At 29.5% G+C, this 120,081-nt stretch overlaps 5 protein-coding genes across 5 annotated transcripts; 2 read left to right on the top strand and 3 right to left on the bottom strand.

The window, feature by feature from the left end:
* The first annotated feature begins 2,044 nt into the window (after positions 1 to 2,044).
* LOC129911824 (ubiquitin-conjugating enzyme E2 C) lies at positions 2,045 to 3,333 on the top strand. The gene is made up of 2 exons (XM_055989777.1): positions 2,045 to 2,333; positions 2,481 to 3,333. The coding sequence occupies exons 1-2, from the start codon at positions 2,236 to 2,238 to the stop codon at positions 2,908 to 2,910; spliced, it is 528 nt and encodes a 175-aa protein (XP_055845752.1). The 5' UTR covers positions 2,045 to 2,235; the 3' UTR covers positions 2,911 to 3,333.
* A 1,821-nt stretch (positions 3,334 to 5,154) lies between these two features.
* LOC129911787 (EARP-interacting protein homolog) lies at positions 5,155 to 9,055 on the bottom strand. The gene is made up of 4 exons (XM_055989705.1): positions 8,908 to 9,055; positions 8,717 to 8,848; positions 8,458 to 8,661; positions 5,155 to 5,876 (listed from the first exon to the last, which is right to left on the bottom strand). The coding sequence occupies exons 1-4, from the start codon at positions 8,947 to 8,949 to the stop codon at positions 5,163 to 5,165; spliced, it is 1,092 nt and encodes a 363-aa protein (XP_055845680.1). The 5' UTR covers positions 8,950 to 9,055; the 3' UTR covers positions 5,155 to 5,162.
* Positions 9,056 to 10,512: 1,457 nt separating this feature from the next.
* On the bottom strand, positions 10,513 to 13,520 carry LOC129912023 (uncharacterized). Its single transcript, XM_055990103.1, has 4 exons — positions 13,176 to 13,520; positions 12,703 to 13,115; positions 11,033 to 11,506; positions 10,513 to 10,974 (listed from the first exon to the last, which is right to left on the bottom strand). Exons 1-4 carry the CDS (start codon positions 13,381 to 13,383, stop codon positions 10,555 to 10,557), a joined length of 1,515 nt encoding a protein of 504 aa, XP_055846078.1. The 5' UTR covers positions 13,384 to 13,520; the 3' UTR covers positions 10,513 to 10,554.
* Positions 13,521 to 22,129: 8,609 nt separating this feature from the next.
* LOC129908305 (ribosomal protein S6 kinase alpha-5) lies at positions 22,130 to 84,686 on the bottom strand. Its single transcript, XM_055984714.1, has 10 exons — positions 83,319 to 84,686; positions 51,973 to 52,041; positions 51,657 to 51,790; positions 25,866 to 25,950; positions 25,525 to 25,797; positions 25,223 to 25,462; positions 24,945 to 25,157; positions 24,784 to 24,875; positions 24,262 to 24,710; positions 22,130 to 24,190 (listed from the first exon to the last, which is right to left on the bottom strand). Exons 1-10 carry the CDS (start codon positions 84,268 to 84,270, stop codon positions 22,897 to 22,899), a joined length of 3,801 nt encoding a protein of 1,266 aa, XP_055840689.1. The 5' UTR covers positions 84,271 to 84,686; the 3' UTR covers positions 22,130 to 22,896.
* A 29,823-nt stretch (positions 84,687 to 114,509) lies between these two features.
* On the top strand, positions 114,510 to 115,672 carry LOC129911702 (iodotyrosine deiodinase). Its single transcript, XM_055989575.1, has 2 exons — positions 114,510 to 114,896; positions 114,969 to 115,672. Exons 1-2 carry the CDS (start codon positions 114,725 to 114,727, stop codon positions 115,670 to 115,672), a joined length of 876 nt encoding a protein of 291 aa, XP_055845550.1. The 5' UTR covers positions 114,510 to 114,724.
* The last annotated feature ends 4,409 nt before the right edge of the window (positions 115,673 to 120,081 follow it).

The following is a 120,081-nucleotide window of genomic DNA, read 5'->3' as shown; positions in this document are numbered from 1 at the left end:
GTTTAAATTTAAAATAGTAAACTACATGCTTAATCCAAATTACACTACAGCCTATCCACTAAAATCGGCCAATTAAAAACTTGAAAAAGGACTGTATACCAACGTTTGTACAACTATCATAAAATGAAAAAGACTGAAAAAAAAATCTTTTTGAAAAAAACATATGGACACTGAACAATAAATTTACTACGCTTGAGAATCTTCCAAACATACGACAGCATTTTTGTATCGTTAATGTTCAGGTTAAAGAATTTTTCTGCACAGCGTCTTATGGGAATAAGACAAAAAAAAAAACTTTGCTTTCGTTCATTTTACACACAAAAATACTGTGAAACAGTCATTCGTCATCGAAAAACGCTGGTGGCAGTGATTTTTTTGGTGTGGGTATCTAAAATTGTATTCGACGACAAAAAACACCGAAGTTTTGCATGAAAAAAGTCTATGAACGTCGACGTTCAGATATAAAATTTATTATACACAAAAAAGCTGTCAACAGCAGAAGTATTCATGGAACGGTGTCTGGGTAAACCTGGTAAAATGGTAAATGTGGTAAGCGAATTGTCAAACCCATACAAAATTCTGACACATTTACCACTTTACCACGTTTACCAGGTTTACTAACAGTTCTATTCTGTCAAAGTCAAAAAAATTTCAAATTAATTTAAAAATAAAAAGGAAAACAACAAATTAAAACTTCTTTTTAGCAGAAACAAATAAATTAGAAAACGAAAAAAGCTATTAACACGGATCTTTGAATCAAGAAAAATGTTCCTGCACAATGAAAAGTAATGACAATTAAGTGAACCCTCTCGTGGCTGCGATTTTGTTGTGGTATTTTTGTATATAAAGAATTCGTTTCACTTCAGGGCCCCTGTTTTGTAACTTTATCAGTGGCGATAAAAGTTTTTTAACGTCTCTAAAATCCAATTAGATAAAATGTATTTTATAGTCATTCAAATATTTTATCGCCAGTGATAAAAGTTTCAGAACATAGGGCCTTACCAATAATCAAAATTAAAGCTCAGTTAAATATTTAAATGAGCTTTAAATATTTTTCCATACCAATAACCAATTTAATAGTCAGGTTAAGGGTTAACGCCACGTTAATTTTATAGTTGGGAAACTGAACTATAAACGCGCGGTTAAATGTAAACGCACGGTTTGTACTGTCATTTGACAGCAAAAAAAACATTTATCAAGTCAACAAGTTATTGAGAAAAATTAATAATGTTGGCGGCAATTAATTAAATAAGTTAATGGAAAAAATTTATTTGTTTATAAATATTTATCTTTTTATTAATAAATATTCATTACTTTCAGAAAAGGCTGAAAAAGAAAACTAACCCCCTGAATACAATGGTGTAGCTGTGGCTGTAGCTTGTAGCACAAGTTGAAGAATTCTCAACTTTTTGCTCAGCTGCCACCAACTTTTGTTGTTGTTTCCCTCGGTAAAATGTTGGCAGTACTACAAGCTACAGTCACAGCTACACCATTGTATTGAGTCAGTTAAAAAAAAACAGATCTGCAAATTTTTCATCGTCGTACTTCACGAACTTTTTTTTATGCACTTTTGGCCTCCTTGCTTGGGCTCCATTTTTTAACTTTTACAATCAAAATAAAAATATATGAAGGTATGAAGGTATTTTGTAGTTATCATTTTGTTCATTATTACATTACATGCAAAAAATGCCACTTCAATTATGTCATTTTGACAACAAATGTAATAGATCTGGTAATAGAAGCACAATTAGTTAAACGCGTGTTTATTTTGATTATTAGTACACACCCAATTTAACGCGACGGTAAAATTTAACCCGACGATACTTAAACGTGTGTTTAGTGATTCATTATTGGTAAGGCCCATAGGCACAGCTGAGTAGGTACTAGGCTTTAAAAAAAAAAAATTAAAAAAACATTTTTCTTTAAATTATATTTCGATCTGGCAGTTCTGCATGAATTCCACATTGGAATAATTGGAATCTTGTTTCTGGAAATCTCCATTTTGTTTTTGTATTTGTAACGTTAAAATCTGTCAGTTGAAAAAAGAAAACTGGCTTGTGTCAAACAAAAAAAAAAAGAAGTACAAAAAAAAAGAGAACCAAAAAGAAAGCTTTTCAAGTGAAATTTCTCAACACAAAATATTAAATTTTTCTTTTTGTTTCATTAAAACCCCAACAATACATTAAATTGCTTGCAATTTTATTAATATTACCAACAAAATTAAACATCATAAAAATGGCACAAAACATTAGTCCGGATCATACTCATTCATCCAATTTGAAGCATAATGACGACTCGGTTACAATAAAAGATAATCACGCAGTCAGCAAGAGGTATTAACAGAAAAAAAAACAGGGGTTGAAACTCTTGTGAAAAATATAAAAAAAACCCATGAGTGTATCTACTTTATTTCTATATACAGAATAAAATTCTTATTTCTTTTTTTATTTGTTTGTTCTTTTTTTACTAATTCCATGTAGATTACAAAAAGAACTAATGAATCTAATGATGTCGGCCGAAAAAGGCATTTCAGCCTTCCCCGACGGCGAAAACATCTTCAAATGGATTGGCACCATAACGGGCGCCGACACAACCGTTTACAGTGGACAAAAGTATCGCCTTTCTCTCGAATTCCCCAACTCTTATCCCTACGCTCCGCCCGTCGTCAAATTCCTCACTCCTTGCTATCATCCAAATGTCGATCTATCCGGATCCATCTGCCTCGACATTCTCAAGGACAAATGGTCGGCCCTTTACGATGTGCGGACTATCCTACTTTCCATTCAATCGCTGCTCGGCGAGCCGAATAACGATAGTCCGCTGAATGCCCAAGCTTCGATGATGTGGACGAATCAAGTGGAATATAAAAAATACTTGGATTCGTTCTATGAGAAACACAAAGACACATAATTTAAGCGGTCGCCCTTAGCCCTCATCCAAACACCACCTAAAAAAACTGTAGCAAAATATTCCCACAATACAAAAAAATATTTATATTTATTATTTTATAGGGTTTTTTCTTTCATTTCGATTGTATTTCTAATCTCTACATCCTGGCCCGGGCGCCGCTTAAATGCAAAATTTATAAATTATAATTATTAGTTATCGTTAACATTAAAAATTATAAACATTAAACAAGCTGACTACTTGATCTTTTACCTACCAATTTTATTAGATTGAGAGGTGAAATTGAGAGCTTTGTCTTTATAAACATCATTTTAGAATTTTAATATTGTCACTTTATTTCATGGAACAACAAACATTTCTTTTAGTTTATTTCTTTTTTTTCCTTATTTTTTATCATTAATTTTAGTGTTTTTGTTGTATAAACTTTCCAATGTTTCTTTATTAAAAAAAAAAATAATCTCAACACATTGTCATTTTGGAAAAAATTCTCCAAAAAGAGGTTCTTCTCTTTTCAAAAAATAAATCTTAGCAAATCATTTATTTTGTATTATTTAAATTAATGAGATTCAAATTTTAGTTTTATGAAGTTTTTCTTTGTTTTTGTTTATTTTTTTTAATTTAGTTGTTTTTTTATTTTTCATTAAATCATCCCATCACAAAGATTTTATTTAGAAGAATACAATATACAAAAAAAAACAAAAATACATTGGAAATTTTGGTCGACAGAAATTATAAAAAAAGAACGAAACCATAAAACAAATTTAAATTGTAAAAAATAATGCAACAAATAAATTTTAAGTTAAATAAAATTGTATGGTGTTTTTTTTTTCTTGTTCTATTGTGAGCTGGAGTTGTGTCAAGTTCAAACGCATTATTTTCAATGTCATTACAAACGGATTTTGTGATTGTTTTTTTTCGAGATTCGTAGAAAATTTCCAATACGAATGAAATTTTTGATAAGGCTACACTGCCTTACTATAGGTTGTTTCAAATCAAAAGTCCTGACTCTGAGTTTATCTTCTCCCTTCCAATAAAATTGAGAACAAATAAACAAAAAACTCAATTTTATTGGCTCATTGCGACAAATCAACTCAAGAATAACAACAAATCATGCTTGTTTCATTGAAAGAAATGCTAGAGAAAAAAATAAACAAACAAAAAATCTGAATTTGTTTATTAATGATTTCTATGGTGACGACTCCAAAATAATTGAAAAATAAGATATTTACTGCCCAATTATACAAATGAAAATATGTGAATAGAATTTTAAGTTATGAATTGCTATTATATAAACTGGACCCATCTGGTCCATCTTCACCTAGTCCTATAACAATATCTTCGGCAAAGTTATCCCAACTGCATTCAAATGATAAATAATTAAATAATTGTATGTTTTTTTGTATTGCCCGCGTATATGAAGTGATGCAAGCTCGGGAGACTTGCCTCCGCTTTCTGAGGGTAACCCAGTGAATCTCACAGAAGGATCAATTAATTAAAATAGGGATATCAAGAACTGTTCTTCGTTATTTTATCGTAATTTTAGAAAAAGCTCAGCTGCCTCATAAATGCTTCCTTCCAGTAAGCGAATGAGTTTTTATTATTTTTGCTTAATTTTCCATGGGACTTTTGATTTGAAACGACCTATACTGAATCACTTTTTCAAAAAGCCAAAATATTAACAAAAGATGTAAAAATATTTCCAGGCAAACAAAATTCCCCTGCAGATTCACGATAATGTTCCCTTTTTGAAAGTTGATTTTCCTTATTTCCCTGCAATATTTTAACGCTGAATAAATGCTACTTCTCAAAACATGGGATACATTAGCAGTGTGTCGCAACTTAAGTGTTAAAAAAAAACTTAGGGCCATTTTCTGGAACGAAACTTAAATAATTTATGTTGAACATAAACTCTTATTCTCTTTTTCTTCTGCGTAAATTTTCAATTAAGGATTTATGTTGAACTTAAATGTTAAAGTTTCGATTCAGCAAACGGCTCTTAAAGACCTGGCTGGGTTAAATCAGCTATCTTCTTGTTTTTTGTAAAATTCTGTTTTTCTATTTTTTAACATAATTTACAAAAACAAACTCTTTTTGTCGCACCCTTTCACATAAGCACTTTTAAACTCTAAACTTAAGGTTTCTGATGTAGTGTATTTATTACCTATCTCGATTGTCTTGCTTACCCTTTGTGTACCGTTAATAAAAATAACCAACTTCAAAAACTCAATATAATAATAATAGCCAAAATTCAGTTTTTAAAATATTATTTGATATTTATACTGTTTTGGTACTTTCGAAATAATCACTCTCCCATCATAACTTAAAGAAGCAAATATCCACGGATCTACATTACTCCATTCTACACAATACACCGAATCTTCATGTTGGTCAAAAGTTTGCAACAATCCATCCGAAAGTAACTTTTTTGGTTCTCCATCCTCTTCGGTTGTTTCAGAACTAACCGAACCGGCACAAGTCAACAGTACCTTGCAATCACTGCTACTCGATAAAAGCAACTGGTCATGGAATGTATTAAATCTAACATTCCATATCCAATGTGAATGATCACCCCGCACAAAGACAGGTTCTCTAAGCATCCGACTGTCCCAGATTTTCAAAAAACCATCATCTCCACCGGTAAGTATGTGACATTGTTTGTTTGGATTACAGTCGACATCGCGGACGAGTTGCCCATGAGCATCCTCAATCGACCACGCACAGTGATTGGTATCTCGGATGTCATAAGATCGAATAGCACAGTCGTGAAGGGCATTAAATTGATTGCCTTGATGATGTTGAGACCATTTGCCAGTTGTAAACTTTGGAGAGTTTTTAGACGTTATCTCAGCAACACCTCGTGACTTTACTTGAGTTCGATCAAAAATTACAATTTTACCATCAACAACGGTAGCAAGGATATTTTCATCATTGGGATGGAATTCAGTAGTTTTAACATCTGTTCCAAATTCCTGAAATTACAACTAACGATATAGTGGAGTAACTATAGCAAATTATTAGGAAAATCGGCTGAACAGCTCCGATTTTGATGATATTTTTTTTCAAACGTCTGTAATTAAAAATACTTTAGCCTCTATAGGGAAAAAATTGCCGATGTTGCCGTATTGTTTTTTAAAATTAAAATTAATTTTTTTTACAAAACCTGTTTTCTTGCTTAAATTCCATAAATTAAATGATACCAAAAGATTCTCTAGGTAATCTAAGGAAAAAGAATATTTGAGAGTAAGAGACAATCTTTCATCGTTTTAGCGATAAATGCAATTTTCTCACAAACTGACTTCAAACACAAAAACAAAAATGTTTTGAACACAACGGCAACACTTATAATATTTAAATACACTTTTTAAACAAGCTAGGATCTCAATAATATCTGTTAAATTTATATCCACTAAATTTAATTAATTTTTTTTAAAAAAAAGGTTCTCAAACTTAGAATTTTGAAAAAAATTTCTAATTACTTTTTTTCAAACTTCTTCGTAATAAAATATGAATTTATTTTTTTTTTTTTACTTTTGGCCATAAATATTATTAGGGTAATTCCATGAAAAAGTGGACACGAATTTTGAACAAATTATGCAGTTTTTTTTACTTTTTGTAATAGCAAATTACTATTTACAAACTGTAACACTTTATGCAAGTTGCAAGAAAAGATTCTTTGTTGTATTCCCTTATGTATAGAAATTAAATTCAAGGAGAATAAATAATCTTAAAGCATTTTTAAAGCATAAGCTGCCAACTACAGAAGAATTTCACATGAAAATGACGGAAAAACAAGCCCACAGAAAATTGGATGAATCTAATAGAGACCATGACAATATGCCCTCGTGATTGCTAAAATAAATTAACATTTAAGCAAGCTTCGTTACACAATATTCGATTTAAAAAAAACTTGAGTGAAAATGCATCTTTTCTTTACTTTTGGAACCACAAATCGCAGGTAACATGAGTTACCAAAATAATGTAGCGTGAGTTACCTAAACATTTTAAAATTTTTCCTCGAAATATCGAATAAATGTTTGGTTTTGTCACTAATATTAAAAGTTTGTAATTTTGTATGTATGGAATCTTCATTTAAAACAAATTAAGATTCTTAATTTCGCAGAAAAACTTCATACTGTGGGACTCTTAAATCTCGTGTCCGATTTTTGTAACGTGAGTTACCATCATACTTTTATTTATCCCAAGCAAATACTAAAATAAAAGAAAAATTTTTTTGTTAATTATGAAAGTAATAGTTATGCTCCGTTCATGGATAGTAATTTCGTATCAATTTATATTAAAATTAACAACAAAAAATTATTTATGTATCGGAAATTTTTGTGAATGTAACGTGAGTTACCATGGAATTGCCCATTAGTTGAATTCCGAAGAGGAAAAGGTAATGTATACATATTATCTACAGTTTTGAAAAATAAAATTAAAAATTACTTCAATTATAATGGAAAAATATTGAATTTTTGTATTGAAATAATATTGATTGATTTTCTCTAAGACTTTGACAAATAAGACCTTCAAACTTTCGATATTTAAACTTCTACAATAAAGGCTGTTGAATAAAGAATAAATAACTTTATATATTAAAATGTTGAACTTTGAAAAAAAAAAAAATAAGTTACAATTTTTTTCAAAAACTTCTATTAAGAAAAGTTCTTCGAAAATGAAATGTATTTTACTTGTTTTTAAAAAACTGTAATACATACTTACATTTCCTTTTATGAATTCAAATAACAATTAATGTAGCCAAATTTTTTTTTAAATAAATGCATATTTTATTTCGAAAAAGTTTTAAAAACGAAAAAATTTTATTTGTAAAATTCGAACAGTTTCTCAAGAGCGCTGCATTCAATTAACTTAGTTTTAATTTTACAAAATAAGAATAAGTTCCTAGCTTTTTAAAAATGTATATTTTAATATTCTAGGTATTGCCATTGTTTTCAAATATTTTTTTTTTGTGTTTGAAGTCAATTTGTGCGAAAATTGCATCTATCGCTCAAACGATGCACAGTGCGGTACTTTGACCTAAAACTTGGTCATAAATCAGATATCTTAATTTTGTGAGTTTTACTGTTTCAAGAAAATGAAAGTTTTTCCTTCCAAATAACTTTTTAGTCATTTGGTACCTATTTGATGTGAAAAAATAGCCCAAATATTTTAGGCCAGGTTTTAGACCAAACTACCGCACTGTGCGATGATAGATTGTCCCTCACTCCCATGTATGTATTGTTTTTCCTTTTATTTCCTAGACAATCTTTTGTCATCAATTAATTTATGAAATTTAAGCAAAATTTTTGTTTTTAAAAATTGTTTGTTCCCAAAAATCTTCAATTAGGTAAATTTAAAAAATCAATACGGCAACAGCGACAATTTTCAACCTATAGTATTTAAAGTATTTTTAATTAGATACTGACGATTGAAAATAAACATTAACAAAATCGGAGCTGTTCGGCCGAGTTCCCTAACATTGATATTTGTTTAGCTTTAGTTACTCCACTAATATATTTTATATAAAAAAGAAATCAACTAGGTACCCACCTCAGTAGGAAGAATCTCAACGTTATCATATGGAATGAATTCTGAATCGAGATCTTTATCATCGAGATTTTCTGGAATTGTTAGGACAGCGGAATGTGTTATGACTTGGGCACCTTTTTGAAAACTATAACAAGACAATAAGGAACGGGCATTGTGTGGACTGCTGTTTAGCTTCCAGACTTCACCAAGTGGATGAGCAAATACCTAACGATTTGATATTCATGTTTTTATAATACTTTGGATAGGAGCATTGTCATACCTTGGCTTTTATCAATGCTTTTTCTTCATTGTACTCGAGAAGATGTACCTGATTATTTGGTTTCAAAGACTGGGTGGCAATAAAGAATCGAACTTCGTTGGATTCTCCATATTGTGGTGTAAGAGCTCTAGCCTTTGATTTGAGTTGAGAATTATGATTTGATTGAGAAGTATTTGTAACAAGGAACTTACCTGGAATTCAAGGCCATAAATTAACCCGTTGGCATCATCCATAATTTGAGACTTTTGTTAAACAAATAAAATAAATAAAATATTTATTACAAATTGAAAACAACAAATACGAGATGTTTTTACAGTGCAAGCAAAATAGTGCAATGTCAAAGTTTTTTAGGTGTGTTCAGACTCTTGACATTATTTGTGTAATGTCAAAAAGTGCGTGTTCAAATTTTGGAAATGATAGATCTGGAACCTTTAAAAAACAAGGGGAGAGTTCAAACTATCGTGCCTTTTTTAGGTTTTTAAAATATTTATCCATCCAGCTTCGAGGTTTGCTTCCAAAAAGCAAAAATGTAATACTAGGTCATGTGGAGCGCATGGAAAACAATTTTCCGGACCGGAAAGTTTTCTTATCCAACCGAGAGGGAAAGAGCAGTAGAGAAAGGTTTCGTCTTAAGTGACGCACGCAAGCGGAAGGGGACCTTAATCAACTTGGCGTGCGAAACTGGAATCAGCAGGCTTATACTATGTTTCCACCTACCCTAAATCCGAGATTTAGCTAAGTAGATTTAACATATAACTCGAGTTTTATTCTAAATCTTGGTTTGAAAGTAGGTGAAAATCTTAGATTCACGGCCATATTATTCACTAGTTTAAAAAATACATCTGGATGTAAAATTGTCAAATGTCAAAAATAAATCCAAATCCAGAATAGTTATCCCGATTTTAACTATGAAAATTATTAAAAAATAGTTAAAAATGACTATTTTTTTGTCTGTGTGATAGTGAATATCATGGATTTGGATTTATTTTTCACATTTCAATTTCTTTACATCCAGATGTATTTTTTAAACTAGTGAATAATATGTAGTAGCTGAAGCCAAACCTGAGATTTAGCGAAGTAGATTTAAAATAAATCTCGAGATTTATTCTAAATCTACTTTATTCTAAATCTACTCTATCGTTGAAATAAAACGATTATCGTAATATCTAATCGCATTTTAACAAGAACGAAGTAGTTTCAACGATAATCGTTTTACAAAATAGGGCCGCAGATATAAAATTTCCGAATTGATTAGATGCGATCTAACCAGTTGCTTATAAAATTTCCACCCCTATTCTACTATCCGATTCACTTCAAAGTTTCAAATAAGAAACGTTAAATAAAATTAAATTTTCAGAAATTAAAGTAGTCAATCTTCCGATTCACGTGAATCTTCCCATTCACGTGAATCTTCCGATTCAAGTGAATCGAATACCAGAATAGGACTGTCAATCAAAAGATCTAAAATATTTATATTGAAATCGGAGAATTTTCCGCTCCGAGGAATACCTCTCTAGGGCCAATTGTTGATAAGTTGGCCCCTGATCCATTGGATTACATTGTTTTCGAAATTGTTATTCGTTTTTCTTTTTTAATTTTGAAATTTAAATAAAACGGTTTTGAAAAATACGGTAGTTTATTTAAATACATAAATATAAAAAAAAATATAAATAGACGAAATCACACATCTAATGTTGAATTCCTTTCAAGAAAAGAATCGATTTTAATTCGATTTTTTTGTTGAAAAGAATTCGACATAAGCTATGTACATCGTAAATTGGAATAGTAGGTTATAACTTATTGTAACTTAAGTTTAGGTCAATTGAATGTTAGTGGTTTTAATTCGAAGGCCATTCTGGCCGAATGTTAGGAAAATTCAGTGTAGGATTTGCAACCCTACGTATAGATGCCTTAAAATCGAGTAGCAGCCGAACAATTTGATCTCGTAACAAATCCGATGCATCGCTCTGAAGAAGTCTCAATTCAGAAGCAATATATTCACCAAAAACCGAATGCTCATCACTTCGTGGTGGTCTTGAGTTTGAGTGACAATCAAACCACACTTGTGCTGCAGCATCTTTTTTACTTACAGAATCAATAGTTGACCTTGATGATGGTGCTGGCGATGAACATGGTGCAATTGAAGGCGGTTGAACATCGGGTTCATATTTTTGAAATTTATCAACGGTAGATGGTGCTGATGGAATAGAAGATTGTGACATTTCATCCAAAAATGACTTTTCGGATGTTTCATTATGCTATAACAAAAGAATATTTAAAAAATGTAAATAGAAAAATAGGTTCAAAAAGATTTACAAGAACTGGCGATGATGTCGATCCGCAAGTCCTTTGTATCTCGTTGACCCCAAGGAAAGTCATTTCATCGTAATGCCTCCATTTTACTATTGCCGGTCTTCTGCCTGGCTTTCTTTTGTGTATTTTCATCCAGTTCAGTCTGAATGTAACACGAAGATTCATCCATTTGATTTTTGCATCGTCAGCAGTTACGTTGCCAACTTCCTCTGCCACCTCTTGCCAAGCATCGTTCTTTGGCAACTTGTATTTGGGTGATCTGACATCCCAGAGCCCGGTGTTTCTTTTTACAGCAGCAATCAAACGTGACGTTTCCGTGGCATCTACCCACGCATGCATAACCCTTCGCGCAGAATTTCTTCCCGATTTGTGCATTTTTTTAGTCGATTTTCTATTGGATGGTGTGAAATAAGCATTGGTTTTGTCTTTTCTTGACGAGGGTGTTCCAGAGAAAAGTTCTTCATCTATGTGTGGACACTGAAAAAAAACGAAGATTACTACTAACGTTTGTACTAAAACGACTTTCTTAGGATGCCAATATTTAGGTTTTATTAAAGCAATTATAATTTTACATAGAAGAAGGCGGCGAAGAGCTGAGAGGATTGTGAAGTCAAATTTTGTACTGAGGGTCGATTCCCGTTCTGTGATATTTTGAAATGAAAAAAAAAAAAAAAAAAATCACAGCTTCACACTAAATTCGATTCTTGATTTGTGAACAAATAAAAATAAATTAATGCCTTTTCACATGATAAATTACTTATCATAACTGAATATTCTTGTGAAGAGGTTTTTTTTTTATTTAATGAATGCTTTGAAAATAATACATATAAAAAAGGTACAGAGATGCAATTCTATTATAAGTTCGTCTGTACGAAAATGACCAATGTTTAAATCTTTCAAAAAACTCGTTCACCATGATTTAGATGCATAATGCGTTTAATTTTTTTGGGCGAAAGCCATTAAGTTTTTTATTTTTTATACCTAGGTATATTATATTATGATACATCCTAATACCAATTGCATTAATTCTTAATAAGGAGGGTGATTTTGGACGTTTCGTGGCTATTAAAAATTTGGTATTGGTATCAAATGAAGGAAATATATCTTAGGTAAAACTTTTACTATGGACGTTTCGTCAGATTGGAAAAAACTTAGCCACAATACATTTACGGCTTAACTACATCAATAAATGACAAAATCATTCTTGGCCTCGTAACGTCTACGTTCGATAAAATTTAGGATATATAAAAATAATAGAGTTATTCACTTTTCGATGCATTTTGCAAATGGTGCAAAATTGGTCTGTTGTAGCAATTTTACAACTCTTTGTCGTGCCGGATCGTTAATACCCCTAATATTATACTCAAAAACGAAAGTTTTTATTATTTAGTACTTTTAAGTACACTCTCTCAAAATGATTTATCACATGACAGATTGATAAGGGGTATCAGTGAAATGATAAAATGAAAAAAACTATGTGAAAATTGAAATGATATTATTTTTATCATTTTGTAGCTTCATAGAACGAGAATCGACCCTCTGGAATTTAAATTAGCGCTCCTAGAGTATGGCGTTTTGTCGTTTTAGTACAAACGACATATACATATGTGAACGTTTTTACTCTCGTTTGTCTGTGGGAGAAAAATTAAGAAATATTTTCATAAGAAGCTTACTTGACTGTAATCATTTTCATCCAAACTCGATGGTCCAATAGAATTTTCGTATTCCATTGAATCCTCTTTAAGTTCTTTCTTCATAGAGAATTCCTCATTATTTGAATTCATTTTAGAATTATCGTTGTTGCTGTCAGGTTCACAATTGATTCGTGTAATAATAGAATTGGTTTGTTTAGTTAAATGGTTGACCAACTCTTCTTTTAATGAAATCCTTTCATCACAGGCTAATCCTGAACTATCTTCATTGCCTACAAGGACATCATTTGATACTGAATTTGTAACATGTAAGTTATCTGAAATGGAACTTGAACTGGGAAATGGAATTTGTCCAGATTGGAAATCAAATCGACTTATTTCTGAGCGTACAGTTGGAACAGCAGTTTTTAACAATATACGTATAGATGCAAATCCTTGCAATAGAATCAATATGAATAAGTTTATGGTATATTTTAATGATTTCTTTGCCTCACCCATTTGATATTTAATATTATTTTCAAAGTCGTCTTCTTTGAAATGAAGACTACAAATTCTCGAGGCACGTACTATAGTAGTGGTTTTACAAAAGGCAACCCACTTTTCGCGTAGTTGTGGATCTTTTGGAAACAAATGAAAACTTGTATCATGGGTTAATTTCTTTTCTGAATCATTTTTGCAATCAAACACAGCGCAAACACCCATTTATTTTTATTGGAATTTTCTTTTAAATTTGTATGGAATAGTAAATAAACAGAGAAAATATTTATACAAAACAAAATTTTATTTCTTTTTCGCTATCATGATGTCATGAGTTTTTTGTTTGCAACAAACCAGCTGTTTGATTTGTTGGCATCTAAACAGTTGTTGAATTTTGATTTGTCAGTATGTTGACAGATGTGTTTTTACAGTAGAGTCCAATTTAAAAGGACTTTGGACAATAGTGATTTTTAAAAATATTTTTTTAAGAGAAGTTCATCTTTTGATGAATAATCATATTTTTAAAGATAAAACGCAAAAATTCATATAAAAATGGTACAACTAACTCAAAAACAAAAAATAAAGTTCAGTGGTAAGGGTCCATAAACCATACCTGCACGTGCAACATAGTGATTGTAAAAAAGGTTTGTGTTTGCGTTATTAATAAACAACTCAAGGCGTATTTAAGAAGTCTTTTGATGAAAAAAAGTAAAGTTTTTGTTTCTATTTTCTTCACAATCGCCATGGGCTGCTGCACGCAATAGAAAAAATACACTTACCTATTAAAAAAAAAAATCGCCCTTGCACATTATAGCCCCGTTCAATTAGAGGTGGTAGACTACTCATGAGTAGAAATCTAGTACAACAACTACACATTCCTATCTCCTGGAGTAGAAGATCATGTGTTAGTTGTAGTACTAGATCTACTCACGAGTAAACTACCACCTCCAATGGAATAGGGTTTTATTAGCCCTGCACGACTGGGTAGCACATTCTTGCTTTTGCAGTCCAAAGCACTTATGTTCGTTAACTTGTAGATTATAAGAGCTGCCTATAAATAAATTTTAGAGGAATTTGGTTAGAGTCGACATGGAGACCAAATTTTTGTTACCAATATATATATATATATATTTTTTTGTATTTGACTTTTTTGAGAAAAACCAAAAATACAGTTATATTGCAATTGTATTGAATATAACGTGTGCTAAGTTTAAGCAAAATCGTCAGAGCCGTTTTAAAAAAAATTGCAAAAATTAAAAAAAAAAAAATGTATGGGAGTTACACTTTCTAAGATCTCGGACGGAATTCTGAGACCCACTTTTTCGGACTTCTCTCTCCATCATCGTAATGTTGGTTTTGATTTAAACCTCAAAATTTTTTTTCGACACGAAACCAATACTTGCCCTATAGTAAAATGGGTAAATGAATGCCCATATCGAAAAGGTAAGCGGTAGCAGGACGGGTAATTGTATGAAAATAGGTGTGTTTTCTATTACGATCGGGCTAAACTGGACAAACCAGCAATCGGGGCTAAGCAATTAGCTAAGCCCAGAGGCTAAAATGCTGTTGTTGTTAATTGCTTAGCCCCGAGTGCGTATTTTTTTTTTGTACGGTCAATCCCGGCGCCGGTGGTGTCACACAATTACCCATACCACCAGCACATACCTTCCCGGTGTGCGGTCATTCCTTTACGCTACAAAAATGAAAAGGAGTCCCGCTTGCGGTTTACCGCCCCGAGCATATCCAACAATATTTACCGCTACAGGAAACAATCAAAATTACCTTTCATAATAAAACACAGTATTTTTTTTTTTTTTTGTCAATATGTAATAATTCCATTTTGTGTATTATTTCGCAATATACATAGTTTTTAATTTATTACGCTTTTCTTTGTTTTTTAATAATAAGTTATAATATATATTTTTTTTTTATATAATAATAATTCAATCTTATTTTCATAAAACAACATTTTTATATGTATGTATATAATTTATAATTATTTTGTTTGTTAATATTTTCAACTAACTTGCAAATTAAATGTTTGTTTTTTTTTCAATTCCCCACACCTAATTGCAAGTTTTCTCTTTTTTTTTAAATGTTGTTCAATTTTCTCCTAAAAACTAAATAAATTGAGAAGTTCAAAACTTTATAATGTATTATAATCAAAATATTCTTAACTTAAGTTTAGATGATTTTTTTTTTTGTTTTTTTACTATTTTATAATATAATGTATATTTTTTGTTTGTTTTGTTTTTGGTTCAGTTAATATAATAATCCTACAATATTTTTTTTTTATTTATTTATTATAATGGATTTGTTTTTTGTCTAGGAAGGGTCAGTTTTAATTTTTTTTTGTTCGATATTAAGAGTCTAAAACGCTTAAATTACAATTTAATATTTTTAATGATATTATTTCTTAAAATGTGGTGTTATTTTCTTCTCGTTTTTATTTTGTTTTTGATTTTATTAATAATAATTGTTATTTTACGTTTTTTTAATGACTTTTTTCCTAATAATTGCCATGACGAAATTAATCGCATTTATTTGCGCTACATTTAATATACCTATAATAATTTTTTTTTTGTTCAATATTGTTGGTTATACAAAACATAAATAGATTAAATATTTATATTTCTTAAAATTAATTTTTCTAGTCCCTAAACAAATTTCATAATTTAAGAAATATATTGGATTGGTAAGATATTTTATCAATATCGGATAGATTTTTTTTTTCACGATATCTACTAGTTTTTTGTATTTGTTTTTTTTTTTTAATTGTTTTCTTTGTCTGTCTCCAAATTTAAATGTTGTGGCATGTTTTGTGTACTGAATTACTTATGTTGATTTTTGTATAAACTAATGGAATCTATGTTTTAAATTTTATTATTGCAATTCTAAAATATAATTATTACTTAAATGATTTAAAATTCATGTTAATTTAAACAATTTTGTTGATGGTGATTTTTCAATGATTTCATTTTTTTTGTTTTAATAATTTTTAAATTTAAGGCAACTTCTTAAAGGCATCTGTTTTTGTTTTTTTTTTTTTAAGTTTGACGTGACATTATTATTATTTTTTTTTATTTTATTGATTCAATTAAAAGAAAAAAAATAGTACGTAACCAATATTTATAATTTTTTTTTTATTATTTATTTTATTGGAAATCATTTATTTTATATTATGTTACATACATACATACACTATACAAATTATACTTTAAGTATATAAGGATATGCCTTATTGAAATAAACTGTACAAAATATTTAAAAATTACACACACTTGATTTTTTTTTTATTTCTATTTACTCATTTATACAAATTGGCTTTCATAATTCGGTTTGAATCTCTTTATTTTATTTCTTTTTCAATATTATTTTCTTTTTATTTTTTATTTTACTTTTATTTTTTTTTTTTAATTTTATTTTGATGTTTTATTTTAATTAAAATTTTTAATTTTTTTATTATTTAATTTAATCTTTTTTTCAATCAGACTAACACGGACTATATTTTTTTTTAATATTTGTTTAGATTTTACTTTCTGCATCTCTTTTTTGTTTTTGTTAATAGGTCTTGCAGTTATTCCATGATTTGTATGTATCCATATTTTGGCAAAGTTCAAACACTTTAATATAACTTTATTTTTCGAAAAAATAAAAATAATGAAAAAGATATTATCTACATATATGCTGTTTGCAATTTATTTTTGAAATGCCAGAAACGTGAATGCGAACACATTTTTTTTGAGCCTAATTAAAAAGAAATTTGGTAAGATTAAAAATAAATCAGAGGTCTAATCACTTAATTTATGAATTTTTAGAGTCATTGATTAGTCAGATGTCATAAAATGCTCAAAAATGCTACATGTGAATATACCCCTTCAAAAGGAGATATTGAAAAAAAAGGTTTTGAAAATTAAGTAAAAATCAAGTGTATCTACCAAATTTCAGCAAATCCATCTGTTGTATAAGTCTTAGCCAGGCTTATACAAATGGACGCACAAACCGACCGAGACGAAAGGGATTACGGAAGTTTAAATCCATTTTGAATGAAATAAGCTAATTTAGAACTATTTCAGGCTTTGAGCCAAGCATGAACTACAGTTGTACAAAATTCAAGTAAAAAAAAAAAGCTTGTACCTTTTTTATTACAGTCAAGTTAGACAAAAACTCGGGGGAACATCATCGATAGGTTTTACTTCGGATTTTTTTGCGCCTCAAGTCTCAAATGGGTATGGTTTGTTTCGCTTTTCTTATTTCGGTTTTTAATTATTTCGTCTAAGTCGATTCGTTATTTTATTGTTTCGTATTTTTGAATTTGAATTTCGACAAACTTATACCCGGTTTTCTTATGACTTCGTTTTTAGTTTATTTTGTTATTGATTACTTCGTTTTTTCATTATTTCGTTTAGGCATTAAAATTCGCGCGAATTTTAGCCCTGTTCCATTGGAGGTGGTAGTTTACTCTTGAGTAGAATTCTAGTACAACAACTACACATTCCTATCTCCTCGAGTAGAAGATCATGTTTTAATTGTAGTACTAGATCTACTCACGAGTAAACTACCACCTCCAATGGAACGGGGCTTTTAACGCCCTTAGGCTATTAACATGCACAAAAAAACGGCGAAACAAATGGTGGCGAATAATTCGCGTCATTTTAAGTAACCTGTTAATTTTAAAAATGCCCAAAAAGAAAAAAAAAAACAACGAATTCGTTACAATTTAAGGTAACAGATCTCTTATATTATAACGATTTGCTTATCTATAATCCAAAAGTATTCAAAACCCAAAACAATCCACAAGACTAAAGACGGAATAACAAGATGCCAAAATAAACTAAAAGCGAAATGAACCTTGACGAAACAACTCATTGGACTTCTAAATGAAAATGCGAAATAAATAAAAATCAAGAAGACACAAGGCGAAGTTAAAGTTGGGCGAAGTAAACGAAAACCCAAATAAAGGATGGCGAACTAATAAAAAAAAAATTGTGTCAAAAACGAAATAACAGAAATCGAAGTAAAAAAGGCTAAACAATAGGCACCCGTCTCAAATATACAAAAAAAAAGCCATGTTTTATTAACAACACAGTATGATTGACAGACGAACCCCTCGCCGAAAATAAATGCATTTTAACAAATTTCTTCCAAATCCTTGTTATGAGATATCAAACAAAAAGGTCCCTTAATTTTTTTGCTTAATAAAACTCAAAATCCATTTTTTTCGGATTTTCGAAAATAAATCCAAGGTTGACTCCTTGCCGAAAAAAGTTGCATTTTAGAAAATTTCTTTCATATCCATCGAGTGAGATATCAAAAGAATGGTTTTAAAGCTTTTTTTAATTAAAAAAATACGATTTTCGAACAATTGTACTAAATTACCAATAAAACACGGCTATTATTACATTCCCCCTTACATTTTTGTTTTTAAGACGATTTATGACGTTGGTAAAATAATATTGAGATTTCAAGTTCTTAATAAAAATAATAACTCATGCCGAGATCAGCTAAGACCAAGCAAATAGACAAAAAAAAAAAAATAAAGTTTTCAAACACTGCTTTTTTCTTGTACAGAAAATTGAATCGATCTCTTAGCATGGAAATGGAAATGTTAAAAATTAAATACTTTTTGACTTAGGGCCTTACCACTGCAAAAGAAAGTGACCTTTTGTATTGTGTTTTAGTCTTCTAGGAGTAATCAAATATTAAAAAAAATCAAACTAGTGTCAAGACCTCATTCGCCTAGAAAAAAACATCTTAAGAAGAATATACCCTTTTTACGAAACCGGTTCTAATAGTTATAGTTATAGATTAGTTTTTATAATTCTATAGTACAAAAGAAGACAAGAACTTCTCCTAGTGAAATAATTTTTTTTTTTTCAATAAAAAAGTAGTTTCTCTCTTATAAATAGCTTAATAATTGTTTTTTTTTTTTAATATTTTGAATTTATTTAACTTAGAAATAATGATGAAAACTTGCTTTTTACTTTAGAGATACTATTATTTGTTTTTTGATTTTAAATTTAATTCATCCAAAATAGTTTAGGTATCTTATTATTTTATTCTATTGTTGTGGTTGTTAATTAGATTCTTTTTTTTTTATTAATTTGTCTACAAAAATAGTTTTTGGTTTATCTATTTTATCTATTTTATTTTGTTCTTTTTTTTTTCTTTAAGTTAAAATTTGTATATGCATATAAATGTAAGAGTGGGGGGATGTATTTTGATATTTAATTATTCTATTCTTTTATTTTTGTTTTTTTTTTTTAATGTTAGGGATTTTCTCTGATTAATTAAGATTGCTTAGATAGTATTTACATATAAAATACATACATACATAAATTATAATTTCTTATTTGGAAGATAATATTTTAAACTAACATTTGTTTTTATTTTTTGTTTTTTATTTTATTTTAAAGACTTACATAATGAGCACATTATTTTTGTTTGTATGTTTTTTTGTTAAACAATGAGATTTAGAACAATGCATGTTTTTTACATTTATATAGATATTTTATATAAATAACTACACTGTTTAAATTTTAAATAATTAAAAACAAAACAAAACTTTTGCATTTAATTTTGTTTTGTATTGCTTTTCAGTTAACAAAAGGAGGCATTAAGAATGGTATACTTTGTCTAACATTTGTTTTTTATTTTTTGTATCATTAAATTTATTTCTGCTGATGACTTCGATTCATTTGAGGCAATATTATATTATTACAAACTAAGGTTTGTGTTTTAAAATTTTAATAAATTGCACATGCGAACTAAAATGGTTAAAAAGTTTATTACTTGATGCAAAATGTTCTTTACTCATCGGTTTCTTTACAGTTCCAATTGAAGTTATAATTATACTCGAATAGAAACAACAATTTAGCTAGTTGTTTCTATTTAAGTGACGCGCAGTGTGTCAATTTATCCTTACTTATTTTCATCGAGAAATCCTTATTTGATTCCATGTTTTTCTGAACCATATTATAGCGAATACCATGCAAAGTTCTTGCAGCATGAAAACAAGTACCGTACAATGCTAGGAACTCAATTCTCACTCTCACACCGAACCTACCAAAAATACCAAGCGGGAGGGAAGGTAACTCTGATTATGACGTTTTGTTTGTTGGGCCAATAGTGAGTGTCTTATAGAAAATTTTTCATTCGAATAATATTTTTGTCGTGATTTTAAAAGCAGTTTCACCTGAATGAATTCGAAGATTTCCAAATTTGACAAATTTTTGATGAGCTTTGTCTAGTAAATAAATTTGCCACGGTTGCTTAGAATATCATATTAGAATGGAGTAGCATACATTGGAATTCATTCATCCGTGGCGAACGTCTAATGCACTAGTGGAGGTTGATAAGATATTAAGGAATTTTCTTCTTCAATAACTGGAAAAATAAAAATGTTCTCTTAATTGGAAAATGAGATAACTAACGAAAATTTGAACAAAGAAATTTTTTGGTTAATACTGCTTGTAATTCATTCAGCCCCAATGTTGAAATGATCCGGAAATTGTTTCATTCGAAATATTTTTTTTCGTCCTTAATTTTGAAAACTATTTTTTTTTTTAGAAGAGGTTTGTGTATTTTCATACTTGCAGGCAGCTGCTTGTGTAATCAATTTATATTGAGGAATTTGAATGAACAACAACAACTTGTGTGTGTTACCACCAAGTTCATAGGCTGGAGTTATAGCTATTTCACGGGGACCAACCCGATCATCAGACTCCTTTCAGTGGTGCTAAGTCGCTTATGTTCAATTGATTTTGAAAATTGCCCGAGCTGGGCTTGAACTCACGACCTAGCGGTTGGGAGGCCGACGCACTACGCTTCGCACCACCGCTGCCACTTGAGAATTCATAACCCCGAACAGGTTTTCCAATTATCAAGTTCACTTGAACCGACTAGCATTTTTTTTTGTAAACTGAATTCTTTTTCGATTGAGTGATTGTGTAAATTCTTAAGCATACGGCTGAGAAGAATTTTCTGAGTAAATGCTAAAGCATTTATTTCAGGATTTAATCAGTTGGTATAAGCTAAAATTCAAGAATCACAAAATCTTAGTGACTTAAGCTATCCTGTGTGCAAGTAGTAATGAAGAGAACCTTAAACTTTATGCAAAATCCGAGTACTGTCAATTTCTCAAAAGACAGCTCATAGAAAAAAAAACTTAATTTTAAGTCCAAAAAGACATACGGTGGCGTGACAATCCAACATAGTTATTTTCGTCAAGCGATTGTCCAACATACAAAAAGTAAAATAAGGGACTCACCAATACAATTATAGGAATTTTGTAGTGACCTCCAGGTCCGATACACACATATTAAAATTGATGATGTCTAATATGGTTTCGTCGAAAACCTTCTAATTCATAACAACGAGGTTCAACAATGCTGGTTTTAGATGTCATCACACAAAACTACAAAAAAAATTAAACAAAATTAAAAATTCAAACAAAATCTTTCAATGGAGAAAAAGAGAGTAAATACTTATTCAAAAAGAACTCACAGTTAGGCTGGCATTTAATCTGAAAGCACGATCAATTGCCACACTCCCCAGGGATAAATAATGTTTGAAAAATCTTTTGACTACGGGGACTCTGAAATTCTTCAAATTGATTCTTAGCTTGTCAGCTTGAGCAGTTAAACTGTTCAGTTCTGAGTACATTCAAGAGTTCATATCAAACCTAGTTCGGGAAACTAGGGAAACTCTTATATGCATTCCTGTATTTTATAACTCAGGAAGAGCTTACTTATTCAATTTCAATTCACATGCCTTTTTTTCAACCATAAAGTGCTTCTGCTTCTGAACATAGACCTCGCATTAAAACGATATAGAAAATAAATAAATATAATCGAAAGAAAAATAAATTCCAAACAATAACATTTTGCATCACAAAAATAACCAACCAGAAGACAACAACAACGAAAACAAAACAAACCAAAAAAAAAAAACGATAAAAATGAAAACTTAATTATTTTTCAACACAATTAAAATGGTTTCAAGTTTAATATTTCATAAAATTTTTTTAATAAAGTATTCAATAGATACTTTTTGAAATGTGTGATTCATTTAACTTATAGAACAAAAATTGGTTATAAATAATTAAAAAAGAAAAATAATTATAATAATGAAGAAAAAAGAAATATATATTTAACAGTAGATTTGTATTGTATTGTTTCTTTGTTTTTTTTTTTAGTTTTAAACTTTTTTTTGTTTGATTTATATTTACAATGGATTTTGGATTTAAAAATTAGAAAAAGAAGAATAATTTTTTGTATAATTTCTTTATAAATGAAAATTAAATTTGGGCCAACATTGTTTTTAAAAAAATGGAGATTTATATCCTTTCTTTTTTTTTGAGAAAAAAAAAAAAACAAAAACAACTTAGAAAAAAACCATAACACTTGAAAAGAGAAAAATATAATGAATATAACTACTTAAGGCTACAATTCGGATATCCGGATTAAAATTCGAATATGAGCTTCGAAAAAACTCCGGAATTCCTTTGATTTTTTTTATAATTATTTTATAATTATTATAATTATTGGTTCGCCACAACAATATAGTAAATCTAAGTACCATTATTATTATTATTTTATTATTTGGAGACGACAGTGTGTTGTTGCGGTTGGGTTTTAATTGGTTTAATTGGTATTGGTGGTGGCAGCATGCTGTACAACATATTCGTTCATTCGAACAATCGAACGTAATGATGATCAGCATTCCGGCTAATATTGATCATTCGAAGACGAATCGCTGCCGCTGTGACCGTGTCATCATTGCTGAGGGTTTTCTCGATGCAGCTTCTTTCTTAATTTTAGGTACTCGTGGTGGTGGCATTGGCTTAGGGAATTGTCCACTACTTTCGTCGTCATTCTCATCCGCAGATGGTTCATCTTCTAAAGCCTTGTATTTTCTATCAATTTTAAAATGTTTCAATTGGCATTGATTAGAGTAAATCAATGCATTAAACATTTTCCAATATTTACGTCGAATTAAAATCTCACAAAGCTTATCTTTGCCATCGGCAACAAAACCATTTAGTTCTTCACCTTCCGAATCATCACATTTGAATGCATTGAATCTTTGATTGAGCACATTGATGATTGATGGTTTAGTTAGATTGCGACGTGTTCGTCGACGTGGTGCTGATTTTCGTATTTTTGAATTACGTGTAAATTTACTAGAACTTTCTTTAGTAGTTTCTTCATGAAGTGGCAGGATTATATCATTGTTATTGTTGATGGATGTGTTTAATTGTTCTTCGGAGGAGGAATTAACATCACAACTTCCCAGACCCTCCAGATGAGGAGTATGCAATTGATCGGCAGAAGTATTTTCTTGATCAGAGCTTTTACTCCGCCCCAAGCCACTGGTTGTATCGCCTTCGCTTTCATTGCAACCATTACTCCGTTGTATACTTTGATTGGATTCTGAACCATGTACAGAGCATATTGATGATGTTTTGCTCCACCTTTTCGCATCCACCACATCATCATCTGCTGCTGCTACTGCAACATCGGTGGTAACTTCTTCTGTTTCTTCTGCATCTTCATCATCTTCATTTTCAACCAAAACCACTTCCTCCTCTTCTTCGTCGTCTTCATTATGAATTTGTTGGTGCTTTTGTTGAACACCATTGGCATTGTGGCTGTTGTGTTTTTTCGTCATCATCCATGGATGCTGGAGTACTTCACCGACAGTTAAACGATTTGAATTCTCAACTTGCATGCAAGATGTAACCAAGTTTCGGAATTCCACCGACGTAGCCAGCCATCGAGGATTTTTCGTCGTCCACATATCACCTTTGAGTATTCGTTCACGGATCACAGCCTCGTTTGTTGTTCGGTCATTTTTGCCATGACGAAATGGTGCATGACCAATGACCATTGTGTAGAGCGTTGCTCCAAGCGACCAAATGTCAAATGCTTTTGAATATATTGCACTATCGGCAGATCGGAGTGCTTCTGGTGGGGCATAATCGAGCGTATAGCGTGGTGTGTCCTTCCAAACAACTCCTCTGCTATTATAACTGAAATTGATAACAAAAAAACAAATACAGTTAAAGATAAGAATGATTTTATGGTTTGTTAAAATGCTTACCTTGCTGATCCAAAATCAATAAGTTTTATTGATCGCATTTGTGGATCACAATAAACAACATTCTCTGGCTTAAGGTCACCGTGAATAAAATTTTTCGAATGAATATGTCGCACAACTTCGCTTAACCGTTGAAACACATTACAAGCTGTACTCTCCGATAGTCCATCTTCTTCATCAATATGATGAAACAACTCACAGCCACTAACAAACTCAGTTATTATAATTATGTTTGAGCCTGAGCGATATGTATTGATATAATCGAGAATGCCAGGATGACCGCGACATGCAATCAGAGCATCCACTTCGGCTGGTCGATATTTAGTTATTGGTATGACCTTAGCTGAATAGTCTTTATTGTTCTTTGGATGCGAGGCAATGTAACAGGTACCAAAACTTCCACTTGAATAACTACATTGATCCAACTTGAAGTCGGTTAATGGTGGTGGATTCTATAGAAAAAAAGGAAATGTTTTTCATAAAAATTCTATTCAAGATTGAACTTTCGAGAGATTGATTCTTTACCTTTAAAGGCGGATTACAGAATTCTTCTTCGTTGAATTGTCTGTTGTTGGTTGTCTTCTTTTGCAAGTGCTGAGGTGCTACATAGGAATACCCTTTAAAATAGAAACAAAAACAGTTGTTAGGAATTTTGAAAATAATGCAAGTTATTATAAGAAACTTACCTCTGAACAGTCTATTGGTATTTGGAGGAACTGGCGCCGGTGAATCAACAACAGAAAGTTTAGTAAATTCTTCACTAAAATTTCCAGTATCATCCTCGCAAGTGATTCTCGGCTTGAACGGAGCTTTTCTTCGTTTTCGCTTTAGATCTTGCCAGTTGATTCCATTGAAGAATGGATGTCTCTTGATTTCATCTGCATTTTTATTATTACCACCTGCACAAAGTTTAAATCAAAGGTTACAACTTTTGTAGAGACATAATTTAATAGAATAAACTTACCTAATCTCTTTTTTGGATCTTTGTGGAGCATTTTTAAAATGAAATCTTTAACAATTTCACCCAAACTTGAAGGCAGTGGTGGATCACTTTTTTGTATTCTTCGTGAGATATCATTTTGTGTGTTACGTTGTTCGACTACAGTGAATGGTGATGCACCAGTTAGAAGTTCATAAGTTAGAACACCAACAGACCACCAATCAACAGCGAGATCATGACCAGCTGGACAAGGACGAATTATTTCTAAGAAAACAAGAAATCATGTAAAGTTATGTCTCAACTTAAAATTTTAAAAAATATTTTACCAGGTGCCATATATTCTAATGTGCCACAAAAACTGTGCGCTCTTTGATTCGAGTCCGGTTTGAATATTTTCGATAAACCAAAATCAGCTAAAACAATATGACCATTGCCATCGAGTAAAATATTCTCTAGCTTAATGTCTCTGTAGATGATTCCCAGTTTGTGTAAATGTTCCAAAGCTAAAATAACTTCGGCAATGTAAATGCGAACATCATCTTCAGGGAAATGCTCTGATTTGTACAAATGTGTAAATAATTCACCGCCATTGACGTAATCTATGAATAAAAAAAGGATTGTGATAAGAAAGGAATTTTATTTTGTCATTGTGAGTTATTTAACTTACCTAAGATCAAATAAAGTTTAGAGTCTGTTTGGAAGGCATAATGCATACCCACAAGAAACGGACTTTGTTGTATTGCTTCTAGGACCTAAAATTAATAAAAGAAAAAAATAGAGATTATTATTAGTTATTGCATAAGAATTATTTCAGGCTTAATGTAACGATGAATTGATTAAGAGGGCAATTAAATCAGTCAGAAAAGCAATGGAGGATGCTAGAATATAGAAATGGAGAGGTAGACAATTTTGAACAAACTTGTTGGCTCATCGATAAAACTGGCCAACAATTTTCAACTTTTTAAAAGAAAGATTTTTTTTAAATTATCGACAAAATTTGGAGATTTTCGAAAAGCAATGTTTTGGAATCATTTAACTTACAGAATTTTCCGTTAATAAGGATATAGGAAATTTCATTAGCTGATATATCATTTTTGTTAAAAATTAGTTCTTAAAGTCTAAAATCACTAAAGACTGAAAAATTCGAAAATATTTGACATTTATGCATTTTTGAAAATGATGAGCTCAACACTTTTGTTTGAAAACTAAAAGCTGAAACACAATCACGCTTTGCCGTCGATTTTGACAACTGCCAAAAGTTCAACCATACGAAATCTGTATAACCTCCCACAATGACGCTTTTCTTACGTACGCTTTTTTTGACAAACGTAAGGAAACGTAAGAAAGCAAGCAAAAGTTCAACCAGACTGAACTTTTGCTCGCTTTCTGACATTTATCAGACATAGTTACAGTCACCCACATTATTATTGCGCCAAATGTGAAAAAAAAAAAATAAATTATTGCAAACCTAGGTGTGTTTTTTAATTTCTCTATATAGATTTTGCACAAAAAAACGACATCGAGATATTTTAAATCAAAACAATTTACGTTTTAAAAACAAAAATAATTTAATGATGTTGTAGACTGAGTTTTATTGTTAAAAACAATTTATTTTGATTGGTTTTGTTTTTATAACTATAGGATTAAAGAATAAACAAATTTCTATGCATTTTTTAAACACATTAATATCCTTTTTCATTTTTCCACAATTAAATCAAGATAAAGACCTGGCCCAATAATTTTGTGAGTGACTGTGTTTTTTTATATTTGACAGATGATTTTTGTTTCAATCAGCTGTTCGAAGTCAAAGTGACAGAAGCGCGCTTTGAGGATTTCTCAACGTAACGCGATGATGCGTCTGGCAAAGCGTGATTGTGTTTCAGCTTTAAAGAAGCTAATTAGGCTATAACCTAAAACAAATCTGCACAAAATCTGGTCTGGGGTTCGAATCCCAAGACGACTCAATACTTTCTTTTTGCATGCAAACATTTTTTTAAATTTTTCATTGCGTTATCGCGTAAAATTATCGTCCATAAACCTACTTTACAGAAATTTTTTATATTCAAAAAGTATAAAGGTTTTGTGGATTATGTATTAGTCAATTTCTCAAACGTTTTATTCTGTCAAGAAGCGATGGATTTCTTTGAAACACAAGGAACAAAATAATAAACATATTCAAAATGTCAACACAGACAAAAAAAAACAACTGAGGTCAGATCCAAATAAGAAAATTTTGCCTACACGAATTTTGGACACGAATCCCAAAAGACAGCCAAGTTATTTTTTGGTTCTGGCTTTTAGCAGGCCAATATTAGCAATGCCATGATCCTTAGCATTAGGTCTAAAACGAAAATGTGAGATGCGACTTCTGGGGAATTATAAATAAGTTCAGCCTTTTAAGCTTTGTAATAACACAAAAGTTGTTTATTCAAGACCTTCAATATAAAAATGCTTAATACAAGTGTGAAAAATTAACATCTTTCAATTATTGTTTGAAAATTGATCAAAATATATACAACATTAAACATTATGAAGGTCAGAATTCAATTTAACACCAACAAAATATGACCTAATATAGAATAAATTAAGCATAAATCAAAAGTTTCATTATTTAAACTAGAGATTTTATAACTCTTCGTGATAAGTTACTTTCAACAATAGCATATATTGGAAATTTCCCTTTCTTATACCTTCCTTTCACTTATAAATTCCTCAATTCAACAGAAAAAGTAAGAAACAAAATATCACGATCTCTCATTTATTCTGATTTGATCACATTTTTTATTTGCCATCGGCATGCATATGCTTGACCTATTTTTTTACACGCCAAAGCCACAAAGTGTAAAGGAATTATTTAAAAAATAAAAAAGCGAAATCAGCCAAAATGAAAAATTATAAAAAGTAGACAAAAAAATGAAAAACAATAACTAACAAGCAGAAAATTCATTCACACAATTAAATAATTTGTTTCTCTCTTAGTCATCATTTTGGTTTTGTTTTTTTTTTTTAAATGCAACTTAAACCTCTAAAATAAAATTTTAATTGAAGATAGCAACAAACAGCCAAAAAAATGTGAAAGTTATGAGAGAATTAAAAATGCTTATGTCATGGTAGAAGGAAACCATCAAATAATAAAATAATTTATAATTTGATACAAAAATTTTGAATTAAAAAAAAAAAGAGAACACAAAAAAACCAAACCACAAGAATAGACCAAAAAAGCGACGAAGCAAACGAAAAAAAAATTAATACTTTCACTCATATTGGAAGTAGTTTCGACCAATTGGCTTTTAAATGAAATTTTCCCAAGTCAAAAAGAAAGGTATGATACAACAATTTTAATTTTGTTCTTTTTTTTTTTGATTTTGGTATCAACCAAGTTTGTGTTTGCTGTTGCCAACGGGGTACTTGAAATTGACCTAATTGTGCTTAACAATCACGAAAATGTTGCTCGAGAAGTTTCTTTTATGTGTTAACTGAAGCCGATGATGAGAGATTTTTTTTTATTTTGTGCTATCTGTTGAACCTCAAACCAACTTGTTGCTTAATTTGGTTCAATTTATCATAAGAATGTCACAGAGACGGAGATATTGCCCAAAAAAATGTAAGGTGAGAAAATTTAAGGAGGTCAACATCACTCATCGATTTTTTGACTAAGCGAAAGAAGAATACCAATTTCGTTTAGATATTACTTCCGTTTCCGGTTGTTATTATAGGCCAGTTGATGACAAGTTATTGGCAGTGATTTCTATGGTGCCATACAAAAAATTAGTCTATGAAATATGCAGCCACAAGAGAACTTGAAAAAAGTCTTAGATTGAATCTTCGTCTGATGGGTTTGGAATCTGTAAAATATGCTGACTTCATTTTCGTCCCAGTTTAATTCCAAAATACACTCAATAAAATCTTTTCTTGAGTATTCCCTTCTTTTTTGCATTCAAATGGGTGTTTTGGAACTACACCAATAAAATTGCATTAAAAAACTGGTAAACATACAACAATTAAAATTTCATATACATCTATAAGGCTTTTAAAAAGCTTTCCTCAGAAAATAATATAGAGGTCATAACTTGGTCAACTATTTGAAATTGTATCAATTAGTCTTTTAGAACATTAGCATGGTTTCTGTAGTTAGTGAGCTTATAGAAATAAGATAAAGCAGAGATTTCGGAAAGATTTCTTTAACGGCCTCAGACTGCATATATCGAAAAAAATTTTTTTTTCTTTTAAAATCAATAAAAATGCATAAATTTGAATATAATAAAACCATTTGGAAGTAATTGGAACAAAGATTCCTTTTTTCATTTTTTTAGCTTATTTAAAACATTACTTTGAGGCCTTTAATTTGTATAATGTTCTCCGTTTTCCATAAAGAGAAACCCTACCGAAGCTTAAACGAAATTATATTATAGCTTCTGGAATACTGAAATTTAAGATGGTTGCCCTGTTTAGTGTTTTTTTTTTTTTTTTCAATTTTATAGTTGAATTTCTACTTTTTCAACTTTTTTAACCCAGTTCCAGTTTGGGTACTTTGAAATTGGACAAAAGCTAGTGCATCTCTGTTCTCTTTATTTGTTCTTGTTGTACAATATAAATAAAACTAACTTCCGCATGGCGGCGTTGCTTTCTTTTGTGTTTTTATTTTTATTGATTGCATTTTAGTGGCGTAATATTCAAAGGAAATAATTATTTGATGAAAAAATAATAAAAATAAGTGTTTAAAAAACAATACAAAATGTTTCGATATTTTTTTCGTTTCTTTAATCAGACTATTCATGAAACGGTGTAAACTCTGGGTAAACTTGGTTAAATGTGGTAAAGTGGTAAATGTGTCAAAATTTTGTATGGCTTTGACAGTTATTTTACCAGGTTTACCAAGAGTTTATACCGTTGCATGAATAACTCTAATTTTTTCTCAATCGGTGTTGTTGTTTAAATTTTTTTACGTTAAAAAAGTTTCAAAATGTTCTGATTTCATATTTTTTTACAAAAAGAACCCAAACAGACCTATTAAGAGAATCGTATCGGAAAGTTGACTGGAAATTTGGGCAAGAAAAATCTCCTTAACTCGATTTGATCGTCTACCTAAATTTCCGTTCAGAAAATGACGTTGACCAAATGTCTAGTCTAGTTTCTAATTATTCCTGAATGTTCAAATGATTTCTTGTGACAGTTTAAAGGCAGACACAACATGGTGAACAAATTTACAATCTGTTGTTCTTTCGTTCTGTTCGCTTACTTTATTAAAAAAAAAAAAAATGAAATTATCTGTCATAAAATATATTTCAAATCCAACTTCGAGAATAAGATAATTTGATAAAATCTCAAAATTGCAAGCGTTGGAAATAAAAACAATTTGAAAATTCTATTTTCATTTAGATCATTATCTATGTTAAATGTTTGATATTAATTTAAATGTACCAAAAAATTAATGAAATAAGTAAAATAAAACTCCTTGAAATTTAACCCACCCCATGTGACAAACCTGTTGAATGCACCCGACTTTCTCGAGCAATTGGAAATTTTAATCAAATAAATATGCAAAAAAAAAAAACAACATTAAAAATAGATACAAATAAAAAAAGCGAAAGCGAAAACATTAGCGTATATAATGTTTGTAAGTCGATGTATGTATATGTGTCGTTTGGAATCACCATGGACACAAACAAAAATAGGCAAAAGAAAATTGCACAAAAACAAATAACAACAACAACAAAAGTGTGAAAACACGAATTCACCTTGTGCGCAGTAAAAGGTTAATAACGATGGAAATAAGCAATCGAAATGAAACAACAAGGTGCCAAGGAGAAGTTGTTGTTGTTATTTCTATTGTTTTTTTTTGTACTGTTTGGTTACTTAGTTAGATATTGTTTTTTTTTCTTTTTTGCGAAATGTTTTGCAATAAAATAAAAGATGTCGCCATTGCGGTTGGAATCAAAACAAAAAACTTAGAAAAATAAATCTGCAAATATATACAAATAGTAGTATAGAGATTACGTATAAAAGAAACGAATAGTGGGTGGGCAAAAATAGCAAAAAGAAACGAAAGAAATATGCATCATTTAGTTTTTTAGTTGAACGATTTTACCACAATCATTTGCAATGAAAAAAAAAATCCAGTTTAGTCAAAGTGCCGGCTCAGTAAAAAAAAAAATAAAAATAACTTGAAAGAAACATTGTAGATTTTCATGGTTCGTGCAAGCTATTTGACGTTGCCATTGATTTATAAATAACCATTGGCTTGACACAAAGTTGCTATAAAGCTGAGATAAGACAGCCAGTGGGCTGTATCTCTGACGTCAAAATGACGTTTAAGAGGTATGCATTTTACTTATATAAATTCTTTGGGATAGATTTTAATGTCATTTGAAAGGGGGGATTTTTTATATGATAGATAGCATGACTGCATTAGAAGCTGCAATGTATTAATAATAAGAAATCGAATAAACAAAACATATAACTACTTGTGTGAGCTGGTTAAGAAAGATTCCTATAGCCGGTTCAACGCAATCGTTATACAAGATATAAGATAGAGGTGGTCACGTGGCCTTATAACCGCGGTACATTAGTTTGATCGCATGTTTAATTTTCTAGAATTAAACAAATTTCGCTAGAGTGATAAGTTTTCAAGTTAAAATCAAAAAGTTTACTTATATAACTTAACAGTTAAACCTGGGGCCGAATTACGGCATACGATTACGGTCATACGGGTATACGGGTTTTGAATATTGCTGTCTCTATTTAATTAGTAGAAAAAGATAGAGACATATAGCGTCAGTACGTTAACGTATGATCGTAATCGTATGCCGTAATTTGTCCCCTGGTAAAATGGTAAATATGGTAAACAAACAGGTCCACCCCATATAAAACTTTGACATATTTACCAGGTTTACCATCGTTTCATGAATACCCCTAAAGTAAGAAGAAAATAACACATCACTTTCTTAGGCCATGTGTGAATTCTGTTAAAATTGTTGACTTTGGTTAAATTTTGACACTTGCGTGGTAAATAAAGTAGGCTAAAATGTACAACAGGATAAAATTTTTACCAAGATGAAAATTTTAACCCAAATTTTAACGCACACAGCTTTAAGATATTTGGTCTAAATTGAGAATTGGTATGGTTGAAATGCGCTGCCTGTGGTGTAAATTTGAACTAAACATCAAAAAGTGATAGAAACTTGTATTGCCTTGGAAGAAGATTATTCTTATAAAAACTTTTTTGAATAGGGATTAATTTTTGCGTAGCATGAGTGTAGGAAATTGTGGTGAAAAATACAATTTTATGGTCTTTTTCATTAAACAAACAAGCATTTATTTCTGAAATTAACCATTTTCAACTTTTTTCGGGAAAGCATTTGTACTAAAATGTCAAGATTTGAAGTAAAAGATTCTATTTTTTTTTATTATAAAGAGAACAAAACGACTTGTTCTTTAGGCAACAATTGAAGTTTTAAAAAATCAAGATCGACGAGAAATGTGAAGTTCTTTTAACCTTGTTTCGGTAAGCGTTTGTACTAAAATACCAAGCTCTATTGCCTTGATGTAGATTGTCAGACAAATTTGAAGTTCAAAATGGAGTCAAACAGTGCTGTATCCTGTGACCATTTTTTGTTCATATTTTTGTCCAAAAAGAACCCAAACAGACCTGTTATTTAAGCTTTTGTTCATGCAGCTTTTTCAAAGATTACTTTGACGTTTGTAGTTATGACCAAATATATAGTCTATAGATGATTTCGTTTGACATCTTGAAGGTAGACAAAACATGCTAAACAAATTTCGTTCTGTTCGTTTACTTTATTAAAAAATAAAATATGAGCGATGTACTGCGCACGCAGCCTTGAAAATAAAAACAGGGATTTGATGAAGTCTTATCTGAAATATCAAGATTACGAGGACGACTTTTTCTCACAGCCTGCAGAGGGAGGCAGAAAGGGGTCACGGTGTCGTATGTGTAACATTTTCGAGGTTAACGAATAAATAAACCTCATATTTATTTTATTTTATTATTATAATGAAAACACCCTTCTGAATCTTTTGTGATCTTTTCCAAACTAGCTAGACCTTGTCTTTTATTTTCAAAAATGCGATTTTTGAATTTTGAGAGAAAATCTATTAAATTCCTAAAATAATATTTTATTAAAAGTTGTGCAAGGAAGCAAAAAACCTCATTGCTTTTAAGGTTAACATCCTTAAGAAAGGGGTCAATTAAAAACACTGAATGCGTAAAAAGCAACTTCTGTTCGATGTTCTTTTTACTTAAAACAAAAAAATGTCCCGATATAGATCGTCTTAAGGAGGACAATAATTTTACTTTGTAGCAAGTAAACAATCCTGTTTGCATTTTTGCCAACAAAACCAGGTGGTGGCAATTACATATTCCGAAATCTGCATGACGGGTAGGTATATCTATAAGAAACGACAACAAAAAACAAGGAAAACAAACTCAGCAATCTTCTTCATGCGCGTGATGCGTTTCCTCGTTATCGCACTTGTGTTTGCATTTTTTTTTTTTCGTTGTACATTTTTTATATACAAATTGTATCTTCTTTCTTTCTGTTTATTTATTTTATTTTTTTGTGAAATACAGATTCAGAGACTTAACTAAACAGTCAGCCACTGACTTAACTTGTGTGTTGTTGTTATTTTTTTTTTTTTTTTCAAATATACGAAATAAAAAACTATGGTTGCGCTGCTGTAGCGGTTCGGTGATCATTACACACTTGATGTGATAAGAAGGCCACGACATGTTGTTTACTGTACTTTATATTTTATTATTTTTTTTTTTTTTTGTATTCGTCTTCCATCTATTACCTCTTCCCCTTGATCAACCTTCTTTTTTTTTTGGGCTCTTAATAGAATTTAAATTTGTTATTCTTGTGGAAATCAGTATCTAGACTGAGGAGTGTTTTGTGTTGTTTTTATTACAAAACATACTTAACTTATACCTGCGTACCCGCAGATAGATAAGTATGTATTAGTATAAAAATTAAATCATTATAATTACACTGTGATAGTTCAAAAAACCGACAGAGGGCTCTCATGTCTACTAAAGATAATTCGAGTATGCTGAACACGATGGCGTATTCAGTTTTTCTGGATTAGGTCAAATAAGAAAGATTTTTGCGTTTGAAATTTTGTTTGCACATGCCAAAAATGAGGGTATAAAACACCATATATTTTCCAATTTTTGATTTTGTATCGATGTAAAATGATGTAAAATCTATTTTTTGGAAGGATTATACGTAAAAGAAGTTATTTGAAAAAAAATCTGTCGAATGACATTTTAAATCATTATTTTATGGCAAAAGACGTCGACTTTTTTTTCACTTTTTCTTAAATTTTTTAACTATAAAGGTACAAATTAATACGAAAATTCAAAAATTTTTTTGTACACACCTTTTATGTGTTAGTACTCTGGAATATTATACATATGTAGATGTAGATATTTAATTACAAAATCAGGCATGGTATCAATATTTTTATTTAAATTTTTTTTTAAGTTCAAAAACTATTTTTTTTCTTAAGGTTCATACCTTTGAGATTCACTCTTTGACAAAAAAATACTCTTGAATATCCAACTTTCATTATAAAAAAGAATAAGTTAAAAACTTTAACTATCTCACTGTTAAAAGTGCAACCTACTTTTAACATAAACTGTAATGATTTGTTGAAAAATCACAAAAGTTGCCGTAACTTTTTCGGAGTTTCAAAAAAACTTGCTCATACTTTCAGACATGGCCGATCGTACCAAAAGCCCCTTTTTTCATATTGCAAGTTTTGCCAGTTTTATTTTTTTTTGTCATACAACATAGTAAAAAAACGATTTTGCCCCCCACTTCCCCTACATATGTATTGCATTTAAACATTTTGTAATTTTTTTGTTTTATAAACTAAAAATTTGAGAAAAAATATGGTTTTACTGCTACTTTTTCACTCTCAAGCCATATTCTATCCCGAAACACAAGATCAAATCGTTGCCACAGAGTGCTGCATTTTAATTTAAGTAAAACGAAAAATACCAGAAAATTTGAAGAAAAATCGACGATTTTTTGCCATAAAATAATGATTTCAAATGACATTCGACAGATTTTTTTTCGATAACTTCTTTTACGAATAATACTTCTCAAAAAATAGATTCTCCGTCATTTTACATCGATATAAAATTAAAAATTGGAAAATATATATTGTTTTATATCCTCATTTTTGGCATGTGCAAACAAAATTTCAAACACAAAACTCTTTCTTATTTGACCTAATCCAGAAAAACTGAGTACGCCATCGTGTTCAGCATACTCGAATTATCTTTAGTAGACGTGAGAGCCCTCTGTCGGAAAAATAAAGTTCCATTTTCGAACACAGTGTTATTATCAATCAACTATTATATACAATGCTGTGTAAAAAATGAAAAAGGAAAACAATGCAATTTCAAACAAAAAATATTTGAATTTTTGTTATCCTTGTCTTGAGAAGATTAAAAAGCTAAAACGAGTTGATGTTAAGAACAAAGAATCGGAAATATTTTAAGATAAACAAATTATTAAACTATTAAAGAAAAGCATAAAAATGAGATAACTTAATTTTCGACAGTTGACTTAGTTTTAAAATTTGTTTAAAATCTAAAATTTTTCAAAATCTTTTCTTAATAAAACAACTCTCATTCAATTTTTCATTTTATATAAACAAATTGGCAGTTTCAAGACAACTCATACCAACACGATACAACTCTTATCTCCACTCAGAACAACCCAACACGGTACACCGTGTCGAATTTATTGAAAATTTTTAATAGTACTAGGAGTTTAACAGTTAAATACAAGAATCTATGAAAGTGAAACCTAAAAAAAACTTAGAGTGCAAAAAATTTTATATTTTTTTTTTTTTTGAAAAACCTAATAATTTCGTCAAAAAATTGTATTTTATATTTTAAAGTTGAATAACTTCGAAAAGCGGCGGTTTATCAAAAAAAATTAATGACGGAATTTTTTAGAGCGTTTAATTTTACACAAGATAATGATTTAGTCTAGCTTTTTTGATGAACCATTAAAAAATTGTATAATTTTAAACTCAAAAACACAATCTTTCCCATGTACCTAAATCATATGGGAAACTGAAATTTTAGCTGTAACTTTTACAGTATTTTTTTTCATCATTTCCAACAATATTTTTGATATTTTCAATATAACTTTAAACAAAAAAACATTTTTTTTTTGCAATCAGTCTAATGGGACACCCTTTAAAAAAATCTGTTCCATTTTACTTTTTTTGATGATTATCACAAAACTTACTAGCTCTTTAGAACGCTTAAATGAAATTTATGGTTAATTAGATTTAACTAAAATCACCCGAAGTCTATATTAAGGCTTGGCCACACCGAAGGGTATGCGGTAGGGGGACGGGTAGCGGTAACGATATTTTTATTTAAAAAAAAATTACACATCTGAACGTTGATGTGTCAGTTTGGAATTTTTTTCATACAAGTACCCGTACCGCTATCGCATATACCCTCCGGTGTGGTCTAGCCTTTAAGAGGCTCGACCGTTGGAGACAATCCATAACACAAGCTGGAATTCAACCAAAAACCAACTCGAACTTTTCACATTGAATAAAATTGTAGTACTATTTGAGTCTAAAAAAGATCCGTATCGCGTACTTTTTTGAAGGAAACTGATGAACATATTCGCCATTATGATTCTTTTCGAACTTAATTCGTTTTCTAAAGTCGTTTTTTTTTTACTACTCAAATAATACGCAAATATGTATAAAAAAGATATAATTTCTGTATGACTTTTTCTTAGAACTTGTTGCTTTGAGGCATAATTCAAACACACCTAGGATATTTTCGTTGAACGGATGGATAATATCCGTGTTTTTTTTGGGTAACTTATTACTTAGCTCAGTAAAATTTTGGACGGAAAACAACAACAAATGAATGTTAAGGATAAACAAAAGTTTTGTTAGGTATTTGTTGTTTTACAGAAAAAAATTTGTATCTAAACTTAAATACATTTTTTACCCTTCAACCACAAAGGATCATTAATAAAATAAAAAAAATTAATAGTTTGTTGTTGTTTACGGCATAAAAAGTTTAATCAGGTAAATACTGAGTACCAATAAAACACGGCTAATGTAATAGATCTGTAAATTTGTTTGACAGATTAGATGTTTTAAGCCGAAAACTCATTATTAGCCCCGTTCCTCAGGAACCCTTCAAGCAAGAAAACGGAGTTCTGTTTGATCTCTCCATTTGGACACGCCATTTCACTCACACATTTACAACTTTTTGTGTATGAACACAAATTCGAAGGAAAAATCGTGGTGAAAATACCAATACATATGCAATCGGCTCCGCGGTGATCCGTCGGACTCACTTCGGAGCCGATTCGGACCGAGATCGGACTCGTTTGCTTGAAGGGAAGTGGTAGTTTTCCATGAGTAATAACACTGTCCAACATCAAAATTTTCCAGACCGTTGTTTATCATTTCTTAATAATTTTAGGTTGCTGATTCCAATAATAACATTAGTTTTTTTCTAGCAGCTCTAGTTTTTAAATTATTCATACATGAAAAGGCATAGAAATTCATAACAAAAAAAAAAATTTTTTTTGTATTTTTATTTTATTTACTGAACCGAAATACATTACATTCGAAACAAACTTTTGCCAACAAAACTTTAAAAACGCTTGTAATAAGAAAATCTTAAAAAAATATTATGAAATCACCCCAGAAATGTGAAAAATTAAAATATCTTAAAAATAGAGCTCCTAGAAAGCAACCAGTGTGATTTCATTAGGTTCGATATGAAAATTTCTGGAAAATGTTAACAAACAGTTAAAATAAACATACATAACTTAAAAATAAGTAGGAAATTACCCCAAAATGTGAAAACCTAAAATATTTCAAAAAATAGAAAATATTAGAAAAATTAATGTGATTTTAGGGTTTACTGACCCCAAACACATTAATTTTAATATAAATGTTTCTGGAAAATTTTAATAAACGCTCAAAATAAGGAAAACTTCAAAATTAATATGAATACTCCCCCACATACAGGGTGTCCCAAAAGTTAACGTCGAAACGAAAACGGTAGATAGGGTAGGTGGTGACAGTTATCAGAAAAATAATAAAAAAAATCGCAGCCATATATTTAGAGAGTTATGGGCATTTGAAAAAAAGTCGAAAAAATGGTCACCCTGTGACGGTTTTTCATATGCCGTGACTACAACTCATTTTTTTCTTTTGTTACGGAACCTTGAATAACCCTGCTATCAAATGCATTCAAAAATTTTAACTCAGCTGCATCAGTTTTAAAGAAAATATTACTTTTTTACCCAACTTAGTACTAAAAAAATTTTACATGACTCTAATTCAATGAGCCGTAGTGTAAAAAAAATGCACTACGATGTTTCGGCAAGTTGCCTTAAAAGTTGGTGTGTTCAATTCTCTTTTCAAAATATATATAACATTGTTGGGAATATTTCATAAATAACCGAGATAAATTTTTTTTTCTTAAGAAATCCGACTCTTTTATGAGGTAATTTTTCCATATTATTCAAGTTTTGTACCCTTTCAGAACCTTTCAGAATACAAAAACTTAAATAATATGGAAAAATTACCTAAAAAAGTACTAAGTTGGGTAAAAAAGTAATATTTTCTTTAAAACTGATGCAGCTGAGTTAAAATTTTTGAATGCATTTGATAGCAGGGTTATTCAAGGTTCCGTAACAAAAGAAAAAAATGAGAAAAATTAAGACTTGTAGTTACGGCACATGAAAAACCGTCACAGGGTGACCATTTTTTCGACTTTTTTTCAAATGCCCATAACTCCCAAAATATATGGCTGCGATTTTTTTTATTATTTTTCTGATAACTGTCATCACCTATCCTTTCTACCGTTTTCGTTTCGACGTAAACTTTTGGGACACCCTGTATGAAAAATTAAATATTTCAAAAACTAGAGCTGCTAGAAAAAAACCAATATGTTTTTTGAGCATACTGAACCGAAATCTATAAAATTTGATTTGAAATCTTTCTGGAGAATTTTAAAAAGTTGAAAATTGTTGGCCAGTGTAATCCATTGCGTTTACTACTGGAACTACTCATGTATTGTATTGATTACGCTGAAAGTGCGTTCCTTTGAAAATTGCTATTAAACTACTAATAGTTAATTTGCCACCTCCCAAAGGAACAAACCTATTACACGGTGCGACACTGAAAATACACCCAAGAAATAACATAGTGCAGGCTGTTCGTATGGTCGAATAATGCATAAAAATGTTTTTGTTATATTTTTGGAACCCTCCATTTTTTTTTATTTACAAAAAACCATTTTTACAGATCTTACGATGTAATCTATCAATATTTCAGTCATTTTTCTAACAAATCTCAATATGTTATATGTTTTTGGAAAGAGGATTTCCAGACCTTTTGAATGATGTATAGAAGTCTATTGTTTAAACAAATTAAGTGTAGGTTTTTATCCCACAAATCTTGAAAAAGTGATTTTTTTCCCAATTTTTTCAACTTTACCCAATTTTTTTTGTAAAATAAAACAAATTGGCGTATTTTTTTATTGAATTTGACCAAAACTGCGGAATCTATGCTATTTTTTCGTAAATAGAAAATGTGGCTTTTCATGATGTGAATTGCAAGGTGCACAATAGGGTGTTCGTTATTTTAAAATAATAAGAATTTCTATGCTCCTAGGATCTTATATGGTTGGAAATAAACTAAAAAAAATATTCCCCAAGTTTCAAGTCTCTAACTTAATTCTAACCCGTGCCGCCAAGCGGTTGAAGTTTCTTATGGGAATAACATGGAGTTTCCTGGACCATGTTCCATCAATTTTAAATTCCAGCCAAACCATTCGTTCAAAAAATTTTAAACTTTACAGACTCAAATTTAATAAAATAAAGCTATCATTTTTTCAGACTTTTTCAAAAATCGCTTTTTAAACGTTTAATGCCAAAAATTTAAGAAACTTACATTTTTAATTACAAATAAGCATAGAATGTATATTTAAAATGCAAATTCAATTCATAGTTATATAAAAAATTTGTTGTGTATTCATTCTTCAAGTCACATCGATATTCAAAAAACGTGTTCCCGATTTAAGAAAAAGTACTGTAGTAAATAAATAAAAAACTAGTTAATTATATAACTTTGAATTAAATATAAGTTTTAAATATACATACTAAGCTTATTTGTGAATAAAAATGTATGTTTTTTAATTTTTTGACATTAAACGGGTAAAAAGCGATTTTTGAAAAAGTCTGGAAAAATGACTTTTTTTACCAAGTTAAATCTCTAAAATTATAACAATTAAAAATCTGAAAAATTTTCACATGATAGCTACACTTATTAAATTTGAGTCTGTAAGGTTTTAAATTTTTTAAACGAATGGTTTGGCTGGAATTTAAAATTGATGGAACAAGGTCCAAGAAACTCCATGTTATTCCCATAAGAAACTTCAACCGCTTGGCGGCACGGGTTAGAATTAAGTTAGAGACTTGAAACTTGGGGAATATTTTTTTTAGTTAATTTTCAACCATATAAGATCCTAGGAGCATAGAAATTCTAATTATTTTAAAATAACGAACACCCTATTGTGCACTTTGCAATTCACATCATGAAAAGCCACATTTTCTATTTACGAAAAAGTAGCATAGATTCCCCAGTTTTGGTCAAATTTAATAAAAAAAATACGCCAATTTGTGCCTAAATGTATATTCTCTCAGAATATAACCTTACTTTATTTTTTTGTTTGTTTTATTTTGCAAAAAAAATTGGGTAAAGTTGAAAAAATTGAGAAAAAAATCACTTTTTCAAGATTTGTAGGATAAAAACCTACACTTTATTTGTTTAAACAATAGACTTCTATACATCATTCAAAAGGTCTGGAAATCCTCTTTCCAAAAACATATAACATATTGAGATTTGTTAGAAAAATGACTGAAATATTGATAGATTACATCGTAAGATCTGTAAAAATGGTTTTTTGTAAATAAAAAAAAAATGGAGGGTTCCAAAAATATAACAAAAATATTTGTATGCATTATTCGACCATACGAACAGCCTACACTATGTTATTTCTCGGGTGTATTTTTTTTTTTTATTTTGTAGCACAGTGTTATTGATGACATGGGACTCTGAATGTTTGCCTTTCGGATGACACCCATGAGATCCAGCCATGGTGGGAACTATGTACGTGCCGTAGGTACTTGTACACTAATAAAACGATTCTGTATGTAACTTATACAAAAAAAAAAAAAAGTTTTGTTTTTTGTTATCAAAATTAATTTACACACTACTGTCAGCCATACATAACTGTAAAACACGCTCAACAGAATTTAAAAATAGGAATGGCAATCCAACTTTATTTTTTTTTTGTATTCGTTGTGTATATTTGGTGATTCTGTCGCGTAATTGGACAGCAATCCAATGTTGAATCAATGGCACCGAAAATATAGGTCATGAAATAAATTGTTCTCTTTACTTTTTACATATATATTCTCCGCCAGCAATAACGGTGCTGTACTTTTTTTTGTGTAGATATTCGAGTTAAGATACAAAGTGTGATCATGAGGGCAGGTTTTTTTTTATTTATTTAACTTTCCCTTCAACAAGCCGCCACCAACATGGTTTGGCTTACAGCAAAATTTCAATTGCATTTTTTTTTTCTGTTTTCAATTTTTTAAATCCGTTCTACTTTGAAGGGGGAATAAATATGCTGCTGCCTGATTTTTTTTTTGGGGGTTTTGGAAAATTTCAATAAAAAAAAACACATTTTTCAAAAGTCAAAGAATGTCACACGCGCTTGGAAAAGGTTAACATCCTCAAAAGACTCAAGACTCTTCGTCTCAATTATGTATCTTTTTCAAACAACAACAAGAAACAAAAAAAAGTGTGTTTGGTTTTGAACAAATATAATGTTTAATGAAGACTTTTTTTTTGTTAATTTCAAATTATTTGTGTATCTAGGTGTCTTTGTAAAGAGAGGAAAAAAAAAAAAAGTAAAAATAGATTTTCCTCAAAAAGCCATCTTATAAATTTGTTGAAATGTGCTTCAATATCAGCTCTAAAAATAGAAAAAAAAACCTATTAAATAAAATGACAACTAAATAAATTGTTTTCGTTTTGTTCTTTTTTTGTTAATTTTTATTTGTTTGAAAAAAAAAGACAAAAAAAAAAACTTTATGCACTTTGAAAAAACTTGAAAAGCATGAGACTTTTTTTTTTTTTGAGATAAGCATTTATCAACTTATTACTCAAGTAGGTACATAGGTAGGTTTTTATTTTTGATAACTCATTTTTTTTTTTATTTAGTGGGTTATATTGTGTATAATTTTGTGACGATTTGTTTATTTTTTTTTTGTTTTTAATTCAATTATTTTCAATTTACTCTTTGGTTATATTTGAGCTTCAAACTTTTGAAAATATAGTTAATTTAATCACCAAGATTGAGTTTTTCAAAGATAGATAAAATAACAAACAATCAGTGTTCGTAAAATGTGAATTCAACGCAGAGATCAGAAATAAATCTCAACCTTTTGAAAGGTTCCTTAATAACTCTTATTTGTCGCCATTTTCAATAAAGGTCATAAAATAACCTTTATTTAAAAAAAAGAAAAATTTCGGTCAAGATCTGAGAGAAACCTTTATTTTGTATTTTTTTATGTTTCGGTCAACCAGTGAGATTTATCGATGAGAGAAAAAAATAAATCTCATCTGCAAAGGTATCAATTCTTAGAGACAGGGGAGTGGTGCCGTATGAAAGCTTATATTCTCAGCTACCCGATAGTGGTATAATCGGGTTTTTGGATTTTTTTTCAAAATTCCGAGAAAATCGCGTTTGAAAGTTGGGGTACATTTTTTTTTTCGAAAAATCCCCGAATCTTTGATCGCTCCTGGAAGCTAAACCACTTGAGAGCAATTTTTGGGAATGATGCCAAATGATAGCTTGTGTCATGGGCCTACGCTTTGCACATTGTCAGATTTAAAAAAAATCATCTTCCATGTTAAACCGCCACATCATGCCTATTTTTTCAGAATCGGGCTTAACTTTTTTTTTGACCTTTAAGTTCTCCCGGTTTGAGAACGCGTGCACCTACAGGGACGAGAGTGGTACCCAAATGTAGGTTAAAGTCTCCGCTACCTTTTGGCATCAAAAATTGTTTTTCTTTTTTTTTCAAAATTCCGAGATATAGCCGTTTGAAGTTGGGCGGGCGAAAACGCTTCTGGAAGCTGAACGCTTTGACCTTGATATTAGAACATCGGTCTCCTGAAATATTCGAAATTGCATTGGTTGTACTTGTCGCCCCAGCGACTCAAATCACAGTGGAAAACTCATTTTCGTCATATGAAAAGAGATATAATCTTGGGTCTAAAGAACTTTTAGAGTCTATTTAGTTCATACATTATTTAATAAAACTTAGAAAAAACAGCCTTTTCACATTTATTTTTGCAAAATAAAGACATTCTTAACATATTCGACATTTTCCTTTGAATTGACTATTTTTGATTTATTTTCAGCGAAAACGGTTAAAGGTTGACCTTTTTCATTTATTTTTTTGTAAAAATGTCAACCGATAACCTTTATTTTTTATTTTGAACAATAAATCTCAAACCTTAACCGAAACGTATTTCAAGCAATAGGTATGGTAACTCTCAGAAAGAAACCAATTGAAAATAAAGATTGACTGTTATTTCTGATCTCTGAATTCAAGTGTTATAGTTCTTAAGCTCAAGCACTTGATTTTTAGAGGGTGAATTTGATTTGCAAAAGAGTGGATTTGGTTAGCAACTAAGTTAATTTCATGTAAAATATTGTATTTAATTTGGAAAACAAAAATTATTTTATTTATAAATTTGTGAACCTAATCTAAAAAAAAAAAAAAACACCTGTAAAAGTGTGCTACAATTCTCTTCTCGATTTCAAATCAGAATCCACTCAAGAAGTACTAATACATGAATATTGAAATGCCAAAAAAAAAACTCAATCAGTGTGTTTTTTTTTTTATTCAAGAATTAATTGTTTTCTGAAATTAAAATTAATTAAAAAAAAGAAATAGTTGCATTAAAGCGACGAAATTATTTATAATCATCATCTTCTTCGTCGTGGACCTCATAATTATTATTTTTCAACATTAATCCATGTCATTCGTTTGCCAGAAAAAAAATTAATTCAAATTTTTGACATATAAAATTTTACACAAACGCAAAAAAAAACAGAATTGAGTGGAAGCGATTCAAACCGTTTTATTGGATTTCAGAACGAGTGAATCCTCGAGTGAAACCAATCGAAAACGACATAAGTAGGTACATACTTTTTTTTCGATATGTCCTATAGCAAACGGACAGCTACAACTGAATTTCATACATGGGTGTTTCCATCGATACGGATGTGAAGCGTTCACTAGTAATTTCTATCATTCAATATTAAGAGAATTCCAATTGAATAATCTACACAGCGCATGGTGTTTTTTTTTATAAAAAACATATACATATTATGTATTTTTAATTAAAAAAATATTATTCAAAATTAAATTTAGTTGGGTTACGGGTGTGACACACATAAACCACATATTTTTCGAAAAAGAATTCACTATTCTATATTGTAAATTCTTTCTACCTTTTTTTTTTATTCAGTACCTACTTCTACTTTTACAGGTTCTACAAGAATAACTAGGGAAAATTTTGGTCACGCGATTATTCACAAGAATTTCAATGCCTCTGAGTATTGAAATCCTCACTCAATTGTTCATACTCAATTACAAATTGCAATACGATAGTAGCATTAATATTAGTGCTTTCAAATCTTCAATTGAGTTCGTCAAGTTAAATTTTTTTGGAATAAATTTACGAATCATTATTACAATTCGATAGGAAGAAAGCAAATATTTAGACCACTTTGAAAATTCATGTAAACGTTTAAATGTATGATCCCATTTTAAAGTTAAAACCTCATCCGTCTTTTAACCAATTTATCAAAAAAGTTGTTTATAAAAAGAAGTTATAAATCATACCTTTCAGTTTAAAAATAACATGGTGTTACAAAAATGAGGTTTCAAAATATACGCGGGCGGAGACCTATCAGGTTTTGTAGAGCTAGTCGCACTGAATACGAAACGGTATTTGAAAATCCCCTAACACCCCCAAAATCTGAAGTTACGGGCAAAAAACGGTTTTTTGGACCTTCACCCATTGAAAAAATTCTAGCTTCGACAATTTTTTACCCATTTTCGATTTTTTTATAGTTTCTGATAGAAGATAAATATACCTTTTCAACAATGTATAAAACATGTAACTCGGTTAAACCACTTAGAATTTATAAGCTGTCAAAGTTCAAAAATTCCATTTTTTTCGTCATTTGCCCAACTTCGGCATCAATTTAAAGTATATGTTTTCAAAACAACATGCTATTTAAAAAATATATTCATAAACTATATCTATTTTTCAATCAATCGAGGTATTTTTTATGAAAATCACTCCAAAATTGGCTTAGAAAAAAAAAATTTCGATTTCAACCCAGATACAGAAATTCGAACTTTTAGGTATAGAACAAAAATGTTGTTTCGGCACGTAGTAGGAAAACCTGGGCGCCAGGATTTGATAATGGGTTTTTGTAGAGGAGCTCAATACAAACATTTTTTTCTTTGGAAGGTCTATCTCCCCCCGTTTAGGTGGGAGGGGCTGTTTTCTAAAAAAAATTATCAAAATAAAAAAAATTACTAAAAAACAACGGCAACACTTACAGAAATAAATGATACCATTTCCGAAAGGAAAAATTGTATATTTGATTCTAATTTTTAAATCAATATAACATAACCAATAGTTTTTGAAATAATCGATTTCAAAAATAAAAATTGGCGAAAAAAATTGTTTTTTAATTCATTTTATACTATTTTTGTCCAGACTGTGAATTTTAGTAAACAAATTACTTACACAGAAAACTGCCTCAATTGATTCCTTATCGAACAGTGAAAACTATATGTTTCTATGTCTTCTAGTTTTTGAGAAAATTGAAAAATTATTTTATCAGATTTTCCTTTTTTCAAAATACTTTTTGTTTTTATTTGTTTTTATTTTTCAATTTTCTCGAAAACTAGAAGACATAGAAACATATAGTTTTCATTGTTCGATAAGGAATCAATTGAGGCAGTTTTCTGTTTAAGTAATTTATTTACTAAAATTCACAGTCTGGCCAAAAATAGTATAAAATGAGTTTTAAAAAAATTTTTTTCCCCTATTTTTAACTTTGAAATCGATTATTTCAAAAGCTATTGGGAATATTATATTGATTTAAAAATTAGAATCAAATGCACAATTTTGCCTTTTGGAAATGGTATCATTTATTACTGTAAGTGTTGCCGTTGTTTTTTAATAATTTTTTTTTATTTTGATAATTTTTTTTTAGAAAACTGCCCCTCCCACCTAAACGGGGGGAGATAGACCCCCATTCCAAAGAAAAAGATGTTTATATTGAGCTCCTCTACAAAAACCCGTTATCAAATCCTGGCGCCCAGGTTATCCTACTACGTGCCGAAACAACATTTTTGTTCTATACCTAAAATTTCGAATTTCTGTATCTGGGTTGAAATCGGAAATTTTTTTTTTCTAAGCCAATTTTGGAGTGATTTTCATAAAAAATACCTCGATTGATTGGGAAATAGATATAATTTATGAATATATTTTTTAAATAGCATGTTGTTTTGAAAACATATACTTTAAATTGATGCCGAAGTTGGGCAAATGACAAAAAAAATTGAATTTTTGAACTTTGACATCTTATAAATTCTAAGTGGTTTAACCGAGTTACATGTTTTATACATTGTTATAAAGGTATATTTATCTTCTATCAGAAACTGTAAAAAAATCGAAAATGGGTACAAAATTGTCGAAGATAGAATTTTTTCAATGGGTGAAGGTCCAAAAAACCGTTTTTTGCCCGTAACTCCAGATTTTGGGGGTGTTAGGGGATTTTCCAATACCGTTTCGTATTCAGTGCGACTAGCTCTACAAAACCTGATAGGTCTCCGCCCGCGTATATTTTGAGTGTTACACCGTGTAATCCAACAAATTTCTTGAGATTTATTTTCTCCTTTTTAAGCTACTCAATCCAAAAAAAAAAACATTAATCTTCGACAATAATAAAAGCCCTTCACATAAAACGAAAGCCCATGAAAATATTTACTCAACAGAGGTTAAAGTATTTTTTTTTTTTTTCATTTCTTATTAAAAACAAAACAAGTGTGTTAAACTTAAATGTATAGAAACATGTTCAAACCGGTGTGTCCACAAATAAAATCCAAAGCCATAGACACGCCGAAATCCCGGCTTCTTAACTTGTCTTTCTTCGCTAAAGTATTTCTTCAAAACAAGAAGAAGAAAAAAAAAAGTCTTCTATTTTTGGTAACAACTTCGACCCACATATTTTGGCTTAAAGAGAATTTGTTTTGCCAAGCACTTCTTCTGTTGACGAGTGGAGTTGTTGGTTGTTGGTTTGGTTCTTCTTCATCATCTTTTATCATCATAACATGAATAAGAAGAAGGTAAGGTAGATAGAAGGTAGGTATTACCAAGTAACAAACCAACCATACTTTTGTATATGCAGTATGAATACTTACTACCATCTTCTATACCATCAACATTTATAGCAATCGTTTTCCATGTTGTTCAGTTTCATGTTCATCCATCTTTTCTTTTGTGGCACTTTTTCTCTGTTTTCATTCGCTTCATAAGCGCTTGGTGTGGTTTCGTTCGTGTCTGGAAATTCCGGTTGAGATATTTATAAATCCCGTTAGAATGTACCGGTATTAACGTGTACCATCTACTATACCATCTTGATGGTCTACGCTACTGCTGTTGGTTGATTTATTTTTTCGTTTTTGTTTTAAAAAGTAAAAGAAGAGAAATATTACCACCTGATGAATAAGTATTTATATGAGAAATTTCATTTGTGTCGTTTTTGTCGACATCATCGTCATCATCGAAATGCGCATGAGTAACTCACCGAAAAAAAAATGTTACTTAGATTTCTTTATGGCTTAATTTGGAAATGAGAATTACAACTTCGATAATTTCATAATTTTAAGTCTTTTTTATGAAATAATACCTAATCTTGTGGAATTTTGAGGCAATTTAGAAATCATGTTTGACGTATAAGAATATTGTGTCAGCTTTTCAGTCTTCTACAAGATATCGCAAAATGCTTAGTCACTTTTTCCAAATTATGAAACCAGGGGTGGAATTTTGACTATTTCTGTCTCTATTTAATTATTAGAAAACGATAGGGACACATAGCAACCATTCGTTGGCAGTTGTAGGTACTTTTTTGTTTCGAACATTCCGAAACAGACTAGTTTATCGAACGATATTATTTCTAGTCGCGTTTTTCGAAGTTGCTAATAGGGCTGAATATTCACAAACGTCAAAGTCCCTAATTTGATAAATCTGACGGGATCGGGTCAAAATTCTGGCTTCAAAATTCTGCTTTTTTAACGAAAATTCTGCTTTTCAAAATTCTGCCAGTCTTATACTTAAACAAAAAAATTCTGCCAATTCTGTTTTTTTTTTTTATAGCATATGCGCTGACTAAAGAAAAATACACCTCATCAATGTAATTACATTGTTACTTTTTTAAATTTTTTTGTCAAATTATTTAGATAAGTAATCAAATAAGCAGATAATTTTTCAAGAAGATGATTTTACAGAATTTTGCAAAAAATTAAAAAAGGGTTTGGAAAATTTTAAAAAGCGCGCGCTTTTTAACATTTTCCAAACCCTTTTTTAATTTTTTGCAGAATTTTGAAAAACAGAATTTTGAAAAACAGAATTTGTCATAATTCTGCTTGTCAAAATTCTATACAACAAAATTCTGTAGGGTCAAAATACTGTAAGACCATAATTCTGTACGTCATTATACTGTAAATACAAAATTCTGTACGTCAAAACTCTGTTTTGCAAAATTCTGTACGGCAAAATACTGTATTTTCAATACAGTATTTTTAAAGAAATTTTCTTTGATAAAAAACACGAAATAGTAGCTTTAAATATAATTATTGACAGTAAAGTTGTAATTTTATACAAACATAATTATTAAAGTAAAAAAGTAAATCAATTCTAGGAACACAAATCAAACTTTTCTTAAACATACAAAATACATTTAAAAAAAAAAAATGTAAAAATCAATATAAATTTAATTTTTTTTTTCAATCCGTTTTAGGTATGCAACGTGGTTTAATTCAGATTGTTTTTTTTAAATAAGTTTAGTTTTGTTTTCTCTCTTTTTTCCGTAGCTCCTAATAAAGTACCTAGATTAATCAGCATTAGAAGCTTGCCTCTTTATTAAGTTGATCTCTAAGAAATTCATAGTAAACCCTCTTTTAAATATATTTGTATTTCAAAATTCTGTAAAAATGCTGTAAAAAATATCGTTTTGATAATTTAAAAAAGTGCGCGCGCACTTTTTTACATTATCAAAACCATATTTTTTACAGCATTTTTACAGAATTTTGATATACAGAATTTTGATGTACAGAATTTTGAAATACAGTATTTTGACCAACCAGAATTTTGCTATACCTACAGAATTTTGACTTTCAGAATTTTGTTCGTTCAGCATTTTGCACATACAGAATTTTGACATACAGTATTTTAGCATACAGTATTTTGAATACAGAATTTTGCAACATACAGAATTTCGACCCCAACCCACTACGGATATGTCGAAATTTGGAAAAAAAAATCAGAACTGTTAAAGGTTAGAAAAAAAAAAAAAAATGTTACGTATACACCACAGTTACCCTATTCGATTTTTTTTTTTTAATGGAAATTATATATTTATAAAATTTGTTTATTAATTTTAATTTCTCACCGGACATTCAAAATAAAAGATCTTAAGCCACCAAAAATAACACTCATTTAACAAACAAAAGTATTCCATTCAAGAAGTTTCTTGACAATTTTTTCAATGCCAGCGATTAGTTAAAAGTTGTTGCGATTACACCGATTTTTAGATTCGCATGTCTTGAAATTTAATCAGCAGAGCCTTACAATGTTTTTGAACTGAATACTATACAACACTCTGCGGTGGTCAAAGTTTATATTCATTATCTCGCACCCTCAGTGCAAAAGAGCGATAAGTCAAAAAATAACATTTTTGAGATAATGATGAGGAAATGTTGCTTTTTAAATTATCTTTCTTTTGCAGGGCTTGTTGTTAACGTAAACGAAAAATTCGAAAGATTATGACTGTTTTTATCCAATTCCTACTATATTAAAAGTCAAACTCTTTCCTAATTTAAACAATTTTAAAAAATAAATTTATTAAAACTACAAAATAAACATAATGGTTCTTGTAATAGAGCTTTGACATTATGGAAATTGCTGTCCCATGGAAAGTTATAGGGGAAAGTTTAGAGTCAGTATGTATTTTGCAGAAGCGTTTTCTCGAAATGAACTTTTTTGAGTTCTCGCTCTTTTGCACTGAGGATGCGATCTATGGCCATTGTGTAGCGTTGTATGAAAAATTTCAACAAAATTGGGAACTGTTACTTTTTTGTTTAAACAAAAATGAGAAAAAAAAACTTCTAAATTAATTTTGAAAACAAGATAATGATTTGAAAAAGAATACTTCTTGGGCAAAAACCAATTTTCTTTCTTAAACATTTTTTTCTTTGGATACCAATCAATGCTTTATCACCGCAGAACATGATTTAAAAGATATTTTAAATTTTAAATTGGTACTAAGTAAATTCTGATGTACCTCAGGCAAAAATAAATATTGAATTTCTCTCTATACCTGCTTAAAAACTGCTTATCAAGTGACTTTTATGTTTTAACCGTCTTGAACTCTTGAAATAATAAAGTTAAAAGTCAACTAGAAACCCTCTTATCCATTTATCCTTAAATCCAACGTCTCTTTTTTTTTAATAAAAAAAAAATTGAAGTTAGATAATCTTAAAATGCAAATAGAGACATCCCATTCGTCTTTCATTCGTGTATATTTGTTTGCTGATTTAATTTATGACTTTGAACTTTTACATCGTGTCTCTCCAAGGGATTGATAACTAATACCAACCTACATACATCTCATGTTAGCTTTTATCCCATTTTAGCCCACACACCAAGTATCCTAATGGTGCATCGAATGTCATAGTTCATGTAACAATTATTATTGAATTCTCTCTTCGATTTGCGAAAATCTTCTTTTATACCATCGAAGCCCAAAAGAGAAGAGAAAATTTTAAAGACTAATGAATGAATGATAGAATAAGAAGTGTCCCAGAGGAAGAGTATACTTTTACTTTATCCGGGAAAAAAAAAAACAAATGTACTATTTACAAGATGGACCAGAAGAAGCCAGAGAAAAATAAAGGGGACATGATTTATATCAATATTCTGTTTTTTTTTTTTTTTTAAAGGGGGGAAAAAAGGGGTGTCAATACTATACACTCACTTGTCGTTCAGTCGTTGTGTGTTCGGCTGTTTTCTTCTTCTGCACGACTGTTGCTTTCCTCAGCACTTTCATTGCATATAGTTTCCTGTGGTCGTGTCCACCTTTTTTGCGAACCAAAAATACTTTTCCGTATGCTGTGCTCAACATTAACCATCGGATAACACGAAAATGCAATGAAATTTTACAAAAAAGAAAGAAAAGAGAAAAAAAAATTGTGTTTTTTTTTTTTGTAAATAAATAAAAATTTTATAAGGGACACAACACAGAAAGTTGCAATATTTAAATATATATAAAAATGGAATGTATAAATATTTACCTCCTGTCCCCAGGACCCGGATTAATTGAAAGTGGGAAAGGTTTACTTTTTCTTCTTCGCTTGCTGTACCTGAAATTATAAAGAAAAATATATTATTATAGCAGTTTATTTATTAAGAGGTTGTGAGATTTATTTATTGAGTGAAAAAGTATTGACATAAAGTGAAAATTAAGTTCGGACGTTTTTTTTTTGTCAGGGCTTTTCACCAACTTTCTTTACGGAGAAAAAAGACCACTTAAAAACAAGCGGATTCCACATTAAATTAAACGGATTTTTGCATGGTTTTTGCCAAGATGACTTCCGTCTTAAATTAAGCGGACAAATGTTCTTAATTTCTTGAATGGAAAATTTAAAAGAAATCTGTTCAATTTAAGTGGATTCCACTTACTTTAAGCGGAAATCGTTTTGTTTTAAGAGGGGGAGATTTAAGGTGTGCCTTATCTTATTGGTGCCCATTTTTTCTCCGTGTAATATGTAAGTATAATTTTGTGAGCTTGTGATTTTCATATATATAAGTTGCTCGAAATTACAATATCTACAGAATTTTGCTGGCCAGTTTTGTTTTAAGACTAGTGACCTAGTAGTAACGTGAAAACTTCAACAAAGGGTCAAAATCAATAAAAATCGAACAAGGTTTTTTTAAGTTTTGAAAACTAAGCAATAAAATCCGCCTTCAGATCTGCGCAACGAACCCAAAATATTTTTGGAGTATTAAGAAAGCATTTTAAGAGAAAAAAAATTGGATTTTTGAGAAAATTTTTAAAACTGACAAGAAAAATAAACCCGACAAATGTATCAGAGTCTACAAGTAAAAGACAGAGTATCTTAATTTGACGATATTATTCCAAAACTTATACCTTTTTTCAACAAACCTGCTGAATCTTCAAAATTGTAACGAAACTTGAAATTGCCTTATATTACGATGAGAATTTTTGTTTTGTTTCATTATTTTTAAAGCATTTATAATGAAAATTTGAACGCACAGTATTCTTTTACATTATAAGAAATGTCTGTTTATGAATTTTTAATGGAATTGGTTGAGCCGTTAAATGGATATGCTAGAACAAACAACAATTTTAATTTTTGTAGAAAACGGCAAAATCACAAATTTGCTATCCGATTTTACATCTTTGTTTGAAAATTCAAAACACGGTTTTATCAATTCGAATATTAAAAACCCTACACACAATCACACAATATTTTGATTAAAAACGAGCCCTTTTTTGAAAAAATTGAAATAATTCAAAAAAAATTTATTTGAAAGACACATCCATCCTTAGCCTTAGAGAAATATTAAAAGAAAAAAAAAAAGAAAACCAAACAGATAAATTCATCCTTAAAGAGTTATCATATTTCAAAAACACTGGTTTTTCGATTCGTGTGTTTAAGGTAAAAATGGGAACTATATAAAAAAAAAAAATAAAAACATATCGGAATAATTTGATAGTTGTACACAATACTCATACAAACGATAGATGGCAACCATTCATTCATTCTTTCAATTACTATTTTCATTTAAATAACTTTTTTCATTCAATAGTTTTTTCATTCGATATTTTTTCATTCCAATAGTTTATTTATTCGAATGTTTTACTTATTTGGTAGTTTTTTTGTTAGAATAGTTTTTTATTAAATTATTCATTCTATTACAATGTATTTTTATTCGGGAAACCGACGAAGTTACGAATACCAGAGTTACGGGCGACAGAGTTACGAGCGTCAAAGTTACGCGAAACCGAAGTTACGGAAAACTAGAGTTACGAATTCTAAAGTTATGACATGTGATTTTTGGGTTGGCAACAATTGCGAGGAACGATATGGAATTATGGAAATACAAACAAGAGATTAAAATTTTTCTCATTGGTCAGAACTAAATGAGTTAAGCGAAAATGGGTGTTATTTAATCTTGTCAAATTTTAATTGGATAGGTATAGATATACATATATGGTTTTGTTTTTGTGAGAAGATCGCAACAACGTTGAAATAGAAAAAAAAAAACATAAGTATACTTATGTAAGTTTGGGGGACATAATTGAAATTAACTTCTTATTTGTCCAACTAATAATGCACCTACGTATCGATATTCTCTTATTTATGTTTCCATAATTCCATATCGTTCCTCGCAATTGTTGCCAACCCAAAAATCACATGTCATAGCTTAACATAACTTTAGAATTCGTAACTCTAGTTTTCCGTAACTTCGGTTTCGCGTAACTTTGACGCTCGTAACTCTGTCGCCCGTAACTCTGGTATTCGTAACTCCGTTACCATTTCTTTTTATTCAGTTATAATTTGTTTTCTTTACTATTTAATAGTAGTAAGTAAATAACTGAATTGTTGATAAAATTTGTATTCGATAATTTTTATTCGATAGATTTTTCGACAGTTTTTATTCGAATGAATGAATTTATTCGATAGTTGAAACCATTCAGTTCGATAGTTCAAATAGTTCCAATCATTAGTTTCAAGTCGCAATATCTTTACTAATTTTGCCATTTGTCGACATTTGAAACAAACTACACCAACTTCCACTTTACTTCTTAACAATTAATTCTTCATAAAAAATGATAAATACTGAGTTGTAATCTAAACCAAAAGATACTCCTCCTATCGATTTATCCCTTTTGTCTATTTTGTATAATTGCCATCTCTAGTCTTTCGACAAAATGATGAACAAAATAATGATGTCTGAACAAAAGGACTTGAAGTTGTTTGCTTTTAGACAATAACTTGGAATAAGTAGATACCAACTTAAAAAATAAAAAAAAACACGAGTTTCTGCATGACCTTTTACGCTTTTACATTTACATCAGACTCTGACTCTCTGCCGTCTATTTAATTATACCAAGTAATTTTGCCACTTTTTTTTTTCTTTATATTCTTTCCAGAACTACATTTTATTTGTGAGAGTGGCTTTTTCCACGAGTCATGGTTATTTCCATCAAAAAGATAGTTTTTTTTTTTTGGGATTTCATTTTTTTTTCTTTCACTTGACCTAAATTGAAAGAAAAAAAAATAATTCACGATGTCGACACAAATGTTCAGTGATAGTGGAAAATAAACAAATTAAATAATACAAAAAAATACGGATAAATATTTTCTATCACAAAAAAAAAAATAATAATAATAATGCAACACTACCTTCTTCCGTTTTCTGTATATAAAAAAAAAAAAAAAAAAACAATAAATACTTTTAACCAAGAATCGAGCCCCCCACACACATTTCATAAAAACTATACGGATGCCATTTTCAGTGCACATTTGTATTGGACAAAAAACTACTACGAGTATGGAAGCAGCGTTACCGTTGAAAATTTTTGAAAGGTCGCTAAAAAAGTCGCTTTCAGAAAAAAAAGGTCGCTAATCTAAAAAATTGAAAAAAAGTCGCTTTTTTGTCGAAAAAGTCGCTATATGAGAAAAAAAGGTCGCTAAACCGTTTTCATATGTTTTTAAATAGAAAAATAAACACAAGTTGTCTTGAAACAAAGTTTTTATTAACAACAAAAAAAAATAACAAAATTAGAAACTAAAAAGTGGTTGTCTGTAAAATTGGTTTACGGACGATGATTTTGCGTGATAACGTCATAAGAAAACAGGTCGTGTGCTTTTGTTAAAAAAATGATCTAAAAATTATTTATTTGCCAACTTTCTTGTAAGAAAAATTATAGGATATAATAAATCTTATAGTAAAGTACCTACTTAAACTAAAGATTAAGACCTAACATATATGTGTATAACTGTATGATTTGTGGAAAAACGGAATAAATTTTTGAATCCTATCATAATTTACAAGAAAAAGTTAAATCAAATACCTTTTTTTTCTTTTCTCATAATATCAATTTTTGTATATGAAAAACTTACAAAAAAATTACGCCAATAAAAAGTTTAATATTTTTTCTAAAGAAAAGGTAAAAAATCCATTTTTGTTAAATAAATTGTATACCATCTGAAAGCCTATTGTTTCCGCTGTAAATATTCATATCAACCATGTCTGCACGACATCTACGAAAAGAGCTAGAATTGTTTGAACCCAATCAGTTTTCACCAAAAAAAAAAGCAAAAATATCAATCTTTTTTATCTTCTCAAGTTTTTAAAATTAAAATAAAAAAACTAGACCGACTACTGCACCATTATCTTATTTGTTTGAAATTTTTTTCTATTTGCTAAATGCTTGTTCAGCATTCAACTCGGTCTGCTCAGAGACTTAACTTATTCTGAGTCCATCGATCGCGCTCTGAACAAGCTCAGAATACGTTCAGAACGAAAAAAGAAATTGAAGCTCTAAATGTTGAGAGGTAAAAAAGAAATACAATTTTTAGAAAAAAAAGTCGCTATAAAGAAATTGGTGAAAAGGTCGCTTGGAATAAAAAGTCGTCGCTTGGTCGCTAAGGCTTCAAAAAGGTCGCTAATAGCGACTAAAGTCGCTTAGCGGTAACGCTGTATGGAAGTATTGGTAGTATATTTCTATGCAAGCGAACTCGATATTGTAGCCGTTCGCCGTCGTAGCGTCTAAATCTAAATTTATTATTACCCCACATGATTTTGTTCGAATTCGAGTGTCTGATGGCATATGCGGTTTTTTTTTTATTTTTTTTTTCTGTCTATCTGGTACTTCTTCACGAGTTCTGAATATAGAATTTAACAGACAGAGAAAAGATACAAAAAGAAGAAAAAGAAAGAGAGAGAAAGAAAATCAATTATCATAGAGATTCCAATCCGCGTGATTTTGTACTATTTTTAGAATGTCAACAAAAAAAAAAAACCCGACTTACGAAATATCTTTCTCTATATGATACAAAATTGAATTCTTGGACGTGCATTTTGTCAAATAGGTACACAATACTCCTATAGTAGCTTATATCGTCATTATAGAAGAATAAAAATAGTGTGGTGAATATTTGATTATAAATAATTTAAAAATGACATGAGTGGTGAATGATTTGACAGTTGGTTGGTTTTTAATAGTTTTGATGAAATGTTTCACTCTCTGTTGAATGAAGAAGAGTAAAGAAGAAGAAGGAAGAGGGGAAAAAAATGAAAATCAACACGTGGATGGATGGTTTGGTTTTTGGTTGGTGTATTTATGTACTCTTTTAGTACTTATGATGTTGAAAAAAAAACCACATCAAGGATGATGAAGCCGCATTTACTTTTTTTTTTTTTTTTGTGGGAATTGATTTTTATTTTTTTACTTTTCTTATAATGCTGTGGTTTAAGTACTATAACTATTGACCCACTTTGATTTATATGTATATAAAAAGGGAACACGCATTTATAGTGCAGTTTCTTAATGGGAAATCTCTGAAGCATATATAAGAAAAGTAAATACCTACACAATTCATTAATAGATTTGAACCGAAAGAAATATAAGAACGGAAGCTTTTCAGAGGTTTTAAGTAAAGTTAAGAATTAAACTACATTTTGTAGTCTTCATGAATGCGAAATCTTTGATTTTATGAAAAATGAGCTCGATGAAGTGCAGGCAGTTGACATCAACTTCGAAAACAATAGATTCCAAAGAAAATTAATTATTTTTGAAAAGAAGACAAGATTCTTTTTTCCGTCACGGGTGGGACAGAAAAATGCAGTGATTTTGAGGTAGAGGATTTTCTTTCTCATCGTAGCTTCTACAAAATGGAGCTAATTAACATAACAAAGATTTTCTTTATATTTATTATTTATGTCACGGGTCGGGCAACTATTTGTCACGGGTGGGAAACGTACAAATTGATCTGCCCCATAAGTAATCTACAAACTTCTATATTTTTAAAATGATATTGAAATATCCAATTTTGTTGCGTTACGGGTGTGATATTGAATAATACACCTGATTTTCAAATATAAATAACAAAAATTTTTAAAAAAAATGCCCTTATACACTGTTACGGGCTTATAAAATAAATCGTACGGGTGTGACATTTCATATTTTATGTAGATTTTTTTAGTTACCATTATCACATTTTTATTTAAATCTATTGAAATTGATCCCACTTTTGACAAAAACTACTCGAGCTGTTTGTAATAAAATCGAAATCGTCATTTTATTAACTTTTAGTACATGGATTTTTTTTTTTTTTTTTTTTTTTAAAAAAGTCGGTGTTTAAATTGATTGGAAATGTCTGTGATGAAGCCTTGGACTAATTCACTTTTTTTGGTTTAGATTTTATTTACATAAACCATATTGCACTGTTTTCTATAGCCTGTTCCTTTGGGAGGTGGCAAAGTACTTCTAGTAGGTAGTTAACTAGCAATTTTCAATGGAACGCACTTTCAACGAATTCAATACAAATCGTATCTACTCGGCAAGAAGAGCATGAGTAGATGATAGTACTAGATTAACCAAAACATCTACTATTAGTAGACTATTACCTCGAATGGAACAGGGCTAATGATAGTTATGCTGATTAAAGTGTCCCGAAAAAACTTAAGTTTCGTTAAGAAATATTTTTAGTAGTTTTAGGCCCAATTTATTGACTCTCCATTAAACTTAAATCGCCATTAAAAAAGGGAATTTTAAAATTAAAAACCAATTTCGTTTAATTCAGTCTCTTTTAAGGATTTTTTTGAAGTTTGGCATCATTAACTAATTGAGCATTAAATTTAAAAGTAGTTTTAGTTAAAACACCAAATTCGACCTTTTAAGAGGGATTTTTAGAGCTAATGGAGGTTTTAAAAAGAATTTCTATTTATTCACTCTCCATTAGTGTCAAAAGTCATTTCATTTATTTTTTTTTATTTGAATTATTATTTTATTTGAAAAATGTCAAATGAGCTAAAGAATTATTAAAAAAACATCACAATTATGAAAAAAGTCCAGACTAGAATTTTTTGTAGGTATACACACATGCATTTGTACCATAAAAAAGAACAAAATTCAAAGAAATAAATGCATTTCTTGTCTACTTCGCACAGATAATACTAGATCTACTAGATAATATTCTCCACTTCAAAGCTAATCATTTTTGAGATGCTGCATAATACATACATAACATACATAACATTGCAATTGAAGCCATGAGAAGAAGAGATATAAAAGCTTACTTCTAAACCAATGACACGAGATGAATGCCGATAACACTTAAATTTAAGTTGTTATATCGACACCGATGGAAAAAATTAAAAATTTCACTTAACTCCTTCTTCTTCTCATGGTTTCAATTGTAGGTTGTAGCATTCTTTGGTTACCACTGGTATATCGTTAATCTCTTGCATTTTCTGGCGTTTTCAGCTGCAAAATACTTACGGGTCATAGTTTTTTGGTTTTTCTTCCAATTCAAATCTATTTGATTTGACAAAATTGTAGCTTTTGACAGATTTATTTTTCAAACAAAATAAAAAATCCCTAGGATATTTTTAACAGAGTTTTAAATTTAAAGTTTAAATTAAAAGTAAGGACTTTAACTAAAGAAGAGTGAATTAAATGAATTTTTAATGATGTATACTTAGGCCCAATTTATTGACTCTCCATTAAACTTAAATCCCCATTAAAAAAGGGAATTTTAAAATTAAAAACCGAATTCGTTTAATTCAGTCTCTTTTAAGCAATTTTTTGAAGTTTGACATCATTAACTAATTGAGCATTAAATTTAAAACTCCATTTAGATAAAAAGCCGAATTCGACCTTTTAAGAGGGATTTTTAGAGCAAATGGAGGTTTTAAACAGAATTTCTATTTATTCACTCTCCATAAGTGTCAAATGTCATTTTATAAATTGTTTAATTATTATTTTATTTGAAAAAAAAAATTGTTTGTCAAATGAGCTAAAGAATTATTTAAAAAAAAAAAAACACAATTATGAATAAAAGTCCAGACATTAATAAATTGGATGAAATGTCTTCAAAGGATTGTTGAAATATCTTTTTAGTCCTAACACTTTTGTAAATTTATCAGCGTCACGCGGGCGATTGCTAAGAATCGGTTAAGATTCATACATGTTTATGACATACATAAATACCCCAATACGTTAGTCGTTTGTCCTAAAACGACACAAAAAAGAATTGCTTTGGACACCAATATTGAGGTTCCAGTAAAGTAATTATCCTGCCATACGGAAAAGGGGCAAAGGGCGGAGGGAACTACGAAGTTAAAGTTCTAAATTAGTAATACAAATTGGCGCTCCTAGAAGAAGTCGTTTTAATAGAAACGACGTTTCCATTTCATTGCAACATTGCACTAAAGATTTTGAATGGAAACAAATTTTTAAAAAATGGATCTACTACGCAGAAGAGCACAATATACTAAATCATCTTCTCCACTTCCAAAGAAACACGGCCAGGTTGCGATGCTGCATAATATTGTCATCTCATAAAATTGCAATTCCTTCAGTTTCTGGTTAACACTGGCACTTTGATACCCTCGCTTACGCACCAGTTTTTATGTTTGTTATATTATTCTTCATTCAAATATATATATTCGATTTGACAAAATCGTTGCTTTTGACAGATTTATTTTCAAAAAAAATTAAAATTCCCTAGGATATTTTTAACAGAGTTTTAAATTTGAAGTTTCCATTAAAAGTAAGGACTTTAACTAAAGAAGAGTGAATTAAATGAATTTTTAATGGTGTGTACTTAAAGGCGTCAATAGTTTAACAACGCTTTTAACTAAAACGATAAATTTCAAAATTTAATGGAGGCTCAATAAATTGGCCCTTAGAGGTAAAATCTTTCCTCTTCTTTAAGGCTTTAAAAAACCCTTTAAGGCTTTAAAAAACCCTTTAAATTTAAATAATTCTTAAGAAGTTGTTACTAAAGTTATGTATAATAAAAAAAATAATAATTGAGTTATGTATAAATTCTATAAAAATATTATTACCATAGAAAGTTGTATAGAAGCCTTATACAAGTCAGTCGACTTATCTTTAAAACCAATACCTAGTTAAAAACATATTTATTGAACCACATGAACGCTTTTATTTAATAAACTTATTCTAACTCAGAAAGTCCAAAATCCATTGTCATACTCAAAAACCCATTCTTGTTTTAAAACACCTAACTGTTTCATAGCTTCTTTGAATAAATTAACCCCATTAAAATTCCATAAGCTTGGCCAATTTTTGTTTTTTTTTTTTTTCTGGCACCTTTCTTCGTTTAACCACAAAACCATCACCCATCAACTACAACCGCATTCTTGACAGTAAAAGTAATTTCTTTGTCTCTTGCTTGTACATATTTTCAAATTCAAACTCATTCCTTATGCAATAGGTAGGTACTCTTTTTGTTTGATGCAAGTCCAAAAACAAAAAAAAAAAACAAAAAGCTAAATGTAATGAGTTCGCGACGTTTCTAAGTGTTAATCGACAAAGCTATAGTAAAAAACATAAAACATAGAAACAAAAAAAAACATCAAAAGTCAAAAAGTCTCCACTAACTGTTCAAAAAAATGACTTGTTTCATTGCAGTATAGGTACCAACTATGTAATGATAAGCCCTATTTCGACATCGTTTGTAACCGTATACTGACCTATTTATCTAATCCAATTATCCACAAGCTTCTCTGCACTATACACAACCAACGAACGGTACTGTATGTACAATGAAAAAAAAAAAAAAAAAAAAAAAAAAAAAATAAGGGAAGTAATACAACGTAATGTACTTTTTTTTTTGTCGTCGTGGTCGTCATCATAGTCGTCGTAGATATACCTAAGAGTCAGTGGTTTTCACAGTCAGTCAGCGCCACCATCATCCTTTAGCCTTGAAGTTGGGCGCTTTGTTGTAATTGCAATCTTCGACGAACTATGTACTTCGGCAGCGGTGTTGTATACTGGCTATCAGTAAATAGGGGGTAAATGTGGAAGGGAGAATTTTTGCGGGTGGTTTTGTGATAATTTTTACAACAGTCGAATCTCTTTGTCTCTCTCTAACTTTAAGCCCCCAAGCCCCAAACTACTAAAACAAAGTTCTCGAAAACTCCTAGGCAACAAACACACACACAAATTAAAAAAAAGACCATCTCATATCAGCTGAGTGTGGCTTGCGCTTTTGTATAGAAGAAGTAATAGCTGACGAAAACGACAAAAAAAAGCTTTCAAATCTTTCTCTCTCCCTCTCTCTCTCTTGAATGCTTTTGTAGAGCATGAGAGTTTCATTTTTATTGTCAAAAGTTCAACACACAAATAATGCCGATGCCGGTTGTTGTTGTTGTTGTTGCTGTTTTTTTGTTATTATTTCCATACCGACCCGATACCGATTCCAAAAAGACCAGACTGAATAAAAAAGAGCTTTTTTTCTTCATACCTACTCAAAATGATTATATTTTCCATCATTTTCGTTTGAGAGGATAGCTTGAATAGAATATACCTAGTATCTCGAACTGAAATAATGTTTTATTATCTATCTATACAAGTGAGTTGAGTCGAACTTTTTTATTTTACCAATAGTTCTTTATGTATTTACACATGTCGTATGTTTGGTTGTATGTAATATGCGCTTTGGGGCCAGTCAGCAGCATGCAACATATGGATGTTTGCTTCGGTTTTGGTTTGGTGTTGTATATCTCGTGTATTTATTTTGTTTGTATTTTTTTTATGTGTGACACGACCTTGAGCTCAATTTCAAAATATAAAGATGGGAAAATTGGGTGGCGTAGGGAGGGAGGTAGGTTGGTTGGTTTAGGGGGTTATGACGAGAGGTAGAAAATAGCAATGTAGGTGAATATATACAATTTGCCGGCACGTTTTATAAATGTGATTGTACTATACACAAAATTATGTACCTACTAGGTGCTGTTACATACAACTTTACCTAACAAGAGATTTTGTGTAAAGTAATTACAAAAAATTGAAGTAATAATCTCTTCGAGCTTGAAAATTCTTTGATATGGTAGATTTGATTTTGTTTTTGTTTGGATGAATGAAGGTTAGATGGTGTATTTTATTGATTTTAAAATATCATTTTTAAAGGTGTTTTTTTTTTCTATTTTATGTATTTTTTTTTTTAAGAACTTTGTCTTATCAATCAAAACATTTTTATTCTATTTTATTTATTGAATTATTAAGATTTGAATAATTTATTTTTTGTTTAATATTGTTTGGCTAGACTTGTTTTTGTTTTTGAGAAGGCCAACGTGCGTAAGAATGTTTGAAGAATGTTACCTAGGTACTTAAAAATGTGACCTTAGGGTTAATTATTTACTCTGAAACTTCATGATGTAAATTATGTTCTTGAATTTTCACTTTTAACGAAAATCATGTTGTGTTAACTCCTCTAGGAAGTTAAGCATCTAATTTGGAAAAGGTCATCGACATTTTTTATGCTTTGAACGGTTTTATATTGCTGGCATGTACCATTCAAACAGTAAAACTTGTTAAATCAAACCTTCTTAATAAGTAAAACCAAACTTTTTTCAACATTTTTTTGAATTTGAAATTAATTAAATTTCATATGATTGAGCTTTGCATCAAAAAGGAGATGGGGCAAAATTATAAGGTAAAACCTACCCAATTTCTGATTTTCTTACAAAGGAGATGAGGCGTTTTAGGGCCATGAGCGTACATTAATGAGACTAGTCTCAAAATGTAGCTGGAGGTTAGTATATTCAATCTATGAATTTTTTTTTTCAAATCGTAAGTCAGGGTCTTGAGATGCAAGGCTCCAAAGTTCGTTCTAATAACCCTTACTAGTCCCTTTTACATGCAAATATCATGAGAGCTACAAGAGATATATTGATGTTTTTGATGTCAAATGAAAGGTTGTTAAGTACTATGTAGTTAAAGACTAACCTTTTAAACAATATAAAATACATATTACACAAAACGAAGAAAGAAAATCGATTGATGTTCGAAATTAATGACATTTATTTTCAAATTAAATATGCTTGCAATCGACACGTACGCATGTGTAGTTATAAAACTGTTTTAATTTTGTAGAATGCGATTAGAACCGGCTTAGAAGCTTGTTTATCTGACCAAATTATGTTATGTGGGGAAAACCAATCGGTTAGTGCCTACACTTTTCAAAAAAACTTGGGAGATCACTTATAGAAAAGGAACGAATAAGATGTTGTTATTGTAAAGAACAATTTCATTAGAACACTGGTTTATTGTATTTAATTCCATTTTAATTAATTTCAAAGAACTTATCACTTTATTATAGTTTCAAAAAGCTCCAAGAAATATATTTTAAAATAAAACTGGGATAAGAGTGGATTTATCGAAAATCTTCTTTAGTACCTATGTATTTATTTTGTAATCTAGTTTATGTAAACCAGAGCGTAGCTCAGAGTTCATCACAAGAAATTATAGTTTTTGTGTCTCTCTAACATAATTTGGTCAAATAAACAAGCTTCTAATCCGCATTCTAAAAAATTCAAACAGTTTTAAGCATATTTAAATTGAAAATAAATAAATATTTTGAACAAAAATCGATTTTTTTAAATAACATTTTACTTTTCTTTATTAGTTCGCCGTTTCTTTGTTTTGTGTAATATGTATTTTATATTGTTTAAAAGGCACTAAAACAACCTTTCATTTGACATAAAAAACATCGATATACCACTTGTAGTTCTCATGATATTTGCATATAAAAGGGACAAGTAAGAGTTATCAGAACGTACTTTGGAGCCTTGTATCTCAAGACCCTGACTTACGATTTGAAAAAAAATTCATAGATTGAATATACTAACCTTCAGCTTCATTTTGAGACTAGTCTCATTAATGTACGCTCATGGCCCTAAAACGCCTCATCTCCTTTGTAAGAAAATCAGAAATTGGGTAGGTTTTACCTTTTTTGCTGACGTGCTGGATAAGTCGCTTACAGATGATTTTTATAGCAAAAATTGGACTTACAGTTTCTGGTTTGCTGATGCAAATATAAAATATTTACTACTCAATGGGCTAGAAACAAATTGGAGTACTTAATCAAGTGAATCGTTTATTTCAGAAACAACATTAACTTTTCAGGAGCATGAAAATACTGTTTTTTTTTATGTTAAAATTCCATAACACTTCAAAATTATAGTATTCCGATTTATAATCTAGCTTAAGATGCATTTAAAAACCTTTAAAATCTTAACCTTTTTTTAAGTCTTGTCGTTTCTGACATAAACGAACTGTTTTTTTTGGTTAAACTGCTTTTAAACGCACCTTCTGATTTTAATGATTAAAATAGCAGTAGATGGAGTAAATCTTTACCTTTTGATGTATAATTCAACGGATTGCGTGTAATGATGGCTGCCAAAATAATTTAAAACTGGTAAAAGGTTATGTATTTAAGAGTCAAAAATGCTCAGTTTTCGTATTTTGAGGAGTCTGACATACTTTAACTTTGAGAAATTTCTAAAAAAAAAAATCAAGGGGCACGGTAGTGCCCAGCCAAGTTCTCTAGCAACTTTGGCACTACACCCTTATTTACAGGAAACAACTCAGGCCATTTTCGACCCCCCTCTAACTTCCACACCAAAAATGCTAGAAATTTCAAACTCGCTACATTTATTGAGCTTGTCAAAACCAAACTCCTCACAAAATTTCAGCCTTTTACGATGAGTAGTTTCTGAGATATAGGGCTTCAAAAATCGCAAAAACCGTAACTGACTGACTGACTCACTCACTCATTCACTCACTCACTGACAGATCATCAAAATTATGGAGAACTTCCCGTTAACGTAGAAACTTGAAATTTTACACAGTGATAGGGCTTGTGGTGTATACAAAGGAAAAAATCGAAAATTTGAGATTTTCAATTCAGGGGGCGTGGCATCCGCCTATTTCCGCTGAATTTTCATTAAATATAATAGAGCACTTCTGATTATCGTAGAATCTTGAAATTTGGTAGAATGGTAGAGCTGGTGGTATATACAAAGGAAAAAATTTAAAGTTTGAGAATTTCAGCCAGGGGGCGTGGCAACAGCCCATTTTCACTGAATTTTCATCAAATATAGAGATTTTCAATTCTACAGCCATACCTTGCAAAAAGTAGTGAAATCACAACAAAAACATTACTGTTAAAAAAGGAGCCAAGTTCTCCTATGTTGAAATTATGCTGGCACAAAAAGTACTGAGATGTAAAAGTGTACCAAGTTCTAAAGTTTGGATTCAAATTCGTATCAATAAAATTTTGATTGTTTACTTGGCAATTTTTGAAATAACTTTAAAAATCCGTAATTAAAAGAAAAATTGTCAAGAGAACAATCAAAATTTTATTGATACGAATTTGAATCCAAACTTTAGAACTTGGTACACTTTTACATCTCAGTACTTTTTGTGCCAGCATAATTTCAACATAGGAGAACTTGGCTCCTTTTTTAACAGTAATGTTTTTGTTGTGATATTTGTTTCTGAAATAAACAATTCAAGTACTCCCGAAAGTTGAAAGTTCTTAAAAATTTTGCTTAAATAATTTGGTACTTTAGGTTGCTGCGAAGTGCTTGAGAAATATCGGCAATTGTCAGTTTTTGTACAGGGAATTAATATTCCGGTGCCAATACCCGGTTCTGGTAGTTGAGAGCACCAAAGGCCCGATATGTTAAGTATTTTTACAGGTCTGATTAGCCCGTTTAACAGACCGCCTTTTTATGCTCGAAATTTATTTGAAATTCAGTTTCAGAAACAATTCCGAAAAGAAAAAAAAAAACTTAGTGCCGCGAGAATTTTTTTTATTAAAGCACTTACAAAAAATCGTACGAAAACAAACGGAATATTTTTCTGAACGCGACAGTTAACGTTATATTATATTAACATATTTTAAGACATTTTTTTTAGTTCATAAAATGTATCATAAGTGCAGGCTTGCAATAGTTCTTAAGAGATCATAACACCAAGATTTCTAGGTTTGCTGAAACACTAACACTCCAACCGCTATACAATTTTTTGGTTTGATTTTGCATGTCTGTACGTGACGTTCATTTCTTATGAATTTTTTACTAAAGAAGCTATTCAGAGAACAAAATAGTTGATATTTTCGACAAATCAATAAAATCTATTCAATTGATATCTCGTTATGTAGCTTGAAAACATGTACAGTTATAATACAGATGTTGTCTGTACGTGACTGCATTCTTGTCTGTATACGTGACGATAACACCCAAAGCAGATTATTGAATTTTTTTTTTTCAATTATGTAATTTGACAGTATTTTTTTTATTCTATTTCGAATTTACCATTGCAATTTCGAATCTAAAATATCGCAATTTTTTCTACTCTTCAGGTTTTTACGTTATTTAATTTTGAAATTTTCGAATTGATAAGATACAGCACATCTTTGAGATTAGCTTTAAAATAACAGAGAATGAATTTTGGTTCAGTAAATAAAGTAACAAAAAAAAGAAGCTTAAATCTAATTTTTGAGGGTCTGGTTTGTTGCAGTTTTTTTTTTTTTTTTAAGCTATAATTTTAATAATCCGTTTTATTGCCTTGCTTAGTACTAGTATTTTAGAACTAAAATCAGAAAAAAAATTAAAAGATAGAAAACGAATTTATCGAACCTTTTTAAAATCACTCTTCAATTTTATTGTCTACTGTCAGAATTCTGCAGAAATTTTCTACTAAAACGTTAAACGTGCCAAGGTCATAATCAAAGTCATAATTTTGTTTACAGGAAGAAACTAAAAAAAAAAACAAAATTACAAATTGATTGAACTTCTCATCGCAAGCAGTTTCGATCAAAACGAAAGTTAAAGTTTGAATTAGGTTGTGTTTTCTTTTTATTTTTTCCATTTCATTAATGCATTTCTGTTTGCGTTTTTTTAAATGCTATTAAAAAAAAGTAAAACTTTTGTTATAATATCTTCAATGTTGCACGATATTGCCACTCTTTGAATTTTCAATCAATAATAATGACATGACATCGAATATATCGAATGTGCTCTATAAAATTTTCAATATTCTTGACATTAGTGCGCACGATACATAGGTACATTTTTTGCACGCGCCGTCTGTCACAATAATTAAATTTTTCATTTAAGTGCATTAAACAAAAAAAAAATATATTACTACTCGCGATGTAATTTATGTGTAATTAAAATTTAAAAATAAACAAACCATCAAAACAAAACAAAAATTGTAGTTAAATGAATATTACGACGGCAATATTCTAAGCAATTACCGAAGTAACGAACCACACCATTTATTTAAGTTTCTAAAACCTGCAGGTAAATAATTATGGTTTACTTTGACATTAAATCAGTCTATTCAATTGATGGCAATGCCCTTTATTTTTTAAATCGCAATTAAAACCACGTTGTCATACAATGTAGGTTTCATTTGTATAGAACTTATCAAAGTGTCGAAAAAACAAAGACAATATTTTGAAATGCCTCCATTATTTAATGTGTTCCACAAGCGAAAGTAATTTGACATTGGATAAATATTAAGGTGACACATATTTAAAAAAAAAAATGAAAAAAAAAAAATTCTATATGAATATTGACCTACAAAAATTTAATCGGTTGATAACGAGGTGTAATATTTGCTGAGTATTTGTATTGAGTGGAATTTAATTGTTTGGAAATTATTATTTAAATGGAATGTTACCATCATGATTATTTACTCATTGTTTGGGTTTTTAATGAGGCGGATGTCTGCTTTTTTTATGTAGGTGTAATATAGAATAGGATGAGTTAAACAATAATTATTGAAAATTAATGTTGTCATTTATTTTTTTCGTCTGAATGAATAATACCTAATTTAAATATGTTATGATTTGTTTTTGTGTACTTTCCTATAACAAACGTAATGACTTAGAACCAATTTGAATGTAACATTTCCATTTTTGTTGCATTTTTTTAATTTATTGTTTTTTTTTTTATCATGTAAAATATAAAATTTGTTCTTAAAATTATAAAATACTTCTTTAAAGATTTAATAGTTAAAAAAAAATAAAATAAACGAAGAAAAAATATGAAGTTAAATAGTGACACTAAGCTATTAAATTTGTTGATGATTTTTACTTAATATAATAGTGTTTTTTTTTTTTTTTGCTTCACACAATTTGTTTGTCATTTTTGGCTTTCAATAGAATTTTTTAAATGTTTTATGTGAAAGGTTACCATAAAAAAAAGACATTTTCCTTGTTTCATATGAAAACATATAAAAGATTAAATGTCACACCCGTAACGTTTAATTGCCAAACTCATAACAATGTACAGAAACAGTTTTATGGGTTTTTATTATTTTTTGTCTTATAGCGTATACTTGCTAAAAAATTAGATATGCTTTACTTTTTAATGTCACACCCGTGATGCAATAAAAATTGGATATTGAAATCAAGTATATAAGAGTAATTTTAAATATAAGGAACATAATATTTAAAAAATGGGTGAATTCATAGTTTTTAGTAAAAATGTCACACCTTTGACTATGATCCTTTTTGATTTTAATGTATTGTAAATTATTTCAGCATAATTTGTCCGCAAAAACTGTTTTTCTTCTTTCAAAAATGGTTTAAAATCGCTTGTGTTGTCTGATACTTATAAAATTTAAGTTAATTAACCAAAGACTTACTCAAACTAAATTCAAGTTCAGCACCCTTCAGAAAAGCAAATTTGGTTTTTGTGAAAAATTTTTGTTGACCAATGTTATTTACTAGATTTCACACCAATCGCATTTTCATTTTCAGAACAAAAAACATTAGACTTGCAAAATAAACACCACTCAAATGTATTTACATAATGTAAAACTGTTTGTTCTAAATTTTTGAGAAAAATAAATATTCTTCATAAAGAAATTGGAGAAATAATAAATAAAAATTAACGTTTAGAAAACTTATTTTTTTTTAGAAAACTTATTATTTTTTTTTTTTTTAAATATAATTTTTTTGATTTTTTTTTTAAATATTATTTTTTTGATTTTTTTTTTAAATATTATTTTTTTGAATTTTTTTTTAAATATTATTTTTTTGAATTTTTTTTTAAATATTATTTTTTGGAATTTTTTTTAGAAAAATATTTTTTTGTAGAAAATGATTTTTATCCAAGAAATTTGAGAAATAATAAATAAAAATTAACGTTTTGAAAACTTATTATTTTTTTTTAGAAAACTTATTATTATTTTTTTTTTTTTTTAATAATAATTTTTGAATTTTTTTAAGAAAAATATTTTTTTGTAGAAAATGTTTTTTATCGAAAATATTTTTTTTTTTTAAATTTTTTTAGAAAAATATTTTTTTTTGAAAATAATTTTTTGGGATCGGGTCAAAATTCTGGCTTCAAAATTCTGCTTTTCAAAATTCTGCTTTTTTAAAGAAAATTCTGTTTTTCAAAATTCTGCTTTTTTTCTATTCTGCTTTTTAAAATTCTGCTTTTCAAAATTCTGCCAGCATTATACTTGAACAAAAAAATTCTGCCAATTCTGTTTTTTTTTTATAGCATATTCGCTGACTAAAGAAAAATACACCTCATTAATGTAATTCAACATTGGCACTTTCCTACATTTTTTTGTTTAAGTGTCGCAAATATTTTTTAAAATGCATAGACTGACTTTCTTTCAAATAAAATCTATAACTTATTGCAACCGATGTTGTTTGATACAAGATATTCCTTTTCTTATTCAAATTTTTGAATATTCATCTTTATTTGACAAAAATTAAAAAATTTTGAATTATTTTCTGAAATGTTTAGTATTCAAAACCTTTTCTTAATATTTTCAATTTTATTCATTAATAAAACAAAAATTAATATACATTCAAAGAATGCAAATTATGTAGATAAGTAATCAAATAAACAGATAATTTTTCAAGAAGATGATTTTACAGAATTTTGCAAAAAATTAAAAAAGGGTTTGGAAAATGTTCAAAAGCGCGCGCTTTTTAACACTTTCCAAACCCTTTTTTAATTTTTTGCAAAATTTTGAAAAACAGAATTATGAAAAGCAGAATTTTGAAAAACAGAATTTTGAAAAACAGAATTTTGAAAAGCAGAATTTTGAAAGCAGAATTTTGTAAAGCAGAATTTTGAAAGCAGAATTTTGACCCCGGCAGAATTTTGACCCCAACCTTAATTTTTTTTTTGAAAAATATTTAAAAAAAAAATTATTTTTTTTTTTTGAAAAATATTTTGTTAAAAAAATAATATTTATTTTTTAGAAAAAAAAAAAAAAACTAGAAAATATTACCTACATTTTAAGAAAAAAAAAATAACTTTTCAGAATATTTTTAATTTTTTAGGCCGTGTGTGAATTGCGTTAGATAGTTATAATATAAATCCGTGTTAAATTTTTGACACTATTGAGGTTAATAAAAAAAAAATCAGCTGTATGGATTATTGTTTAAAATTTTGTCTGCCTTTTTTCTGCCATGATTTTATTAAAAAAAAAAAAACAAAACAAAACCATCTGCAAACAAAATTTAACTCAAATTTAACCAGGTCCCACAGCCCAATAAATTTTTAACAGCTGAAAATTTTTTATTCACCTCAATAGTGCAAAAATTTAACACGGATTTAACTATTTAACGCAATTCACACACGGCCTTAGATTAAAAAAAAAAATTATCGCTATTTTTATTTTCATCTCTTTATTTAAAAATTCAAAACCATTGACTTTGGATCAGATGCTTTCAACTTAACTTCATTTATCAAATACCGATAAGTAATTAAGAAGTTATGATGAAACAAATGAACATACGTACAAACATTCGGGCCAAACACATAACCTTCTATTTAACTTTCCCGAAGTCGGGTAAAATGAGTAATAAACAATAAACCCCAGTCTTTTTCAATTTCTTTCAAGTTATTAGCCAATTATTAGTATAAAACTGTTTTGCCGTTTCATAGTTTAAAGCTGTTTTCATATCACACCAAACACCCAGAAGACTTTTACCAAAAAAAAGAAAATCCTTAGTCACGATATCCAAATGGACTCATTAATCCAAAACTTATTTTTTTTTTTGTGATTTACCACGTCTTATTTATTTGTTTACTTTTTTATAGGTATGTCGAGCACTTGACCATCCCCAACGAAAAGAAAATCTCCAACCCCTTTATTAATCTCAAGTTTTGCTCGAAATTATTTTTCTTTCAACCCCAACACAAATATATGCTTAAAACCTTTTAAGTGTACCAAATGCCTAACATCCTCTCTACTGACGCTCGTTTTCCTTTGACACAAAAAAAAAAAAAACAAAATTTTTAGACAAAACGAATCCTTGGGGGTCTTTGAAAGTTCACCGAGAGGTCATCAACCGTTTTCGTTGAAGTTTCTTAAACAAAACAAAAAAAAAATTGTTTATGAAAAAAACCAAAAAAAAAAAAAAAACCAAAATCAGCCACAGTTCATTGTCATTAACTTCTTTTCGTCCATATCGCCTCGGCAGGTTTTTGTCTTCACTCATACCCCCCACCTGTTCTACTACGCCTTTCGCTTCTTCACCGCTCTGTCGGTCGACTTCGTCGTCGTCGCGCCGCCGTTCATACGATGGTTGTCTACATCGTCAATAACCTGCTCAAGTCAGCTGTAGGTTATTTTGTGAGGTTCATGGCTATTTGTTTACGTGTGTGTGTGTTTGGTAGGTGTATGTGCTTTTTTCTGATGATGATGATGGTAATATTTAATTCATGGTACACCACATTTCACCATCTAAAGCAAATTTTCCCGTCCGTTTTCCATATGGAACAGAGAAGACGATGAAGAAAGCAAGCTTAAGATGCAAACACAAGCAATGGCTGACATGGCTTCGGCTTGGCATACATCGTGTATAACAGTAATGAAACCCTTTTTATTTATAAACTCAAAAAAAAAAAAAAAAAAAAATACGATGACGACACGTGACACTAGGCACGTTAGCAAGTACGGCAGCAGCGGCAACGACATCTTCTTGAGTTCGAATTTCGGGTTAAAACAAAAACCCAAGTGTCATTCACTTATGTATAAATATTTTTATTTAAATAAAAAAAAAAAGAGTGGCAGGTTGAATAAAAAATAAGCTTCACATAGATACACAAAACACACACAAACAAATGCAGATACAGATTTGGGAGTGTGTGATTGTGTGATTGTCAACTTAACCAAACAAAAATTATAATTTGTTTCAATTGAGTGTTGAATAGAAATTTATAACTTTTTTTTTTGTTCATACTAACGTTATAAAAGATTCATGTTTAGTTGTCGAATATTATATAGGAGTTTATACACATGAAATGTAATGAATAATGTGGTAATGGGACTGAGATTTTTCTTTTTTTTTTTTGTCGGTTCAAACAGGGTTGTATTGTATGAACTTTAGGAATGATGGGTCAAATCAGAAATTAAGTGCATATGTACTTGTTTAATCTTATGTGAACAATTAAGAATAATGTACGTTTATGGTGTAATGTTGCATGTATGTGAATTTAATAGACTGATGAAATTCATTCATAAAAAAAACGATGAGTTTTGATAATTTTGCCAACAATTTCATAAAATGTTGTAAAGAAATGATTCTTACTAAAAATAAAAGTTGTTTTCAAAAAAATGATGTTTTCTATAAATAGTTTTTTTCTAAAAAAAAGTTTTTCAAAAAAATATTTTTTTCTATAAAAAAATATTTTTGTTTTATCATTTTTTTATCGTATTTAATCACAAACAAAATAAATTTAATAAAAAAAAAACTTTTAAATAATTTTGACTATATGAAGTTTCTTTACCACATTCGTTTTTTTTTTTTTTAATGAAAAGTAGAATTTTGAAAACAGAATTTCGACCTTTTTACTTTGCTTTCCTTTTGTTTTCTACAAAAAAAAAATATTTGTTCTAAAAAAGTTGTTTTGTATGAATTATTTTTTCTAAAAATAGTTTTTGTTAAAAAATATTTTTGTAAAAAAAAAAAAAAAAATACTTATAAAAAAACATGTTTGCTAAAAACAAATTATTTTTTTTTTCTTAAAAAAAAAGATTTTATCTACAAATATTTTTTTCTAAAAGAATATTTTTTTTCAAATATTTTCAGTCAATTATTCTGATGTATCCTCAGATTTTGAACCTTATAAATTATATATTGTGTAAATAGTGCTTTAATATTTGAAATTATTGATTTTTTCTTTATGGTTTGTTTTGAAAAAATACGTTTGCTCATAGAAAGTCACATTCGTTGTGTGTGTTATAAAACCACATTTTTTATAAATTTATTTGAAATATATGATTACTGGAAATGTAATAAAATATTCGTTCATATTGAATACTATGAGTTTTCAATCAAAAATCTACAATATGGCTTCTAAGAGTCACCGAACCAGACTGAATAGATTTTGTAATGTCACACCCGTTACATCTTAAGAGTTTGTGAAGTTGAAATACGGGTTATCAAACTTAGGTGTTGATGTTATTAAATATTTTATTTAGTGAATAGTTCACAAGCCAGGAACAAAAATGAGAAACTGTTAAAATGAAAAATACTTTAAATAAAAAAAAAATTGTTTTTTCAAAAAAAAAAAACAATTTTTCTAAACAAATAACATTTTAATAAAAAAAAAACACATATTTTATTAAAAAAAATTATTTTTTTCTAAAAATATTTTATCTAAAAATTTACTTTTCAAAAATTTTTCAAAAAAGGTTGGTCTAAACTCTTGAGTTAATTGTTTTGTTGTTTTTTTTTCTACAAGAAATGAAAAAAAAATTCCTATTTCCCAAAATAATTCTTTTTTCCAAGAAATAATTTTCGTTATGAAAATTTCTTATAGAAATTTATCATTTTTCTCAAAAAATGTTTTTTTTTAACTTTTTTGTATTTAGTTAAGGTCGGATCATTTCCTCCATATCTTTTTCAATATATTCCATCAGCAAAAAAAAAAATCACAAGAAATACACATTTGGATACATCTGCGATGTAACTTCTCGCCTTCACAACAAACTTCACACATGATTTGAATAAAAAATCAAGTTTACAAAATATCATCAAGACTTTGTTTAAATGATGCGACAATCTCTGTGATGACGTCAAGATTCTTGGGGATTCCCCTTCTTCAAATATGAATGTCTTAAAATCAATAATTATAGCACATACAACTGCATTTGAAAAAATTCTATTAATTTGATCAAAGTAAAATGTATAAATATGAAAAACATTATGAAAAGAAGCACTAAAAATTCCCCTTCTTTTTAATTGGGTTGAGTAACATTCAAACGAGTAGGTACACCACCATTTCGAACAAACAATTCCAAGTAAATTCACTTCATTGGAAATAATGTTTCTTTTTTTTTTGGTTCAATATAAAGTTGGCAACGTTGCAAAAAAAAAAAAATACCATTTAACTTTGTTGTGTGTTAAACGAGAAACAAACTTTATTGTGTCTTTTTTTTATTTTTTTTTTCAACTGAAACTGAAGTGGCAAGGTAAAGCTTTAAACAAATAATAAATCTAAAAATGCAAAAAAAAAAATGCATCAAAAAGTCGCTATTAAGTCAATACAGTAAAAGCCCTCTAAATCGTTTTGCATAAAAAAAACACAATATTTATTGCAACTTAAAATATTTTGCATTAAAAAAAAATTGTAATTGCAACAATTATTTGCAAAATTTATTGCAAATACAAATATTTTGCATTGAAAAAAAAAAAAATAAAATGCATTAAAAAAAATCAGTGCAAAATGTGTGCACTACAAATACAAAAATGCAAATGTTATTTTTAACACAAAATATTTTTTTTTTAATGCAAAATATTTTTTTTTATGCAAAATATTTTTTTTTAATGCAAAATATATTTTTTTTTAATACGAAATATTTTTTTTAATGCAATTTTTTTTTAATGCAAAATATTTTTAGTTGCAATAAATACTTTTTTTTTAAATTTCAAATGCATTTTTTTAATTGATATTTTTACAATCCTCCATTAATAATGGCATGTTTTAGTTTTTTTTTTTAAAGGTTAGGTATCTGCTCAAGAGCCCTTCAACTGTATTAATTGTCTCAATTTAAGTATTTTTTTTTATTGCACGACAAAAGAGCTTTCCTTAAGCTCTATTCATCGACGAAGAAAACAAAACAAAAAAAAAAACACCTGTCATTTGGTTAAGAGGGAGGTTAAAACACACACAGTTACAAAGACAAATACACCCTCTTTTACACCATAGCAAAAACGTTGCAGTTTCATTTTTCACTTTTACTGTTTTCTGCATAAATAGCTTCCAAACGTATTTATTACCAGTTTAATGTTTTTTTTTTTATTTTGTCTATCTTTGTCGATATGGATACCATATCGTTTATATGAGCTCTTGGAGATACTACATGCAAAAGTATAGCTTACATACACACAAAAATAATGTGCGTATATTTTTATATGCACATTAATATTTTAATGGAGAGCTATTTTTCAATGGCAAGTTTAACATGAATTGAAGGTTGCCAATTATGAGAGCATAAACTTTACTTGTATGCAATTTTGTCTCTTTTTTTTGTTTTACATTTATTTTTTTAAGTTTTATCTCTTGATGTCAAGTTCTTGGTAATTTTGATTTTTATTGACCTCTAAACTTACCGTAAAAAACATGTTTATGAGCTACAAATATTTCAAGCAAATGGAAATGTATCGTTTATGATCTTGGTAATAATGCTCGAGTATCATTAGCTGATGTAATTTGTAAAATAGTTAGTACATGATTTCTCCCTAGTTTTGAATAAACTTAATTTTTTGTTAGATAAGAAATGCTTAAAAAGATATAAACTGGCGCCCAACGTGAAATTTATTTCATCTCTAATCCACAATTCAACCCGTCCAGTATAAGTTACTCAAACAAAAAAGAACTTTGCTAAAGTTAAATCAAAAAAATAAATAAATTGATATTAAAATGGCGCCCAACGTGCCACTTAATAAAATCAATTCTCTCTTCCAGTAGATCTTTGAGTTTCAAAAATTGATTAAATTTGTTTTTCTGAAAAAGAGGCTCTAAACAAAAATAGCACATAAATTCGAGCCCAACGTGATTTTTATTTCATTTTTACTTGCGATATAATGTAGGTATGTACTATATATCAAGTTATGCATTCGTACAAGCAAAAAGTTGATATAACAATTTTCCATGACATTACGATGAAATAGAATGCCAAAAAAGTGGGCCCCGGAAATCCGTCTGTCTGTCTATAAACGAAGCTACCTACAGCCTAAACGGATGGACCGATTGATGTAAAACTTGGTATATAGCATTATTTAGCGACTTTCCAGATGGGTTTTTGGAATTAATTTTTTTGGACCAAAATTAACTGTACTTGTCATTAAGTTGAAATTTCTCGAAAACGGCTCAAACGATTTTGTTTAAAAAATTCAAATGTAAGTTTTAACACAAGGTTTATCATTTGATGAAATTTTTTGTTTGAAAATCATTATTAACGGTACCTGCTATAGTACCGTTTTTTTTTTTTAAATCCAATTTGCTCCGAAACTAATAATTCGATTTCAACGAATTTTTTTAAGGCATTTACCTATATAATTTTAATATAAATCATAAATAATTTTTTTTTAAAAATTAATTTTTGGATTTAAAAAAAGTTGAAAATTTTGTTTTGAAAAATCAATTTTTCGAAAAACAGACATTTAATTTTTTTTTTTAATTTTGGTTTTAGGTGTTAATTACTGATTTCTACAAAATGGCATACTAATTTAATTTTAAAAACTTTTTTCCAAAAAAATAATTTCTAAAAAATTAGTTTTTTTTTTTAAACGGCTCTTACGATTTTGAATTTTTTTTTTAAATCCATCTTAATAAAACAAATGAAATTGCATACTTGTTTTGGAGGGCAATTTGATTTCAGATGTTGTTTTATTATTTTGAAAAACGATTTTTACAATAATTACATTTACTTAATTTAAAAGTCCTAAAAATTGTAGCAACTTCAAACCTAAGAGCAAGTTCTTGCGACCCAGTCGTGCATTTTATTTAATACAACATTCGAGTTGTTAAGTAACGATGTATTCTACATTTTGAAACCTAAGACTATACAAAGAGCAGTTCAAAACTGTTATCATGCAAAAATTTAATTTAAAAAGAAATTTACACTAAAATGGCGCCCAATGTGGGGCTAAATTCTTTTCTTGATTTAAACTGAATCAATTCGTTTTCCAAGTTGAACTTTGAGGGTCTGAAGTGTTGTCAAATATATCTTATTAACACAAAGTTCAAAAGGCGAAATGATTAGAAATCCCAAAACTTGTAAATTTTTTGCCTAAAACGACTTTATTAAGTTGACAGTAATATCTTCCATCTCCCTTTTCTTATACAAAACTATATTAAATCTCTCCAATTTCTCCACTAAATGAGATGATTACAAAAAATACAAAAACAACAACTAATACAAAATAAAAACTAAACTCATTCATCCTTCTGTCAAAAGCGCATGATACAGACAAATGGCCAACACAGCTTCAACAGGTGGTTGTAATTAATGGCATGTAGGCGTGTTGTCAAGAAGAAATATATTCCTCACACTACCCGTTTGCTTCGCGTCGATTCCATCGTGTTTAAAACATCCAAATCTCTCCTCTTCACAGTGAATGAAAGAAAACTTACCTACTCTCATCTCTGGCCCATTGCCTTTTTTCTATGTGTATTTTACCAGAGTCAGTGCAAAAATAGAACATTTTCAGCGCCGTCGCCGCCGCCTAGTCGAACTGGGTTTTTATGAAGTATTTGTGGTTATTTTTTTTTTTCGCAAAATTCCCAAGCATTCGGGTCCACGGGGTGTATACGTACCACCCTGTTTAGTGATGGGGGACATAGAAAAGCAAAAAAAAAAAGAAACAAAAACGGAAACAGATAGAATACGGTTGGTGTGGTGTTGGTGGCAGTAAAGCCAGCAGCAGCTTCTTTTTGTGTATAGTTCACCACATAATAATAATAATGTACATATATTCCCTCGGTGAAAGATGATAAATAGAAACAAAAAAAGAGCTATTTCTATTGCTTTTTTTTTTGTTTGTCTCCTTTCTTTCTTGTACACTCTTGTAAACTGTGTTCTGCGCTTGACGTAGTTTAACGCGACTCATATTCTTTTGTATAGCTGGCTGGCTCCTCTCACATGCTTTTGCTAGTAGTTTGCTGCTGCTTTTTTGCATGTGATAATATTACAATAAAATATACTTGATTGTTGCACAAAAATTATACACACCCAACCCATATGACATGAAATGTGCTCCTATAAGCATTTAAAACATATGTATTGTATTCATTGGTGTTCTATATAAAATGCAGTTGTACTTATTTTTTTGTTAATAAGGTAATTTATTATGGATTACTTAATCTTTACATGAAAATTACTTTTTTTTTTTTTGTTTTGTGTGTTGAACATTGACAAACACGTGTTGGCTTCTTTTTTGCTGGGGAAATGGGAAATTTTTTGTATTCTATGGATGAGGCATTTATGTTGTTTCAAAAAAAAAAAAATATTTATTAATAAAAACTAGGGCAAACCTAATATTTTTGAATAAACACAATGTGGTTTATTTTTATGGTGTTTGTGTGTTTTTCTAAATAAATAATATTTAGGTATTTGATTAAAGGTCAATAAGTGGATATTTTTTGTGAGATTTTTATGACTTCTTAAAGAGCTTTTGTTTCTGTTTTTTTTTTTTTATTGAAGTCTTTTACAGAAAGGAAATTCATAAAAGTTTCACGTTGAGCGCCAATTAATGATAGAAATTTAAACGGATTATATTCTTTTTAAACCAATACATATTCGGAAATTAATATCCAAAGTAAAATTTTGAAAAAAAAAAACTGAACCAGCGGTTAGGTAGGTACGGTTTGAAATCGATGATAGTTTAATTTTTTGTTTATAAGCTCTAATAAATGATACTTTTTGTAAAAAAAAAAAAAAAAACAATATTAAATCATAAAAGAATTCAATTTACTTCCTGATTAAATAAAAAACTGGCGCCCAACGTGGAGTTTTTTAAGTGATTTGAAATTAACAACAGAACTCTAGCTTGTAAATAAATCAAAGATGTAGGGTTTAAATAATTTTTTCATTTTTTAATTAAATCAATTTTTTTTTTATTTTTAAAAATGATTTTAAATGTAAAATATGCAATTAGTTTTTCTAAAATCTATAATTCCGTAGAAAGTTTAAGTCTGAAGGGTTAAAAATGTATCCTCTTTTAGCAATAAAAAATCAGCATCATCATAAGATTCTTAAGATGGATTTTGATGCTAATTTTCCATTAGATTTAACAGTGAAGTTACTGCAGGTAACTGAGTGGTATCAGAAACCTATTATTTTAACATTGGCTGTTAAACATGAATTTAACTTTAAGTTTGGAAAAATCTTTTCGCTCTATTTTTAAACTGAGAACGTTGGACTTTTTGATTTTAAAAAGCCAGAATTCGTTGGGCGCCAGTTTATTAATGAATTATTTCGAACATTAAAATTCAACTGGTTTATAAAATTGTTCGAAAAATAATTTAGACACTACGTTAGTCGACATTTTAGTAAGATGTTTTTCTAAACAAATCTTTAATATTAAAAAGTATCGTTCTCTGTAATATTTTTAAATTTAAAAATGTCTGACTTTGTTATATTTAATGCCTAGAATCTTATTTAGATCTTTACAGAGAGACCACGTTGGGCGCCAGTTTACTAAGTGTTTTAGTTTTGCTTTCGAATTTACATATCGACGGTTAAACTTCATAACCTCGTAAGTCGTTTTTGCAAGTTTTTCAGAAATCAAAAAACAATATGTTGTGTTTCTTGTTTTTGTATGGGATCTCTCAATACGAGCTTTTGAATTTCGTCATTCCTGAAAAATGTTCAAAACAACATTTTTGAACTGTATATACCAAAAGATAGCTCTGAATTTTCTGAATTGTTTGCATTAATAATATTTTTTTCGAATTTTTCGTCTTACGAGGTTATAAGTTTAAGGGTTGGGGTCAAAATTCTGCCGGGGTCAAAATTCTTTTGTCCAAATTCTGCTTTCAAAATTCTGCTTTACAAAATTCTGCTTTCAAAATTCTGATTTTCAAAATTCTGTTTTTCAAAATTCTGCTTTTCATAATTCTGTTTTTCAAAATTCTGCAAAAAATTAAAAAAGGGTTTGGAAAATGTTAAAAAGCGCGCGCTTTTTAACATTTTCCAAACCATTTTTTAATTTTTTGCAGAATTCTGTAAAATCATCTTCTTGAAAAATGATCTGCTTATTTGATTACTTACCTTAGTAATTTGTCATTCTTTGAATGCATATTAATTTTTGTTTTATAAATGAATAAATTTGAAAATAATAAGAAAAGGTTTTTAATACTAAAAATTTCTGAAAATAATTCAAAATTTTTTAATTTATCAAATAAAGATGAATATTCAAAAATTTGAATATGAAAAGGAATATTTTGTATCAAACAACATCGGTTCCAATAATTTATAGAATTTATTTAAAGAAAATCAGTCTATGCATTTAAAAAAATTTTTGCGACACTTAAACAAAAAAATTTAGGAAAGTACCAATGTTGAATTACATTAATGAGGTGTATTTTTCTTTAGTCAACGCATATGCTATAAAAAAAAAACAGAATTGGCAGAATTTTTTTGGTTAAGTATAATAATGGCAGAATTTTGAAAAGCAGAATTTTAAAAAGCAGAATTTTGAAAAGCAGAATAGAAAAAAAAAACAGAATTTTGAAAAACAGAATTTTCGTTAAAAAAGCAGAATTTTGAAGCCAGAATTTTGACCCGATCCCGAAGTTTAACCGTCGATATACTATATAATGTTTCATAAAGGCAAATAAAACCATAATTGACTTTCAAACTTCCATGAAAACAGAAAATTTATTTTGTTGAAATTTACTGAAACTCTATGTTGGGCGCCATTTTGATTTAAATTTTTGTAATTTTTTTTTTTTTTAATGGCAAAAAGTTTTTACTAGTACTTTGTTTAGTTGGGCGCCAACGTGTGTGTTTTTCTATTATATTCTTATATTCTATTATATTTTAAGCTCCTCATCAAAAATATTGATTCTCAGAAAAACCATTTAAAGACATCTTAGTACATTTATATTCTCCACAGTTCAACTGGGAGAAGCAATTGCCTTGTATCAAAATTGACGACCCCATCACGTTGGGCGCCATATTTTCTGTAAATTTGTATTATTGTTAAATTTTTTTTTTAGGCAACATATTTTTAAACAATCCTTGTTTTTAAATATTTAATCCTATGTAGGCTTGAGGTCTTTTACTTAGCTTTTTCTAATTTACTAATCCGACGTTTCGAGTGTGTTTACACTCTTCTTCAGGGCTAAAAATTTGTTAAAAACCAAATAAAAGATGCTTATTACAACAAAAATCCAATATACTTACATTCTATTTAATCTAAAGAAATTAATCTTAAGATCTTCTAAATCTTTGTTTTGCTTTTTGGTTTGTTTATGCTTAAATATTTCAAAATTCCAAAATTAAAAGTCTTGAAAAACACGTTTTCAATCATTGAAACTTCAAAATATAAAAGTTTTCAAATTAATTTGATAAGAAATTCAAAATTTCTTATCAAATATAATCTACAAAATCAAGTTAAGTTTAAATATAAACCTAAATTTAAATTTACCATTAAATAATACTTAACCTAAATTAATCCTTTGAACAAACTGACTATAAATATTACTAAGTCCTTCTCAATCCCTGTTTTTATTTAAGTTCCTTTTTTTTTAGCCTATTTATATTCTGTTCAGCATTTCACACCTCAAAAGGTTCTCAGAAAACAAAAAGCAATACAATATTTGGAAAAATGTGATATAAAAACCGTTAAACTAGGACACATTGGGCGTCATTTTAATGTAATTTATTTATTTATCTTTTTTAATAGCACAATATTTTAAACAATCCTTTTGTTATGTTTTAAACCTGAAGATGTTCGATTTGTTTAAACATAACGGCTAGAATGGATTAAGACTAAAAAAGATACCACATTGGGCGCCATTTTTTTTTTTCTTGGTGTTCGCTATTATGAGTCTCAAAAGAAAAACTAAAAATTTTTAAATTTATTAGGGTAAAAACTGAAAAAAAAAAAAAATCTTTCAGTCACCACGTTGGGCGCCACTTAATTTGGTGTCTTTTTTGTTTCACAAAATTGTATCCTTTTTCAGAATATTTTAACGTAGCTAGTTTTTTTTGTGAAAGCATAAGAAAGTGGCGATCACCCATTTTCAGCCTTAATAAGTAAAAAGAAAATTTGAGGTCCTAAAATTGCTATGAAAAAACACATAAAAAGATCAAAGATCATTTACCTTAACTTTCAATTGACCGAGGCTTTATAAGCAACAAAAAAAAAAAATTCAAATTTATTTTGTGTAACGCATACTACCAGCATGTTCCCAATTTATTATGAAAAACTTTTTTTTTAAGTTAATGTAAAGTGTCACGAACTCAATATTACCACTTATAAAAAAATTTTCACCCCTCAAAAACTAAAATAATATTAATTTCAATTTAAGACAAAAAAAAAAGTGTGTATACATATGTTCTACTTACATTTCGAGTGCACCGTTGTAACTTCCTCAATTTCCCGCTGCAACTGCTCAGTGTCGGCATTGGTTTGGGCATCCGTGACAGCAACGCACTCAACCTCTGACCCACTATCACGATCACCGCCACGATCATCATTTGTGGCCTGTTGATGATTTGACTGATGTTGCTTATTATTATTGCTGCCATTGCTCGTGTCATCGGTACCCATTGGACTGCCGCCACTGCTGCCACCGCTCATCGGCGGATGATGGTGATGTTGACCCTTTTTCGTGCTCTTTTTCATTACAGCCTCGTCTTCACTTTCACTGTCGTTCACTTCGACAATTTCATCGCTTTGCATTATTGCTGTTGTTGTCCCGTTCGTGCGTTGTGGTGTTGTTTGTTGGGGTGTTTGTGTTGTTGTTGTTGTTATTGCTGATGAAGCCACTGTCATTGCCGATGATGCTTGTTGTTGTTGTTGTTTCTTTTGATTATTATGGTCGGTTATAGTTTTATGATTTTGAGACCCCAACACAACATCACAGTGTTTGGTATTATTGTTGTTGTTATTCAAGTGACGTTTACTATTGGCAGTTGTTGCTCTTTTCTTGTTGTTGTTGTTATTGGTTGTTTGACTGTTGTCAGTGACGTTACTTGTTATCGACGACGATTCTGATTGTTTTTTGTATTTTTTGTTTTGTGTTTGTCTCGATCCACCACCACCACCACCATGATGATGACGATTTTGTTTATCATCATCAGATGATAATTTTTGACGTTTAGCCGAAGATGGCGGCTGTGATGGCGGCTGTGAGTCATCGCTACCATTTATTCGGGCAAAATCTAGTACAGGATTATCTTCGTAATAACCACTTTCATGATCCGGTTGACGACGCGACGCCATTTTTTTCATATTTGAAATATTTGCATAAGCGACGGTAGCGCCAGTACGCGACGAGTTATACTGTCGACTCATTTTTCGAAACGTCAAAATTAAAACCGAGTACTCTTGAAAATTCGAATAAAAAGATAATTAATTTTTTCTTCTACAAAATCAATGAGTTCGATTGATTTGTTTTTTTTTTTTTGTGCAGTTTTACGAAATTTTTTTATTCTACCACATTTTTACACAAATTAACGTTTGTTGTTTTTGCAATTGTTGTTGTTTTTGTAAACTTTTAAAAGAAGTTTAAAGGCAACGCGAGAAAACAAAATATAAGAAAAAATAATATTTTTTTATTATTTCGTAATTCTTTTTTAATCCGAAACTATCTACGGATGAGTAACGATTTAAGTTCGAAAATCGAAAATAAAAGAGAAAAATCGATTTGTAGTTGTCAACTAGGACCCTCCATTTCTCACCAAATTGAGATTGAAGTATGAATTGCACCTGAAATAGAAGAAAAAAAATACAAAAATTAATAAAATGCTTGAGATTATATTTATACAATGCTAAGAAATTATGTTTTGGGTAAAATGAAACAACCGATTTATATTGACAGCATTAATTTGTTTAACAAATTTAAGGGGAAAAAATAGCAAGAAAATAAAATATCAATCATTCCTCCGAGTATAACGTCTATTTTTTTTTGTGACAAAAATCTTTTAAATTGTTTTCTTTTACGACAAATTCGAAAGTGGTAATGCTAACTTGACATAGTTAGAGAGGCGAAATTGAAGATGAGTAAAGTTGATATACGTTATCGGTTGTCAAATTGCTTTTGAAATCAACAAAGTCACGCGATTGGAAGATCTTTACATACTGTCCGAACTATTAAAAGTCTTCAAATAGCAACAAATTAACTGCAAATTGTCAATTTTCTACCAAGTGAAAATTGTCTATTTATATGATTAGACAAATCATTAGTAGAAAATTGGTTGACAGCTTTAATTGGTTTTCCAATTAAAAATTGTCTTTTTACATGGTTTCAAGCTATAGGCAGGAATGTAGAAAAAACAATTTTTTTTAAAAGCATTTTTGTTTTCCGTTACAAATTAAGAAAAAAATATTTATAGCAAAAAAAAAAATGTTTGCATTAAAAAATATTTATTGCAATTGAAAAAAATTTGCATTCAAATAAAAAAAAATGTGTTACATATGAAAAATATTTGCATTCAAAAAAACAAAAATTATTTCAAATAAAAAAAATTTGCACTAAGAAAAATGCTATTGCAACACAAAAATATTTGCATTGAATGAAAAATTTTTGTAGAAAATAAAAACATTTTACATTAAAAAAAAGGTTCAAAATTATAGTTGAAATAGGTCATGTATGGTCAAATAGCCAAAATTTTAAGAAATTCCAAGAATATGGGAGCGGGTCATAATTCTGCTTGTCAAAATTCTGTACGACAAAATTCTGTGGGGTCAAAATACTGTAATACCATAATTCTGTACGTCATTATACTATAAATACAAAATTCTGTACGTCAAAATACTGTATCAACAAAATACTGACAAGCAAAATTCTGTTTTGTAAAATTCTGTACGGCAAAATACTGTATATAAAAATTCTGTAAAAATGCTGTAAAAAAATATCGTTTTGATAATGTAAAAAAGTGCGCGCGCACCGCCAGACACTTTTTTTGGAGGTCGTCTAGGAGATCTACTACAAAAATAACGGCACCCAATATTTTTTTAAATCCACAGCGAATTATTTTAATACATTAAATTTGCTATATGGATATGTATTCTTTATGTTTATATAATTAAATTCCTCTTCACAAAAAATCCACAAAAAAGAAGGTTTTTTTGAACTTAGAACTAGATATAACCCCTTAAGCCACAATCGTCTAATTATTTTATTCATAAACGATTCCAAGAGTTTGGCAAATTTTTTGATAGAAAATTTGCAAAAAATTAGCTGTCATTTCTTTTGACCATTTTGACAGATAAAATTGGGTGTTGAGATCGGCCAATATTTGAAGATCTTCACGAAGAATAAAAGGGCACCTTAAAACCACTTTAAATCTCACCACCTTAAAACAATAGAATTTCCGCTTAAAATAACTGAAATCCGCTTAAATTCTGTTTTATGTTTATGGTAAACTTCATTTTATTTTAATGTGAATTTTCATTTTAAAAAACCGACAAAAAATAAAAATTTAAAAATTATCGTCAGACATTAGCTTAAGCTGCAGTTTATCATACTTATTTCCAACAGCGATTAAACTTGATGGTAAAGCACTCGTATAGTGACCAAACAGTTCATCGATGGAAAGCAAAGTTATTCTAAGTCCTTAACAAAGTTTATGTACTTAGAACAATTTTGCTTTCCGCAGGCGAGTTGTAGGGCTGCCAGTTTTTTTTTTTTTCTTTTTTTTTAATAAAATGTTTTCACATAAAAATAAAATGACTTTCCGCTTAAATAAAGGGGATTTCTTTAAATTTGCACATTCAATTAAAAAGTTTCGTCCGCTTAATTTAAGACGCAAGTCATCATGACAAAAAAAAAAGAAACATGCAGAAATCCGCTTAATTTAATGCGAAATCCGCTTGTTTTTAGATGCTCTTTTTTCTCCGTGTTTCCATATACAAGTGTCAAAAATTTCTTATAAGCAATTCTAATTGTTTTTTTTTTTTAATTTGCCATATCAAGTTCAAGGGTAGCAACACATCACAATTTCTGCTCAAAAAAAAAAAAAAGTTTTTAAACTTTTCCATGCATGAATTTCCATTGTGTGTCTCTCTCTTAATTTGCCTAAACTGGACATGTACAAAACAAAATAACTGACAGTAGTTTTTCGTTGGATTGTATGTAGGTATTTAACTCAGCTTATGCCTAGTCTAGTCTCTTACGAAATAAAGTGTAAAAAAAACCTCACACAAAAAAAAAAAAAACAAAAATGAATGTAAAAAACTAGGCCAACTTACTTTTTTATATATATTTTTTTTTTTTTTTCAAACTCAATTAGGTCAAATAAACGTAAGCTAATTACTGGCTTTAATTTTTGACATATTGTGAGTGCAGTGTGACATACATTTAAAAGAGTCAACTGTCACTTTTTTGTACACGATCAATGTCATAAAAAACAACGCATAGATAAATCATTTGTAGAACAAACAAACAAACAAACAAACGCCAACACACAAGATGGCCAAGAATATACAATTTTTTTATTTGATTTTAGTTTGCATTTTCGTAAACAAGAAAAAAACAAATCAAAAAGGAATTGAATAGAATTTGCGAGAAGAAAAATAAATAATAAATCAAAATATCAAACAATCAAGAAAAATATTGAAGTAAAAATTATACACAGTAAATACAAATTAGAGACAAGCTTTATCAAACTTTAAAAAAAAAGTGTCAGATATGAGCTTTTTTTTTGTGTTGCTTTATTACTTTTGCGTGAATCAGTCTCTATCTAATCTTATGTCATGTGTCGTATATCTGTCTTGCACCAAACGAACAAGCAGCGGCCATTTGCAGCGATACGACGTACGTAGTAGCAATTGGATAGAGTGATAACGATCACTTGTTGATTTGTATATAACTTGGCATTTTGCATGGTGTTTTTTTGTGTGTATATGAAGATATATGTACAAAATGTAAGTAGGTATACCTACTATAAGAGAGCAAGAGAAACTTTCGCTCGTGGAAACATTTTTTTTTTTTTTTTTTTTTGAAATGGGTTTTTAAGCCAAGGTGTTATGAAAGTTTAACACGTTTTTATTTTTGCTGTTTAAAATTTTATTTCAAGTAATTAAAATTAATGTTTTGTAAGAACTGAAAAAAAAAATGATTGATGCAATGAGATAGAAAAAAAAATAAATTGTATATTTTTGTTTGCTCTAATTTATATTACATCATAAAAAAACAACATTCTGAGGGATTTTCCATATTCGGAATATTTACAAATAAACGAATAACATTCCAAAATTTTAATTTCATCCGATTGTTTGTTTGTTTTTCAACAGAAATTTGAATGCAATATTTTAACGGATATTTAAAAACAACTCTTGTAGTAAAAGTTTCGAACAGTTTGTAGGTATTTAAAACAAGTTTAAAAAAAAATCATCGATCGGTATTAGGAATGGAAAAACCGGCTTTTTTTTGTTGTTGTCTTATTAGATTCAGTTTTTTTTTTTTTTTGTTGTCTTATACAAAAAACTGAAAACCAGTTTTTCTAAAAACCGGTTTAACCGAACGGAAAAAAACTGGAAAAACCGAAAATCGTTTTTGTACTAACAACTGCCATCCCTAGATCCGTTTACAAAAAATTGATTTTTCAAAAAAAATATTAAATTCATACAAAGTACGTATAGGTACGGTAGGTACATATTTAAAAAAAAAATCAAAAAAATATTTTTTCCAAATTTTTCAAAATTTTAATATTGAATTTAATAAAACAATTTTGATTTAAAATTCTGGTTGATATAAGTTATGTGGTTTATGACAGGTATTTTTTTTATCAAAAGTTAAAACTTATTTGCTAAAGTACCTACATGTAGAGTAAGGTCGGTAAATATGGACAGCCAATCATATTTTTGCTAATAAAACCAATAAATTTAAGGTTTTACTACACTGAGGGAAAAGCCACCATAAAACAACGTGAAATCAATGAAAACCACATTGATTTAACTATTATTCGGAATGATTTTTCGTTCAAGATGGATATTTTAAAATCAACGTGGAAAATAAGTTAATTTTTGATGGTTTCGTATCTTAAAGTTACATAAATCAAAGTAGTTCAACTTTGAAACAACGACGTTTCAACTTCAATTTATTTTTTTTTATTTCAATTTTATTTAAAACAAAACAATAGTTAATTTTTATGAATAATAAACAACACAAATAAAAATTCACTTTATAAAAAAAAATTACAAAAAATAAATATTGAAGAAATGTAAAAACGTTAAAAATTAAAGTAGTTTGGACCACATTAATATTTTCTCGTTTCGGATATTTGTGTGTGGAAAAAATCTGGTGGTCCATACACTCCGCGAAATAATTATAAGGACAAATTTATTTGATTTGTCTTAAGATATGTATAGGATATTATTTTTTATTTCTTTTATGAATAAGGAGACATGTATATGAGGGATTGTTTCCCACCATTTGTTTTTATTTAATTCATTAGAATACAATAATACAGTTATTTTTTCCGGGTCTGGAGCGAAATAATTATAGGGACACATCTGATTTTTGCACTTAAAGTGAGGTTTAGCGAGATCAAATGTAAACAAAAGTAAGCAAAACAGTTAGAAAATGAATTTAAACCCATTATGACCATTTCATAAGTAAAATTTTTCGGTTATTTTAAAATAAGGCGTGAAAAACCCTTGATCCAGGCAGAAATGGGCAAAATCGAGGCCTACCATGAATAGGGCTTGTGTAAATGGGAAAAACTGGAGGATTAGAAACGTCCGATTGTGTAATTGATAATTTAATTTACAAAGGTGACATGTATGTTTAACTAAAACGATCAGGAAGGAAGCCTTTGGTCGAAGAGAGAGCCAAAAGTGACAAAAAAATTAAGTATTTTTCGTAAGAATTTGACAGTAAGAGAAATTTTCGAGAGAATGAAATTGGAAGTGAGAGTATGTTGAGTGCACTAAATAATGGAGGTGGACTAAGCCCATTCCTGTGAAGGTTAATGGTGAAAAACGGCGCTCTTGCCGAGACATAAACTTGCCCGCCTTCGCCTCGGCAAAAAGCATAGGTTCTGGGATGAAAAATGGAAAAACCGTTAGGTACACCATCTAGGCTATCCAAATTAAACTTTCTCTCATTGATGAACTTAAAAGTTTTTCCATTTTTCATCCCAGAACCTATGCTTTTTGCCGAGGCGAAGGCGGGCAAGTTTATGTCTGGGCAAGACCGCCGGTTTTCACCATTTACCTTCGTAGGAATGGTCTTAATCCACCTCCATTATTTAGTGCACTCAACATACTCTCACTTCCAATTGCATTTCCTCGAAAATTTCTCTTGCTGTCAAATTCTCACGAAAAATAATTCATTTTTTGTCACTTTTGACTCTCTCTTCGACCAAAGGCTTCCTCCCTGATCGTTTAAGTTAACCATACATGCCACCTTTGTAAATTAAATTATCAATTACACAATTGGACCTTTCTAATCCTCCAGTTTTTCCCATTCACACAAGCCCTATTCATGGTAGGCCTCGATTTTGCCCATTTCTGCCTGGATCAAGGGTTTTTCACGCCTTATTTTAAAATAACCGAAAAATTTTACTTATGAAATGGTCATAATGGGTTTAAATTCATTTTCTAACTGTTTTGCTTACTTTTGTTTACATTTGATCTCGCTAAACCTCACTTTAAGTGCAAAAATCAGATGTGTCCCTATAATTATTTCGCTCCAGACCCGGAAAAAATAACTGTATTATTGTATTCTAATGAATTAAATAAAAACAAATGGTGGGAAACAATCCCTCATATACATGTCTCCTAATTCATAAAAGAAATAAAAAATAATATCCTTTACATATCTTAAGACAAATCAAATAAATTTGTCCTTATAATTATTTCGCGGAGTGTATTAGACGCATGTTCCATATATGCCGCCCTGTCTCTATTTTTTTAAACAAAATTTGTAAGAACCGTTTTTGGAAAAAAAAAGGTAGGTAGATAGAGATGGCGGTCAAATTCCTAGCGAGGGCAGAACATTGACATAGAAAATGGATGACCGTTTCTTTTTCTTGCTGTTTCAAACAGCTGCGACAATAAGTATTTTGTGGTGTATACCTACCCAACTCTGCTGCATGTTCCCCTATCGTCCAATGTCCTGTACACATCGCAACGATTCTGCTAATGTCTTTTCTGTGTCTGGAGATCAAATCATTGGTTTTGGATTTACTATAGGTGGGCCAGATTTTCCTAGATATGGCGCAGCTAGTCAAATTGTGCCACCTATTATTAGCTTTTGTTAAATAGTTTGAGAAGATATTGCCCTTCATGACTCCTATTGGAATGTTTTGAAAAGACAAACTTTTTTATTTTAATATTATGGCAAGCACCAGCTTTTTCAACTAGAGAATCACTAAAAACTCTTATCCACAAAGTTTGAAGTAAATCGCTTCAATGGTTTTAGGCTGCAGCTCAAGATAAAGACAGACAGAAAGAATTGCGAACCCCATTTGTTTCCATTCTATGTATATCATCGTAATCTCATGCATGATTATTAGAATATAATGCCAAGTTATTAGAAAAAGTTTTAAATTTTTGTGATATATTAAAAATTATTTTTTGCTGTATTACAAAGTATGTCAAAATGATTAACCGTGTACAATAATTTTTTTTTAAATTAAAATATGTATAGTCCTTTAACTGAGAACCTAACTTTAATGTAAAACGTTAGTAAAAAAAAAAAAAATACAAATAAACAAAACTAAAAATGAAAACAACCAAAATCTATCTGTTGTTCTCACCAAGTCTATAATTTCACTTCTCCATATCCGAATGTTTTTTTTTTTTTTATTTGATTACCTACATTTCCATAGTATCTACTGTGTGTGGAAAAACATAAAAAAATGTTTGTGCTTTTCGTCGTATGAGGATGAATCATTTTCTTTTGGGGAACGATACATGTTATTAAGGAAAAAAAAGTTATTCCGATGACGTGACAATATGACTAAGAAATACCCAAACTTAAAAAAAAAAAAAGAAATAGTAAGGATACATTTAGGTTAAACAATTTTTCCTGCTATACGATTTTTTTCTTAACTTGACTCAAAGTATCATAATGCGAAATGCTCATTGTCATTAGAATACGAAATAGTCCGTTAATGCAAACAAAAATACAAACAATCCTTGAAAAGGTACATAATTGTTTTGTTTTTTTTTTGTGCAACGAATGAATGTAATTTCTACTATCTTTAATCGAATGCGTGTCTTCTAATAAAAGAGTTACATAAAAAAGTAACCTTTAACATTAACCACATGCATTTGATTTTGATTTTATTTACAACAAACTAAACAAAAAACAACAAATAAATAACCCTTCGACGTCATTTGAATGGCTTCCTGTATATTTATGGTAATGTTTTTGCATCCATTGAAATCACTTTTTTTCTTTTCGACAAATAAAAAAAAATATGTGCACTAAAAAGTTTGGCATTTCTTAATTTGCTGCACTATCAGCTCAAATATTTCTCAACTCGACTTAGGTGGTCTTAGCCTATCGTTTTTTCGTAGAAAATAATTTAAGCAAATAAATTACAAAAAATTTAATTCCTTGCTTTCTTAATTCGATTTATAGTCTATTTAATAGACCCGAGCTCCAGAGCAAAAATAGAACAAATTCGTTCAAGACTTTTTATTGGCGATTATGGTTCCTTGGCATACAAGAATACTCCAGCCAAAAGTGCTACTAAATCCATTGGTGCATTTCTGAGAAAACGGCAACACTGGTCGGTTTTCAGTTTTTTTGATTTAACTCGAAAACCAAGCCTGACTTTGAAATTGTTCAAAGACACTTTTCATAGCAAATTAAATTTTCTGTCAAGTTAAGATGGTTAAAAAATTTTAAAAATTATTTTTGACTAAAATTCTAACCTAAAATCAAAGAAAAAAAAGTTAAAAAATTGACAATTTTATTTTTTTTTACTAAATCAAGGGGCATTTTGTGTCTGTAGCCGGGACGTCCAAACTTTGTACTAATGAAATAAAGTAGAGGTAAAATCCTTTGATAATACGTAATTTTTAATTTTTTTTGTCAAGAAACAACTTAAATGTACCTATTCAAAAACTAGCACTTTTTCTAAATTTTTGACTTTTTTAGTGAAAAGCAAGTTTTTAAAACTCGATAAAATCCTATTAATTGGTAACTTTTAGACTTTTAAAGTAAACATACTTCGAGGGATTGATTTAATATAAACTAAATATGACAAACAAAAAAATTTATTTGCATCCTTATGGCCTTTTGTGCAATTTTGTGTATGTGCATTTTTATAAATACGGGTCGAATGGATGGACGGAGAGCCATTAGCTTTGGTCTATTGCATAGAAGAACATTTAATACCAACTCATTTACTGTTTTCAATGGCCTGAAAAACAATTCTTGTAAAATCCGCGACCAACGAAAAGTTTCTCTTGAAAAACGAAAAAAATACTGTAATGAGTTTGAAACAAAATAGCTCAGGCAAATTAGTAAATCAAATTGCACTTTTCGCGGGACAAATTTTTTTCATGGAACGTGTTTAGGTGAATGTCCTTATCGTAAAAGTGAATTTTTTGGGATGATAAGATATCGGGAACAGCCGCCATCTTGGAAAAGAGGTTGGTGCCGTTTTTATTTTATAACTCCATTTTTACTCATTTAAACCAAAAATGTCCGAGGATAGACTTATTCACAATTAAATTATCTAAAAAATGATATACAAATGAATTCCGTGAGTTAGTTAAATTCAATTTTATAGTCGGTCAAAGTCCAAATTCTTCTCGCAAGGTTAAGACAATATGATATTTTTTCAAATATCTGAAGAACTTTTGATTTGTTTGGGATTTTCTTCAAGAATGAATTATAGCACTTTTGATTATCTATAAAATGAGCCCTTTATCTAAACTGTAACCAACATAATGTATAAGCCATCTAACGTCGAAGTTCACATTCTACTAGTCAAAAGTGAGAAAATAACAAGTTTTCTTCTATTAGACCGAGCAAATTTTTGAAGTGGAGGTATAACCAAAATATAAGTAAACAGTTTTTTAACTATATTCGTCTAAATATTGAATTCAAAGTTTGAAATCTTTAATGTTAACCTTTATATGGTTTTCGAGGTTTTAAATGAAGTGAATTTTCCAATTAACGTGAATAAGCTAAAGTGACACTATTTAAGATTCTAAATATAAGAACTGATGCCCTGTCATTTTTCCAAAACATGAACACCTCAATCTCAGCATTACGATAAGTATAACTCAAGATATGAGGTGTGTAAGCCGTTACCTTTTCGAGACTATTGTGTTTAATTTTTGATTGTTTATTTGAACTATTGAAATCCCAAATAAGTTCAGTTAAAAAATCGTATATCATGACCTCGACGTTTGGTTGCTTCTACAATGTGATGGTTACAAAAACAATAAAGGGTTCATTTCATAGATAATTAAAAGTGCTATAATTCATTCTTGAAGAAAATCCCAAACAAATCAAAAGTTCTTCAGATATTTGAAAAAATGTCATATTGTCTTAACCGAGCGAGAAGAACCCGGACTTTGACCGACTATAAAATTGAATTTAACTAACTCACGGAATTCATTTGTATATCATTTTTTAGATAATTTAATTGATAATAAGTTTATCCTCGGACATTTTTGGTTTAAATGAGTAAAAATGGAGTTATAAAATAAAAACGGCACCGACCTCTTTTCCAAGATGGCGGCTGTTCCCGATATCTTATCATCCCAAAAAATTCATTCAGGACATTCACCTAAACACGTTCCATGAAAAAAATTTGTCCCGCGAAAAGTGCAATTTGATTTACTAATTTGCCTGAGCTATTTTGTTTCAAACTCATTACAGTATTTTTTTCGTTTTTCAAGAGAAACTTTTCGTTGGTCGCGGATTTTACAAGAATTGTTTTTCAGGCCATTGAAAACAGTAAAAGAGTTGGTATTAAATGTTCTTCTATGCAATAGACCAAAGCTAATGGCTCTCCGTCCATCCATTCGACCCGAATTTATAAAAATGCACATACACAAAATTGCACAAAAGGCCATAAGGATGCAAATAAATTTTTTTGTTTGTCATATTTAGTTTATATTAAATCAATCCCTCGAAGTATGTTTACTTTAAAAGTCTAAAAGTTACCAATTAATAGGATTTTATCGAGTTTTAAAAACTTGCTTTTCACTAAAAAAGTCAAAAATTTAGAAAAAGTGCTAGTTTTTGAATAGGTACATTTAAGTTGTTTCTTGACAAAAAAAATTAAAAATTGCATATTATCAAAGGATTTTACCTCTACTTTATTTCATTAGTACAAAGTTTGGACGTCTCGGCTACATACACAAAATGCCCCTTGATTTAGTAAAAAAAAATAAAATTGTCAATTTTTTAACTTTTTTTTCTTTGATTTTAGGTTAGAATTTTAGTCAAAAATAATTTTTAAAATTTTTTAACCATCTTAACTTGACAGAAAATTTAATTTGCTATGAAAAGTGTCTTTGAACAATTTCAAAGTCAGGCTTGGTTTTCGAGTTAAATCAAAAAAACTGAAAACCGACCAGTGTTGCCGTTTTCTCAGAAATGCACCAATGGATTTAGTAGCACTTTTGGCTGGAGTATTCTTGTATGCCAAGGAATCATAATCAGCAATAAAAACTCTTGAACGAATTTGTTCCATCCAAAAGGGTCTATTCAATAGACTATTAATAGGTTTTGGCTTTTAACCACAGATTTTTGTTCTATGTTTAAAGCTTAATTTTGCTTATAAATTGCTAAAACTGCTTTAACCTTTGTTTGGAAGATTTTATCAATAGCATAATTAACATGGTTTTCAGCCATTTTTGATCCCTGAGTTAACTCACCAAATCTGCTGAAGTGTTGAGTCAACCCTGGCCAATGATTAAATAAAGGAATATATTTGACAGATAAATCTATTGAATTGAACAGTAGTTGAGGCTGCTATTGCGATAACAATCAAAGAGTTATTTCTAATTTACTTTTTATTTATTTTAATATTCTAGGTATATTTTCAATCATATTTCATCAGGAAGAAATTTAAAGATTAATTTGCGGGTCTAACTGCTATTTAAAAAGTGATTGAATAGCAGCTATGCTCCCTGCTATCACTGCTCGGGAAAATGTATACCGTCTAAGTAGCCGCCACCAAAGTGGATCACTATTTGAACCCGATGTATGACAAAAATATATTTGTCTGTTCATATACATCAAAGTAAAATTGTCATTTGTCGCAACCTGCCAAAAATTATATCATTTACCCAAGAACGAACCTTCCAATTCAGATATTAATAAAATTATTGTTACTGATAAAATTCCCAAGTAAATGCTTGAACATTAACTCACTATCTCGATTTCCCACTAATAGAAAAATCCCTTAGAAAGTATTTCGAATAGTGTTTATAAAAAAATATCTTGAAGAAAAACTGTTACTTTCAGAAAACATTAGGATTTTTGGGAAGACTTAAAGAAAACCCTATTAACTGCGATTAAAAAAGAACTATTCTAAGCCAAATATTGCTATTTTAAATTGATCTAAGAGTTATAATTGACAAATTATAGAATTCTCAAAGTCGGGACTGCAAATTATAAAAATCTATTTATTTTCATAAGAACCCGAGGTATTTCAATTCTGATACAATTGCTAATAAACTCACATTTTTCCTTACATTAACTCTTCTTAAAGAATTTCATATAAATTTCCGATACTAAAACCACTGACACCATACCTACCTCTATGTAGACGTATAGGAAATGTTTTCCAACAAACCAAAACCACCACCCATTCAAATGACGACAATATTAACCACACAGATAACACTGATAATAGTTTCAGAGTACAATACAATTCAATTTAACGCCACTAACAACCCTTATCACCCTTTCCTATCAACCACACTTATTTTATCAGTGACTTTTGATGGCTTTATCAAAATACCACATGTTTTTGTGGTCTATCTAATTATTAAATACATGCATTGTCCACATTTTTTTATTTATATCGTTATACCTAATTAGCTGAAAACATTTATAGTCTAGTTCTATCTTCATAAAAAAATAGGCTGCATCGTATAAATATAGAAAATAGTTGCAGTTTGTTTACTTTGCTAAAAACAAAAAAAAAAAACAAAAATAATTTATTTTCACCTCTAGACTTAATAGAAAATTTCTCCAAGGCAACATAATATGAACTTATAAATAATAAATAGGAACCTTAGCCGCGTGAAATCACGCAACCATGTTAATGATTTAAGAATGAAAATGAAAAAAAAAAAAAAAAACAAAGAACTGCATGAGTTTGAGTAAACAGAGTAAATCACTTCCGGAGAATCGGTCTCGGTCTTGCAACAACTTGTGTGAGTGAAGTATCTTTAAATAGACAACAAAATTTATAGGAATACCAACGGTAGAGAGCCATTCTTAATCTCTTTCTTATTTGTATTTTATACAAACAAAAGAAAAAAAAATATGCATCGAAAATTCAATTTAAGTTGCAAGTAGAAGAAATCTTTTGTGGATTTTCACATTGATTATGTTCAATAGAAAGCAATTAAATAGTTTTACAATTTCTTGTTTACATAGAATACTTGGATATTAAAATCTCAAAACATGATCATTAGTAAGATATAATTACTGGATAATGATAGGATTTTACAATTGAAGTTGTAAGTATTTTTAAAAACAATATTAATGACCATTTAACATAAATGTCTATAAAGATCGTTTAACAGCTAATTACAAAATGTAGACAAAACGCCTCCGATATAATAGCACTATGGAAACCAATATTGTACGTTTTGATTTAAAAATAAGGGGTAGATCATCTCATTAGAAAAGAACTAAACATTTAAACACAATTCTTGTCAATTTGTCATTAAATCGATCATTAATTTGAAAAAAATCATCCAGTATATTTGCCATATATACATATATTGACAATATTAAAAGAAGAAGCAAAACCACGCTGTGTGCTAAAAAAAATTCTAACTTTAAGTAGGTAGGTGAAATCTTTTTAGGAGTGATTTTTTGAATATTTTTGAATAGCTTTTAGACTTAAGATATCTTAAATGATTTCAAATATAAAAAAGTTATAACTTATAACAAAAAGCAAGTTCTAAAAGATGGTAATCAATAAAAGTATTTCCTGCAAGAAGTTCTGTTAAGAATGATTAGTTAAGATCAGAAGATATTGCAACCTAAATGATGGCTAAATATTAACTTTATGTGCCTTTCCCTGATTTAGAAAATGTAAGTTTAAGCCAGTTTTTTTCAGCCTTCCCTCTACCAGACGCCCTAAAAGATATCTCAATAGTACGGGAAAGTTAGATTTTGTTATATAGGGTCTGGGAAAAAATCAGAAATGCATTTTGACTTCAGGGCTCGAAAGAGCATAAAGACACGAGTTTTTGGCGTCAAAATTCATTTGCACGGCCATTTCTGAACGAAAAGTTATGAAATTTGGTACACTGAATGATAATAGTATGCAGAATAAGAAAAAAAACTGTCAACTTTTTTTTTATTCAAAATGGCGGCTCCAAAATGGCGGAAAGAATGGGTGTTAAAATAGAATTTTCATTTTCAAAACAGTATATAAGCTAGAAATTGGGCTAAATTTATAACTAAAAGGTGTCAGATCTTAGATTTAGGATTCATAGATTCATATTCTTAAAAAAAAAATCAAAATTTTTAAAAACAAAGTGCAAAAAATGCCAAATTAGTAAAACACATTTTAAGACCCCTTATTACGCTATTTCATGGATTGTATTTTAAATTAGTAGGTACAATTTTGAGATCTCTTCTATTTATGTTTCATAAGAAAATTGAAAATATTGCGGTTATATGGTTGCCAACTATGTTTTTAAGTAAATACATATTAGAAAACATGATATAATGAAAAGTTTCGATGTTCAATAAAACTGAGAATTTATTTTTTCTGTGAACAAAAATATACTTTTCTAATAGATTTTAATGTTTTAAATTCAAATCTGAAGTCGAAAAAGATCTATGACGTCACGTTTCGTAGATAAAAATTAATTTTGAACTATTTATATCTCAAAAACGTGACGTCGTACATTTTTATTATTATTTCATGTTTTTTTTAATCTGAAGCATGAGTGGCATCACTTTGCAATGTGAGCGGCCAATTTGCTGGAAGTATTTCGTGAGATATTTCCCCGTGAGACTTTTTTTGCGAATCTACGTTAAATCATCGAATTACCCGTACCTATAAAAATAAACTTTGATAATTACCTATGTTTTTTTTTTTTTTTGTATTTTATTTGTTGTTAATTTATGAAAAAAGTATGGTATGGAACATTTCCTGAAAGTGGAAGGTTTCACGGCTTTTTTTCCTTTCTCATATTTTTTGTTTATTTACAAAATTCGGCCATTCCAAAGTAACGGAGAAGTCATATTGACCTTGTTTCCAGTTTATCTCGTTGAAGAAGCAATCTTTTTTTTAAGGGCTCATGATAATGTTGATGTTCTAGAAGTTTCACTAAAAACTAACTAAACGTAGCCAAATAATTATTCACAATTGAAGCGGTAACGGAGAAGACGCGTACAAATCTTCTCCGTTAGGTACCGTCTTTGTCTGTTAATAAATCAGCTATTTTTGAATTAGTTTTTCTTGAAACTTCTAGAACTTCAACTTTATAATGAGCCCTTAAGACCAACCAAGTTTCATGAAAAAAGATTGCTTCTTCAACGAGATACACTGGATAATAAGCGTGAAAATGTCCTAAAAATGCAAATGGAATGGCCGAATTCAAGTTGTCGAGTATAAAATGAACTTAAAATTAGATTTTTTTCTAAGAGATGTGCAACGTTTATTGTGATTGGGAAATCAATTATAGATAAGAATTTAAATAATGTTGCTTGAAGTGGAATTAAATATTTAAGCAATTAGGTAAATAACCTCTAAGAAACATTGGAAGAATATCTCATTGAAACGACTGTTTCATTTTAACTCACTAAAATGGAATAACCTAATCAGTATTTTTTCTCAATGAACAACAGTAGGTTTCTATGTGCTTCCTTGAGATTTTTTGGTTGTAAAATATGATCGTGAACTTTGCAGACAATTTGTCTGCCGAGGTTTGGACAGCCACCAAAGTTGCAAAACTCAATTGGTTTTGAAAAATTAAACGCCAATCGCTTCGTTAAATAAAAATCTAGGGGCGATATTTTTTAGTTTTTTTTTTTATTTGTCTTAACAAAAAAGTTATGACCAAAAAACGCAAAAAACACCAACAATTTACTAAACAAATTTTGGACTTTCGTCACCAATGTAATAATGGACCCATTTTCATGAAATAAATGGCAATCGCTTCGATTAAACAAAATCTAGGGGCGATATTTTTTAGTTTTTTTTTTTTATTTGTCTTAACAAAAAAGTTATGACCAAAAAACGCAAAAAACACCAAAAATTTATTAAACAAATTTTGGACTTTCGTCACCACTGTAATAATGGACCCATTTTCATGATATAAATGGCAATCGCTTCGATTAAACAAAATCTAGGAGCGATATTTTTTAGTTTTTTTTTTATTTGTCTTAAAAAAGTTATGGCAAAAAAACGCAAAAACAAAAACATCAAAAAAAATTATTTTTTTTAAATTTTGGACTTTCGTCACCACTGTAATAATGGACCCATTTTCATGAAATAAATGGCAATCGCTTCGATTAAACAAAATCTAGGAGCGATATTTTTTAGTTTTTTTTTATTTGTCTTAAAAAAGTTATGGCAAAAAAACGCAAAAACAAAAACATCAAAAAAAATTATTTTTTTTAAATTTTGGACTTTCGTCACCACTGTAATAATGGACCCATTTTCATGAAATAAATGGCAATCGCTTCGATTAAACAAAATCTAGGGGCGATATTTTTTAGTTTTTTTTTTTATTTGTCTTAACAAAAAAGTTATGACCAAAAAACGCAAAAAACACCAAAAATTTATTAAACAAATTTTGGACTTTCGTCACCACTGTAATAATGGACCCATTTTCATGATATAAATGGCAATCGCTTCGATTAAACAAAATCTAGGAGCGATATTTTTTAGTTTTTTTTTTATTTGTCTTAAAAAAGTTATGGCAAAAAAACGCAAAAACAAAAACATCAAAAAAAATTATTTTTTTTAAATTTTGGACTTTCGTCACCACTGTAATAATGGACTTATTTTCATGAAATAAATGGCAATCGCTTCGATTAAACAAAATCTAGGAGCGATATTTTTTAGTTTTTTTTTATTTGTCTTAACAAAAAAGTTATATCCAAAAACCGCAAAAAACATCAAAAAAAAATATTTTTTTTTTTAAATTTTGGACTTTCGTCATTTGCGTTTTTTTTGGTCACAACTTTTTTGTTAAGACAAATAAAAAAAAAAACTAAAAAATATCTCCCTAGATTTTTATTTAACGAAGCGATTGGCGTTTAATTTTTCAAAACCAGACGAGTTTTGCGACTTTGGTGGCTGTCCAAACCTCAGCAGACAAATTGTCTGCAAAGTTCAGCATCATTATAAAATCGAAATGGAAGCTGTTTCTTTAAGGGTTATCAAAGTTTTAAATGCAAAAACAGGTATAACAACTCTATGTAGGCTGAAGTTAGAGTCAAAATAGATGAAACTTTTACTTGCTTCAGCTACAATTAACAACTTCACTGTCCCTATGCAAACTGGTAAAATAAAGTAGCTACGTTCATAATTTTGTGTCAGAAAGACAGGCATTTTCTTTACGTCCCATGAATAACATTTGATACATAGAAGTTTTCTGCACCGTATTTCAAGCGTCCATGAATCATATATGATCATAAATATGAAAAATATACTACGTCCCTACATAAATTGATTCAAAATGTTCTCTACGTCCAAACTTTTTTTGTGGTAGAAAGTATTGCGACTGACTCAGATATGAGGCAAAATGCTTTTTTTACCATTAATAATTTTGTTGCTTTGTAAAAAAAAAAAGTTTTACTTTGTGTTTACATATGATTCATGGACGTAGTAAGTGTTCATATCATATGAACACGTCCTATGAATCAAATATGATTATTGACCAAAAACGATATAAGATGATTGTTATAGTTGGTCTCATTTAAAATGATTATACACTCTAAGAACATGTAATAAAAATACTCAATTTAGATTAGATTGAAATTATCAGATCGTCTATTAATCCAGTTAAATAAGGGTTTAACCTAAGAATGAATACTAATAGAAATTTTTTTGCTCAATACCTTCGTTTTGGCATTCTATAACATACCTCAAGAATCTAGAAAAATCTCATGTCCGCAACTCGCGATTTTCAAGGACAAATCGCGAAATGGAGAAAATTTAAAATCAAGGCAATCTGATGTCTCTGAAAAAAGTTATACCTGTTTTTCATCTGTCAACCCGTATTATTATAACAATTGCTAACTTACTACCGAAAAACCCTTAAAAGTTAGCGGAACCAAATTTTGCATGAAGGTTTCTATATCCATTATCATTAAAAATCAAAAAAAAAATGCAATGCAAAAAAACATTCATATTTATGACAAAATGGTATTTTTGAGAAAAGGGGACATTTTGGGATATGCACTAAAAAACATCTAGGTACAATCTTGGAATTAGTGCTAATAGGCTAATTTTTGGTTTCTATCTTTGTTTGGATGTTCTATATGTCGAAAATTTAAAAATTCTCATATCCGCAAGTCCTAATTTTCCTGATTTGAAGATAAGGTGCAGATTTTAAAAAATTGAAAAACTACACTTCAGATATTTGTGTCAGATCAACATGAATAGGTACATTACTTTTCAGGGATGGTCAGACTGATCATTGGAATCAGTGTTAAAAAATACCTTGAAATCATATGGGTTATGTTGGTATAGGTGTAGAAAAAGCTTTGTTTGGTTGACATATAAAAAATAAAATTTTTGAAGTGAAAACTTCTTTAGTATCGTAGTGATTTGAAACAAGATGAAACGAAAACGCGACACGACTTCAACTTGTTATAACTTTTTTGTTTTAATAGATAGATGAATGAAATATGTACTGTAGATAGGTATTTAAATAAATTATAATTGTACAAAATTTCAATTAATTTAATATTCAAAATTAGGAGATAACGGTAAAAAGATATTCTTTTCCAACACGCGTTATATCTTTTGATCTAGTGCACATACAAATTTGATTTAACTTTAATACGCATGCTGATAACATAACCTTTTATTTGATATATCACAAATAACGTTACGTGCTCTACAAGTTACACAATCTTAAATTGAAAAAAATTTAAAAATACCTCAAAACTCCTGTGGAGATCTGTTGGCGATGACCAGCTACCAGTGTAGTACCGTAATCTCAGTCTGGAAATTCGACATGGTTGACTTTAACAAATTCTAACTTTTCTTGTAGACATCTTTGAAATAAGATTTATCCATCATTATACAAGGTGAAACAATAAGCTTTCACATGGTATAAAATTTTTTATAGGTTGTCTAACAAAAAAATTGATTTAATAGCATGAGAACATAAAAATAAATGTTTTTTTGCTTTTTGGATGAAATTTCATCGAGTTTAAATAATTCTAGCTCTTTTTGTAGATGTCTCATAGACCTGATCGATATATATATGTATTTTGAGCTTGGACAATAAGCTTTCAGATGGTGTAAAAATTTGTATAGGTTGTTAGGTAAAAAAATGGATTTAATAGTGTGAGAAGATAAAAATACGTGTTTTTTCGCTTTTTTTGATGGAAATTGATCGAGTTCAAAAAATTCTAGCTCTTTTTGTAGATGTCTCATAGACTTGATCGATATATGTATATTGAGCTAAGACAATAAGCTTTCAGATGATATAAAATTTATCTAGGTTGTCATATATATGACCGAAAAAAAAAATTGATAATAACAGCTACCAAATTAACATTTTTCAGTGACAAAAGTCGTCCAACAATTAAAATATCAATTTTGATATTTTATCATATCATTTTGACATTTTTTAATTTCAGGTGGAATAGTGAAAATTTCACTTTGACAATTAAAATATCATTTTGACATTTTTTAAGTTTAAGTGGATAGTGAAAATTTCACTTTGACAATTAAAATGTCAATGTTGACTAGATTTTACGTTTTAGTTTATTATAATGAAACCTATTTCTTTCCTTTTCATTTTTATTATCTTTATTATTTTAAGAATTTTCTTTCTTTTTTCAAAACATTACTGAAAGGGAATATTCTTTACAAAATAATGGTGATATTATTTTTTCTATTATAGGTGATATAATTGTTTTGTTATTTTCTCCCAAACTATGTAAAGTAAAATCTTAGTGCCGATCAAATTTTCTCAGTAAATCATACATTTTACTTCGAAAAAACACAAAGCGCCTTTAAATTAGTACACATTAAGAATTTTTTATTTAATATTTTTCAATAATTTGGAATGAGAAATTGATATGAAAAAATGATAATAAAATATCAAAAAAAATTTCCAAAATGTGACATTTAAATATCATCCTGATAAAAAAAATGTTGTTTTAACATTTTAAATATCATAAAACACATTTTATAGAGCATTTTTGGCTGATATTTAAAAAATGTTAATTTGATATTTAAAAAATGTTAAATTGATATTGGTTTTTTTTCTGTGTATAAAAAACATGGATTTGAAGGTGATAGAATAAAAATATGTAGATTTTTTCTATTTTTTTTTTTGCAAGAAAAATGATTTTTTAAGGTTTCACTTCTACCACGTGTGAATTGCACACATGATTTTTTTGGTAGATGGTCTGCCCGACAAAAATGTTTTGAGAATTAATGTGTGAGAGAAATTTTCGTTCCTTCAGGGCCCCCCTGAGAATGGGGGCCCTGGGCACGGGCCCCGTGTGCCCTTATGGTGAAGACGGTATTGCATACTTCTTAACATGCTTTAACGCCGCACACAAAAGTGCAAATAATTTGTAATCCTTGTTTATTGTTATTTAATTTTTTTTATATTTTCTTGTTCGTTTTAAATTAATTTACTCATTAGAATATACAAAAAAATCTCATTGAGGAAAAATGAGTTTTCTTAAATATATTTCAATTTTTACTGCAGTCATATTTAGGGGCTGTATAAACCTACAAAGGATATTAAAATTATTTCTCTGATTTTTTGTATAAAATATATCCGTTATTAAAAATACATGTTCATGAATCACAATTGCTTCATGGACGCTGTCAACGCGGTACAAAAAATAATTTATGTTCAAATGTGATTCATAGGACGTGATATTGATGTTTTTTTTTCAAACAAGAACGTAGAGATGTTTTTTTACAAGTTTATATAGGGACGTAGAATAATATTCGTTTAGTAATAATGTTGAATCATATATGATTCATGAACGTAGGAAACATGTGAAAAAATACAATTCATGAATCACAAATGATTCATTGGACAGTGAAGTTGTTAAATAATGATATTTAGGGTCTACTATATATAAGGTTTCAATAAGATGGAAAAAAAAGCGCCAACCCTTCCTACATTTGTTTGAAATACAGTGCTGCTAAAAACATTCCGGATTTTTTTGTCATTTTCATCAATTGAAATTTTATAACACAAAACTGTAACAAAATATTATTTTAATATTTTTTCTAGGTCGTTTATATATCAGTTAAGCAATTTTAACAGAAAATAGTGATCTTTAATGCATGCAAAAATTTTAAAAATTGAAAAATGAAGTAGAGTCAGAAGTTCAGCTGTGAAAAACTAGCCGGATTTTTCAAGGATTTCGATTTTCGTTGTTGAGGTAGCAGTTTTAAGCGTCACTTCAATACAATTTTTGTTTGCAGTAACAAAAGAAGTTGTTAGCCTTGTGAAAATTATTTAATGGAATAACGGAAAAAAACGCGTTATAGTCATCAAAATCGTTATTGAGTTGTGGAACGTTTTCAAGCCGAAATAAAACAAAATATTGTCCCTTTGGGATGTTGAAAATTGCAACGTCAAGTGAGTTTGATATCGTCAAAAAATAAAAAAGCGAAAAATTTGTTGAAGTAGATCAATTGGGTGGATGCCATCACAAAATATCCCTAAAAACTGATAGGCGAATACAGAGTTTTTTTCTATAAAAGATCCTTTTGCGACTTCTTATACGATTTGTGAGGAACTTAATCTGCCTTCAACATCAAATACTGTAAGAAAGGATTTGAGAGATTTGGTCTTTATGTCTTTCGGCTCAGAAAAAGGCCATTTCATTATACTAAGCATTGTCTAAAAAGGTAGGCAGTGGAAGGACCTTAAGAAAGACTTTAAATTTGAAAATAAAAATACTTTATCATGGTTGTATTTACAAAAAAACATCTGAGTTGCTCGGTAACAAAACGGAAAAATATTCTTTTCAGTTATAAAAGCAATTTTAGCTTGTTTTATTCAGATTGTGAAATGGCGCAAACATGGACATGTTTGAAAACAAAAAAATATGCTCCCTATTGTGAAGCACAGCAGAGGATCAGTGATGGTTTGGGTTTTTTCAGCTGCAGGCTCTAGCAGGTTACAATAAATCAACGAAATTATGGATCATTTCTAGGATAGAGAGATGTTGGAGTCGATAATGGCTCTATTAAAGGAGAAAGAAATGCCTTTACGTCGCCTCTTTCTGCAAGTTATGATGCCAAAAATTCTTAAAAGCTCATTAAACAGTAGTTTGGGGCAGACAATACTCCTGGCTTAGAATAGCCGTAACAATTAGTCGACTTGAACCTGATTAGAAATTTTTGGGCCATCTTTAAGTGACGGGTAGAAAAGAAAAAGCACACCTCAGCAACTAACGTACTTGTAGCTTTGAAAATGACTGGGAGCATATTCCTAGTTCTAGTTTATTTAATTTGGCCTAGTCAAAGTCTCGTTGGTGCCAAGCAGTCTTTAAAAAGAAAGGTTACTGAGCAAAATATTAACTTTGAAAATTAACATTAAAAAATCCGGTTAGTTTTTCACAGCTGAAATTCTGACTTTACTTCATTTTTCAATTTTTAAAATTTTTGTATGTATTAAAGATTATTTTTTTTCTGTTGAAATTGCTTAACTGATATATAAAGGACCTAGAAAAAATATTAAAACAATATTTTGTACCAGTTTTGTGTTATAAAATTTCAATTGATGAAAATGATAAAAAAATCCGGAATGTTTTTAGCAGCACTGTAGGTACATCAACGCACAGTACACAATACTACTGTTCCATTAACGTAGAGGTACTTATAGAGAGTCAAAGGTACCATGACAATGATACCCACATGAATTTTTCCCCCGAATTGATTTTCTCATTGGAATTTTCTTTTTGTTTTTTTTTTTTTCTTCTTCTTCCTACTCATTACTTCCTTTTCGTTTGTCTTTAAATATTGTCAATAAGTTTACAAAAAAAAATCAACCCTCTAATTTATATATTTTTCACCTTCTTCGTCTGTAAAACGAATTTTTCCCTCAATTTCTATCGAACAGTATGAAAATGTTGGTAGAAATAAAAAGTACGTATTAGCCGCAGACTGAAAAAATTGACATCTGTCAGTCTGACGCAGAGACAAAAAAAAAAAAAAACAAACGATGACGAGATGACCTATCACATATCGTCCAAGCAAATTTTAAACTTATGAAAGAGGTCTTGCTATCAAGTTACATTTTAATTTTTAACATAAAAACAAAAGAAAAAAGAAAGAATTTGATAGTAGACAAGTTTTTCTAAAGAAAACGATCAAAGTAAAAAAAAAAAGAAGCAAACCTCATCAAAAATTCCACAACATTGTGGAGGTCCCCGCCCCAGCCCCTCCTAATTTATTTGATGATGACAAGAAATTAAAAAAAAACACACAAACAACGACAAAACTACTACCGAAAAAAAAGGCGACAAACGACGACGACGACAACAATTCAATATGCTACAGTTGGTCACTTTTTTCTTCCCAATCAAGTAATTTTTTTCTCTCTCCACTCATCAAAAACAACAACAAAATAAAATAGAACACAAAAAGAAAACATATAAACCTAATTGAGAAAAGTACAAAAAGGCAAATAAAATTAAAGAAATAAAAATTTAAATCAATTAATTTGCATTTTCTTACCTTTTTTTTTCTGAGAAAAAAAAAAAAAAACGCCAACAAAATAAAAAGACAGGGAAAGCGCGGTTTTTCTTTTTCTCTGTGAGACGAAGACGTTTCGTTCGCTCAATCTCCTTTTTCGTCTGTCACTCTGTCAGTGCTTCCAATATATATTTTTTTTTTATTTCAACAAAAAAAGAGAATTTTTCGAGTTTTGTTAAAAAAAATTAATTTTGTTCGTTTGCCACGCACTTTAATAATTTCTTTTTTTGTTTTAAATCAGAAACAAAAAAATTCGCTTTAAAAAAAGGACAGAAAAAAATAACATAAATCACAAAAAAAAAGAAAGAAATATTTTTCTCTTCTTCACTCAATTCGTTTGGTTTTTTTTTTTACTCCATTTTTTCAATCATCATTGACAAAATAAAAAAAAAATTACTTTGCACTTTTTTTTATCACTTCTTCTTCAATTTGATTTTATTTATTTTATTTTATTGAATTTTTTAAATATTTTTTGTGCACACGAAGAATTTTTTGTGGCTGTTTTTTTTTTTTTATTTTTGTGTGGATGTAATTTTTTTTTTAAGGTTAAAAATTTTGACAGCCATGCACTAGATTTCTCTCCACTGTTCGTTCACTTTGGTGGATCTTTTTTTTTTTTCTTCTTCTTCTGCTTTTTTTTTTAGAGAAAGTCTCCTTTCTTTATTTAACTTTGATTTTAAGAAAAGGTATTTTCACAGTTTTATTTTTTATTCACTTGATTTATATATATGTAGTTGCAATTGTATTTATTTTGTATTTTATTTGAAATTAAAAAGGAGATAGAATAAATTAGAAAAAAAAAACGTAGAGCGACACGTTCACCGTACCGAACAGCCGGACTGCGTAGTTATTTTTAATAATTTTTTTTTTTTTCGTCTCTCGTTTTGAGAAATGCCAAAATGGCTTTTCTCGAGCAAAGCCGATGTAATGATGTTTAATGTGTTAGAGAGAGAGGGGAGTAGTTTTGTTGATGGATAATTTGATGAAGTTGTTTCGATTAGACAGAGTCAGGTATATGAGAGAGAAAGAGATAAAGGTATGATAATTATGGAAAGTGATGCCAAGTCGATGATAAGGTGGAGAGATACGAAAGTACAGCGGATGTTTTGTGTTTTTGGATTTATATGAAGCGATCTTTGTGAGAGATAGATGAATTGAATTGTTTGTGATGCGGGAGGACAAAATTCCAGGGTCACGTAGACTAAAACGCATGATTAAAGTTAAAATATCTTCTAAGAAGCAAACTAACTAACCAATTATGTATATTTTGATCAAATATCCGTTTTGCTTTACTCTTCACGAGTCGATTCCGGAACATTTAATATGTAGTACTGCTAATTTTTCTCCCTTAGCCCCGACTCCCGACAAACAATTTTGGTTTTATAAAGCTTTACAGATGCAATTGTTGCTTCTGTAAAGCATTATAGAAGCAAAATTGTTAGTAGGGCTGCGTTTCTTTTTTTTGTCCAGTTAAGACCGGTGGTAATAAAAAACACACCAAGACAAAAGATGAATATAGAAAATTTTAGTTTAGTCAACTGCGGCTTACGTTCACACGAGTCGACTTATGCTGAAAAGCTCAGTCGTAGGGCGAAAATCGGCTCGTCAATAGTAGCTGCGTTCCTTTGGAAATATTTATCTACTGCTTAGTACTTAAAGCTGCTTTGAACTACTTTTTCAGTATAGCAAAAGTAGATCAAAGTAGTTTTAAGTACTAAGCAGTAGATAAATATTTCCAAAGGAACGCAGCTAGTAGTCAATAGAATGGCATTCGTTTCGTTTTAGCACGTTTCGACTAGGATTATAATGAAATGAGATAAATAATTTTCCACACAAATTTTAAATATGAAATGAGAAAATTACTGAGGGTAGTTTCATGCATAGGTATATACTGTAGATTTTCTGTTGGCCGATAGTTAAAAAGTCACTCTCGTAGCAAGTATAAAAAGTATACTATTTTATAAAGGGATTTAAGTACATTTTATTGTTTTACTAATTTTTCTTATTCGTTTTCATGAAAAAGATTAAATAATTTGAAGGGCTCAGGGGAAAAACAGCACGAGTGCATTCGAGACGAACGCTGCTTAAAATTCTATTCTCCCTACAACTTTGTACTAAAGGCACAGCACTTATTTATTTTTTTTTTTAGCAATACTTTTTGTTTTCTAAAAGAAGGGATGCCATCAGATAGCATGGTGTACGGAGAGGAGGTATCATTAGCGTTTTCATTTTCGTTCTCTTCTACGCATCTGCGCAAAATTTGCAAGATGGCGACATAAGTGTATGACATTTGATTTGTCAAAGTCAAAAGCAACAACAATTTCCAAGTCAAACAACAACAATTTCAATAGGGCAGCTGTCAAAAACTTAGGAAGCCATCTTCTAAGAACTTCTTATTCTTCCCGACTAACAAATTTGCTCCTATAAAGCTTTACAGGTGTAAATGTAGCTCCTGTAAAGCTTTATAGAAGGGATAATGTTTGTTGGGTTAGGCCATCTTTTTTTCTTTTATCTGACAGTTGTTCTTCTAACAGACTATCTGCGCATGATATGACCTTCTTTCTTTGTACCATGATCAGACAGTGCTCTTTAAGTGCTACAAGACCAAATTATTAGTTTATTTTTGACTAAAATTTGATATGTGCGGTTTTTCCTGTGGACCCTTCTTTATTTTAGCCAAATTTTATGTTTCTTACATTTCTAACTTAACTTACGTTAACGAAATCTTGAACGAAATTAAATTTGTTTTTGCTTTTATACTTATTTTCTGATGTTTTTTATTTCGAAACAAATTCCAAGACAAAAAGCATTTTAAAAAATTTCCTCCAAACCCATCAAGTGATACATAACAGCTCTACATTAAGCTCTACTTACGTACTAACCATTGAAACCCAAATATTTCTTTGAGATCTAGTTATTTAAAGTTCAAATATGTTTTTATTTCTTATAGGTACACGGAGAAAAAAGACCACCTAAAAACAAGCGGATTTCTGCATAGTTTTTTTGCAAGATGACCTCCGTCTTAAACTAAGAGGAAAAATCATCTTAATTTCTTGAATACGCAAATTTTTAAGATATCCACTAAATTTTAGCGGGAAATCAATTTATTTTTATGTGGAAAAATTTTAATCTAAAAAAATCTGGCAGCCACTCTGGGGATCAAACCACCAACTGTTGGGTCGCTAGGCGCAGTGCCGGTTTAAGCACTACCAGCGCCCCTGGACAGGATTGCAAGTGGCGCCTCTAAAAAAAAATCATTTTAAAACAAAAACCCAAAATCCCGAAAACACACACTGAGGAAAAAAATAAATTGAAATTGAAACGTCGTTGATTCAAAGTTGAACTGGGCAAGATTGCAAGTGGCGCCTCTAAAAAAAATCATTTTAAAACAAAAACCCAAAATCCCGAAAACACACACTGAGGAAAAAAATAAATTGAAGTTGAAACGTCGTTGATTCAAAGTTAAACTACTTTGATTAATGTGACTTTAAGATACTAAACCATCAAAAAATAAACCTATTTTACACATTGATTTTAAAATGTTCACCTTCAACGCAAAATCATTCCGAATAATAGTTAAATCAATGTGGTTTTCATTGATTTCACGTTGTTTTATGGTGGCTTTTCCCTTAGTGCAGAATCCCGAAAACCCAAAATCCAGAATGGGATCCCGAAATCCTGAAAATTGTTTCAAATTTTATTCACACTCCATTAAATTTAAAGTCGCTATTAAAAAAGGGAAATTTTAAAATTTGTATGCGATTTGACAGATTTATAATTTTTAATGGGGACTTTAAATAATGGAGAGTGAATAAATTGGACCTTAGTGTGTAATTAAGGTGTTAACACGTAAAAAACAATAAAAGTGTATGATTCCGTTAATATTTCTTTTTTACATGATTTCAAGCTCATATTGCGCTTTCAGCAGTCTTTTGTTGTGATTGAGTTAAGTTGGAAAAATCGTTGAACTAAAATCAAAAGAATTATGAGTTCTAATATTTAACTTATAATAATTGTATGTTTAAATTGTTATTTAATTGGTTTTAATTTTATGTTTCAGAGTTTTGAAGTTTTTTTGAAGAGTTTTATTTTCTGTTTTTTTTCGGGTTTTTGGTTTTTCGGGATTCTGGGTTATCGGGATTTTGGGTTTTCGGGATTCTGGGTTTTCGGGATTTTAGGTTTTCGGGATTCTGGGTTTAAGATTGCTTTAGTTTTCCAAAAGAAATTGGGGCACCTTGTTCTTCAAAGATGAACGAAGATTTTGGACCCCATTGTCCTTCCGGAAGCCAAACAAATTAACCCAAAATTGGGGCCGCCTTCATTCATTCTTCAAAAAGTTTAGGACAAAAAATACGAGCGCCGTTGAAAAAGTAAAATAGAAAAAAAATAAGGCGGCTTTGTGAAAGTAAAAATAAATAAAACATCGATTGGAAAGACTTCGTTATTTATATAACTTTTGTAAAAGCTCAATTCTTGCGCCCCTGAGCGACGGTCCAGGCTGCCCCCTCCCCCCCCTAAAACCGGCCCTGGCTAGGCGAGTGCATTAACATCAAGCTACATCAATGTTGAAAATATAAGTATGTAAACTGCAACTAAAGCTTAAGTCTTACTATAATTTTTAAATTTTTATTTTTTGTCGGTTTTTTAAGATGAAAATTCACATTAAAATGCGAAATTAAGCGAACATCGTATTGTTTTAAGGTGGACATCATTATCATAGTTGGACAAACAAGGTTCCCGTGTATGCACCAAAAAGTGATTTCTTTGCCGAATATCCAACAAAACGTTTGGAGAAGATATGTAAGGGATTTAAAATAACCATGCATATAAGGCAAGTGCAAGGTATTACAAATAACTACTTGAAGACAAAAGTAAACCAATCAACTCGTTATATACCATTTAAAACCATTAAAACCATTGAAAAAATCAAAGATAAAATTATCAGCGCATTTGAGCTGGAAAAAATAATAGAAACAAAGTTGAGTTTTTATACTTTTTGGTAAAAAAAGAATGATTTTCTATAAAAAATGATATTATTCTTTTAATACTTTGTTGTTGTACCTTCTTTTTTAAAAGGAAGAAACCACCAATTTCGCACAGTGATAGAGTATAATGCATTTTGTATATTTCTTGCTTGTTCTTAGACCTAGTGCCACCAATCTATTGCTTAAGAACTCTCCATAGGTGTTCCATAGGGTAAAAGCCAGGTGACTGAGGATGTCCACTCCATAACACTAAGTTTTTTGTTGCGAAACCATTTTTTCCCATTGTTGAGGAGTGCTTGAGATCATTGTACTGCAGAAACTCACATAAAATTGGCATGTCCTCATCGGCGAATGGCAGAAGTAATGGATAGCAAACATTTTTTCTTTTATACAAAAGATTGGCCAAACTCCAGATGAAGAAAAGCATACGCAGAAAATTAGAAAACCCCTTCCGTATTTAACTGTCTTTTAAAAGTACTTAAGATTAAATTCTGTGTTCTTTGGCCTTCATAAAATTTTCTGTCGGGTCTAAACAAGTTCACCTTGATTTCATTGGACCAAAAGACCATCCAGTTAAAACGACCAAGGTGTTTTTTTTTTTTTTTTTTTTTTGTAAAAACTAAGTGTTTGTTAATATTTTTTTTTTATTTGCTTAGGAATGGTACCTTTCGTCGATTTCTTTGAAGAATGGTTTCATTCAATCGAATTTTCTGACATTTTACAGGTGCATTTAACACTTTTTTCATATTAATTAATGAAGAAAATGGATATTTTAAGGAAAGAAGAGTTAATGTTTTGTAAAAGCGTAAAGATTTTTTCGCAGAAACCTCTAGTTTTCGCTTTTGGGCACAAATATTAGGCAATAAAAACATTTTTCTTGGAGCAGTCCTTTACCTGCGCTATTTCATACATGGTTATGCCTACGTTTTTTTAATTTTTTTACAACTTCGCGTACGACAACAGAAGAATGTAATCCGCGGCCTATTTTTGCAATTTAAATTGAAAATTTCGTTATTGGTTATCTTAACCACATTAAAAATCTTAAAAAAAGTTATTATGGCCTGTTTAGAATTTATTATTACTATTATTTTTTCCAGCGGAAATAACAATTTTTAAACATTTTGTTTTGGCAAAAGTAAACCAAAAGCTGTTAACATAAAACTATTACACCATTTTGTTGCACTATTAAAGAGCTTATAAATAAAAAAATTTCTTGGTTCAAAACCTCACATTAGTGGAGTTATTAAAGTTTTCATTTAGTATAAATTGTTGTTTCTTTTATTTTTTCCATCACTGTACTTATTTCTACATTTTTAAAAATACCAAAAATACATTTTTAAATTAAAAAAAAAAACCAAAGGCTTATCTCAATCCCAGTCCAATGATCGGTTTCTTGAAATATCTGTTACAAGCAAAGCTTTTAAGAAGCTTTTTTTTCAAGATTAATGCTTGTAGAACTATAGTATCTATATTCTCAAAGTGAAGTAAGTATTTCATGTGCGTACACATAATCATAGTGGAATTAATTTGTATTCAAGTTAATCATTTATATTTTGTGTTCATATTATACGCATTGCCTTGACCGTATTTATTATTGTTAGACAGATATCGATAAAAGCTATAAATTCAAAAGGCCTTAAGGTTGATAAGAGAGGCAAATAAAACGCATGGTATAGTTAAGTTACTTAAGTTGTGTAAGATTAAACATCTTGTGTAAAAATGATTCAAATAAATATCAATCAATCATTGATCGTGCAACATTGGGAATATATTTTGCCGATTTTCTTGGTTATTTTGGGAGTTTTTTATTTCAAAAAGTTAAAAGCTTTTAAAAGTCCAAGAGAGGAAAATGTAAAGAGTAACAAACTCGATGGTGAAGAGTATGTTGGAGGTATTCGATTGAGTGGAAGATAATTTTTGTATTAAATTGAATTTATGCTTCATATTTGTCTTCTATTTAAAGCTGATTACAAAGACGATGAAGATATCGATGAATACACTCCAGCTTTGGAAGAATCTGAACACATTCCATTCAAAGGAGCTTCGATAACCCTTCCTGGTGGAGCTGAAGCTTTTTATGAAATTGTCAATAACCGAAGAAGTATTCGTTCGTTCAGCAACAAAACTATTCCCTTTGAAATTATTGAAACTTGTATTAAAGCTGCCGGGACATCTCCATCCGGTGCTCACACTGAACCATGGACATTTTGTGTTATAAGTGATCCTTCGATTAAAACACAAGTTCGGGAAATAATTGAAGCTGAAGAATATTTGAATTATACTCAGCGAATGCATCGTCAATGGACTGCTGATCTCAAGCCCTTACACACCGATCATATTAAAGAATATTTAACTGAAGCACCATATCTTATATTGATTTTCAAACAAATCTATGGATTTAAACCTAATGGCGGACGGAAACAACATTATTACAATGAAATATCTGTTTCGATTGCTACTGGGATACTTTTATGTGCACTTCAAGCTGCTGGTTTAAGTTCGTTGGTAACAACACCATTAAATTGTGGACCTGCGTTAAGAAATTTATTAAATAGACCACAAAATGAAAAGCTTTTGGTTCTACTTCCGGTTGGTTATGCATCGGAGGATTGTAAGGTGCCAAATTTGAAACGAAAACCAGTAGAAGATATATTAGTTACATATTAAATTTAAAAACTGGGGTCGAATTACGGCATACGCTCGTTATCGTATGGTTGCTATGTGTCCCTATCTTTTTCTACTAATTAAATAGAGAGACAAATATTAAAAACGTTAACGAATGATCGTAATCGTATGCTGTAATTCGACCCCTGGATAATTATATTTTTTAAGAGTAAAGTTATGTGTAGTAGAGATGTATTTGTCATCTGAAATAACTACAGATTGAATTACAGTTAATGCAGAAGAAAACTTTGATTAAATTTAAGAGTCAAAAGAGTATAACATTAAAAAAAAATTGAAAATAAAACAAATATTTTGAATAAAAGATTCTATTTTATTGTTTTTTTCTTTTTTGCTTTGTGAAAACCCGTTTTGTTGAACTCAAATTGCAATATGTTCCGTTTAAGTTGAACTTTGAGAACTTTTTCACTTTTTCCGAAGCTACCTACAAAAACAGTATAAATCCAGAGTTTTTCTTTGATATTTAAATAAAAAATTGAATTTTACTAAAACTTGAAACCGTTAATTAATTTGTGCAATAACTTTAACTAATTAATTTGTGGCAAGCCCTTAACGATTTAATTTAATTTTTTAATATGTGATGCCTCAAATAAACTCGAATTTTTGTAAGCCGTGTATTTTGGGTAACTCAGTACTTAGCTCAGTAAAAATTTTGCACGGGAAACTGCAACAAATGATTGCTAAAGATAAACAAATGTGATATGATAAATAAACACATTTTTGGATTTTAAAATATGTAAGTTTTTATTTTTTTTTTGAAAAATTCATTTTTTGAATATGGTGGATTAATTTTTTTGAAGATTTTTGTTTATGTGTCTATTATTTATTTTATTTGAATGACAACCAATTTTTTTTTTCAAAAAATGTTTAAAAAAATTTATAGGTACATAAAAAGTTATTTCTTTGAATTAAGAAATAAGTAAAATGCACGACTGGGGTCGCACGTACTTACTCTAATGTTAAAGCTTTTTATTCAAGAAAATTAAGAAAATTTAAAATTTGATATTTTCAAGAAATTAAAAAAAATAAAATCTGTTTTTATAATTAATTAAATACCGTTTTAAATGACCTTTCACAAAAAACCAAGTATGCATGTTTACTTCTTGCATAAAAAGGAATTTTTAGAAAAAAATTTTCGAAAATCGTTAGAGCCGTTTTTTAAAAAAATAATTTTTTATATATAAAAATTTTCTAACATTTTTCAAAAAAGTTGGTATTTTTTAAAAATCCAAAAATGAGTTTTTTGAAAACTTTCTAAAATTTTAATATCACCTTCACCTAAATGCTTTTGTATAAAAATTTTCGTTGAAATCAGGGTGGTCTTGAACGAGATATTCATAAATAAAAAACCGTTCTATGACAGGTACCGTTAATAAAGGAAAAAAAAATATTTTTTTCATTTCGAAAGTTGGCTCTTATGTGTAATACTACACTCAAAAATTTTAATCAAAATCGTTAGAGCCGTTTTTGAAAAAAATTAACTTTTCTATTTCCGTTATATGACAGGTACCGTTAGTTTTGGTCCTAAAAAAAAAAATTTGAATTTGTAATCTAGGGAATCACCCAAAACTGTTAACTACCAAGTTTGAACAAAATCACTCGAATAGACAGACAGACAGACAGACCGACGGACAGACAGACGGATAGACAGACAGAATTGCCGGACCCACTTTTTTGGCATTCTCCATCATCGTAATGTCATGTAAAATTGTTATCTCGAGTTCGATTTTTTACGAATCCTAAACTTGCCATATAGTACCTATATCGCAAGTAAAAAAAATTTTTTGTTTTGCAACAAATTAACAACAATCAAATTAAGAAAAACAATTTTTGAAGTGAAAACTTCTTTATATTAGTATCGTAGTGATTTGAAACAAGATGAAACGAAAAAGCGACACGAAAGATTAATCGATTATAACTTTTTTGTTTTTATAGATATATGCATGAAATTTATACTGTAGATAGGTAATAGAATAAACTACAAATATATTCAAAATCCTGAGATAACGGTGAAAAGATGTTCTTTTTCTAAACACATTATATCTTTTGATTTAGAGCACACACAAATTTGATTTAACTTTAATATGCATGCTGATAATATTATCTCTCATTTGATGTATCACACATAACGATACGTGCTCCACAAGTTAGACAATCTTAAATTGAAAAACTTCAGAAATACCTCAAAACACCTGTGGAGATCTGTTGCTGATAGGAAGTACCGTAATCTCAGTTTGGTATTTCGACATGGTTGGCTTTAAAAAATTATTTCTTCTTTTGTATGCATCGTAGAAATATGATTGAAGCGTCATACAAAAGGTGAAATAATAAGCTTTCAGATAATATAGAACTTATAACAGGTTGTCATTTAAAAAAAAAGGTATTAGAAGGTATTGTTTTTTTCTTTTTATTATTTTTATAACGACTTTTTGCGCATTGGTAAAATTTAAGTATGGCTTTATTATTCATTAAAATTTGTTAGCTTTCTAATGATGCAATTTTTTTCAAGACAATTGATTTTTTAAGGTTTCAACCATGTGTGAATTGCACACCTGAATTTTTTTGTTTAAATTTGTTTATATAAACTTTCTAAAATGTTATCATTTAAAAATATTAAAACTATCTGTCAGTCCTCAGTGATTTAGCTAAAAATTTAAATTTTCGAAAAAAAAACAAACGAAATAGTATTCCATTACACGAAAAATTAATTGTAGAATTGTAACTTTTTGTTTGACACAGACTGTTAATTGTTCATTTCTACTCTCTCAATTTTAGTCTATTTTTTTTTTTGGCAGACCAGAATCACTGATAAAAATTAAAAATTTATATTTTAATCAATTTGTATGAAGATATTTTGTAGCATCCTAGAACATTTTTTTTTTTGTTTTGATTAAATAAAACTTTAGATAAATACTTTAGTATACCTTTAACAATTTAATTTGCATTTTAAAATAGTAGGTATAGGTACATATGTATTCATCCATAGGGATACTGTAATAATGATATATGTATGTATCTATTTATAAAAAAAGAAGTGCAAAATGCAAGTGTATTAGGTAAAGGTACCTTACCTACCAGTCCCACACCACGCTTTGGGGTAGGAATGTATTATTTACATAGAATCGGATACACCTGTCATTACGTTTGTTGTGTACAATGCTGGAAATATCTTATTTTAAATAGACATTCTCCAACTACTGAATAGTTCAATAATTTAACATGAGAATTATCCTCTGGTGAATGGGAGTAGTTTCCTATCTAGTTCTAGTTAATACCTGCAAACCTTCATACAGTGGGCATAGCATGGCCAGATTTGTTTCTTTTGTTTTTCTTATCAAACTTAACAGGTTGTTAGTATGTTAGTTTGTCTTCTTAGCTTTTTAAGCGATGTCACATAAATATTTTTGAAATATATGTATTAACAAATCGTTGCTTCTGCAAATAATATTTTAGCACAGGAAGAAAATCAAACTTTAAAAATGAATGGGGTTGGGGGGGGGGGGGTATTATTCTTTTGTTTGTTTCTAGTGTGTTGCCCTTGTCAGTCACAGTTGACTCTGATGTTAGCTTTTTACCTGCTCGTAACATGAGAGTGTTGCTGTGAGTAATTTTATTTTCCTGTTCTCCCATCATCACATGTACATAATTTGAATTTCGTTTTCTGATTTTGTGAATTTTTGCAATGACTGAAGGCTGAAAACAGATTTTTGGGGTATGTTGAAGAAACCTACTAGGTTATCAAAAAAGTATTTTTTGAAAGTTGTTTTTATTTTTAAAAATTATCCTAATTTTCGATTTCCATACTTTCTAAAATGGTAAGTAAAATCTTCCCTATTAAGGTATAACTATTACTTTTTGCAAATAGTGGGAAATTTACAAATAAGTAAAAAAAATTTGTTTTCTTCCTAGCGCAATGTGGTTTTGAAAAAAAAAAAAAACTACCTACAAAAATTGTTTTTGGAAATAAAAAATAAGCTTTCTGCATCATTATTTTCCATTTTGGTATCGGAAAACTACTGTCACAAAATGAGTTTGAAAATTTTCATTTTTTGACTTTTTGCAAAAAGTGCTTGTTGCAGTTATGCCTTAACGGTTTTTGACTCACTATTGTCGTTTTCCAAAATTATGGGAGTGAATCACTCCTTTTTCGTGCAATTTTGGAATTTGTTCACGAAGAATTTGACAAGTGGAGTGATTTGACCATTGACCTACTATATATGGACTGCTAGTCGTTTGACTTTTCCATACAAAAATTGAAAAAAAAAAATGATTCCAGTTCTTTCTAGCTCTACTAGCGGTACAAACTTAGACGACGAAAAGAGGAAAGTTTTAATGAATGACATTTGTTGTCAAAAGGTAGTGCTTTCTCTGTTTTTCTATATTTTTTCCTTTCG

Source organism: Episyrphus balteatus, chromosome 2, assembly GCF_945859705.1.
Source record: "Episyrphus balteatus chromosome 2, idEpiBalt1.1, whole genome shotgun sequence".
Classification (NCBI taxonomy): domain Eukaryota; kingdom Metazoa; phylum Arthropoda; class Insecta; order Diptera; family Syrphidae; genus Episyrphus; species Episyrphus balteatus.
Note: the sequence above shows the minus strand (reverse complement) of the source record. Positions and strands in the feature narration are given on the sequence as shown.

Bases quoted from the DNA above. Each gene is read 5' to 3' on its own strand.
- LOC129911824 (XM_055989777.1), top strand. From the start codon at position 2,236: ATGGCACAAAACATTAGTCCGGATCATACTCATTCATCCAATTTGAAG. The intron at 2,334-2,480 runs GTATTAACAGAA...AATTCCATGTAG, and splicing joins AATCACGCAGTCAGCAAGAG to ATTACAAAAAGAACTAATGA.
- LOC129912023 (XM_055990103.1), bottom strand. From the start codon at position 13,383: ATGGGTGTTTGCGCTGTGTTTGATTGCAAAAATGATTCAGAAAAGAAA. The intron at 11,507-12,702 runs GTAAGCTTCTTA...GTTTTTTTTCAG, and splicing joins ATGAAAATGATTACAGTCAA to TGTCCACACATAGATGAAGA. The intron at 10,975-11,032 runs GTAAATCTTTTT...CTTTTGTTATAG, and splicing joins CGACATCATCGCCAGTTCTT to CATAATGAAACATCCGAAAA.
- LOC129911702 (XM_055989575.1), top strand. From the start codon at position 114,725: ATGATTCAAATAAATATCAATCAATCATTGATCGTGCAACATTGGGAA. The intron at 114,897-114,968 runs GTATTCGATTGA...TTCTATTTAAAG, and splicing joins TGGTGAAGAGTATGTTGGAG to CTGATTACAAAGACGATGAA.
- LOC129911787 (XM_055989705.1), bottom strand. From the start codon at position 8,949: ATGGATGATGCCAACGGGTTAATTTATGGCCTTGAATTCCAG. The intron at 8,849-8,907 runs GTAAGTTCCTTG...CTCAAATCAAAG, and splicing joins TTTATGGCCTTGAATTCCAG to GCTAGAGCTCTTACACCACA. The intron at 5,877-8,457 runs GTGGGTACCTAG...TTGTAATTTCAG, and splicing joins TTGAGATTCTTCCTACTGAG to GAATTTGGAACAGATGTTAA.
- LOC129908305 (XM_055984714.1), bottom strand. From the start codon at position 84,270: ATGAGTCGACAGTATAACTCGTCGCGTACTGGCGCTACCGTCGCTTAT. The intron at 25,798-25,865 runs GTAAGTTAAATA...TTTTATTCATAG, and splicing joins TAAACTTTATTTGATCTTAG to ATTACGTCAATGGCGGTGAA. The intron at 24,711-24,783 runs GTAAAGAATCAA...TTTTTTCTATAG, and splicing joins TCTGTAATCCGCCTTTAAAG to AATCCACCACCATTAACCGA.